Source organism: Epinephelus fuscoguttatus, linkage group LG18 (genome assembly GCF_011397635.1).
Source record: "Epinephelus fuscoguttatus linkage group LG18, E.fuscoguttatus.final_Chr_v1".
NCBI classification, from domain to species: domain Eukaryota; kingdom Metazoa; phylum Chordata; class Actinopteri; order Perciformes; family Serranidae; genus Epinephelus; species Epinephelus fuscoguttatus.
In genome coordinates this window covers 23,313,438-23,457,616 of record NC_064769.1, presented here as the reverse complement: position 1 = coordinate 23,457,616, position 144,179 = coordinate 23,313,438, and the positions used below count along the sequence as shown (strand labels likewise).

Here is a 144,179-nt window from a genome sequence, read left to right as displayed (position 1 = left end):
TTTAATCATTTTTCTGTTGTTATAGCGCCACCCAGTTGCCAATTAGAGTTAAATTTCTCCAGTCACCTTGAGGCGTCCTGTTCTACATATCTACCAAGTTTAGTAAAAATCGATATGGCAGTTAGGCCTAGATAAGAAATGAGCTCTCTAGCGCCCCCATTTTTTTTTTTTTTTCAAAAAAATTCAAAATGGGGGAAAATCTGTATAACCAGAAGTTATGGGTTCTTGAGGCAAATTTGTTCCTCATGAGGAGAGGCATCTCTGTGCAAAGTTTCATGTCTCTACGATATACAGGGCATTACTTGCCTGGAGGAGCATCCAACTCCGCTTACTACTCACTACAGCAACATTAGCTGCTCTGTATCAACAATGTTGGGGTGAAAGAACATGCATACAGGCTGAAATTCAACCTTCCTGTTCTGTCAGGGGATGCAGTAAGAAATAGTATAAATAATACATGTAATTTGTTAAGCTATGAATTGAAGAAATTTCGCTAGCCGCTAGGCTAATTTATGCAGTGTAAACATGTTTGAACTAGTAATGAGTGAGTAGTAAAACACAACTGTCATGTCTCCGAACCCTGACAGTTATTACTGAGCTGAATGTGATACTTATGTTAAAAGATCTTATTTATCCATGTTTTATAGCTGTTAGGAGTTTGCCTTCAGGGTTAAAAGCCAGATAGACCTGAAGTTTTATGAAAAAGATCATGGGTTAAAATGGTGACCTTTTCTCCAGAAACTGTGTGCTGGGTAATGTGTGTTAGTAGAGTCAGTTTAAAGTAAACTTGACTGCATTTAAGCAGCTTCTTCTATAATAGATCATGTTAAATATGTAGATGATATCATCTCATATCATTTACAGGCCCCTGAATCGTATCGTATTGGAATCGCATTGTGGCAGACTTTGTAATATTGGCAAATATTGCTTTGTTGTCCAGAGAAGTGATATGATATTGTAACTCCACCAGTTTGTCTTTGTTTTCAACAGTCCAACAGAACCGAGACTAGCTCAGGTTCTTGTGCCTCCCTGGAGACTGAGTTTTATGACCACCTTAGACCAAACCATCAAGATCACAGGAGCATGCACCAACTGAGTTAAAACTATCATGGTTTTATTCCTAAAATGGAAATCTGTCTGAGACAGTGAAAGCACTTAAAGTCATTTGGTGTAAGGCTGGCATCATATTCTGTATCTACAAACATGCCAAAGCATACAATGTATGTATATAATACATATCATGTTCAATAAAGCAAGAATCCACTTATGACATAAATGTAAACAAAACATTGTGATATTTTTAAAATTTGAATATGAAGTTCAGCCAAAGTAGCTGTATTTAAAGCAGCTAAAATTAATGTTCTCACATTAACAGTCTATTTATTAACTACTAATATGTGAAGGATGTTGCCTATAGTGACATCATGCACCTCTGCAGTTACTCTCAGCTCTGTGGAGCTTTGTAACAGCTTTCAGCTGTTTTGGTTTTCTGGCCCGCTGCAGGCTACGAGCCCAGCACCATACAGCTGAAGGACTAAGTCAGCAACAAGCTGGTGAACACAGCGGAGCATTTACAACAAAAGAGCCATATGTTTCTCCCAGAAGTTAAGAGGAGAGTGAATATCATATCTCTTCCTACCTGGAAACAGTAGGCTACAAATGAGCAAACAGCAGGTTGTTGTAGCTTTAGTTTTTCCCATAGAAGATGTCTTAACCTGCACCGTGCGTCAGCGTACAGGTTAAGCAATGTATAGCTTTATTTTTTAGAAGCTTTGCACACCTTCAACCTTTTTCAGAACAACAGCAAGGCTCGGTTAGGGCTCTATGAATGTTGTTGGCACTTGTATACCTGCTCATTTTCCAAGCTTCATCTGTCAGAGTTCGCTCACTCGCTGTATGTTAGAAGAGGTGTCAGACTTTAACTCATCAAATGTCAAGAAACACAACTCAGTGAATGCTAATGTGGCTCTTTTAACGTCTGAACACTAATATATAACTGATATATTAATATTGAAAGGTTCAGGAAGATATGACAAACTAAGGGAGGAGATAAATGTTGGAAATTATTGTTTCAAGACCATTGTATGTAAGTTAGGGTCCTAATCTTAGATTTAAATTTATTTTTGTCTTCTTCATTTAGTAAAGCTTGTAGGACTTGATGTTACAATCCCTTGAATAATCAGCTCAGCTTCCTGTGTGGTATATTGAGTGGGCGAGGGGTAAATACTTCATTGGGGTCATCAGGTGGGCACCCTCCATCCTTGGTGTTTCATTGATTTAGGCCCACAACACCTCCAGAGGGCTCAACGGCGACACCTGGCATCCCAGATGTGCCCCCCTCTGTTTTTACCCCTCGACGGTCATCTCGCAGCCCAACTGGAGTCCTTCCTCTTTATCCACAGCCAGTTGCTGCCCCGCTCGGCAGCCTCTGAGACTGACTTTACTGCTTGCCGGAAGGCCTGTCTTTTCACCCCCATTTTCTTAAGACTTGTTGTGGTCTTAGCAACAAACCCTCTGCACCCAACTTCTACCGGAAACACTTCGGTACACCAATTGCGTTGTTCTGCCTGGGCTGCTATTTCAGCGTACTTCTGGCTTTTCTGCTCGTACGCCTCTTCAATAGCAGCTTCCCATGGTACCGTTAGTTCCAGGATGTAGAGGAACTTCTGAGAAGCTGACCACAGGATAAGGTCTGGTCTGAGATTAGTTGTTACTATCTCTGTTGGGAAGACCAGCCTGTGGTCAAGGTCAGGCTACATCTTCCAGTCACAGGCCGGGTCAAGGAGGGTCGTGTTCGCTCTTGCCGATGTTTTGGCCGGACGTTTGCCTGCTCTCACAAAAGGGGTGGTGCTTGGAAGTCCCTGCATGGGAGGAGGGAGGGCACTGGTGGTGGTTCTCCTTCCTTCCAGGATGATCGCCAGCTGTCGCAAGACCTGGTTGTTCCTCCAGGTGTAGCGTCCTTGGGACAGGCTGGTTTTACAACTAGTAAGGATGTGCCTCAGCGTTGCAGGAGATTGGCAGAGCGCACATATGGGATTTTCTCCAAGCCACTGGTGAAGTGGTTTTTGGGAGTAGGAAGAACATCGTAGGTAGCCCTGATGATGAAGCTGATTCTGCTTCCTTCCATTTCCCACAGATCCCTCCAGGTAAGCTTACGGTGTTCCAGATTTTCCCAGCTGGTCCACTGTCCCTGTTTGGACTGTGAGACTGCCTTTGTGCATCTATCTGCCTCCTCTTGGCGCCGAACCTCCTCTACCATTAGTTTCCTTTATAGTAGCCAGTACGCACATTTATTTTGCTTTTGCATTTTTAATTTAATGATTGATTGATCTTTCAATTTTATTTTGACTTTTTTGGCTTATTTAATTGCTTATTTTTTACATTATTAAAATCTAAAAATACAAACATAATTGGTCTTAAATCTGTGGATGTATTATTTCTTAATTCTTTCCAGTAAGTGGGTGTTGACACAATAATGCTGTTTACTGGCTCAAAAATAACACGATATATGAAGCTATTTATATTTGAGACTTGCTATAAAAGAGCTTAATGCTCAGTGAATTTCTTCTGAATAAACAATGGTTTGAACAATGGTTTGAAAAGAATCTCACGTGGAGCTCTTGAAAACAGCAATCATACAGATATGGCTGCATCTAAACCACATGTGTGCATAATAATTTTCCTCCATATTACAGTAACAATGAAGTAGAAATCAAGCCTGGGTAAGATGAGTCCTTTGTCAGCCCTCTGATGCAGTTGTCTGCACACATCGCCGCTGTAATAATAATGTTCCATGTCATTAAGTCTGAAAGACTCCCAGAGTGCAACAGGTGGAACGCTGACTATCTTAGATCAATTAAACTTGTTAAATCATCACAATTGCATAACATTGCATTAGCAGCATTTTCCAAATCACTATCTGAATATGAATCCCCTTGCTGACACTGCAGTGGGATTATTTTGTCATTTCCTGCCGCAGTTCGATGTTCTGTGTGTACGTTTGTGGTTTGTACTGCATTGTTTTGAGTCTCTCTTCCTGACAATCCTCTGCAGACTCTGGTTTTTATAATAAATGTATTTCACGCCATTCAGCCTGAGAGACTCTCTTGTGAAATAAATACCAAAGCACAGTGTCTATTCATAGCTCATTAAAGCCAATATAATAGTTACATAAACAGCCAGACAGAGCTTGACAACATCGTTTTGAATGTTCATTAGAAGAATGTAATCAAAACAGTCAGTTAATTGGCTTGACTACTGTATTAGCATCAGTTTGTTATTGCGAATCAGCTCTTGCTTTGGTCACTAATGGCACTCACTGCAAAAACACAATAAACAAGATGTGTGTGGCAGTTTGCTGTGTGTCTGTCTGTGTGTCTCTGTCTATGTGTGTGTGTGTGTGTGTGTGTGTGTGTGTGTGAGCACTGATCCCTATAAATACAGTAGGCACAATAGTGTGTGTGTATCTGGGCGTGCTTTCTGCCAGCTCATTTAAATGTCTGAGTTGAGTACTTGGATCCAGACATGGTATTGAAAGGCAAAAGCTTAAGCCAGCTCGCTTTGAAGTCTAATTTCCTGTTGTACTGATGTTTAAGCCTCGCCTTTAGGCGACTGTTCAATACATGTAGCACAAATACACAAATAGAAACATACAAGAAAGAAAAAAAAAACTAAAATTACATGTTAAATCAGAGCCCCAATACTTGCAAAGTAAAGCCTTTTTTCATCTAAGTACCAAAGTTAATGGGATAGTGGAATTATTGTTGATTAGTAGGTGGTCACCAGCCAAGGAATTTACATTCAAATTGTGTTTACTTACCAATTTAGTCTTGGAAGACGCACAAGATGCTTTATTAATTCTATTTTGCTCTTCAGTCTGTAAACAGCTCCAGGCCATTAAACGAGACGGTAATGGCAGTTTGTTTTGTGTTGCCCTCAACTGTTGCTTCTTCTAATGACTTTTAATATAAGTTCTGTCTATCATCAAAGGGAAAACCCTGTGATGTCCTCTGTGTTTTTCAGCGATGAGCTCCTTAGGCATCTGTCATATATTAGTTGGAAATAACATTCTTACAAATTCACAGTTCTGTAAAATGTTTGCTAAAACCAGGAGTTAAAAACACATTCAAGTACTGTGTAAATTCTTATCCTGCACTTGGAGGACTCATTTTATTGTTGCTTCTGCACTCACCTTCCTCACACGTTTTAGGCTTTGTCCCAGCTCTCCTCCTCTGGATGTCACCCAAGGTGTGAGGTGGTTTATGACCACTTATGACTCATCAAAATCTGACAGGTGACAGGTGACAAGTGAAACCACATAAAGACTGACAGCAAAGTCGTCTGGCACTTTGGTCCAGAATGAAATATCTCAAAAACTAATGTATGGATTGCTATAAAATGTGGTACACACATTCATTGTCCTATGAGGATAAATCTCACCCCACTGACCCACTGATTTTACCTCTTGTGCCAACATGAGGTAGACATTTTCTGATTATAATTTGAAAGATTATGTTTTGTCTCACCAAAAAACACCTGTTTGCTTAAAATGCCACCTTTTGTCTCATTTAAAAACATTGGTGACACAATTGCTGGTGATGCCTTGCCTCAAAGATTGAGCATAGCGTTAGTTCAAGCAGGACACAATGTCAAGCTCAGCTCACATCCCAGCTACATCAGCTGATCTCAAACAGCCAATCAGCTGATGGAGCAGCTGATTGATGGAAGGGAGTCAGCCAACAGATCACATGATTCCTTTCTATGCAACCAACTGGTGAATCTCATTCAGGGTGCCCTATTTAATCTGCTCTGGCCTGCCTACTGTTGCTGCTTCCTCTGCAAGCTGCTTTGCAACCCACCTCCACCCCAGCTCCTCCTTTTCATGCTGCGTCTGACTTACTAATGCCATTTCTGTTTGTCATTGATGCTGCTCTCTTATGTTCCTAAGGGGTCTTCGCTGCTCTCTCTGCCTTAGGCTTTCCAAGTAGGCGCATGGAAGGGCAGGTTTGCTCTCTCTGCCTCTGGCTTTTTTCATTTGCACGTGGAAGGGCAGAGAGGTGTGCTCTCTCCACCTTATGCTTTCCGTGTTGGCGCATGGAAGAGGCCATCCGTGTAGGCCAGAGGAAAGGCAGAGAGGCCCCAAAACAGAGCCATATCGCCAAATGGAACACTGCAAATGGAAATAAAATTTAATTTGACCAAAGTGTGTCTAACTGAACAGCCTGTTTTGTAGAGATAGGTCTTGAACAGTGGTCTGCAATAGGAATGTCAGCCTAGGTTAATTTTGCTATCAGTATTCTGACACCCATTAAACAGTAACTAAGTTTTCAACTCAATTTTAATTTCTACAGCACAGCATAACTGTGGTACATACTGGCCACCCTCTGATGCCCCCCCAGGTAGTCACAGTAAGTAAGCAGCTTCACTCTGAGCCACAAACCCCCCTAAGCCCCATCTTAGCACCATTAGTCATGCTGACACTGCTGTTGGCACTAACAGTGTTAACAGTAGTTATCAATGCTAAAGTGGGTTTGTAGCTCAAAATTGAGCTGCTTACTCACCAGGGCAACCTCGGGGGAGACCAGGAGAGTGGGCCAAATGTTTCTACAGTAACAATGTTGGGTCTGGATGGTGATACAGGCAGTAAACAAATGAGTGATGCCTTTGGCTAACATTAGCAGTGCAGTGCACGGTGCAGTCAACTGAAGAGTAGAAAATTTAACCTCTCAACTAACATGCGCCACTGGTCGAAAACACACGCCAATAACAGTTGATGGCTGTGGCTCAGAGGTAGAGCGGGTCATCCACTAATCGAAAGATCAGTTCGATCCCCTGCTCCTCCAGTCTGTAAGTATCCTGGGGCAAGATATCGAACCCCAAATTGCTCCCGCTGGCTGTGTGAGAGCATGTGAGTGGTTACTGGGTAGCAGGTGGCACCATGTGTGGCAGCCTCAGCTACCAGTGTGTGAATGTATGTGTGAATGGGTGAACGTGTCATAGTGTAAAACACTTTGAGAAGTCAGAGAACTAGAAAGGTGCTATACCAATGCAGTCCATCTACCATTTTACCATTTACCACTGACACCACTAGTATGCAACTTGATAGCTATCTTCCTAAAGTGTCATGCCATCCACCATCCCTTCTCCTCCTGATGACGAAGTCAGCTCATATACATGTAATCAGAACTTGTATCCATAGTTTGCAGAAGCGTACGATGCCAACATTTTTCTCCGGCGACTGGGCTGGCTATCCATGGATACCCAAAGTATGAATTTAAATGACTTTGATGATCCATCAACTTTTTATAAGGCACAACAATTGGGTCAGTATATTGTCACTTTATCCAAAACTTTAGTTTATAGACAAATGATTGGTTGGATTTTAATTACTTGAAAAACTAATGTCATTCCCATGATCCCCAGCTATACTTAATGTTTTGTGCTAATTAGCAAATGTTAGCAAGTTGATAAGCTAACCTAAGATGGTCAACATGGTAAACATATACCTACTGAAGACACAGATGATAGCATTGTGAGCATCAGAGACGGGGGACTTGAGTCACATGACTTGACTCGAGTCAGACTCGGGTCACAAATATGATGACTTGAGACTTGCTTGACTAACGTTGATAAAACACTGGGCTTGATTTTGACTTTGTATTCATGACTTGAGACTTGACTTTGACTTGAGACAGGTGACTCGAAAGGACTTGGCTTTAGTTCAATATTAAAGGCACGCTAAGCACCGTTGGGCATCGCTTCTGTTTATGTTCAACAATGTAATCAAACAGTAACAACATCTCCATACTGCTCGTCCGTAGTGATCCAAGTGTCCTGAAGCCCCGACACAAAAAGTTGTTTGGAAAAACAACATTTGAACTCTGGTTTTAGCCTCATTGTAGCCTGTAGTTCCAACTGCCTCTCTGTACACCGGGTTCATGCGTGCGTACTTGCGCGAGACCATGAGACATGGGCACCGTGTTCATGTGTGTGCTTGCTTTCGCTGGTCTCGCGCTGGCTGGTTGGTGCAGCCTGGACCCAAATGTTTTTGTTGCCATTTGCGGAGCCTGGGCTGCCTACAGAGATTGGACTTATTCAGGACATGTAGCTAGCATATTGTGAGGAGATGTTTGCTGTATGTGATATATGACTTGACATGTGACTTGCTTGACCTGAGCAATGACTCGACTTGACTTGCTTGACTTATAGCAGGGACTTGACTTGACTTGCTTGATTCTCACCACGAGTAACTTGGGACTTGCTTGAGACTTGAAGGTAAAGACTTGAGACTTGCTTGTGACTTGCACATGTGTGACTTTCCCTGCATGTTAGTACGCTGATGTTAGCGTTTTGCTCAAAGTAATGCTGTGCCAAAGTGCAGCCTCAAAAAGCTGCAAACGTGGCCGTTCTCAGTCCTGTTCCTCTCCAACTTGTGTCAGTTAAAGCTGAACCTTTGCTAGTTAAGTGTTGCAAACCTGCTACTGTTCACACTTTTTCTTGAGCTGTTTACCAGGTGTTATGGGTAGCTGAGAGACAGTCACTTCCTGGAGTAAACTTTGAATCACAGAACGGATATGATGAACATTAATGAAGTTAGTAATTTCAACAGGTGATATTAGACCTGCCAGTGGAGGTTCATGACATACTGACTGTCCCATATCACAGTATTGTGTATGTTCCTCATGCATTTGAGCTTTTATTCCAGTATTTCCAAAGACTTACAAAAAGGCAGCATAAAGTTAATTTGTACAGCTAACTCTGTCACAGCTTAACACAATCAGTCCATCGTCATCAGCTTGATGTATGAGAAGCAGAAAGTGAAGCTGGCAGAGAGACAAAGGAAGACTCATGAGATGTGATGTTTTTATAGCTCTTCTCTCCGCACACACGTGGATGAAGCCGACTCTACAGCAGGATTGAACAGCACAGGACTTTTTTTTTTTTTTTTTTAATCTTTCCTTATCAGTGTTTCTAGATTCGCTGCAGACCCACAGGGTGACTGGCCCACCGGGAAAACTCCAGTCTGTCCAGATGGTCAGTCCGCCACATAGTGTGGAAAATGGAAGAGTAGATATTGTAAGATCATGTAGTGTGCGAATTTGGTGGGACCATTTTGACATAAGAATGATGATTCTAGGTGAAGTGTGCTGTGGATTGATACTGATGCATTTTTTTAATTTTGATTTGATCAGCAAAACTCACATTAGATCATCCTGATCCTCCTGAAGCGAAATATAACATTGCCTATTACATATTTTATTGTGTATCACAGTGATGAATTGATTTTGTGGAATTGTGGATTCACCACCATGAAATAAAAAGGTTCCCAAACCCCCAAATCAAATTCTGCTTAAAATCCCCATTCGGCCTTGGGCTGCACTGTTGTCCTTATCATTTATCAGAGGGGACACACGTGTGTGTATGGTAAAGGTCCACCGAAGCGCAACTCCTCACATATTTGTAAGCATCAACACTGCCACCAACAGGTCTTTACACAGAAACATTTCTTGCCCTCTTCATCCACCATACCTCAGTCCCTCCTCTCCTGCTTTAAGCCCACATAACGTGTGCTTCTACCCCTCTATTGTTTTGTTTTTCCCCTCTCCGTCTCTGATGATCTGATTTTCTCGCCACAAAGAATAAAAAGGCAAAATGAAGAAGAAAATGAAGACGTGATTGTCTTGATGTGCACAGGCAGCAGGCAGCAGGAAACAGCTGAGAGCAAAACAAATGCAAGATGAGCAGCCAGAGATGAAAATAAGAGACAATCAGAGGAAAGGGTGATAATAGTTACGGAAATAAGATATGACAGCATAAAGAGAACATTATCAGTAGGCTATGATCACTCTGAGACCTGAGGGGGAGAGGACAGCATGGCAGGTATTGAGACATGAGCCAGTAAAGGAGTGTGAATCCATTGTGATTTTTTTTGCTTGTTACTCCTAATGCATCAAATATTAGGCTGTCTCTCACCCTTTACAGAATGTATATTTCTCCGAGGGCATCTTATTTCAGATTGTATTTTTCTTTGTGAAAAGAAGTTACTGACTTTTTTTTTTTTTTTTTTTTTTTTGAAGTGGCTGGAGCAAAGGATCACAGGTATATGCAAAAGTTACGTAACGCTTTCCAAGAAATTGCATCTTAATATCTGCAAGACAGAGAGGAAATGCCAAGGACAAAAAGAAGACAGAACAACAGTGGACAAAAATAAAAAGGGCACCGGCGCTACCAGCAGAAGATGTTGAGCCAATTAAATAGAAAGGAACGTAAGGGAAAGTGAAAACAGCGTGTACCAGAGATGGACACTGTTTAAAGTATTCTTCAGAGATGATGATGAGAGGCACAGTCAATAATGTTGTGTAATATTCTCTGTTGGGAAGTTAAAGTCTGCGTTATCTGCATCACGATCAGCATAATAATGGTATCTCTTCACAATAATCAGTTTTTTCCAACAAACCATTTACTTTTCATTTACGTCTGTGCTGATTTTGAATGGGCCCAAATGAAAGCTCATATCTGGACTTGTTGACTGGAACAAGGGCAAATTCTCTGCAAGCACTGTCATTTTTGGGATGGCCTAAAACTCATAATATTTTGAATTGTAAGCAATTTCCCTGCTAATGAAATACATCCACAAGTGCTGATAGACTAAGGCAAATCAGTTCTTTGTTATGTTCTTCAGGCAGCGCCAGGCTTTCCATCCTGATGTGCCATTACAGTTTCCATTATCAAACCTCTTGGAGTTTACAATGAGGGCATATTAAGTGCTGTTCTGTTTTTTAAGGTTTCGGCTCAGCCCAAAGACCTCGCACTGTAGATTTTTTACCATTATTCTAAAGGGTCTGCTGGATAATTGCGCCAGTGGTGTAGAGTAGACAAGGGACTATTGAATATGTTCTGCATTCAGTGCTGGTTAAAGCCAAAAAGCATGTGATTACTGTGACAGATTCTCATTATGTCTGCAGGTTAAAAACAAATAACAGGTTTGTTCCCCTTTGTACCAAATGTGTTCGTGAACCACACTGTGTACGCATCCCTACGGATGTCTCTGCCAAGGCTGGATTACCAATCAGGCAGACTGCTTCAGGGCCTCCAGGTTCACTGTGTCATTTGGTTGGTGCTTATTTGACTAATTGCAATTTTGTTTTTCAATTTTTTACCACTGAAACACAATATCAGCTGAGGCAACCTTGTCTTTTGGCATATTTTGCATCATCTTGCGGTCCTGTGAGTCCAAACCTAGTTTTAAAAACGTTATTATTTAATCTTACATTGTACACACGGTGCATTTTCCTTAATTCTGTTTTATAAACTTACTGGGAAAGATCAGATAGCAACAAAGACCACTGGTTTGCTTCCTAGGATTTAAGAAAAATAGAATGAACCTACCACTCTGTGTCTGCTGTGTTTTAGTCTGCTTAATAAAAAACTCAGAGTCAACGCACACAATGCACAGAGGGCACGGGGGTGGGAGGGTCAATTGCAGCCCAGAAGTACATTTTTACAATAAACTCCCTTACAGGTTAATCCAGTCATGGCCCCTGCTCAAGGTTACTACTGGCCATCTGTGTGCCCTACAGATAATTGCTTTGTGGTGCGGTGTTGTTGTAAATTATTAATAACTTACAGGAATAGAGCAAAGGAGAGACATAACATGTCATTTTTTGTTCAGCTTTGATTGTTTTTTGGTTGTAATATAACTATCAGTCCAAACTCTGCTTTTTTCATTCTAGCGATCCCGGGAATTGAATATTTTGGTCAATGAAGGAGCAAGACAGAGAGAGAAGTCATTTTTACTAAATGACTTCTGACGCATAAATCACACCACTTTGTCAATGATTTCGGGATAAGACACCTGACACCAAAAGCCACCTTTCACTGCAGTATGATATACCGGCAGGCGGTGTCAGTTTTTACTGCGGCTAGATATAATCCTCCATCCATCCATCCATCCATCCATCCATCCATTTTCACCTGCTTGTCCGGGGGCGTGTCACGGCCGAGCAAAGTATCCCAGACGTCCCTCTCCCCAGCAACGCTTTCCAGCTCCTCCTGGGGGACCCCAAGGCGTTCCCATGCCAGACGAGATATGTAATCCCTCCAGTGTGTTCTGGGTCTGCCCCGGGGCCTCCCACAAATGACATGACACCGATGTAAAGCCACCGGTCAGCACTTGTCACGGTGGTATGAAATGTGGCCAGATGGCATCTCTCAGGTTGAAACGCTGCCAGTAACAACATAATATAAAGAGTGGGAAAGTCGCTATTGGGCTGGCAGGAGGAATGGTGGATGGGTCCAACAAACCCAGGACTTTCACCCGGGAACCTGGTGTTCGTTTCCTGTTTGAATGTAGAGCCAAATCATGATTTATTTATTTTTATTTTTATTTATTGGTTTTTGCAGAACAATGTAAATACAGTAAAGAAACATACCAACAGCAAAAGAAAAAACAAAACAAAATAGAGCACTGGTAAGACAAAAAGGGAAAAAGAAAGATTTGACATAAGTTATCCGACAAGTTACACAGTACTGACATATGACATCATGATACCCATTCACTTGCAGTCTTCAGTCAAACTTATCAGCGGTTGCCAGGTTTTCTGAAGGAGTCCCTCTCTGTTTGACAGGCTGAACCTAATTTTCTCTAATTGTAAAACACCTATCAAATGTTGGAAGCTTCTTAGATTTCCAAAATTGAAGCAGCAATTTTCTTGTTAGCAATGTGGACAGAGAGACGACCTAAGCTTTATACCTATCCTTCATTCTACCTGGCTCAATCACCCCAAATAGTGCTGTTAAAGAGGAGGGGGAAAACTCCTTCAAAAAGTTGCATTTCTTGAGCTACTGTGTATATTTTCAATACAGGTGTCAATGTGTAGAAAGGACCACTGACAAAGTGGCAATAGGTGGTGACTTGGGATGAGAACGTATTAGCATAGGTTATCACACTGCCTATAACGATTATTACTGATGATGATCATCAGCTGTTTTGGTGGCCCCTTCAGCACTTGATGCCCTATGCACAGTGCTGGGCACGTACATAACAGCAGCGCTAACTGCTCTCGTGGCTGAGACTAAAATGAAGCATTGAATACATACCAAGTTAGTCCAAAATAGCTGCAGTTCTTGGAGACAACAGCTAATAAGTATTGGATGTGCTAGCTGAGTGCTTACTTGATAACTAGGCTTATGATGTCACAGGATGATCAAGCTGAATCAGCCGGCACACCTAGCTGTTGTTTTCTGACACCTCTACCTGCTCCTGGTCGTGATTTCAAAGTAAAACAGAACGCTTGAAGCTGAAGTGTTAATATTATAGTTATAATACTACATTGTTAATAATACAGAGTAATGCATGGTGGTCTATCTCTTTTTTCACCTGACTACAATAGATGAACTTAATGAGGAACTTAACGCTGCTTAAAATCTTGTCTTTGCTGACATCTAGTGTTCGAACTTTTCATCTTGTTAGATTGAAGTACAGGTGGAGTTGAGGACCTGGTAATGTCACTGTTGGGTGTGGTCACAGGCTCATCAGTGATTCTGTGTGTAAAACCAGAGATAAAACAGGCTTGAAACTTTAAACCAGAGACTGCAGCAAAACACAGCTTTTCAGCCTGGTGTTAAGATACTCTTTAAGATAATGATGGCTGAGAGCAGACATAAAGTGCACAACACTGTAGGCTGTGTGGATTGGATATCTGTGGTCCAAAGTCAGAGTGTGATTGTTTGTGAAAACCTCCAAAATTAAACTTCAAACATGTTCTCCTGTTTCCAAGAAAAGCAATAAAGGAATCGAGGAGTGTTTGATAGCATACCTGACTGATTTCTTTTCATGTGAAGCCCAAAACCTCATCTCAACCTTTGAAATTTAAAACAGACATCTGTCTTGTCTCCCAAATTCCTACTTACCCAAACACACACACACACACACACACACACACACACACAAAGGGAACTAAGTTTAATATTCCAGACGGAGACCTGAGGATCAAATGAAGCTTGGGACAATCAAAGGCTGATAAGAATCTGGAGGGAGGTAAACACGGCTTCCATCAGAATCTCCAAACAACAGCAATTACAGTGATTGTTACTGAAGAAAATACAGCTTTTCTACAGAAAACAATACTTCTCTGTGTCAAACTGCCATCTAGTGTTCAGATATTTCACCTGGTAAACAGAGTTTCTTTTTTACCTCCTCTAACTTGAGGGTAAAAAGCCTTTTTCTACACTTTCACATATCTCTGCTGGCTTCTATATAGTCTCCTTAGTAAAGTTAAGATTCTGGATACTGGTAGCCATACCTGTTTCAAGGGGGTGTATATGTATCAGCTCTGACACGCACCTCCATATCTCCTGCTCTGCTGTCAGTCTTCCTCTTTTCTCTCCAGGGCTGTCACGGCTGTGATCAGCAATGCTTCCAGGAGTCGATGAGGTTCATCTGCTCCGGCTTTGCCTTGTCAGTGTCAGTTATCAGAGTCTCACTCTTGAATACCAGAGGAGCCCTAAGCTGCAGAAAGAGGGTCAATCATCTGCCTCGCCCTGCAGCCAAATCAGGTCTAATACAGGATCAATCCAGCCATGTGGTTGAACCAACATGGATATGCAGCAGCTGATTAAGCTTTTAAAAATGACTCCTTTTGGATTGATTGGATTATCGGTGGCTCTTTTTTTTAGGCTGTCCAGCATGAGCTGAATATTTCATAGTTAATACAGAGTTGGCTTTTTAATGAGATTTTCAGGTCAGAGCAACCTCAGACATTTTATTCCCCGTCCTCATAAAATTATCACCAAGCATTTTTCTTAGGTCTCCAGACAGAGTCAGTCTGTCAAGGAGAGGGTAAGAGCTCAAATCCTCCATTCATTGTCAAGTGCAGAGAATGAGGCTTAATACATAAATCCATTAGATGAGTTACTCATTTTGAGCACTTAAAACTTTTTTAATGATGTCATTGGTGGGCTGCTAATAAAATTAGTTTCTCATATTGAACATTAACCTTGTAAGTCTTATTATATAACAAATTCATTCCTCTGTAGTTGCCAGAAAATACCCGTTTGTAGGAATATATTTAATTTCTGGCTATGATTTTTTTCCTACATCTTCACAATAAACAATAGTTTTCAGCAGCCCTGGGATGCAAACCAGTCCAGGTTAGGTCACATCTCTCCGTCTCACTATTTTTGATCCTCCTCTGGGTTTCTTTTGGCCGCTATCTGTCAGCTGGGACTTTTAAATTGCCACACTGCATTTAGATGAAAATTTCCCTCAACATGATAGTTGGATTTCCATGAAAACATGATGAGATCTATTCATGGTAAGCCCGGAAGGACAAAAGAACTGTACTTGGAGTGTGTCCCTTTCCTGTCCTTCTGAAACCAAGTTGAAAGCGCAGAAAACAATGTTCTTTTGTGCCCGAATGAGTGTGCGACACGCTGCTGCAAGATGCAATCACGAGCTATTTACACGGAGCAGTGAGGGCAGCTTATTAAGAGAGGTAACAAAACAGTGGACGCATTTAAATAGAGAAGCTTTTAGGTGAAATTAGTGTGAATAACTGAGATGGGAGAGCGGGCGAGAGAGGAGAGTGCTAAAACATGCATTTCTAAATCACAAAAGGTGATAGGAAACCATAGCACTCTGGAGCTAAAACACTTTTTGGAGCTAAAACACTTAAATAATTGTATGTATTCAGTTCACACAAATTCACAACGGTATAAATAAGTATCAAAAAGCGGTAACTTTTCATTTCGTGTTTGTCTGTCATGGTAATGCTACACTGAAAGGCCAAGGAGATGGATGGGGGCAGATATTAAAGGAAAAGATTCAATAGAAGGCTTTATTTTAATTGCTGTCTCAACAGGCCAATGTCTGACACGCAGGTAAACATCCAGACTATTAATTTGCCCTTGAGCACTGTTTTCGAGGCTCGGGCCAACATAACATTTTACCAAGTTGTTTTTGTTTACTCTGTGTTATGATCACATTCAAAGCTTGGGAATTTAAAGATCAAGGTCTTATGTTAACATGCCTTATCGAGCAGAAGGTAAGTTTTGTGATGCTCAGCACAGGAAACTCATTTACAGGCTTAACGTTTGTCGGTTCAACTTCCAATAGCTTCGTAAATGAATCCTATTCTATCAGACTTTTCAGAAGGAACCCCTATATTTGCAAGGGTTTTTGGGGACGGGGTGATATTTCACAGTTTCATTTCAGAGAGTTTTCCGCCACTTTTTCACAGCCCCTGACTTGAAATTGATCTTGGCAGGGTGAGAAGCCAGTCCCAGGTGCTTTATATTCAATAATGTTATCTCCAGTTGCTCGGAAAGAACCCGAGGTGAGGAGACAGGGAACTTGGAGAGACTTCACACTAACATTTGAGAGGTAGAAAGAATGGTTAGGAATTTTCAGAGGGGGTTGATAGCGCTGCCATCCGTCTCTCAGAACGGTGATGGATTCAGCCTAAAGGGAAGAGCTGAAATGTTTCGAGAGGTTTTGATATGTGATCCTTGTGCGACAGGCGGCATTCTGCTTCCTCCTCCACAATCCAAGTCACAAAGCATGCAGTTAACTGGACTGACAGACACTTTAATGAGCAGTGTTGTGTTCCGCTAAAGGACTACAAACAGTAAACTCAGGAAAACATTAACCTGAGATAAGGTTCTTTGTCTAATGTATCCCATCAAATGATAATACTTTGTGAAATGTAGCACGCTTAATGGTTGTCTGAGACAAAAACGTGTCTTGAATTTAATTGGGACACCTTTTCCAAATGATTATTTTCATTCTCTTAGCATTTCTTTTTTGTAACTCTAGGAAGGGGAGGTGGTGGATGTTGGCCAAAACTGTCATCTGTCTGGTGTTAAACTTAAAAAGAAATGGTTTCCAATCAATACCTTTAAATAATTGCCAAATTATCATGATTGTTCGATTTCACACATACAAAGTGCTGAGCTTCTGTTCTACTGTGTACATTACTGCTGATCTAAATCTTAAATTACTCATATCCATGTGTCAGATAGACAGAATCTTCAAAAAGCTCTGTGGAACATTCAGTGCATTAGCAGTACAAAAGGAGTAATGATTGAAGGGTGAGAATGAAGTCACACTCCGGCTGTATTTGTTGTGATCTCTCTTTTCTGGACATGCAGGTATGTTAGTATATGAATCCCCTATTTATTTATTTATTTTTTGCCTCAAAACTATAATTTCTAAGTTCAAACAATACAGACTTATAAATCATCTCAACTAGAAAAGTAATGTCTAGATTTTGCTTGACTAAAACAAGTAAGCTGAAACTGGGACAAGTCAACAGAAAGCATGTAAATAAGTCAGTGCAGTGCAAAATTTAAACAGTTAATCCAGCCCTTTCATACATAGTGGTCACTGCAGTGGACAGCTATTTACAAGCCATTTTCTTGTACATGCATGGGTTTTGATGCTATATACTTGCATTTAAGTCATTACTGGCCAGGTGTTGTCAGTGCAACAAATATTTCAAAACCAAGATGGCCGACGAAAATGTGCCCCTCAAGAATATCTTGCCAACCCTTCTACAACAGGAGACCCTGGCAGGTAAATAAAATCTGGTAACATCTAAGGAGTAATACAGTTGTTAAACTTTCCATGTATTGGGAGGAAATTGCAATTAATCATCTGTCCATTAAACTGGGCCTCATGCATCACTGGCTATATTTCAACTACAATTAGTACTTCTACTGCAACTTTGTTGTTCTTGGAAATACTTCAGACTTATGTTAGAAGGTAATTTACAGTTTTTGTAACAGAAGCAATATTTTTGACTGATTTTTTTGTTATTTTTGCAGAAAATGTGCATTGAAAAAATGATTTAGTTCAACAGGAAGAGGTGGGTGGTGGACTGATGGGTGAAAAGGAAGGAGCTGGGGGTGGGCGTGGGGGTAGGTATAGAAGGGGAGGAGTAGAAAGAGAGGGGAGAAGCTTACGAGTCAGGAGCAAAATTCAACGCTTTTGCGTGGCATTGAACAGTATTAGAATATGTTAAAATGTGTGAATACACTAGGTTAACAGCATTAAAAATATATTTGTCACAGTTTCAAATGATCTTTAAATCGGTTTATATTTAACACATGCTTTCCATCCAAGGGGACATGTGAAAAACTCCTTCACCTTCACACTTATGAAAAGAATCTTGACTGAGGTTGTAATAATTTATGCATAAAAGGGCTAGACTCAAAATAATAAGTTGAAACAATTTGTGAATTTAGTTTTATTTATTAAGTTTTTAAGATGAGCCACCTTAATTTTTTTTCATTGCAGTGTCTGTGTACTCTAAATATAAACTCAGATGCCAACAGAGGGCTTTCACACAGTGTTGCTGTAGCTGAACTCCATAAGTTAGCGCAGTTGTATGCACATCCACAGAACTAAAAAAAATACAATGGGTACCTGCACACTGGAATCACATTTTTAATTAAATTTAATTTTATTATTGATGTTTCACCTCAGCTCTTCCTCGGGTAAATACCCACGGGAAGGAAATTAGAGATATAAATGAAAAACATAAATATGAATAGATTTACAATAGGCTATAATATTATACAACTCAAGGGAATCTTCAAATCAATAAGTAACAAAAGATCAAATAAAAACATCAACCATCATTTTCTTAACAAGGTGGATACCCTGAGTTAACAAGACACTAGGCCACAACAGGAGATATTAAAAACATAAATACTGTATCAAGTAATAGTAAGTGTCAAAAACCGTTAAGATGAATGTATTTAATATTTAATTATACATTCTTTTTATGGATTTTCATGCCATGAGTACATCCTATAAGAAGAAAAAAAGGAAAAGAATAGGCTAGGATTATATGTGTCAGAGGCACTAGAAACGAATATATATAGGCTATAATAATATCAAAGTCCTCATTCGAGGGGACAAGGTGTTGAGGGAGTAGATCCAATAAGTCTCCCACTGCACGAGCCTCTCATTGTGATCTGCCCCAGGCAGGATATCAACCTCTCTCAGTGCCCAGATATTTCAGAGTGGATACCATAACCAGCCGACCTGACAGCTATATAAACAAAAGAAAATTCATAACGAGATTTGATGAGTTTATGATCGTCTCCTGCCCACAGGAGGAGGAAGAAGGGGGGGAAGAGGACATTTTTAGTCTTTTTATGGCAGCTTTGTTTGACTCACTGCCCTTAAGATGCTGCCTGTTATTAACACCTACCACAGTACGAATATTTCTTTTCATTCATTCATTTTCCGTGACCACTTATCCCAGTAGGGGTCGCTGGGGTTGCTGGGACTCTCTGCACAGAATATTTCTTTTCAGCAAAGCGATTATTCTATTGTGGCTTGGTTTTAATGAGTGAAAGTGCCAGTCATTGAAAGAGTCTAAAGTGCCCCAAAGCAAGGCAGTCGACGCCTATACCAGCTCCAGCAGTCTGTGGCTGTTGATGTTCTATTTCTTGGGTTTTGAGCAAAAGGCAGCCCCACTGCAGGGATCAGTGGGTCACCAGTGGTAGAGTAAGTCCCATTAAAAGTGCAGGTATGAATAGGAGAAGAGTTAGTCTTATCAGCTGAGCCGCTATTAAGATGAGCAGGGCCTCAATCCCTGCCCATGCCTTGGTGCTGCAGGGCTGTAAATATCCACCGGGTTAATGAGGTGTTCTGTGTGTGGGAGCGTACATTTACTCTCCAATAAACTCCTGCCAGGGACAACATCACTCCCCATTTCTTATAATGGCATTTTAATAGATAGTCATTTAAACACGGCTGCAGAATCAGTGTAAGGGAAGGCGGCAGGTGCAGGGGGGATAGGAGAGGCAGGAGAGCATGTGTGTTTGCATGGCTGTTAGGTTTGTGTTTGTGTGCTGGCCAAGTGCAGCTAATGGTGGGAAGGACTAAGGGCGGAAATGACAGACAGAGGGAGGACACAGGAGACAGATGAGCAGATATTTTAAAACCAGATAATAAGACTGTTTTTTGACAAACCTGCAGTTTCTCTCCCCTGCTGCATTTACACTGGGAGCTATAAATCAGGATGCTAACAGGCAGGTGGCGGTCTGCATCTTGAAAGCTGCAAGTTGACATTTTGCAGTGTTTGCATCAATACCTGTATGGATAACTCTCCAGTCATGCATCAAGCACTTGAACACAGGTTAGGCTGATACATAGAGATAGTAAATAGAGAAGACATGAGTACGCTGCAGTTCCAAATAATCCACCTCTTAAATGGGTGAGTTTGGCAAACAGAATGCTGCACATTACACACTAACTGGTTTAACTTCAATATATTTAGATTATGGATGAATAATTCTCTTTGCCTGTGGAGAGCAGTGTGTTCATCTGAATCCATCTGAGAACAGGGACAATATGGAAGTCTTTATGCTACAGTTGTGCTAACATTGCTCCCCGTCAGTTCCACTCAGAGCACCAAAGAAGGCACTGTGTGGAATATAAAGAGTATGTGTGTGTGTGTGTGTGTGTGTGTGTGTGTGTGTGTCTGTCTGTCTGTCTGTCTGTGTGGAAGGAGGGTGTGATTTATGTTAGTGCATACAGTTAGGATGTATTGTCCTGATAAAAACAATATCTGTTTGGTCTTAAGAGTTCTATTCATTTCTTGAAAGAAACAATAATAGTCCTATCCGCTAAAGGCCTCTATATGTTAAGATAAATTTACTCTGTTAAGGTTATGGTCATTTACTTGGAATTTGTACCTAATTGTCACCCTCTAAAGGACTGTACTAACGACTACAATAAATACTAGAATTTAAGTTACCTAATATAAAATGACTTCAACGACCTCTTAAAAGAAAAGATGTGGAGAAATCCACTGTAGCAGCAGCAAATAATAATAGATCTAAAATATATAAGTGAGACAAACACAAGCACTCAGGATAAGCCAAATGACTATAAAACACCTCTGTCTACTGTGCTGTACCATTAAAGATGTATTGATTATTTTTCTGCCAAGGTAACTCTACTGAGTGAAAATGCAGCAGCACTGCATAGATTTGGACAACATACTATACTATGACTTATCATGATTTTCGATTTCACATACTATACTATGACTTTTTCATGTTTTGTGTACATACTGCATGATCTAAATCTTAAACTTACTCATATCCATGTGTCATGATGACAGAATACTTCATAAAGCTCTATGGAACATTCATGCATTACTATACAAATACTATGAATGACTTTTTCATTATTTTGGAATGACACACTATACTAGATGATTTTTTGATCTCTTTTCTGGACATACAGGTATGTTATATATGACATCCTCATTTATTTTTTCATGACTTTTGCTCACACATACTATACTATGACTTTTTTCATGATTTTGGACGACTTACTATACCAGGGGCTCTAGTTTCGCAGACTGGGCGAGGCAGGGGTGCAGCGTACCTGTGCTTCACCAACTGGGTGTGGCCAGGCGGATTTTGCAAGTTTGGCACACCGTGCGCCTGGTGCAGCTACTCCTCTTTCCCACTTCCATCCCTCCTACCTGCGCAAGTCGGAAAGAGGAGAGAAGGCGTGGAGTGGGTTTTACACACATCACACCAATCAAATAAGCCCCTCTCCTCACCCTTAAATGCGATGTGCGAAGGCGTAATGAGAGTTTACTCAATTCGCCATGGCAGAAGAGAGCAGCAGCGTCAGACGGCCAAACTTCTCCCAGGAGGAAACTGATGTTTTGGTCCGGGAGGTCCAAGCTCACAGTGTCCGAATATACGGAACTGCAAGCAGACCTCCACAGGCTGATGATGCAAAGGTAGCCTGGGAGGAGGTCACCACAATTGTAAATCAATGTTGCGTTTCTCTCGTACGCGCGCGCTCTCTCTTTCTCTCTCGCAGTCTCACTCTGTTTCTTTTCTTTTGACTTTGCTAAGATGACAGATGCTGAATATATACTCCCTATCTGATGCTGTGGCTGTTTGTGGTTGGCTGAGAGGGGTGTGAACTCATTAGTTTGTAGCTGTGTTAATCAAATCAGGTTGGGTTTCCATTACGTGTGCCAAACGTGCCAAACGGTGCCAATCCCCTTTGATATGACATCAGATGTGACTGGACAGTGGATATAGAGATACATTTATGTGCTGATTGCAGATAGTTGCATTGAATAGTGTTTTTTGGGTATTTATTGCATCGTTAATTTGCCTGATTTTCTGGTAAACCTGAGGAGTGAGAGGGGTGCGCACTGTCCGCCGGTCAGCCAAACAAAACTTACGCCAGCTGCACTTGCGATTAGAATATGATGGTTTCAGCTGGCGAGCTTTTAGCGCACCTTCGGCGAAGCCTTTTGGCACAAAACTGTCACTGCGCCAAGCTGGGTCTGTCGACACCCCTGCTGGGCCCATCTCAGCGCACCTCGGTCTGCCAAACTACCAAACTGAGCACGCCTCGGGTTGCGCTGCTCGAAACTAGCTCTGCACGGGGTTCGCCACCTGGCGCCACCCTGCGCTGCGCCGAGAAACAAGAGCCCTATGACTTTGTTTCATGGTTTTGGACGACATACTATACTATGACTTTTTTTCATGGTTTTGGATGACATTCTATAGTGTGACTTTTTTTCTTGATTTGGGACGACATACTATACTATGACTTTTTTTCTTGATTTGGGACAGAACTATACATGGATACACTGGATGACATTTTTTCATGTTTTAATTTTATTATTGATTTTTCATGATTTTGGTAAATACTATATGACTTTTTCTATTTTGGATGACATTCTATATGTAGATTTCTTGGAATGACATTCTATATTATGACTTTTTCATGGTTTTGGATGACATTCTATATTTTTTTTCATGGTTTTGAGTTAACAAGACACTATACTATTTCATATAGTGTGACTTTTAGTGATTTAAGATGATGTATTTACATACTATACTATGACTTTTTTTCATGGTTTTGGATGACATTCTATAGTGTGACTTTTTTTCTTGATTTTGGACGACATACTATACTATGACTTTTTTTCATGGTTTTGGATGACATTCTATAGTGTGACATTTTTCATGGTATAATAATATCACATACTATACTATGACATTTTTCATGATTTTGGATGACATACTATACTATGACTTTTTTCATGGTTTTGGACGACATACTATACTATGACATTTTTCATGATTTGGGACGATATACTATACTATGACTTTTTTTCATGATTTTGGATGACATTCTATAGTGTGACTTTGTTTCATGGTTTTGGACGACATACTATACTATGACTTTTTTTCATGGTTTTGGATGACATTCTATAGTGTGACTTTTTTTCTTGATTTGGGACGACATACTATACTATGACTTTTTTTCTTGATTTGGGACGACATACTATACTATGACTTTTTTTCATGGTTTTGGATGACATTCTATAGTGTGACTTTTTTTCATGATTTTGGACGACATACTATACTATGACTTTTTTTCATGGTTTTGGATGACATTCTATAGTGTGACTTTTTTTCTTGATTTGGGACGACATACTATATTATGACTTTTTTTCATGGTTTTGGATGACATTCTATAGTGTGACTTTTTTTCATGGTTTTGGACGACATACTATACTATGACTTTTTTTCATGGTTTTGGATGACATTCTATAGTGTGACTTTTTTCATGATTTTGGACGACATACTATACTATGACTTTTTTTCATGGTTTTGGATGACATTCTATAGTGTGACTTTTTTTCTTGATTTGGGACGACATACTATACTATGACTTTTTTTAGTGGTTTTGGATGACAATCTATATATGAGGTTTTTTCATGGTTTTGGACGACATACTATACTATGACATTTTTCATGATTTTGGACAACATGACATACTATACTATGACTTTTTCATGGTTTTGGAGACATACTATACTATGACATTTTTCATGATTTGGAGACTATACTATGACTTTTTCATGATTTTGGATGACATTCTATAGTGTGACTTTTTCATGGTTTGGTGGACATACTATACTATACTATGACATTTTTCATGATTTTGGAGGACATACTATACTATGACTTTTTCATGGTTTTGGACCATACTATACTATGACTTTTTCATGATTTTGGATGGCATTCTATAGTGTGACTTTTTTCATGTTTTTGCTGACATACTATACTATGACTTTTTCATGGTTTTGGATGACATTCTATAGTGTGACTTTTTTTCTTGATTTGGGACGACATACTATACTATGACTTTTTTTCATGTTTTTCACGACATACTATACAATCACTTTTTTTCATGGTTTTGGACGACATACTATACCACGACTTTTTTTCATGGTTTTGGACGACATATTATACCACGACTTTTTTTCATGGTTTTGGATGAAATACTATGACTTTTTTTCACGATTTTGGACGACATACTATACTATGACTTTTTTTATTGTTTAGGACGACATACTATACTATGACTTTTTTTCACGATTTTGGACGACATACTATACTATGACTTTTTTTCATGGTTTTGGATGGTATTCTATAGTGTGACTTTTTTTCATGGTTTTGGACGACATACTATACTATGACATTTTTCATGGTTTTGGACGACATACTATACTATGACTTTTTTTCATGGTTTTGGACGACATACTATACTATGACTTTTTTGCAGGGTTTTGGATGACATACTATAGTATGAATTTTTTCATGGTTTTGGGTGAAGTTCTATAGTGTGACTTTTTTTCTTGATTTGGGACATACTATACTATGATACTATGACTTTTTCATGGTTTTGGATGACATTCTATAGTGTGACTTTTTCATGATACTATGGGACTAAGATAAATACTATGACTTTTTTTCATGGTTTTGGATGACATTCTATAGTGTGACTTTTTTTCTTGATTTGGGACGACATACTATATTATGACTTTTTTTCATGGTTTTGGACGACATACTATACTATGACTTTTTTTCATGGTTTTGGATGACATTCTATAATGTTACTTTTTTTCTTGATTTGGGACGACATACTATACTATGACTTTTTTTCATGGTTTTGGACGACATACTATATTATGACTTTTTTTCATGGTTTTGGATGACATTCTATAGTGTGACTTTTTTTCATGGTTTTGGACATACATGACTTGACTACTTTTTTCATGGTTTTGGATGACATTCTATAGTGTGACTTTTTTCATGATTTTGGACGACATACTATACTATGACTTTTTTTCATGGTTTTGGACGACATACTATACTATGACTTTTTTTCATGGTTTTGGATGACATTCTATAGTGTGACTTTTTTCATGATTTTGGACGACATACTATACTATGACTTTTTTTCATGGTTTTGGATGACATTCTATACTATGACATTTTTCATGATTTTGGACGACATACTATACTATGACTTTTTTTCATGGTTTTGGATGACATTCTATAGTGTGACTTTTTTTCTTGATTTGGGACGACATACTATACTATGACTTTTTTTCATGGTTTTGGATGACATTCTATAGTGTGACTTTTTTTCATGGTTTTGGACGACATACTATACTATGACATTTTTCATGATTTTGGATGACATACTATACTATGACTTTTTTCATGGTTTTGGACGACATACTATACTATGACATTTTTCATGATTTGGGACGATATACTATACTATGACTTTTTTTCATGATTTTGGATGACATTCTATAGTGTGACTTTTTTTCATGGTTTTGGACGACATACTATACTATGACATTTTTCATGATTTTGGACGACATACTATACTATGACTTTTTTCATGTTTTTGGACGACATACTATACTATGACTTTTTTCATGATTTTGGATGACATTCTATAGTGTGACTTTTTCATGATTTGACATACTATACTATGACTTTTTTTCATGTTTGATGACATACTATATTTGCTGATTTTCTTTTTCTTTTTGACGACATACTATACTAGCCAAACTTTTTTCATGGTGCTGACATCTACATAGATTTTCATGGTTTTGGACATATTTTATGTGACTTTTTCATGGTTTTGGATGAAATAGTTTGACTTTTTTTCACGTTTTTGGACGACATACTATACTATGACATTTTTCATGATTTTGGACGACATACTATACTATGACTTTTTTTCATGATTTTGGACGACATACTATACTATGACTTTTTTTCATGGTTTTGGATGGCATTCTTTAGTGTGACTTTTTTTCACGGTTTTGGACGACATACTATACTATGACTTTTTTTCATGGTTTTGGACGACATACTATACTATGACTTTTTTTCATGGTTTTGGACGACATACTATACTATGACATTTTTCATGATTTTGGACGACATACTATACTATGACTTTTTTTCATGGTTTTGGATGACATTCTATAGTGTGACTTTTTTTCATGATTTGGGACGACATACTATACTATGACTTTTTTTCATGGTTTTGGATGACATTCTATAGTGTGACTTTTTTTCATGATTTGGGACGACATACTATACTATGACTTTTTTTCATGGTTTTGGATGACATTCTATAGTGTGTCTTTTTTCGATTTGGGACTACATACTATATTATGACTTTTTTTCATGGTTTTGGATGACATTCTATAGTGTGACTTTTTTTCATGGTTTTGGACGACATACTATACTATGACTTTTTTTCATGGTTTTGGATGACATTCTATAATGTTACTTTTTTTCTTGATTTGGGACGACATACTATACTATGACTTTTTTTCATGGTTTTGGATGACATTCTATACTATGACTTTTTTTCATGGTTTTGGATGACATACTATACTATGACTTTTTTTCATGGTTTTGGATGACATTCTATAGTGTGACTTTTTTTCATGGTTTTGGACGACATACTATACTATGACTTTTTTTCATGGTTTTGGATGGCATTCTATAGTGTGACTTTTTTTCATGGTTTTGGACGACATACTATACTATGACTTTTTTTCATGGTTTTGGATGACATACTATACTATGACATTTTTCATGATTTTGGACGACATACTATACTATGACTTTTTTTCATGGTTTTGGACGACATACTATACTATGACATTTTTCATGGTTTTGGATGACATTCTATTGTGTGACTTTTTTTCATGGTTTTGGACGACATACTATACTATGACATTTTTCGTGATTTTGGACGACATACTATACTATGACTTTTTTCATGGTTTTGGACGACATACTATACTATGACATTTTTCATGATTTGGGACGACATACTATACTATGACTTTTTTTCATGATTTTGGACGACATACTATACTATGACTTTTTTTCATGGTTTTGGACGACATACTATACTATGACATTTTTCATGATTTTGGACGACATACTATACTATGACTTTTTTTCATGGTTTTGGACGACATACTATACTATGACTTTTTTTCATGGTTTTGGATGACATACTATACTATGACATTTTTCATGATTTTGGACGACATACTATACTATGACTTTTTTTCATGTTTTTCACGACATACTATACAATCACTTTTTTTCATGGTTTTGGACGACATATTATACCACGACTTTTTTTCATGGTTTTGGATGAAATACTATGACTTTTTTTCACGATTTTGGACGACATACTATACTATGACTTTTTTTCACGATTTTGGACGACATACTATACTATGACTTTTTTTCACGATTTTGGACGACATACTATACTATGACTTTTTTTCATGGTTTTGGATGGTATTCTATAGTGTGACTTTTTTTCATGGTTTTGGACGACATACTATGACTTTTTTTCATGGTTTTGGATGACATTCTATAGTGTGACTTTTTTTCATGGTTTTGGACGACATACTATACTGTGACTTTTTTTCATGGTTTTGGACGACATACTATACTATGACTTTTTTTCATGGTTTTGGACGACATACTATACTATGACTTTTTTTCATGGTTTTGGACGACATTCTATAGTGTGACTTTTTTTCATGGTTTTGGATGGCATTCTTTAGTGTGACTTTTTTTCACGGTTTTGGACGACATACTATACTATGACTTTTTTTCATGGTTTTGGATGACATTCTATAGTGTGACTTTTTTTCTTGATTTGGGACGACATACTATACTATGACTTTTTTTCATGGTTTTGGATGACATACTATACTATGACATTTTTCATGATTTTGGACGACATACTATACTATGACTTTTTTTCATGGTTTTGGATGACATTCTATAGTGTGACTTTTTTTCATGGTTTTGGACGACATACTATACTATGACTTTTTTTCATGGTTTTGGATGACATTCTATAGTGTGACTTTTTTTCTTGATTTGGGACGACATACTATACTATGACTTTTTTTCATGGTTTTGGATGACATTCTATAGTGTGACTTTTTTTCATGGTTTTGGATGACATTCTATTGTGTGACTTTTTTTCATGGTTTTGGACGACATACTATACTATGACATTTTTCATGATTTTGGACGACATACTATACTATGACTTTTTTCATGGTTTTGGATGACATTCTATAGTGTGACTTTTTTTCATGTTTTTGGACGACATACTATACTATGACTTTTTTTCATGATTTTGGATGACATTCTATAGTGTGACTTTTTTTCATGGTTTTGGACGACATACTATACTATGACATTTTTCATGATTTTGGACGACATACTATACTATGACTTTTTTCATGGTTTTGGACGACATACTATACTATGACTTTTTTTCATGATTTTGGATGGCATTCTATAGTGTGACTTTTTTTCATGGTTTTGGACGACATACTATACTATGACTTTTTTTCATGTTTTTCACGACATACTATACAATCACTTTTTTTCATGGTTTTGGACGACATATTATACCACGACTTTTTTTCATGGTTTTGGATGAAATACTATGACTTTTTTTCACGATTTTGGACGACATACTATACTATGACTTTTTTTATTGTTTAGGACGACATACTATACTATGACTTTTTTTCACGATTTTGGACGACATACTATACTATGACTTTTTTTCATGGTTTTGGATGGTATTCTATAGTGTGACTTTTTTTCATGGTTTTGGACGACATACTATACTGTGACTTTTTCATGGTTTTGGATGACATACTATACTGTGACTTTTTTCATGGTTTTGGACGACATACTATACTATGACTTTTTTCATGATTTTGGACGACATACTATACTATGACATTTTTCATGATTTTGGACGACATACTATACTATGACTTTTTTTCATGGTTTTGGATGACATTCTATAGTGTGACTTTTTTTCATGGTTTTGGATGACATTCTATAGTGTGACTTTTTTTCATGGTTTTGGACGACATACTATACTATGACTTTTTTTCATGGTTTTGGATGACATTCTATAGTGTGACTTTTTTTCTTGATTTGGGACGACATACTATACTATGACTTTTTTTCATGGTTTTGGATGACATACTATACTATGACATTTTTCATGATTTTGGACGACATACTATACTATGACTTTTTTTCATGGTTTTGGATGACATTCTATAGTGTGACTTTTTTTCATGGTTTTGGACGACATACTATACTATGACATTTTTCATGATTTTGGACGACATACTATACTATGACTTTTTTTCATGATTTTGGATGGCATTCTATAGTGTGACTTTTTTTCATGTTTTTGGACGACATACTATACTATGACTTTTTTTCATGGTTTTGGATGACATTCTATAGTGTGACTTTTTTTCTTGATTTGGGACGACATACTATACTATGACTTTTTTTCATGTTTTTCACGACATACTATTCCATGACTTTTTTTCATGCTTTTGGATGTCATACTATACTATGACTTTTTTTCATGATTTTGGAAGACATACTATACTATGACTTTTTTTCATGGTTTTGGATGGCATTCTTTAGTGTGACTTTTTTTCACGGTTTTGGACGACATACTATACTATGACTTTTTTTCATGGTTTTGGACGACATACTATACTATGACTTTTTTTCATGGTTTTGGATGGCATTCTATAGTGTGACTTTTTTTCATGGTTTTGGACGACATACTATACTATGACTTTTTTTCATGGTTTTGGATGACATTCTGTAGTGTGACTTTTTTTCTTGATTTGGGACGACATACTATACTATGACTTTTTTTCATGGTTTTGGACGACATACTATACTATGACATCTTTCATGATTTTGGACGACATACTATGCTATGACATTTTTTCATGGTTTTGGACGACATACTATACTATGACTTTTTTTCATGGTTTTGGATGACATTCTGTAGTGTGACTTTTTCTTGATTTGGGACGACATACTATACTATGACTTTTTTTCATGGTTTTGGATGACATACTATACTATGACATTTTTCATGATTTTGGACGACATACTATACTATGACTTTTTTTCATGGTTTTGGACGACATACTATACTATGACTTTTTTTTCATGATTTTGGATGACATTCTATAGTGTGACTTTTTTTCTTGATTTGGGACGACATACTATACTATGACTTTTTTTCATGGTTTTGGATGACATTCTATAATGTTACTTTTTTTCTTGATTTGGGACGACATACTATACTATGACTTTTTTTCATGGTTTTGGATGACATTCTATAGTGTGACTTTTTTTCTTGATCTGGGACGACATACTATACTATGACTTTTTTTCATGGTTTTGGATGACATTCTATAGTGTGACTTTTTTCATGGTTTTGGACGACATACTATACTATGACTTTTTTTCATGGTTTTGGATGACATTCTATAGTGTGACTTTTTTTCATGGTTTTGGACGACATACTATACTATGACTTTTTTTCATGGTTTTGGATGGCATTCTATAGTGTGACTTTTTTTCATGGTTTTGGACGACATACTATACTATGACATTTTTCATGATTTTGGACGACATACTATACTATGACTTTTTTTCATGGTTTTGGATGACATTCTATAGTGTGACTTTTTTTCATGGTTTTGGATGACATTCTATAATGTTACTTTTTTTCTTGATCTGGGACGACATACTATACTATGACTTTTTTTCATGGTTTTGGATGACATTCTATGGTGTGACTTTTTTTCATGGTTTTGGACGACATACTATACTATGACATTTTTCATGATTTGGGACGACATACTATACTATGACTTTTTTTCATGATTTTGGATGACATTCTATAGTGTGACTTTTTTTCATGGTTTTGGACGACATACTCTACTATGACATTTTTCATGATTTTGGATGACATACTATACTATGACTCTTTTTTTCATGGTTTTGGACGACATACTATACTATGACTTTTTTTCATGGTTTTGGATGACATTCTATAGTGTGACTTTTTTTCTTGATTTGGGACGACATACTATACTATGACTTTTTTTCATGTTTTTCACGACATACTATACAATCACTTTTTTTCATGGTTTTGGACGACATACTATACCACGACTTTTTTTCATGGTTTTGGACAACATACTATACTATGACTTTTTTTCATGGGTTTGACCGACATACTATACTATGACTTTTTTTCATGATTTTGGACGACATACTATACTATGACATTTTTCATGATTTTGGACGACATACTATACTATGACTTTTTTTTCATGGTTTTGGACGACATACTATAGTATTGGATGGTTTTGGATGACATACTATGCTACTGTATGAATTTTTTTCATTATTTTGGACGACATACGATACTATGACTTTTTTTCTTGATTTGGGATTTTATACTATGACTTTTTTCATGGTTTTGGACGACATACTATACTATGAATTTATTTCATGTTTTTTTGACGACATACGCCTTTTTTCATGGTTTTGGATGAAATACTATGACTTTTTTTCAAGATTTTGGTTGACATACTATACTATGACTTTTTTTCATGGTTTTGGATGACATACTATTCTATGACTTTTTTCATGGTTTTGAACGCAATACTATACTATGACTTTTTTTCACGATTTTGGACGACATGCTTTTCTATGACTTTTTTTATTGTTTAGGACAATATACTATACTATGACTTTTTTTCATGGTTTTGGACAACATACTATACTTTGACTTTTTTTCATGGTTTTGGACAACATACTATACTATGAATTTTTTTCGTGATTTTGGATGACGTCGTATACTATGACTTTTTTGATGATTTTGGACGACATACTATACTATGACTTTGCAGTTTTTCTCTCATCCGTCCTCTAACACTATTGAATTAGACAGGTATTCTGTCTTTCGTCTCAGCGTTGCAGCCCAAAACACATTAGACTGTTTGACTGAGCACTCTACAAGACAGTTCATTTTCTGTCTAGCTATGTCTGACCACAAAACAAGTACTTCTACAACTTTCTTATAAACAAGTACACATGAATTCTTTTTGAGTTCAATTTTTGGACTTGAGTGTGCAAATTAAGGAATTACAAAGATCTGTTCATCTCACTGAACTAGCTTTCAGCTACATATCCTGTGATCAGTCTCATCCAGAAAAAGTTTACCTTCACCAGTAATCTTTGTTGGACTTCATTAACACGTAAATAATAAAGAGACACATTAGAAAAGATATTTTATTGCCAAGTCAGGAGATGATAGTTGACTTTGGGAAGAAGTAAGGACCTTAATGTCAACAAGTCCTTAGTGTAGGGAGTGGATAGCTTCAAGTACCACGGTGTCCACATCACCGGCAGCCTGACCTGGGTGTTGCATACTGTTCCACCTCAGACGCTTGAAGAAACTCCAGAGATATCCAGATATCCCTCCAATACTGAGGAATTTCAAGTCTTACACCATCGACAGCATCCTGACGGGGATCCTTGGTACGGAAACAGGTCCCCTAATCATACACATATATTTCTTATTGCCCTCTTTTTGTAATGCACAAACTACAGGAACTGAATTAACATTAGATTTCACTGGAATTGTATCTTACGTAATAACTTGTGACAAATACATTGACAGAATAGCACAGAAGATTATTCCAATCCATACTGTGAAGAATATTCTTTGTAAATATTGTGACTTTGGGTCTGTATCAACTCCTCTTTTTTTGGAGAAGGAGTCCCTCATTTAAAAACATTTTGTATGTTTCCAATATTCAACATGAAACACAGCAGCTGATGATAGAAGAGATGAGAGAAGATGTTTCTTCAGGTGGTCTTATGATGTTCCCCTTCTTCCCAGATGTCATCCATTGACACTGCATATCTAGAAATGGCAAAGACAAGCACCTCTCTGAACATGTAACACAACTAAAAGCTAAAGTAAAAATCACACAACAACAATAAACTTATAGCTATATGAAAGGTAGGGCTACTGAATTACAAATTCAACTGGGCCAGATTTTAAAACCAGAAAATGTTGATGAGCCATATATGTATGTGTGTGTGTGTGTGTGTGTACACACACACACATACACACACACACACGTATATATATATATATATATATAGATATATATATATATATATATATATATATATATATATATATATATATATATATATATACACATATGTATACACATGGCCCTCCCCAACATAATGCAGAAACAGAATAAAAAAGAGCTAACAATGCAGAGTACCATAGTAAGTGGCATAAACAATAACTAATAGCATACTCTATCTCTCTACCAGCATTTCCCTCTCTCCCTCTCCCCCCTCCTCTCCACACACACACATGCACACACCTCACCCCCTGACAGTTTCCTTGTTGGTCAGATACACAGGATATAGTTTTAAACAGTCCATGGCAGCAACAGTCATGTTTACAACAACAAATTCACTATATAAACTCAATAATATATCACTGGAAACAAATCTGGCATGTCAATAAAATAAATAATAAAATAAATATTCAATACTGAATGAAAAAATTAATGTTATCTAAGCATGAAGAAAAGAAACATCAGTATAAGTCATTCATACTGCTCTCTGTCCCCCCTCTACTGAGGAGACTCACTGCAGGTCGCTGCCTCAGGTACATTTTCAGATGAAGTGTTAGACTACATACAGACAGGTTTCATTTTAGTTAGGCCCACTAGTGTGAAGTGCTTGTGTAAACCACACTTGTAAATCATGATACCTGTGAATGAGAGACTGCGGACAGTAAATGACAAAAAGGTTATAGAATAGTACGTTGTCCAAAATCATGAAAAAAGTCATAGTACAGTATGTCGTCTCAAATCATGAAAAAAAAGTCATAGTATAGTATGTTGTCCAAAACCATGAAAAAAGTCATAAATCATGAAAAAAAAGCCATAGTATAGTATAGTATAAAAATTTCACACTATTGTAAGTCACAAATATGCCCAAAGAATGCCTGAAAAACAAAAATAAAAGAGAAAGAAAAGCCTTAAAGATATTTCCTTTCTGCCTCCATCTCTCCTCTCTCAACTGGTCATGATCTAATCCTGGCCTGGGCCCTGGCTGTGGATCAGGATCTGTGAAATTTGTTATCCAGAACCCTGCAGCAGGTCCACTGCTGTCAAAAGTTGTTAAACAAAATACAACTCAAGCTCAGAGATAAGATCTATATGATGGGCTATCACCTGCTATGTACCTTGCTCAGGATGCGGAGGCAGCAAAACCTTTTTCTGCTGAGAGGGCAGATAGAAAGTTGTCCATCAACTGAAGCACAGTACCTCAGCTCACAGCCAGAGGGCAGCATTGAACAGTTTTATTACAGATTCCTATACATAGAAAAATCCCATGTGATGTATCACGAGTCCCTTTCTATTTATTTGACATGTCATAATAATTTGTATAATTTGCAGTTGATTCTTACAAAGTGGAAAGACAAATACGTTATTATTATTATTATTATTATCATCATCATCATAATGACTTTACATATTTTACTAAAACGCAAATTATTCACATGCAAAAATCCCCCAATCTCTTACAGCCATTATCTGTTTTCATTTAGCGCATTTTGTCTTGTATTTTCTCCCCTTTATTCAGGCCTTTTTGCCTATATTGGAATGTGCATTTTTGAAAACTGCTCGTCTGTTAAACGTTTTCTTTTAATCTTTCTTGTTTTACTCATTTTTAACAGTGTCATTTGATGCTAGTGACACACCGATGGCCATTCTGTGGTGCTGAACTGTCAAGGTGTGACAGTAGACGTTTGAAGATCATGGAACGAAAAATAAACCCCCATAAAAAAGGGGAAGAGAGTGCAGTCTTCTTATTCTTCCTCCTCTTCTTCTTCTGGTTTGAAGCAAATGTAGCAGATGTAACTTTTGCTGAATGGGCACCTGTGACCAGAATAATGGCTAGTGGTGAAAGCTGCAAATGTTGTATAACATTAGAAGAGCCATAAAAGCCTCCTTAAATACTATATGAGTGACTGAGCACTCTACATGATTCTAAGAGACACAGGTATCTGATGAGAGGAAACTTTTAGTTAGTCATCATGACCTTTTGGCTTCAGTTCTCTCCCTCAAAGTGACTGTGTTGACCTTGAACACACATTCCTCAAGCTATATCTCAGAACCTCTGAGGGGGGTAACTTTTAGTTTGAGTTAGAGTATAGCTACTGAGGGTGACCTGTGTGGATCCAGTTGGACTATGTTAACATAGGCTTTGTGTGTGTTTCCCTAATGCATGTGTACAATGGTGGTATGATTTGTGAGTGTGTGAGTCGTGTGTGTGTGTGTGTGTGTGTGTGTGTGTGTGTGTGATGACTCCAAGTCCGTGTTCCCAGTGTGTGGGCTTCCTTCTATCAATAAAACACACACCCAAAACACTGTTCCCGTGAATGGGATGCATTGACCCAGGCTGTAAGTGAGTGACGCCCTGTGGTGTAACGCCGGCACACAAATGGTTCATTTGTTTATAAGCTGACAATCACAGGCAAACCGACCCCGAGAGGCACTGACAGACGTAAACAATGTTTTACTCTAAACTCCTACTGAACTGAAAATGAGACGGTGTACATGGATTACATCACTGCTTTGATGATTCATTTGAGCTTGGGGAAGAGACCTGTTTGTCTTGAGCTGTGAAGGAGAAAATATATATTTCATACTGCCGCTAAAAAATAAATGTTTTGCTTTTATACCTACAAAACTTAAGAATGAACACTACATACATACAGTACATACAGCACTTTATTTTAGACAGTCACTAAATTAAAGTGTTTTTATTAGCTTGTCATAATGCAAGTTTTACTTTAGCATGGCTCTATACTAGGTCAACTATGCTTTTGCTACTGTCATCAGAATAGAAAACATGCTGATAATGGTTATTTATTATCATGCTATAATCAAGATATTGCAGGTGGTGGTGGAAAATGTAAAGTTTCTACGGTTACTAAACTCAAAGAATATGTCCACGGGGAGCTGGATAATGAATTGAGTTGGATTGTCTTTGGAAGGAGAGTAGTTTCGGCAGCTTAGCTTCCATCAAACATCAGTGGGAGAGGGACTTGGGTGTATCCCTGACCTCAGCCCAGTTGGGGCCTGTCCTAAGTAACATAGCAATGGTATCCAAATGCCCTCGATACAAAATTGTACAAGTAAAAGTGATGCATAGGGCGTATATTACACCATGCAGATTACAAAAATTTGATCACTCCCTTGTGAGGCAGGATCACTCATGCATCTGTTGTGGCAAGGTGATATTTAGTTCGTCTTCTATCCTGGTATAAATACCTCAGTCTCCATCTTACGCACAAGGATAGAAAATATACAGTCGAAGCTAACTCCTGCATAATTGCTCTAGCTTTTCCTCCCTTCATGGATATATTATTGATGGACTGGGCAGCTTCAGCGCTTTGAGAATATGACCATGGAGATGATGGACACTGGATGTTTATAAGATCTTTTCAAGGGAAAATGGTTCAAAAATAATAATAGTTACCCAACCCTTAAATCAGTCGAAAATTTAAATGTCCTTATAGCAACAGGCCTTTAACAGCAGACATTTTGGCTCGTCAGAGTAGAAAAAGGACCATGAAACTGAAGCTGCTAATTGGAATTCAGCTATGATTCATTTTATTACTTATATCTGAGCTTTTCCCACTGTGACACGTCAACGTGTCTGCTGTGAAAAGGAGATGAGGCCTTCTTTGATGCACACTCACCGGCCACTTTGTCAGGTACACCGTGCTAGTACTGGGTTGGACCCCCTCCACCATGCCCTCCACTACTCGATGTCACTTTACGAACGCTGATACGACACAGTGGGAATAAAACATGCAAATGTAACATATTCATGGTTTGCAGAAACGTACCGTGACAACATTTCTGGCAACCCATCTGCTGCAACTCTCAGTTCTTTTAAATCAAGGCTGATGGCTTTTCGGTTTGCCACTGCCTTTTATAAATCAAATATTTATTCATTTCTCACACTGCACTGTAACTTTCATTCTTGTGTTTTATACGTCTGATTCTGTTGTAGCTTGTTTCTATTTTCTAACCTCTTAGCTCTTAAATGACTGTTTTACATGTATCTAAATCTGTTGTTTTATCGCATGTTCTTTGTGCGCTTTGTGTTGGTGATTTTTATATTGAATGTAAAGCACTTTGAATTGCCTTGTTGCTGAAATGTGCTCTATAAATAAACTTGGGTAACACTTTACTTGAAGGTATCTACATAAGAGTGACATGGCACTGTCATAGACATGACACAGTCGTGAACCTGTCATGAACATTATGTACATGTCATAAACATTTATGACTGCTGTCATTAAGTGTCATTTGGTTTTTGTAGTGACATTGTTTGGGTTGTCTTGATTATGACAACTTGACATTAATCAAAGTGACATTACCAGAAGTTGTCTTTGTCATGACAAGTTGACATTACATTTGTTTGGGATGTCCTTATAGTGACAACTTGACATTAACCATGATGACATTACCAGAAGATGTCTTTGTCATGACAACTTGACATTAACAAGAAATGCACCTCTTTTTGTTTTTATGACAAGTTGACATAATGATTATTGTTATGACAAAGACATCTTCTGGTAATGTCATCCTGGTTAATGTCAAGTTGTCATAATAAGGACATCCCAAACAATTTTAATGTCAACTTGTCATGACAAAGACAACTTCTGGTAATGTCACTTTAATTAATGTCAAGTTGTCATAATTAAGACAACCCAAACAATGTCAGCTTGTCATTACAAAAACCGAATGACACTTAATGACAGCAGTCATAAATGTTTATGACATGTACATGATGTCATAATGTTCATGATAGGTTCATGACAGTGTCATGTCCCTCTCATGTAGAAACCTTCAAGTAAAGTGTTACCTAAACTTGCCTTATTACATACCTGAGCACAAGCAGGTGGCGGTGTTTCATTTATATGTCAGGCTGCTTTTTCAATATTATCACTGTGTTGCCAGCAACAAACATAATTTCCAGGGAGACCATGTGTTGTCGTCACTGTTTGTCCATTCAGTTATTTATCCATCTGTTCTTCAGAATGAAGACTTGGTATGTAAATTGACCCTCTGGAGTAAGCCCCCAAAATCACAGTCCCCGTCCTTCATTGTTGTAAGGACCATCTAAATATGGTAATAACTAGTAATAATTCAGAATAAAAGATTTAATGGAAAAGTACGGAGCACAGAGGGAGACAGAGGAGGAGAAACAGATGCACAGACCTCTGCAATTAACATAATCAAAGCCCCGAATATTTCCAATATATGCATCTTCCATTGTCCTTACAACTGCTTTGAATTCACTGAGACTAATCGGTTCCTTAAGTTTTGAGTATTCCTGTGAGCTGTTTTACACAGAGGAGGCAGGCATTATGAAAACTTTCAATCCACCAAGCCTTCGGGAAACCCAGCAGCAGCAGCATTAAAGGTAATGGTGTCTAAAACTGCAGTCCTCATGAGCCACTGTCCCCTTGTGAAGGTATACCAGCGCTGAATGGTACAGGCAGAAAAGTAATGATGTCTACTAGGGGCTGGAAAAACCATAAAATATGTAATTTTCAGCATCATAAAACTGCCTCCTTATGAAATAAAGTCAGTTCAAATGCAAGAATTTAATTACTTACATGGATTTTTACTTGACTGTACACTAAATTTGTTGTATGCATTTATATTTCCCTCATCAACATAAGATGTTGTTAATCAAAATAGTTTTTAATCCATAAAAAATGATAATAAATGATTTATTTGAGCCATTCATCAAGCAAAAATGGCAAACATTTGCTGGTACCAGGTCTGCAGTTGCAAGGACTTGCTTCTTTTCTTTGTTTCGTATAATTGCAAGTATTATCACATCTATGAGATCAATGCAATCTGAGGATGTCTCTTGGAATTTGTTATGAACTCTTTGACTTTCACTCACACTTTCACTTTTGAGCTTCAAAAGCTTTTGAGATAGTTGTCTTCGGAGAGACTGAAGAATGTAGAGAGTGTAGGCAGGAAAAGAGATGAGATAGAGTGAGACACTCAGGCAGAGACAAAACAAAAGATACACACACACACACACACACACACACACACACACACACATATGCTCCATGTTAAAATGTTGATTGACAATCCAAGAAAAGAGTTTCTTCTAATGCAGAGAAATCCTGCTGTTTACATTATGAGCTCCCTTTGGTCACAGCTCTAACCTGCACTGATAACATATTACATGTAACCCCGAGGAGATTTATTGTATAAATATACAGAGGACTCAACAGAGCACTTATTACCGTGGGTCTCAGTTAACACACTGCTATGACTCTTTTAGACTGATGCTTTAATAATAGCCACAGCGAGACCTCCTCTACACACACAGGCTTATTTGTGCAAGACTGCGAGGGACTGACCGGTGCTTCATCAGATAAACAATAATACGCTGGGCTTGTTTTAACAATGGGGAAGTGATTTGACCTTGTGGCTCAAATTGTACAGAGGGAGCGGCTGTCTGCATGGCTGAACACAAGCGTAATTTGGGGGAAGGAGTTTTAAATGGATTGGGTTAAATTAGTTTCCATGTCCTCGCAAGAAAAAACGTGACAATTACTGATTAATCTGGATCAATGGAGGGAAGATGTCAAAGTCAATAGATTTATATAAGTATTACTAGTCTTAGAAATACCTGTTTTCATTGAAATGTCTCTCTAAAATCATCAAAGAAAATCAGTTATTCTACAGTCTACAGCTCTGTCTTTTATACAGCTCTGAATCGCAAGGTGTGATTTTCCGATTTTTCATGAGAGACCTGATATTTTTTTAACAAGGTCTTTGGCGCCAAAATGCGTTATTAAAGAGTTATTAATAGGACATACAGTAAACTACCAAAGATTTCCAATGCCATGTCTTTATTTTTTGCCTAGTTTTGTGCTCCACAGGAAACAGACGTCTGCGTTGACATCTGCTTTCAATTCCTACAGGTTTACTTTGTCCAATCTGGCAACACCACCGCCAGTCCGGTGCGGTGTGTTTTTATAAGACCCGTTTTCTTATTTGATTGTGTTTTAAGGAGTAGATGTCTGTCAGGAGCATATTTATTTCCTATGAATGTGACGAATGAGGGGATAATGAGAGCAAAAACCCCACAAGCTATGGTGCAGAGACAGGATCTAAAAAAGGGGCCTGAGTTGTGTGATGGAAGTGATTTGAATGTGTTATCTAAGATTTGCCTCTTTGGATAGATAGAAGTTTGAATTTAATTTTGCGTGCAATGCAAAGGGGATACAATTGATTCTGGTTGAAATACTATCCTCCAGCTAATTCATGTCCATCATGTATGCTGGCAATGAACTCCTGTGTTTGAGCCTGGAATCAGACTCACCTGTTACAAACCTACAGGTTTTACAAGCTAAATTACATGTGAAATACCTGATCGTAAAAGTAAAAGAGAGGTAAGTTAAGAAAAAATAATTGGATTCGAGGTAAATGTCAGAGGTTTAACCTTGTGTCTTGATCTCGGTTCAGTGTCCTTAAATCATTTTGTCTTGTCTGCAGTTAGCTAAGCATACTCAGTTTGACTTATGGAATTCACACCGTTCTTTTTGCCATGTTTCTGATGGTAAATGAGCTGTAACATCTGTCAGCAAAAGCACTCAACGGGAGGCAATTAGCGGGGTGACCTGCACCTTTGTTTGTTTATCCTTTTACAGAAAGACTGAGTGACTTACAAGGCCTGTTGTTTTGAGAGTTTTGTGTTACACGGAGCGGAGGAAAGATCTCGTTTAAGAGTCATATATGTGAGTTCAGTGTTTTCTGTGCAGTTTGCATTGGCTACAGTTATAATTTAACTTTTCTGCACAAGCTTCTTCCTAGCTCAATGAAAGTTACAGATGTGCCACGTGCTCAGTTGTGCATTTACACATAGGATCAACGGGAAAAAATTCAGGGGTATAATTTGTTAGAGAGACAGATTATAAATGCTGCACGATAAATCAAAGTGTCAGAGGTAAAGGCTGTAATAATTCATGGAGGGAAAAACAGATGCTGTTTGAGTTACATATGATTAGTCTATGATGGCCTTTACGTTCCAGCTGTTGTTTAGCAATCGAGTGAAGTAATTCACCTTTGTATTGCTGTCAAACTTAATTATTGGTTTTACTATATTTCCCAGAATTCCCTTTCATTCACAAAAATTCTGGCATCTACTGCAAGTGCTCCTCTCATAGTGTGGGAAAAACAGGATTTTGAGGTGCATCCCTAGTGCTGATCAGCAGCTTTTTTATGTTGTAATGCAAAAAAGCAGACAGAAAAAAGTTCAGTAACATCTTATAACAACTTAATGGATTGAGTCACTTACCTCTCATTACTCACACCTCATTTATACCCATAAATCTTGTGTTTCCTGTCTCAACATCGCTCCTGCACATCACTTATACAAAAACCTCTATGACCTCCTCTGGCACACGGTCACTCCTAAATCAAAGCACAAACTAACAAGTCAATTAGCTTTCTTTTCCTGTTGATAAAACAAATCAATTAACTCTCATTTCCTGTACATCTAAAGAGAACGTTAGCTCTGGTTTCCTGTTTGTTTCCTGTAGGATCGACAGGCGCTGCCAGGGCAGCCGCCTTGTTCGTGGCGGACCACATGCACACATCAAACAGCTTCTAAGAGCAGCCTTATCACAGCACATTAACCTCACATAAACATGCATGAACCCTGGGTCGGGGCAGGAGGGCAGCGTGTGTGTGTGTGTGTGTGTGTGGGTGTGTGTGTGTATACCCACCCATTAATTTGTTCAGAACAGCCTGAACACACGAACAGTGTTCTGCTGTTTGATATCAGACTATACTGACTTCTATCAACAATTAGTAATCTGCCTAAAAGTGCCTTGAGGCATATTACATTTTTATGTGATGCATGCATTTAATCTCCTTTGATGTAAATATGTACTTGAGATAAACATGATGCCTAATTACACATGTACTAGAGCAAGTTTGCCACAAGTCCAAGGTTCAAACAAACACTTGTACAATACAATAACTGTCTACTCAATTGATAGGGCATTTTGTAAAGGAATACTTGGGAAAACGTTCTCGCCCTCTTCTGGTGAATGAAGAATCCAAGAACAGACAAAATTCTTAATGAATTGAATTCATAGGCGACCACGTTTAATAATAGCAAAGCTATATCAAAACATTTATTTACAAACTCTCACACAACTTATGCAGTATAATCTAAGTCTCATTTAACCAGTCATAATCGGCAGCATAGCTCAGTATTTTTCTAGAATCGTTCAATTTTGCGTTTCGTTTTTTACCTACCACTTTCATGGCCTCCTGATTATAGTGACAGTGACACTGATCTATGAATGTTTTTCCCCCTTTTTTTCGTCTTTTCTCATAATACTCAAGGCCTCGTTGTAAAAACAGCTCTATTATTAAGGTTCCACATTGCTGCAGATGACTGCACTAGTTAGATATCATATGTTCAAACTGTTTGTGTCATTGTTAAGTATGTTCACTGAACATTGTTAAATGGCCTTATAAATAACTATAAATCTCACCATTATGTTGGATGTCTTTAATTTACTATTGTCCTGCATTAGAATGAAACATATTTTTCACTTTAACTGGTCTCTAAATTATATTTGTGGTGCTGAAAACATCATAACAGCAGCTTGGGGGGGTTGACCAAAGTGTTAAGCTATAAATGTACCACATTTGGCGCTCTTATCGCAAAAATTAACAATTTTTTAGCTATGCCGCCCAATTTATTAGTTTGTTGGCAGAATTACACAAAAACTGCATGAACCGATTTTCACAAAATTCGGTGGAGGGATGTAACACACGCCAGCTTAGAATACATTTAATTTTGGTGTTGATCCAACTCAGGGGGCGTGTCCACGGGCCGCCCACATATGGCCGCCCATTCACTTCCATTAATTTTTTGGTTGAGGATTAGGAAAAACTGACCAACCGATTTTCATACATTTTACATTTTGGAGTGGATCCAATTAACAGGAAGGGTCCATGGGCAGGTAGGATTCAATTGCCTGCTCTGGCCACCAGGGGCAAGTTTCTGATGCCCCAATATCCAGATTTGTTCTTAATATATTTGTCAACACATCTGCCAAATTTGGTGCTTTTATCACAAAAATGAACGATTTTATAGCTATGCCGCCCCATTATCATATGTTCAGTACTCCCCAAAGTAATTAAACGGAAAGTGAAACTTAATCTATGCTCTCTTCAAAGCCATTTTACCTCTCTGAACACAGGAGCTGCTGGTCTACCATTGCTTCGATTAGTAGTTTGTGTTACTGTGTGACTTTGGTGAATCCAAACTAATACTTGAAAACACCAAAGTCACACAATAACACAAACTAACTAACTAACTAACTGATTTAGACAGCAGTAGACCAGCCCCGCTGGAAGTACTATGCATACGACTAGATAAATGAGATTTGGATTATACTGCACAAGCTGTGTGAGTTAGCCGATTTTTTGTTGTTAAACCCCTGTGACTTCAGCTTACCAAGAATTTTGTCCGTTTTTTGGATTCTTCATTCACCCATGGCAATAAAGAAAAAACATGTTTCTTCGCACTCAATGAGGACTGAGTGATCGATATACAAATGGTAATTTGGGGGATGAAAAGCTATTCCTTTAATGTTTCCACATAATTTGTCTTGAAGTTTACAAAGCACCATTTTCTGGGGCCACTTGGGGGAAGCAAGCAACACAGGCTGTAAACACAATGCTGACATATTATCACTTTATAAAGTTAAAATGATGAGATTGTTTGCAAGAAGTTGCTTATGTACACATCCAGCCAATAAAGAGCAATATTAGCATCATTTAAAGTCATTTTCTTTGTCTACCAGATGGATGAAAATTGACTTTTTTTAACTCTCCTTTGAGCTCTGTTTTGGTCTCCACCAGCTCCTACGAAAAATTCCTGTCTCTTTCGCCGTTAAATGCTCAGTTATTTTTACCAGCTAGTTGCCAGTTTTGTCAGTGTACTGTCTGGTGCTGAAAACTGCACTGGTGAGATTGGAGATTGATCCTAAACAATAATGCTGTGGGACATAAAACTAAAACAATGAGTTAAAAAAGATGCTAAGATGCTCTGGATTCAGGTGCTAATTATCTTCAGGTTTGTCATGATAAGCAACCCCCTTCACACATTCAGTAATTTGAGGAATTGTTAACGTGAAAATATGGATTTATCTACTCCAAGCAGTAGTATAAAAAGTATTTTTCCCACTAATTTGCTTTGCAGTGAAGTATGAGCAATAAAAACATATTTTCATCTAGATAAATATTTTATTGTTGCCATGGTAATACTATTACAATCATCTCATGCCATAAGTGAATGTGAAAGACCTAAAGCACTATGCTGCATGTGGTCTATCTGTGTAGACAGGTATTTAAAACTGAAATATTACCATCATATGCACTTAAAATCATACTGGAAAACATTTGAAACAACACATTTGGACATCATAGTGACTGCAAAAAATATATATATAAAAAAAAACAAATATTGGGAATATTTCATATGGCCTACAGCAAAACTATCGTAGTTAAATAAATTAAACACATGATCTCTATGTGAAACAAACACACATAACGTGAATCCTTTCTGCAGACACATACAGCAAAGCAAGAGATAACACTGATACATAAAGTACAATACAATCATATGTCAGTGAGACACATGACGCGGGCTATGGTGGTTAGTTCCTGATTTTCACTTTTTAAAAATATACTGCATATCTATTTATATATTCATATAAACAACAACAAAACATCTGATAATTTCCTTTTTTTATATTTCTAAAATACATCTATATAGAAACAATATGTACAATTTCCCCCAGAGTAAAACATTAAACAGATTCTTCTAAAATGGAAGAATAAATTAAGGTCCAGGGAGGAATACCCCTGTTGTAAGGCCGGTGGGGGGCGGGGGGGTTAAGAGCTGATAGACATATTGTTTGTCTCACTCACACACACTCTCTTTTACTCACACACACAGTCGCACACACACACACACACAAAGGCCATATGGTTCCAGTTGTACTTACTGAAGGTATTTGATATTCAGCGATGTTCTCGTGTTCATTCACTAAACAGTTGCCTCAGTGAGAGCTCATATTCTCAGAGGTTTGAATGTTGTGTCTTTTGTAACACTGTAATCCATAAGGGAACTGACATGTTGTGTAATGTCAGCGAGATGTCCGATAACACTTCCTGTTTGTGAGCTTTTGCTTTTCTTTCCTGCTGCATTCTGTGTACTTGCTCCTGCTAACTAAAACCTCATGAAACCTTTATGTTCCAAGAAACCTTTATGAACTTACATGCTCTTCGAGGCCTCACTTTGTAAGAGACATGCTCTATTGACATGATTTACCATTCAACACAAACGTTATATTACCTAACACCCGTGGAGTGTACTGTTACCTGACAGCTAGAGCTGATTTCACATCCTTTCTCCATGCTTTTTTTTCATTAAAGTCTCTGGGAGTCTCCACACTCTCGCAGCCTCCTCTAGGTCTCACGACGCATCGCCAGACCTCGCTTTACATGCGCTGACACATGAAACCACATGTGAGAGTTTATATAGTCCCACCTGATACTCTACTAAAGGAGCGCAGTCCATGTCTGTGGGACTGTCAACAATGTGCAGAGGAAGACGAGTAAAGATGGTGAGAACGAGGAGGTGGTCGGCGCTGAAGATACGTGGTGGTAGTTGTGGTGGCTGTGGACTCTGTCAGGTGGCTGCACTGTGATGTAACCATTGATGATGCGAACCAGTGGGGGAGGCGGAGACTGGACCATAGAGCTGTAAAGATTAGAAAAGAGAGTAGAAAAGACACATTAGATTAAAAAAATTAATCTTTATTTATGTTTTAAAGCCCCCCAAACAAAAACTTTCTACACCACCATGCCGCCCCGGATATTTATATTACTGTGGCATATTTACTATGAATACAGTCCATCTGATGATTGTTTTGTTTCTGTTTTTTACCGTTTAATCACTACTACAAATGCATCTTTAGCCAGTATCTCACTATCACTCCAGCTACAAATTATATTCAGCCACAAAATAAGCCTGAAAAGCTGGATATCAGAACAGGAGTACAGAGAGTTGTTGCATAGAGATGATACACCATCTCATCTAGTTGCATTGGTGTGAACCGGCAGGTTTTCAGAACGTTGCAGAACAGCACATTGCAAGTAGTTACATGTTTCAGCTGGTCTCGTTATGAATCTTTGGGCTGAACTGGGCTACAGTTTGACATTTAGGGCCACTGACCAGGCATGGGTATTTAAGTTGGGAGTGAGAATGTGCTATCCTGCAGGGGCTGTGCTGAATTAATATCTAAAGTATGTTTTTTCCTAGCTTTAAATTTGATTGCTGCTTATTTACATATAGCTATTTAATATTATAGAAAAATACCTTGAATTTTACACCAAGTTTTCAGGCGCCACTGACATATGTTATGAGCATAACGACCCAAATGTAAATTTTAATTGCAAAACCGGCTGTCCATTTTGCATTCATTTCAGAAAAGGGCTGAGACAGTCCAAATGAGCTGTGTGGAATCATTTACTCTGGGTTTCAACTCAAAAACCTCCCCTAATTCTTGAGTTACAGCAGTTTGGGTAAAACCTTATTATTTCCGCACTAATTTACATACATATATTTTTAAACACGCAGCCTTCTGTTTTATCTTTGCAATGCTAAGCCACTATATGATATTTGGAACTGAGGGGAAAATCAAGAAGTAATCTGCACAAAAACAGGACTCTCTCTACATTCCCATACCATCCACAACTGCCAGAGAAAATATGCAGACAGCATGAAAAAAACAATGGAAATATTAATGATGGTGAAGGCTACAAAGGAAAGTTTCTAGACAAAGGAATCCACTGCTACAGCACTGACCAATCAGTAGAGATTTTACAAATACAAAACTCCTGGGCGTGCAACACATTGATCAGCACATGGCCATAAACCAACAGCCAATCAGACTGCCTGCTCTCTTTTTCTTCCTCTCCCAATATTACACATCCTGTCTGTCTCTCTTTATCTGTCCTTTTATAAACAAGTCTGACAATTAAATCATTTCTGCTCTCCCGTTTGATGCAGAGACTGCAGTGCTTGTGTGGTTTTGACTGGGACGAGGCCAGGCAAAACAAACACACGAGTTCCTGAAGTCGGGATCTCCTCATACCAGTGGGCTGCGACGGCACTTTGGCACGACACTGTAACATTCAATATTAAAGAAAAGCTATTGCAAAACAGCAATTTTCCATTTTGGAAATCACTGGATTTATGTTTTATTGGGAGAGATTTTTTTGACAAGCATCAACATGAAGAAAAATTACTCTATCATCATTTAAGAAGGAGAAATTAAATTATGTCCAAGCCCTAAATTTCTATCATCAGTCCTCATTCTGACTTTGTCTGGAGACAAATTAGAGTGTGCTAACAGGGATTGTTGTAGACAAATGAGCTTGGATGGCCAACTGCAATCTCTCTGGCTGAGGAAGGGACACAGTTGGAAAAGTTTGAAGAGTTGAGCACCAGCCCAGCAAAGATGGCTAAAATATGCTGTGTGCGAGTCAGTGATAGATGAGGGAACAACCACACAAATAGGCAACAGGACATAGATGCGGGTGACAAGCCAAAGCAGTAACAGCCCACTCCAGAATCAAACAGAAGCTTGTTTGCAGATTAAACTCGCTTTGATACTGGTCAGTGTGAAATGCTGGGCTTACAAAAGATCAGATATTTCCATCACATATTGCTGGCTCAAGGCTCAAGGCTGTACTGCCTGCGGCTTCTGGTACCTTTTCAGCAAGATTTATGTTTGTTAAGTTTCTGTAAATTATTGAAGCAGATATTCAAGAGTCACAGAGAAAACATTATGATTTTTAAAGAAGTTACAAAGCGGGAGTATTCAGGTTTGAGGGCTAGAAGTCGTGTAAGGAAACCAGGTGCGTCACATCGCTCTGAGGCCAAGCGTCAAACACAGAATCGTGCCACTGTGACTGCTTCTGCTTCTGCTTTTTGGACTCCCTCTTTCCCTTTCTGACACGGCCATCTTTTCAGACATTCAAATATACAAAGACATGCACCGTGTACACTTTGTAACATGTGTACACAAACAGTCTGTTTCCTTTCCATTCAAAATACAGGGTCTCTCAGAACGAGAGAAAACATTTCTGCAGACATAACGTACACAAACGTTCACAAACCCCCTCTGTTCCTGTGAAGAACAGACGCTACATGGTTGGATTTTTCTTTCCATCTCTAATTTGGAATAGTGTATACTGTAAATGGAAAAATACATGTTCATATGGAGGCAAAAAATCCCCAGATGCTTCAGAGCAGAGTCCTGCGGGGTCCAATTTTGCAAACCATTACCTGCCGTCAGTTAGCTGCAATTACTGATAATGAGGATTTAGATATCACTGGCATAATTATAGGCTAACCAGGTAAAAACTGAAATTAAGAGACAGCAACACCAAACCGTGTTTTCTTTTTTTCCCCTCACCCAGTGCCCACACCGGTGCAGGACTCACAGAACACCAGACTGTTCTTACGCAACTTGTCATCTAATAATATAGGAAACATAAGTGGCTGAAAGCTGCTCACACTTTTAATCTATAGCAAAACTGTTGAGACTATCCCAGCACGCAAGCCAGGGGAAACATCCTTGACAGGTTGCCAGTTTATCACACTAAAACACACAAATGGATAAATTGGATTCTTCCATTCACCTCACCTGCATGTCTTTGGATGGTGAGAGTAAAAGTAAGTTACACCCAAATTAAAAATTAATTAGAATTTGAAGCTATATGTATAAACCATAGACTGAATAAAAATAATGGACGTAGCTACCGTGATGTCACTCATTGGTTTGCAGACTAATGTTTGGAAGCCTTGAGTTGCCATTTTGGGTGTCGCTATTTTGGATTTGGATTTTTTGGAGCCAGCAGTGACTTGGATGAGAGGGTGCAGCTATGAAGGAGTGATGCAGGATTTATACTTCTGCGTTGAATTGACACCATACCTACATCGAGGCAGAGCCTACGCTGTACCCTATGCTGTACCCTCAGCTGTAGCCTGACAGCTACTACATGTAACTACCCATTGCAGCTACGCAGACCTTCTGTCTATGTTTGGACGCTGGGACCATTTCCCTCAGTGGAAACAAAGCTTTTATTCACTTTAATTCACAGATAAGAAACAATAAATTGTGAAGACAATAAAGCCTCCACAAAATAGCATTTTAAGTCTTGTGTGTGATTTATCCTGGCTTCATATGAGCAGAGGAAATCTCCGCTTGTCGCTAGGCTAATTTATACAAAGTATAAAGGCTTGTGCTAATAATGTTAGCATGTTATATATGTTTGGAAAACATGTTCAGTATAAGACAGTTGTTTTGTCAGTGAACCTTGTGAGCTGTAATGGAGCTACATTTTGTAATGTTATCTTCCTTAAATGTTGCTGTTGTCCCTGGCTTCATATGAGAAGAGGAAAAGTCTACTAGCTGCTAGGTTAATTTATACAATGTAAAATGCCATAGACTTGTGCTAAAAACATTAGCTTGTTGTATTTGTGGGGAAAATGATTCAGAAGGGTGGATCTGACTGGGAGCTCAAGGACGCTGTCCGCAGACAGCCTGTCACTCAAAGTGGCAACATCTTTAATTATGTGTAACTTTAAGCCTTAATAAAAATGTATATGGGTGAGTTATATTAGAATTCACCCCTGTACAGTTGTCATGCTAAAGAGACCAAAATCATTTTTGTGCAGGCTGTAAACACATTTATTTCTGCTGTAAAGCTGGGCATTTCAACATCACTTTTGGGGCCAGCCTCAAGTGGCCATTTATGGAACTGCAGTTTTTGTCACTTCTACATTAGCTTTACTTTTCAGCCATACAAGTCGACACTTGGTGTTAACAGCGTAAGAGGAAGAGTTGGGAAAAGTACCATCATGTGCAGACAACTTAGAAATGTGAACCACATATTTTAAATATTGTACTAAAACAATGTGTAATGGTCACCTGCGGCTGTGACAGGACCAGAGTTTATGTTTCTGTATAAACAGACCCAGCCTCCATCTGTATAATGTTAACACTGGCCACAGAAAACAAGCTCTATGTTCCACACTGGCATACAAACACAAGCTCATTCAGGAGTCAGATAAAAGAAGAAATACAAACATTGATAAAAAGAATATTAATTTGATTTATACTATATTATCTAGGAAGCAAATGCTAATTTCCTGACAATATTACTCAACAGCTTTTTGAATATGTAGCTAGACAAATTGAAAGGTGAATGTATGTGTAATTTTTAAAGAGATAATTTTGTCCCCTTGTTCTTTAGGCTGATGATTGTGCAGTTAATTAATGTATTGAATTTAAGTTGAGTTGTTCTAATATAACACATAATATATTTAAAATCATTAGTCAGCGAGAGGTCAGCAAGGTGGATAGGTGGCTCTGTCTCCTCACAGCAAGAAGGTCCTGGGGCCTTTTTGTTGTGACGTTTGCATGTTCTTCTCGTGTTCGAGTGGGTTTCCTTCAGGTGCTCCAGTTTCCTCCCACACTCTATGGATGTGCAAGTCAGGTGAACTGGAAACTCTAAACTGCCTGTAGGCGTGAGTGAATGTGGTTGTCTGACTATATGTGTTGTATATGATGAGACAGCCTCCAACTCTGAGCAGGATGAGTGGGTGTAGAAAATGGATGTAGGTTTCAAATTAACCTCTTCGCTCTCTGCCCACATGCATAATCGTATCCCTGACAACGTAACATTTTGCGTCTACAACAATCTAAAATAAGTTCCAACATGGCAAACCACACCTTGTGCAGAGGTCTCCTTTTTGTCTGAAAGGTGAGCTTGTTTTGTTGTCCGGTTAGTCCCTGCCTGGAGCTACTGTGAGACCAAAACCGGATACTTAGTAGGAATTCCCAGGCTGCTATTTTCACATCCAAGACACTTATACCAGCTAGGAACTAGTCTGGACTCATGCCACACTGCAGGGTGTGTGTGTGTGTGTGTGTGTGTGTGTGTGTGTGTGTGTGTGTGCGTATGTGGTGAAGTGTGTGCAGACTGCATTAAGAGTATGGTGATGTGATACGGTGGCTGTTTGAGCCTGCGGCATCACACCAGGAAGTGTCAGTTCTACTCTATAGACAGGTGGAAGGACTGCATTACACATTTCCAATTTCCCCTCGCTACCCTCACATCCTCTGTCTTTCTTCTCTCAGCCTTTCCCGTTACACTCTTCTCTTTTGTTCCCATCTGTGCCCCTTTGTCTGACCTTTTCTACATTTCTCCTCACTCCCCTTTCACAGTAAAAGAGGCAGTCATTGATGACATATGTTTATCTGAAACAAGATCCCATACACGCTCATCCTTGACCCCCCCCCCCCCCCCCTTACCTCTCCTCGATGCGAACCCAGAGGTCGTTAAAATGCCGGTGCCGCTGTTTCTTTTGCTTGTTCCTCCTCTTTTTCTTCAGCATTTTCCTCTCTGCTTTCTCCAGCAGCTCGAGGCTATCTGGCGGCAGAAGCATGTGGGGTAGCAGGTCATCCTCCAGGGTACGCCCCTGATCGTCCTCTTTGTGGGGGAGCTCGTGGAGGAAAGGCTCCAGGAGAGGGGACTCGTCGTGGTGGTCTTCTGACCCTGGCGAGTCGGGCCTGGATGATGATCTCCTAGAGGGTGCACATCACAGGAACATGAGATGGGAGACTTTTGCAACAGTTAAATGTGACATTTAATGTCAGCATATGTCATGTGTCCTACCTCTCTATAAAACAAGGACCTGCGGAGGCTTTTTAAGTTCAGCAAAACTGTAGACTTTGATTGTTTGCGTGCAAATTACGACTGACAAATGTGAATCTCAGCAATATTTGTTTTCATGTATTTCATTAATGCATGTCCCTTTCAGTGGGGTGCATGGTAATTGACATTTTGCAAAATACCAACATGGGCCAAATTCATGCCAGTACATAACTGAGTTTGGTTTGAAGAGACGGGCTTAGTCACCTCAGGTGGAATCTTGCAGATATGAAGCGCATGTGAGAATTAGATCCTGAACAAATGGATTAATGGCGGAGAAATTGATTACGCTGCTGAGTGTTTTCTATGGATGTTGTAATATATTTTGGTATGTTTTCGCTGTGACTTTGGAATCCACTGTAACTGTTGTGAATACAGCCTGACTATAGATGCCAGTCTCTACAACAGTTTCAGGTCTACAGATGCTGAATTTATAGATATCCTTTCATGTGATATGGTGAAAACGAATGTCCCATTGAAAAGGTGCCACTGCAGCCTGGAAAGGACGTGTGTAACCATGGTCAAATTAAATTAAAGGAGAGCGGAGAAGAGGAGGAATTCCTGCTACGTAAGAAGAGGCCATCGTGGACTTTCTAAAAACAAATCTGGAAAAACAAATGAAAGCACGGGAATGGGAAGTATGAGAACAAAACCAAAACCCATCTTTAAAAACAATCTTGCCTCTGATGAGCTGCTGGCCATCTCTAATGGGATTAATAACTATTGTCAACAATCACTATGCATGCTGAGGTTTAGCAGATATGTGCAGTGCACATCCAGGTCTTGTGTGAATGGAGAATTCCAGAGATTAACCTATGACAGTGGTCCAGTGTGACTGTGCCATATGCAGGTTCATCACAGGCTCATAATCCCGCATCAAACACAGAGCCTGTGTGTGAAAGTAGATTCACTCATTCATTTAGTCACACACACACACACACACACACACACACACACGCACACACACGCACACCAGAGCACAGATCTGCACTGAGATAGCCACCCACACAGTGTGCTATGGTAGAGTGCACTACATGCTTCACAGCAGGAGGTATGAACTCTGCTGAGGTTGGCCTTTTCAACAACACTTCACTGGTGGCCGGTGGGGATTTTGTCAGATTTATCTGTGCTGCAATCTACATAGTTGGAAAAAAAAAAGAAGAAAGCCCCAGTGAATAAGGGACATCACTGAGCATATTTTTTTCCTTAAAAATGAAAAGAGCAAACATGAGATCCCTACAGCTATCCCACCACCGCACCACACTCCTTGACTCCAAGTACTCAATTACACATAAGGGACTGCAGCTCCGTCGATCAGACTTCCCTTTGCAAAAAACTCAAGCTTGGATTAAGTAAATGTTTGAGTTCCACAGTTTCATAGCCACAAGTCATATTTTTTTAAATCTTCTGACAACATGTGGGAGCACAAAATAAATTGGAAATGTTTATAGTTATTTAAAACTGTAGTTGACTTTTATAATTGATGAAACTGTCACTCTATCCTGATGGTAGCATGTGGGACAGATAATATATAGGAAAAAAAATTATATTTCTCCTCCTCTTCCTCCAAGTGCTTCCCCTGGCATTTGCAAGAATCCACTGCACTGAACAAAAACAACCAATGAGAGCTGAGTGTCTCTAACGCAGCTGTCAAACATGCTTGTGCTCGCCATTTCATGCCTCAAATGTTCTCAGACACATATTTAAGTTCACTGTTTAGCTGTAAAATAAGAAAGTTTGTGACCATGTTGAAAACAGTCAACCCGAAACAAAGCCAAACCCCACTGGCCTAAGCAAACCTTCTTATTTCACAGCTAAACCATGCACTAAAATATGTTTCTGAAAACATCTGAGGTGACAAATAGGCAATGCAAGAATAACATCTAATTTTTATGAATAGTCGCAGTCAGTTCGGGATATTTCTCTACTTCAAAAACCAGTCCGTGTTTCACAGGTGGAATGCTTTTCAAGTTAAGCAGCAGTAGTAACTTTGTACAGCTCTGATTCAGCATTGGGATAGTTAACAGTGCATCGTTTCATGCAAAGAGGGCAAAAATATATTCAGTACGGGAATGGCGGACCCCGCCACAACAAGAAAATACTAATATAGAGAGAGATGGATACATTGAGCGGCTTTTACTGAAAAATTGCTGATTAAAAATAGTATCAAAGACAGGATATTGATTTCATTCAAATGTTAAAGATTAAAACTTGAAAGCTCACTGCTAATGGATAATGTTCACAGCTTATCTGTTTCGGATTAAGAATGATAGTTCAATCCAATGGTAACAAAAGAGAGCAAATTAATGTAAAGTTGACTGTTGGCTAATCCTATCTAAAGTTGATAGTATAAAGCTAAAAACACGTGCCGCCCCCAACACACACTGGACACATTACGCTGCAGCTCGTCAACAGACAACCACACAAAGTTATCACTACTCCATCTCTGCATTAGCTTAGAATCACGTGTGCAGAGCCCCCAATTAAACTTGATTTCTGACCTGAAGAGTCGATCTCCAGAGCTATGACTCACCAGGAAATATCTTTTTGGCCGTTGTCTTTGTAATGAAAGGATTGTGGGTCGTTTAACTCGGGATATCCTTCTGACTCAACAACAAGTCTCTCCTTATCCATTCTTTGTCACACACGAGACACAGCAACAGCTAGAGCTCTCTTTATACATCAAAGGTGAGGTGAGGAGTTGAGCTGCCACAGGAGCAGAGAAAAAGAGCTGCTATGGGAGCTGGTGTGTGCAAGCAGACAGTGAGTAAGGGAAAATGCATTTAATTACAGGGGTGGTGAGGCTGGAAATAGGACAGTGGCGTATAGTGGTGGATCTAGGAGTGCCGGCGCACGTCTTGCCGCCACCAGTGTGAGTTCTACATTGAAAACAATAAGGGCGTGTTTTTGACACACAATGTTTGCTGCCGGTGTGTTAGCACAGGTAAGTTTATTATTTTAGTGCTTAAAGTTTAAAGTCAATTACGATCCTTTTTATGTCCTCTTACAACAACAACAGTCTTATGAATCTGGTTATTTCTTTTCAGTGATCAACAACGTCAACACCAAAATCAGTCTCTCGTGATTAGTAGATTTGTGGTTTACAGTGTCAGCAGTGCAGGTAAATGAATAAATCTTACAAATGAGGCGATGAAACAAATACTCATGTTCCGGGACACTTGTAGACGGAAAGTACTCCAAAAAGGAGAATCACTCAACGAATAACTACTGAGAGCAGTTTTTCATTATTTGCAGACAACGCATTTCTCACAAGGGCCAGCAGAACTTGAACATCTGTTTTGGGTCTGCAAACCAACACAGAGCAACTATGGAGTTGTGCTTACTTGGAAAATGATTTCCCATTTGAAACCCAGTCAGTGAAGAAGTTGAAAGAAATATATATTCCTGTCAGGGCCATGAGGCAGCGGTTGCCCTGTAAAATGTGGCCGGGACATGAAACCTTACACTCATTTAAGTGATAAAATATGGGCCTTCGAGTTTTACAGACTCATGTTTTCAGAAGAAATCATAATGTGCAACAACTATGGCGAAACATAATATTTTCTGCCTAGTTCTGCATCCGTCATCTACGTATTTCTCACGTTCTCAGCAATTTTCTTGGTCAGTCTCTTCTGTCTTCTCTCGTTTCTCAGACATTTCTTCTGGTTTTTATGGGAAACTGTTGTTCAAAAAACTTGCTGGAACTGAAAAAAGCCCTGAACAAATTATTCCTTTACCTTTGTCTCCCTGAATTAGTTCACCTAACCCAACATGTGCCACATTATAAATCATTTTAAGGTTGATTTTTAGAGCTTTGATGATTGTGTGAAAGGTTTAAAGTTTGTATCATGTCCAGATTTGAACCAAAATCAGGCTCAGCAGCAATATACAATTTCTTGTCATCAGTGAAACTAAAGCTTTTGCGTTTTTGTGGCCGATTTAGCCGACACTACAATTTCAAGTATTTAGAGGGGGGAAAAAAATTGATTTCTGCAGTAATTTTGTAAAGTTAGGAGCTCATATAATATTAGGGCACTAATTAAATACACATGTATTCACATGATGAAACACAAAATGCAGTCCACTAAATTTAGATGATGTGTATGTGTGAGTGTGTGTGTTACTATGTGTGTGTGTGTTTAGGGAAATTAAGGCAGTAAATTTACCTGTTTACGGGCTGCCCAGCAGGGGTGTGCTCCACCTCATATCCCTGGCGGCGAAGCACATCAATGACTGTGTTGTTGCCGAGAAAGTGACCTGCGACCGAAAAAAAGAAAAGTGATGACCTCCACCTCTGAATGCTAATAATGAGAAACAGCAAGCAAATTGAAACAAGACATATACGATCCTTCTAACTGTACTGTTTCAGAAGATCATAGGAAAAGTGTAATGAAGTCCTTGCTATGGTTTAAATACAGAGATAAAGGTGTTGGACTGGTGTTAACCATGGAGCTGCAGCTGGGAGGCAGTTAGCCTGGCTTACCATACACAATAGCATAGCAACATTATTTAGTAAGTAAAGCTAAAGTCACCCTTGCGCATGTAGTCACACACTATAAGATTTTGCAAAGACTGAGGATCTCACAGTGTCACTATTTGAGATTATTTCCCATCCTGCTCCTGGAGGACAATATTACACCAAACTCCCTTTAAGAAACATGACATATTAACAGTTCCTTAAGCACATAACTCTAGCAATAATCTTATAATAATAAGATAAAAGGCCTCATATGTTGACAGTATTCTTGTCAGTTAAGCATCAGTATAATCCAGTGGCGGCTGCTGGTCTCAAACAGGGGAAGCTCACTTTAAGTTTACATCAGTTTTTCAACCACACTCAAGCCATAGATTTTCAGGTGGGTTTAAACACCTGAACTGTGGTGAAAATGAGCTATATCGCTTATGGAAATAAGGAACTCTGGACAGCACTCTGTCAGAAGACTCCACTCACAAATATGCACATGGGACTGAGCTCGAAATGCAACGATGCCGGTGTGTATTTCCAAAGCGCTGTCAATCATAAAGGGGTTCAGCCTTTTAGACAATTCCTCCAATCATCATGCATACACCAAGCGAACTCTCCTGCCTACCGCTCCATTAGGTCCCAGGGAAGCTGAGCCTCCCAGGAGGTGACGTTTTTATCTTATTTATCCAATGACCGTCTCGCTTTGCTGCATGAAAAAAACCCTGTTCAGCGCTGTCTCATAGGAATGCTTGGAGGCTCCGCGTCCACCGTGCTGACACGAGAATGTATGACAGGGAGGTCGCGTTTGAAAACTGGTGATAAACAGCTGACGTTTGAACGTCATAGTCATGAGGTTAAATACATCCTAGCGCATGTTTAATGCAGTGTAAATTCTTATTTTAATGTAAATTCAATAGTGCATATTTGACCATTTCTTCTATGAAATTTTAGGGGAAGTTCAGCCTCCCTTGTTGTCTCAGAGCAATCACCCCTGGTATAATCCATTTTGGATTTTGTCCCCTTAGCTCCCTACCAGCGTCTGTTTTGTTAGTTGAGCTATTTTATTGAGAGGAGATCGTGGGAATGAGAGGTGAACCGTGTCATAAATTGTTGGTGGATCAGATGAACACAAATTAAACACGGACTCTTGTTCACTCCACCAGTTTCTCCTCCTTTTCCACAGTGCAATGGAACCAACATGTGTTTGTGTTCTTGTACTTCCCCAGAGCCTCCTTCATGTTTACTGTCTTCCCAGTGACAACGTTCACATCATTGAACTTTAATGTTTGTTTGTATGTGACTAAAAACTTACGATAGCATTAAACATTTTGTCAAATGTCCATATAAGAAATAAACTGGCTTGTGACAGCTGGGACTGAGCTTTATGGTCACCGTACACCAAATGATCTGGATCACGGGAGCACAGTGGAAACACTTGAAAAGTTGTCATTGAGGAAACAAATTAAAAAATTTCCGAAATTTTGAACTATTTCTTTCTCCTTGTGTCCTTTCATGCTTCTGCTGGCTACTGAGCGCTTTCACCCATTCCATGCGTAATCATCTCACCTCACCTTTTTCCTCTACTCCTCTCTTTTCACGGACTACCCTTTGTTTCATTTCTCTTCACCTTCTTTTCTCTCTTCCGCAGTCCTGGTTTACCCCCCCCCCCCCCCCCCATATCTGCCATCTTTTCTTCCCCCTCTATTTTCATCTCTCCATTCTCCTCCTTCCTTATCTCCAGCTTCCCCTCGTCTCCCTCTTCCTCTCGCTCTCGCACTGACCCTCTCAGCTACGTGAAGTGGAGGCATTGAGGCTTCAGGTTGCCATGTCAAGAGGTCTCCATTCTTCCCCTCACTCTGACAAGGGGGAGCAGGGGCCCATTGTTTGGGCCTGCTCAGCCGTGGCACCACAGAGCTGTGTAAACAATGAGCCCCGGCACTTTAATCTGGCCCAGAGCCATCGATAGAGAGAGGTTGGCCTCGATGCACTTTGGGTGCCATGATGCTGCCCCATCTCTAGAACTAATAAGGGTTGGCTAAAACTATGTCCCAGTGTGGAACGGCCATGGAAGACAACCGAGGGGGTACTAGGAAAAGTACAATGTCAACATTTGATCGTTAGTAACCTTTTTTTAAACAAGTTTTCTTGGTAAACGCAAGAGAATTTCGTCTGCTTAGCAATTTTGAGAGGAACAATGTCCAGCAACAATGAAGCCTGATGGACCTTTAAAAAACTGACAAGCTTTGTACGTGTCTTTACTTCATATTTGATCTATCTCTGACCTTATGTTTTACCATTCTTTGAGTGAAGGTGCTTTTATCTTACTTGGGCACCTCTCTAAATCATCTCAGAGCTCCTGTCAAAGAATAACCAGTGGCTAGCATGCAAAAGAGACGTGAATTTATTTTCTGCTTCAAGCTGAAACCATTATCAATACAGGTGGTCAGTCAAATGAATACCCTGCAGCTCTTAAACTCTCCATGGGAGTTGGAAACCAGACAGAGGGACAGAGTTTCCCAGCCTGCCCACGTTTAGAAACAACTCAGTGTGATTTATGTGAGTTTACGTCAGGGGATTAAGGTGGGACAAATGGAGCTGTTCGGCACAATGTAGGGCCACAGAAGGGTGGGCGGACTTCAGAACTTCAAAGGGACACACACGCATACAAATACGTATACACACGCAAATTCTAATAGGAGGTAAACCATCAATTCTGACGTGTCCCAAAAGGCTTGAGTGTGATTTTGGGGGCCGAGTGTGTGTTTGAAGAGTTGAAAAAAAGCTAACATATGCTTGTGACTGGAGATATTTGAATAACCATGTGGCACCACACACACATACACAAAAAATTAAAAAAAAAAAAAAAACCTCATGAAAATGTTGAAAATTCAACTCAACAAGTCCAAACCGCAAATCCAAAAATTAGAAGAAGCTTTTTTTATGACATCATATAAACACAAAATCTCCTTTACAGTGGATTTTCTCCAAATGTGCTTTCCATTTTTGGAGCAACCAGTGTGTTCTTTAGCAATATCACAGAAAATCATAGATGGCACCGACTGCATTATTCTCTCAGTATGAACCAGCTGTACAATTTCACACACATTTTTGAGCGTGCCTGTTCTTGAAACATTTTTTACTGAGACTTGATGCTTAAAAACAGATGACACATGAATTTGTAGTAAATCGCACGCTGCAAGCACTGCACATGAAGGCCATCTTTATAACCAGCAGTCCACCTTAACAAGAACACACTTAGAAAAAAGAGGCCGAACCTGCAGCCTGCCGCTGCGCCGAAGTCATGGAATTACAAACAAAAACGAAATTCAGACATCTTTGATTAAAAATGATTGATGGCCCGGAAAGAGGCAGAAAATTATGTTTTAGAAGGTCTGCATTTTCCTGAAATAGGCCTCATGTATGACGTAGCCTTTGGCAACTGGCATGAACTTTGGGGCCTAAATATGGCAGGTGATTTGTGACAACGGCTTCTCCCTGTTTCTCTCTCATACTGCTAATGATTGGAACCAAGCTGTATATTACTTTGTGTTAGAAAGAAAGGACTCTATATACCAATCTTACATAAAATGTGAAATTTATAATTCTTCACATTCTTCCTCTGCTCATGGAGGTGAATTAATTTTCTCTGCAGTATAATACAGAAAACAATTTATATGGCAATCTTTGTGGGGTCAAACTCTACTCAGGGGTCAGAAATCACTGACAATGCTTTGTGGTGAGAAACACCTGTGCATCCTTTGCCAAACAATCCGACTGCGACACAGCGAGCATCAACACCTGGGTCAGAGAGGACGTTTTAAAAGCTTTAGGGCTCACACAGTGACTCATTGCACACAGCAAAACTACTTCCATACATACTTTTCTCCTTCAGTACTTCCACATTTGCTTCAAAAACAAAGCACACATGATAATTGTAAAAATGCTGACGTCGTGGAGCTCACTGGTAAACACTGTAGCATTCTCCTGCGCTGTGTTAAATTTGGGTCTGCCAGCCTGGCTTCACAGATGTTTTCATTGCATGGCTCCGTTGAACATGTTGACTCACAGTATCACAATCAGTTTTTCTGGTTATTGGTTGTCTCACGACAAATTCAAACTAGAAGGGCATTCACGGTCGCAGGCCTGTGCCAAGGCCGACAGTCAAGTCTTAGATATGCAAATAGCGCAAACCACTGTGTGCGTCTGGATATGTTTCCTTAAAGGAAAACTACACCCACAAAATGACCATTTGTACATCAGTTAGTCATGCCGTGTTACCTTGAATTTGTGGAGAAAACTTTGTTTTTCTTGCGTGCTTCCACAGAAAACGGAGAACATGATGATATATCAACTGATTGGGGGCCATGTATGACAACAGCAAAACTTTATTAAAACATATATTTATAAATTACCACACATCTTGTGCAGTATAATCCAAGTCTCATTTATCCAGCTCTTTTGCTAAAAACGTACTATTTAAAACTGAAATGAAAATGAAACTTATCTATGCTCTCTTTAAAACCAGACTCCAATACTAAGGGGTTTTTTTTCCGGCAAAAATGAAAATGAGACTTGGATTATTCTGCACAAGTTGTGTGAGAGTTTGTAAACAGATGTTTTGATATAGTCTTGCTGTTGTTAATCATCATCCCCAATTCATCAAAAAACAATGTGTGCCATTTTCCATGAAAGCATGCAAGAAAAACAAAGTTTTCTTCACAAATTTAAGATAACACGGCACAACTAAATCAGTTACAAATGGTCATTTTATGGGTGAGGTATTTCTTTAATACCTCATGTGGAGTTTATTGCAGACACTCCACATTTGGATGTGGGTAAGAATAGAAGCAGTTGCACGATATGTGTGTATTCATGTGTCCATCTGCGTTTGAGAGAAAAGTGTTGTTACTATTGTGGTGGTGTAACAGCTGTACCAGTTCTCCCATCAAAACCATGTCCCTGAGTGTCCCATAACAGCTGCTTTCTGTATGAATTTTGAGCATCTTCATGTGTAGGCTACTCCAGAGGATTACTGGTACCCTTGAATGTAGATTGTGATATGGAGTTATTGTATTTCTATAATTAGCTATGTTTGTTACTACTGAACTTAACTACCATCTTCTTGATTTTACAATGTATGACATTCATTCTGTCAGTGCCAAATGCTCTGTCTCACAATGTTAACCAAAGTGAAAAATAATTTGTGTATCCACCCTGTGATTCCGATCTTTTCCTAGGCCCATGTTGCACCCTTATGCCAAGTTTCAGGAAATTGGGGCCTGTGATTTTTCCATAATCAAACTAAACTCACTGAAAACATAACCTCCTAATTGAAGTAGTAAAAATGTTGCTTTCCACTCCAGCTCTTAACATCTTACAGGGCATAATTTCACTCTCCGCACTATTTAACTTTAACAAAATAACTCTAATTATTTTGATCTGAAGATTATTTGCGTTTCTACCTTAAAAGTTTGTGTGTGGGATTTAGTGGCATCTAGTGGTGAGATTGCAGATTGCAACCAACTGAAACTTCTCCCGTGTGTCAAGCATGTAGGAGAACTATGGTGGCTGATGCGAAAATGCAAATGGCCTTATTTTGAGCTGTGTTTGGTGTGCCCATTTTGGGCTACTGTAGAACAACATGGCGGACTCCGTGAAAGATGACGCGCTCTGTATGTAGATATAAAGTAAAAAAAGTAATAAAGTAATTAAAGTTATGTTATGAATATTGTGTTCCATTTCTACCAATATATATCCCCCAGATCTTAAACACTGGAGCTTTAAGGCCCAAAACATATCACTTCAGTGTTGCTTTTCTTTCCCCTCTTAAGAAATAGTGGCAGTCATATCCATTCAGGCTCCTAGAAACAGGCCTCCAGCCCATGTTAGGACCCAACCCACAATTTAAGAAGCACACTTCTGGAGTGACATCTGTGACATCTGACATATATTTCCACAGATTATTTATTTAGGCCAATTTCATACATTTTAAATCAATGAAATGGGCCAAAAACATGTACATCAATGCACAATATGTCGACTGTATGTCTCTCCAGCAGCACTGAGAGAAGGGAGATGGTAGAGATAAAGAGCAGGGACAGACCTGAAAGCTCTCATTCACAGCTAACTCCCTACACGCAGCGACATTCATACATGGCACCGCTGAGGTCGGCAACACATCCACAGATTAGCTCATGTCATGGTTATAGAAACTTACAGAGTTTTTATATGTTTACTGAACTTTTCTATGAAGTGACAGCTTTTATAACAGTCTATAAGTGTTCCTCCATTTGGAGGAAACACAATTGCTGCCTCGATCCAGCGAGTGGGACATTCCCTATATGGCACAGGAGTTGCAGGAGGAGGAGGTACTGTACTGGGCATGTGTGTGTGGCTGAATGTACAAAGCACACAACTCTTATACATTAGAGTTCATGTCCTCCCTTATACATGTTCTTAGGGTAAGGCTCCTAACACATTTGGTAAAGGTTAGGGGATAGACTTGAAGTTGATACCTTCTGCTTCAAGTCAACTTGACTTTTTCAGTTTCTGAAATGACCCTGACCTTGACCAAGTCCTTTAAAGTCCCCTTTCACTTACAAATTTGTTTTTCTTCTGTTTATGTCCCCTAAAAAGTCTGACTACTCTGTCTTGTATCTGTGCAAAGTTTTTCACTAGAGAAGTATTTTCACATATCTCTACTGAGGGGGTAATGTCCATGCATTTCCCTAAAATATGAGATTTAAATGTATGTATGTACTTTCAAAGTCAATCACTGTCTAAAGCGGGATTTATACTTCTGCATCGAACTGACACCATACCTGTGTTGACGTAGAGCCCACGCCATAACATACGCTGTAGCCTGATGTGCACCTCCCTAGAAATGTAACTACATGCCGCGTCAACGCAGACCTCCTGTCTATTTTTGTAAGCTGAAACCATTTCCCTCAGTGGAATTTAAGCTTTTATTTACTTTAATTTCACAGATAAGAAACAATAAATTGTGTAGATAATAAAGCCTCCCCAAAAATAGCATTTAAAGTCTTGTGTGTAATTTAACCTGGCTTCATATGAGTAGAGGAAATCTCCACTAGTTGCTAGGCTAATCTATACAATGTAAAAGGTCATAGGCTTGTGCTAATAACGTTAGCATGTTATATTTGTTTTCAAAACATGTTTAGTATAAGACAGCTGTTTTGTCAGTAAACCTTGTGAGTTGTAATGGAGCCGAATTTTGTAACGTTACCTTTGTTAAATGATGCTGTTGTCCCTGACTTCATATGAGTAGAGGAAATCTCCACTAGCCGATAAGCTTATTTATGCAATGTAAAATGCCATAGGCTTGTGCTAAAAACATTAGCATGTTGAATTTGTGGGGAAAATGTGTCCAGATAAAGACAAGTGCTTTGTCTGTGAATCCTGCGAGTTATAGTGAAGCTGATTTGTGTACTTGTGTTTGAAATTGTCTCTATTAAACCATGTTTAATGTGTGTTTAATGTGTGTTTTCAATCAACTAAAGCACAGCACTTCACAGAAACCTCAACTAGTGGTCTGGAGGTGTAAATGCAGAGTGACACAATCACACCACCGCACAAAATGCTCACAATGGCATAGGCCACATGCGTAGGCTCTGCATAGAGCTGACATACAAGTATAAATCCTTAATAAAGTATAAACTCTAATATTATGGGAAACATATGTCGATGGAGGAACAGACTGTGACACAACACTGGCTAAGAAACCTGAAACCTCCAGTGCAGAGCAAACTTGTCAGAGAGCGAGAGTTTATATTACAATAGTGGACGTTTTGACAGCAAATATAGTAGAGAGGCAGTTTTTCGATGCAAACCAAAGGAGCTTCCTTCCTTCCACTGTCTACTAAAAACCCCATTGTATCTAATATTACTTTATGTTTCACCAACACTAACAATGTGTCAGCTGTTACCAGCTGCTGCCAGCTAGCCTACAAGCTAACAAACAAAATAAAAGAAAGATTTTAAATAGGCCTACAATTACTATTCTGATACGTCTGTTAGTCGCCGATTTTGATGCACAACAGATTTCTCAGCTGAGTCTGGATCTGACTGAGGGTCAAACATGTATGACTGAATCTCTCAAATGTTTCCTCTAAAGCTAATGCTAGCCATCTTGATGCACACTGCTCTTTTACCAGGCAGCTCCAGAGAAAGCAGAAGGTGCTTACCACAAGCCAATTTCTCAGTGAAGAGGATAGAGTGGAATTTTTTATTATTATTTTGGGAAACCATGTCAAACAAAATACTAGTATTAGTACAAGTAAAACGTGCCTGAGGGGGGCCCTTTAAGTCAAGATAATAAAATCATAACAGAGGAAATATGTTGACCATGGACATTTTGCAGTACTGTACATTTTCTACATATGTTTCTTTGTTACGCTGTTAAAAAATACTTCATCTTGCTGCCTTATGTTTCCTGAAAAGCATATTTCCAAAAGTAAATTTGTTGTATATTAATGCAATTTTTGGAGACAAGGTTGGATAATTCAAATAAAAGCAGCTGCTGTCAATCTTCCTCTTTGAATCCCAAAGATGTTACATTCATATACCACCATGAAACTGATAATGCTTTTTAATAAATGTCTTTTATTAGAGTAAATAGTGAGGAATATATCTACCTTTCTGAAAACAGATTTGTATCTATCTTGAATGAAACCTTTCTGCCCACCTGTGCTCAGTCAGAGGAACACCAGATGAGAACCACAGCGGTATCCATCCTTAGAAAGACATTCAGTCTCCACAATCAGCGGCTCAAATTATTAGAACATATGGTAAGCCTTAAATAGCATTCCTTTTCCATACGCATCAATATTTACATTACAACTTGTAACCAGGGCCCGAGCAGCAGTTCTCATAACATTACAGCATGTTGGATAAACAAACGCCACAGGCAGCACTGAGGCCATTCTGCCCCATATAGTCTTTGCTAGCTGTTTATGTACACATGTTCCCTGCAAGTCAGCTGGCCCCAGCAGCCTATTATCACCACTGCTAAGACCTGAATGAAGCCTTATATTGAGGAAGATGACAGTGAGGTGTCTGGTACTTTCTACAGTCCAGAATTCAGTGTGTTACTTCCTGGAAGTAACTTTTATTGCCAGTGACATAAAGCCACAAACGTCTGGCTTAGATATACCTTGCAACTGGCCAAATTTTCATTCGTGTGTAGATACTTGACACTACAGTGGTTTTAGGAACATACATCGCGCATAAATTACACAGGCAGAAAGAGAGCTATTAAAAAAAGAGAGAGTTAAGCGATTCAAACTATTGTCAAAACTAAATAATAGGCTGAATCGTAGGACTTGACATTTCTAGGACATCGGAAGTACTAACAAGCCAAAGATTTTTACTGGAACATCATTGTTTTGGCTTGCCGAGCCGCTAACAGTCGGATAAAACCTCAGTGTCCTCAACAGTCAAGGAGACGCAGCCATCCATAAAAGTGACAGTCACGTCAAAGACAAATAACAGGAAAATTATTGGTTATCCACTGGCATAAAGATCACAAAGTCATCCTGGTGTTTTGCAAACAATGCCAGCTCTATATTAACACACATATCATGTGTCTGGAAAAACAGGCTCTGCTTACATAGCACTTCTTCTTATCCCTGGTGAAATCATACTGTTTTTTTATGTCTGTGATGGACAGTCAGTTCCTCCCTGTATTAAATGTAAACCTCATCTATTATCAGTCAAGTGCAATTTGTCTGAGAAGAACAGGACTCCGCTGGTCTCAAAACAGAGACAACATGATTAAATACTGTCAAGCTGGCTGAGAGTAATTACATGTGGTAGCTTTCTAATGTAGTCTATCAGTCTTTATTTCACTCTTTAATCATTTGTGGTAAGATACATTAAAAGTTCCATAGCTTGCAGTTAAACACACTGATTCTGTATATTTTATTTATGGTTTGTTTAATTCATTATTAGAGACCTAGAGGGAAAGTCAAGGCATCGCCAGTGTGAGAGGGATTCATCCTCTTGGGACCATGAATGCACAAAATTTAATGGCAATCCATCAAAAAGTTGTTAAGATATTTCAGTCTGGACCAAAGTGGTGGACCTACCAACACTGGCATCCCCATAGCCACATTGCTAAAAAACTTAGATGGCGACAGGAGGACAGGAATGCAGCAAAGAAGCACTACGTTCTTCTAAGTTGAGCAATCTTAACCGCAATTCAATTACTGGATAGCAGCAGTTAATGTTGTTTTTTTAAGTCAAACTTTGATAATTTATGTAACGTAGCCAACTTGTGGTGTCGAGACCTAAAAGTCTCTTAATGTTAATATAATATTCATCCTAGCAGGCACCAAGATTCTTTACCGCTGGATAGGCCATGGAAAAATAGGTCCAAAAAATGGATGTTTTCGCCTGGAATCAATTTAGTATGATGTTACTTGCAACTATATGTTGTCATTTTGATCCAAACTCCCTGCAGGATAAGGATACTCTTAATATAATAGCAGAGGAGAGAACGTCGGTAGCCAAAACCAAGACATGTTTGGGTAAATGTGTCTGCATACAAGCCCACAAATTCATCTTGGAGGAAAAAATCTTGGGCTGTCATTGGTTCAAATAAGTCTGAAACCTACAGCATATTAAATTTTAGCTCCAATCTGTTGCATCTCTCAATCCTCCCTCCTCTGTGCTTTATCTCATAAAATTAAATGGTACAGTTTAAAAACAAAACTACATATGATTTAGCCCACTTATATGTGTAAGGATATTAAAAAAACTAGATTGACGTAGAGTCAGAGGAGTCCAGCCTAAGGTTGAAACTGCCGACGGAGCCAAACTAAACCTCCACATGTTGTTTTAGTGCTTCTGCTGCTCAGTCATTAATGACCTACTGTATGGACCTAGTTTCTGAGGATGATGTCATAATTTCCTTCGGTACATAAAACATTTCAAATCTATATTTTTGAGCACAACCTTAAGACAATGCACAAGATCATATATGAAAAATATTTGCAATATCTGCAAGGGAGCTACAGTCTTAGCATGTCTAAACAAATCATATATAGATTTGTTTTACCCTCGGTTCAGATTGATTATGGTACATTTTGCTGACTTTCTATGCATTAATTTTTGTCTTTGTTTTGAAAGAGTTTGGGTGCTGGAGGCTCATTTCACTACACAGCATGGAGACCGTTTGCAGAAAAAGCACACTCAAATCCATCAGACGAGTGAAGTCTCAAAAGATGATGAGATGGATGACAATATGTGGCAGGATCAGTTCTGCTTCTTTAACCCACATGATAAAATAAAAAAAAAATAGAACCCAAGGTTCACACTCTACATCATTACCCTTTGTGGTGCTGTGTAGTGTTTCTGTGTTGTGTAGAGGACAGTTGTGCATCGTATCCAGGGAATAACGTCAGTAAATTCCAGTAAAATGCAGACTTTGCTCATTCCGTGCAAATGTGCCGCATAAAACACAGACATGGGGGCGTAATTTCTAAATCACATGAGGTTCCATAGTAACACTACTCCCGTGCGAATAGGGCTTAAATGATGGTTTGTATTTTGTCTGCCTTCTTTTTATTGAAGACTTGAACAAACAGAGAAAAAGTATCAAATGCTGCATTATTTCCCACAATCTGCCAAAAGAGACATTTGGAAGATATATGCTTTTAAAATACACGTCACCGTGATGTGATTTCAAACAATAAAATGCATTTCACCATCTGTTACGACTTGCCGAGGGCCACAAAATTTTAAAATCGTCATTATAGTTATTGGCACTTCTTGAAGCGCGCCATCAATGGTGAAGATAAACAACATCTCCAAAGAATCAGACAGCTTTTCAATTCAAACTCCTCCAGGATATGGTTCTGAATGTGAGATAGCCGTGATATGAGAAAGCTGTGATAAAAGACAGCTGTGATATGGTTGTGTGAATTTGAAAGACACAAAACAGCAAGCCGAAGGCACAAACACACCTCTGCCCCGTGAAATAAGCTTTTCTTTGGACCAGCCAAAGAATGCTAACAACTCCACAACCACCAAAACATCTCTCTTTCTGTTTCTCTCAGCCATAGTGAGGCACACAGTTCAGAACCAGGATGATTCAATAGGTTATTCTTTTATTGTAAAACTGATACTGATCGCTGTTTCGTATACAGACACAGGCTGTTGAAAGAGAGACGGAGGGGAAAAGAGAGACAAGCAAGTTTTAAGAACAACAGGCTGGATGGAGATGCAGACAAAAAGCAAGACAATTCAAGACAGACAAGTGTTTTAGTCCTAAACTGAAGGCCTCACAGGTTGCTCAGCTATCACAGTCTGGCATCTGACATCTTAACATTCCTGCGTTGTTTTGCATGCCTTTTCCCTTTTGTCTCTTTTCCTGTTTGTCTTTCCGTGTAAAATTGACATCAGTGCTCGTTTTGCTCCTCCAACATCTCTCCGCTAAGACTATGTAGACTGTGTCTTGACACGGTGCCCATGTAAAGTCTGCTATACAAAACAGGAGTGGAGCCGCGGCTGCTTGAAGTGGTATCTCAGTTTGGCATGCAGGTTTTCCAGCCATTTTTATATCGGAATCTCTTGATCCAAAACTAAATCAGGAAGGCTGGGTCAAGGGAATCTTTGAAACAATGCGAACCAGATCTCCTCACCTCTTAAAATCCTCTATCAGAAAACTTTAAACATACAGTAGTTGTTACTGCGGCGGAGGAAATGTGGGTTGTGGCTTCCTTCACTTCCACCTCATCTGTCATCTTCACATATCAGGACACCTTATGTTTATGAGAGCTAATTTATGAACTCAAATCTGAATCATCTCAGGGTTTCTGGGACTAATGTCACCGCCCCAGACAAATGTTCTAGACTGATGCTCTGTTAAAAAGCATCTGAGTGAAATTTATTATGATAGTATTTGGGGAATTTGGCAGGAATGATGGGAGAGGTGGTTTGTTTAGCTTATACAGAAAGCTTGATGAGCAAAACTGCATGCAAATGTATAATTTGCAGCAGCTTTATGGTCACGTTTGAAAATTAAAAAGATGGATCATTAAACATGCCCACGGATTTTTACTTTGTCTTTTCTTTTACGTGAATTATGTCTCACCGTGTTTATCGTTATTACATCGAGTAAAAGCGGCTAAATCGCCTGCACGAGTTCTCCCGAGCAACTTTAGCTTTTGTATTTATGCTGAGAATAAATGAGAAGCAGAGCACATAAGAGGCCTGTGGTGTGAGGTTGTTTTTTAAATAAACCCTCACTCAAAATTTGTGGTGGCACACAGCACTTTGGAGCCGTGTTAGGGATTACATCTGTCAGGCTGCAATAGTCTCTACACTCTCTCTCAGTTTTGCCCTTTGCTGCCAAGAAATTATGGTGCTTGAGCACACACCAGCTCATTCACTGTGGTCGTATGAGAGAGTGATCAAAGTTAGAAAATTCTGTAAAAGTGAGCAGTTTTTGACAAAGTAAACCGGAGTGCTGCCAGCTCTGAATGTCTCTGCCACTGAGCGTCTCGTTTTACTTAGAAATACTGTGTCGGAGAATATTCTTACTATAGAGGCAAGTGAAAGGAGATTTTATACGCAGTTTAAGAGAGGTGGGGGGGGGTACCTGCCCGCTTGATCTTAGGTTTTCATATTGACTGTAAAAGTGCCACGTAAAAAGCTTGTGTGTAAAATCTTGAATTGAATTGTAAACATAGCTGTCAAATAAACCTAGAGAAGTAAAAAGTACAATATTACACCTTACGGTAGTAGAAGAAGTGTAAGTAGTACGTAAAGCTCCTCAAAATTGTACTTAAGAGCAGCACCCACTCCCACTGCACCACCAGATCCAAATTTAATAGAGGCTAAGGATGCTTTCACACCTGCCCTGTTTGGTTCAGTTCAGTCGAACTCAAGTTTGTTTGCCCCCTAAGTGTGGTTCGTTTGGGCAGGTGTAAACAAAGCAATCACACTCAAGTGTGCACCAAAACAACCGGACCGAGACTTTCTTAAAGAGGTGGTCTCGGTCTGGTTACAAACAAACTCTGGTGCAGATTAATAAATAGCTCTACAGGTAAGAGGGAAAGTATGTATTTTTGATTTGGGGGTGAACTGTTCCTTTAATGAAATAGGAAAGCAGAAAGACACATTTCTGCTACACAAATTATGTTCACTTTTTCTGACTTTTTTCTAATCTTTGCACTTTGCTGATGAATTACTGGATAATATTACATATTTGGGGCCATATAAAACGATCTCAGTCTCTGGCTGAAACAGCCACCACACACACAGTAGACAGACTGTGATGCAATTTGTGATAAGGGGATACAAGTGTAAGTTTAAAGAGTTACAAGCCAAAAAGTAGTGAACCCCTGTCAGAAATCGTACTGACTGAATGAGGCTACACACATTGCAGAGTTAATAAGATAAATAGCAGGTTCAAAAGGACAATTGGCAGCTGTGAAACCATTATTTCTGAACAAGCAATAAAACATTTTAAATTATTCAAAGAGAAATCCATCCAAAATGAACTGAAGTAGGACACTGAGATTGTTTTCTATCTAACAACACGATCCGCAGTGTTATATACTTCAAAATAAACTGCAGACAGTCATGCACTGGAGGTTTGATCACAAGCGTTCACCCAGCAGGAGCTCTGAAGCCATAACAGTGCTTATTTTCTACAGACGTGTGCTTTCTCTCATTCGAATCTGCCAGAATGTATTCCTGCAGTTTGCATACTGCGGCCTCGAGACTGCTTCCTCTGAAAACACACACGTACCCCTGCCAGCCTCGCGTCCTGCTGCGCGTCTAAGCTCAGCCTTTCAACTGTCCCAGTCCAGAAAAAGGATACCAGGGGGAGTGGGATGACCGCTCACTTTTTAAAAGGCATTCCACATCGTAGTTTTTCTCAGATGTTCTCTCACAGAGCCTCCATCTAAAACATGTGGCTTAAAGGGCAATTTTGTGCCTATTTAGTTTGCGTAATCTGCAAGAGATCTTGTCGATGTCAAATGAGGCCTGCAGATCATCAGTGATTTAGGTTTAGATTATAACTAAGAGCAGATCCACAGGCCTGTAGATTCACACAGGCTGTTTCTGGCTGTCTTATCTCTCCCTGTGTCATTTTTTTTCCTTTTATCTTCCTTTTCTGACAGACTCTATTACGATAACACAAAGTTTGTCTCCCTGTGTCAATTACCAAACATCTGTTCATCCCATTTCATCTCTAATCGCTCTCTCCTCTGTCCCTCACTAACTAGATAACCAGAGTGTGTTGTGGATTGAATAGCAGGCTTAGTTTTCCAGAGAAGGCTCCGGCCTCCCTGCAAATATTTCACAACCAAACAAGGCCAACTTTTACATCTGCTCCAACTAAAGCATCTGCAACAGCCTCAACAAAAACAGAAAATTGTGTTTTTTATGATTACAATCTTTCATTTGCTGCAGATCTTTGGTGACGTAAAACAGAAGTTACAAAACCTACTACAGTAATTCCGACATACAGTACAGGCCAAAAGTTTGGACACACCTTCTCATTCAATGCGTTTTCTTTATTTTCATGACTATTTACATTGTAGATTCTCACTGAAGGCATCAAAACTATGAATGAACACATGTGGAGTTACGTACTTAACAAAGGTGAAATAACTGAAAACATGTTTTATATTCTAGTTTCTTCAAAATAGCCACCCTTTGCTCTGATTACTGCTTTGCACACTCTTGGCATTCTCTCCATGAGCTTCAAGAGGTAGTCACCTGAAATGGTTTCCACTTCACAGGTGTGCCTTATCAGGGTTAATTAGTGGAATTTCTTGCTTTATCAATGGGGTTGGGACCATCAGTTGTGTTGTGCAGAAGTCAGGTTAATACACAGCCGACAGCCCTATTGGACAACTGTTAAAATTCATATTATGGCAAGAACCAATCAGCTAACTAAAGAAAAATGAGTGGCCATCATTACTTTAAGAAATGAAGGTCAGTCAGTCCGGAAAATTGCAAAAACTTTAAATGTGTCCCCAAGTGGAGTCGCAAAAACCATCAAGCGCTACAACGAAACTGGCACACATGAGGACCGACCCAGGAAAGGAAGACCAAGAGTCACCTCTGCTTCTGAGGATAAGTTCATCCAAGTCACCAGCCTCAGAAATCGCAAGTTAACAGCAGCTCAGATCAGAGACCAGATGAATGCCACACAGAGTTCTAGCAGCAGACCCATCTCTAGAACAACTGTTAAGAGGAGACTACGCGAATCAGGCCTTCATGGTCAAATAGCTGCTAGGAAACCACTGCTAAGGAGAGGCAACAAGCAGAAGAGATTTGTTTGGGCCAAGAAACACAAGGAATGGACATTAGACCAGTGGAAATCTGTGCTTTGGTCTGATGAGTCCAAATTTGAGATCTTTGGTTCCAACCGCCGTGTCTTTGTGAGACGCAGAAAAGGTGAACGGATGGATTCCACATGCCTGGTTCCCACTGTGAAGCATGGAGGAGGAGGTGTGATGGTGTGGGCGTGTTTTGCTGGTGACACTGTTGGGGATTTATTCAAAATTGAAGGCACACTGAACCAGCATGGCTACCACAGCATCCTGCAGCGACATGCCATCCCATCCGGTTTGCGTTTAGTTGAACGATCATTTATTTTTCAACAGGACAATGACCCCAAACACACCTCCAGGCTGTGTAAGGGCTATTTGACCAAGAAGGAGAGTGATGGAGTGCTGCGGCAGATGACCTGGCCTCCACAGTCACGGACCTGAACCCAATCGAGATGGTTTGGGGTGAGCTGGACCGCAGAGTGAAGGCAAAGGGGCCAACAAGTGCTAAACACCTCTGGGAACTCCTTCAAGACTGTTGGAAAACCATTTCAGGTGACTACCTCTTGAAGCTCATGGAGAGAATGCCAAGAGTGTGCAAAGCAGTAATCAGAGCAAAGGGTGGCTATTTTGAAGAAACTAGAATATAAAACATGTTTTCAGTTATTTCAGCTTTTTTTGTTAAGTACATAACTCCACATGTGTTCATTCATAGTTTTGATGCCTTCAGTGAGAATCTACAATGTAAATAGTCATGAAAATAAAGAAAACGCATTGAATGAGAAGGTGTGTCCAAACTTTTGGCCTGTACTGTAAGTTAATTAGAACTCAGGCTGTTTGTGTTGAGTGCAGGAGATTATTTTTTATTGCAGAATCAGTAGTCAGAGAATAGCATCGCATGATTTCACAAAGCTTTCTCTGCTTTTGTTTGCATAATATCTTTTGGGATATGGGACCAATGAAACTCTTTAAGAAATTCTGAATAATAACCGGATGAAGGCACTAGGTGAATTAAATAATTCATTTCAGGATTATTATAAGATATAAAAGAGTCGTATCAATAATCACGAACAAGGACGTCATTGCAAAGAGCATTTTTATTTGAGTTTTGACCAGTGTTGGGCAAGCTCCTTGGAAAATGTGGTGAGCTATGCTATCAGTTACTCCACATCAAATTGAAGTTTCACTACCCCGAGGAGAAATGTAGCAAACTGCGCTACTAGAAAATGGCAAAAGTATCTGAGTGATAAGAAAAAATGTCAGATAGGACAAATAGGCAGGCAAAAAAATGTTCAGTTAACCTTTTTATTATAAAATAACAGACGTAAATTTGAAGACTTTCTGACATTTGAACATGTCCTCCAATAACATGACATCATCAGTCGGCCTATTACTCTGTCTGTCTCTCTTTCTTTCTCCTCTGCCTACTTAATGCATTTCTCTGTCTCTGCCTCTTTCAGTCGGCTGTCTGGCTCTGTCAGTAATTCAAAAACAGAATTCTAAAATATATTTTTCAGTGAATAAAACCATGACAGTAATATAGACAATAAAAATAATAGCCCTTAATTAGAACTTTTCTTTTTTGCGGACATTAGAACATGGACATGTCCTGCAAATAACATGTGACATCATTATGTCACTCTCTTTCTCCTCGCTTCGGCACACTTTTTTTTCGTTTCCACTGCAAAAAGTTGTGGTTAGTACCAATGGAACCGTTTCGTACCGTTACCATGTTTGGTACCCCTTCTGTTGGGGTACCTCCCACATTTAAGGGTACTGTTTGCATTGGAAACGCTAGGTCTAGGTATCATGTCTGAAGGGATACTTTTGGTTCCAAAGGTACCATACCAAAAGCGGTTGGTGGAAATGGGGCTGTTTTTTCTCTGGTGTCCACTGCAAATCCACTAAATAGACACAGTCTATGGGCAAAACCTATAAGAGACACATCAGAAAGTGTGATGTAGCCAATAAGAGGCAGAGTAGGGCAGGTCTTGCCAAGAATAGCCAATAGCTAAAGCAGTAAGCAGAAATACTGAAGTATTAGTATGTGATGTCATGGGGAAGTGCTTCCCTCGTCTACATGCCTCGGTGTGGCGTCAGTAGCGTCAGTCACATTACTTATCCTCAGTTTTATTATCCTTACATTTATCCAGACTTCCACGGAAGATAAGTCCACTGCACATCAGAGCTAGCTTGTAACTTTAATGGACGGCACCGCATCAGTCAATTAATTAACTTCACTACTGAGAAGCTATTTGGCTCAGTAAGTAGTGATGTTACCACCATCCATCCATCCATCCATCCATTTTCTAACCACTTATCCTCTTGAGGGTCGCGGGGGGGGCTGGAGTCTGTCCCAGCTGACATTGGGCGAGAGGCAGGGTACACCCTGGACAGGTCGCCAGACTATCGCAGGGCTGACACATAGAGACAAACAACCATTCACACTCACATTCACACCTACGGACAATTTAGTGTCACCAATTAACCTGCATGTCTCTGGACTGTGGGAGGAAGCCGGAGTACCCAGAGAAAACCCACACTGACACAGGGAGAACATGCAGACTCCGAACAGAAGGGCTACTCTACTTGTAGTGATGCTACTGCCCAACACTGGTTTTGACCTCACGTCCTTCTATATCTATTTGTGTTCTTTGCAAATACTCAGCCACGATTTGTGATTTCTTATGCTGTGTGCACTTAAGCTGAGAAAGGAAGTTGTCATTTCAAAAATATCCATATCGGTGCAGAAATAGACCCAGAAACCTAAAATCTTGAGCTGGCACTCCCACCAGGATGCCACATTTAAATATAATGAGGCTAATTTGAGTATAAAAACTCAAACTGGTGCTCTGTGGCATCCCAGAATCCAGCATGGACTCACACAGCTTGTGTGACACTGTGCACACACCATGCACGGCCAGCAACACAGGCTCATTCATACGGTGAACCAGAACACTCTCCGCTCCAGCGAAACAATAAAGTATTCAATAACTCCACAGTGAGAGGCAGAGTGGAAGCCACAAATCACACAAGTCATGTTTTCCTCTGTCTCTTCATATCTTCATCCCCTCTGGGCAGCGTGTTGCTCTCCTTTATGTTTTCGCCTCAAAATGAAAAGGGACAGCTCCTTCATAACAATTCCCACTCAGAATCATCAATAGATGCACTGCTGCTTGCTAGCTACATATATAATTTTCCCTTCCCTTTCCCTTTCATAGAGTGGTGAGGTATTTCTGGTCCAAATGAAAGTTTAGCCCCTGGGCAGGCATGTTAAGAGCCCGTTCCAGGTGCATAAGGAAATACTGCTGGGTTTGAATGGGGTCAGGGGTGAGGAGTTCAACTCTTTCAATAAATCAACACAAGCTGTTGTGACAAGCGTTCACTGCTATGACTGGGAGAGAAGTGTGGGCTGTATGAAATATGTCTTTCAAGTGCAGAGACTGAGGCCTTTGACCCGATGAGTGCAACAAAATGTGTATGTTTAGGTGCCTCTCACTCAGCAGCTTTAACAGCCAGTTAGTTCTTCAGAGCGGCTGACAGGTTTATCTTCCCATTTAAGAAAAGACAGAGATGTACCAGATGATACACTGCAGATGCTCCTGACATGTTAACATCCCACCGGTTAAATGTTTTTCATGGTTGTCTGTGTTGTATTTAGGATTGTAAATACGTAAGCTAATATTACGCTTCTGGGGAGAAAGGAGATGGAGAGGAAGATCCATGCAAACAGAAAGGCAAACAGTGACAGGTGGTCAGTAAGTCAGTGTGTCATGTCCCGTTAAAGTAAGACTAATGCTGTTGTAATTCTGTCTCACTCGTATCACGGTCTTCTTTCACTTTCCTACAGCCGTAGATAAGTTACTAATAATGCAAAGCAAACATTTTCGTCTAGTTTACATTAAAAGCATTCAACTGGCAAAACACAGGGCTTTTATTGTAAAGCAGTCACAGGAAGTGCATTTGATTATTGCCTGACTTCTTCATGAAAGCAATGCAGGTTTGTTTGGCTGCACTGTAAACAGGAACAGAAGATGCTCCTCTGTTGTATTTCTGTACTTCTGTTTTGTTTTGTTTTTAAATGGGGTTATATGAGGTACTTATCCATAGTTAGTTTATTACACATAGTAGATGGTGGTCTGTGTGCTCCCAGTTTGGAGAAGCAGACAGAAGCACCACCACGGAGGCTAAGCAATGCATTGCTGTGGATAGGGGATAAGAAGCAAAATGTAACAAAAATACATAGTATTGCTGTAGTTAAATGCTTACTCCTATGACTTTAACTTACTAAGAATTTTCTCAGTTTTTGGATTCTTTGTTCACCATGGAGGCATGATCAAAAAACAAAGTTTTCTAGCCAAATTCAATGTAACACAAGGTGAGTAACTGATACACAAATGGTCATGTGGGGGTGAAGTATTCCTTTACAACACATTCTCACTCTGACCTTGTCACATATTGACGTTTGGTCATTAACTTTCCACATCCAGATATGTACGAGGTACTCTGGGTGTGTTGGTTATTGAGGTTCTAGGACGCTAGACAAGTTCTGCTTGTTACATGCACCGTCTTCTTTCAAAATATACTTCGGTTTTCACAGAAAATTTGCCATTACATTCAGTCTCTTTGAAAATAAACGTACTACATCAATACAACATTCCAAATTGACTTTTTTTTTTCCCTTCAACAACTAACGCACGTGGTTGGGTTGAGGCAACAAAAACATGTGTTTAGGTTTACCTACTTTTGGACTGGACATTTGCCACCTTAACTTTGGTTTTAGTCCAGTCATGTTCCCCCCTGATGCCACTGGACCCCGTTAAACTATATTGGCGACTGGCTGTGTATCATGCCAACATTAAAGGACGTTTTTTTTCTATCTGTGTCTGACGCTGGAAATCACTACCCAAGCACCAAATCTCGACTTCTTAACAGTGAGACTGGGTTGTCCTTCAACCATGTTTGCTGTTAGCACCAGTGACTGTTGGTGTTGTCAAATAAACCAAGACTGAAATCTTAAGGATTTTAACTCTAAATCCAAGACCAATCTGATAAAATTAGAGTAGCAGAGTGGTGAAAAAACAAACCATCCAACACATACTGTTTGTTGTTGGTCATTGCTTTTCAATATCAGCCATATGAGCATTTTCAGTTCAAACACCCCTACTGGCTGGACATCATTGTCAGTAGCCTAAAAGAGCATTAATTAAATGATTAGTAAATAATTCAGACAACTGTTTGGTGAGGTTTAGGTACAATTCTACTTGGTTATTTTGTGGATATGATTGTGTCAGTCTTCAATGTAAACCAAGTCCTGTGTCTTGTTGAACCATCCATCCCTTTGAGGTTTTGCAGTGCTACAACAACTGACACTACATCTACCTTTACTTCTCACAGACGGGACTCATAATTCACATGGCCACTAGAGGTCCTTGTCAGGAAAACGTACACATACGGAATGTGGTATTTGAACAAATGCCTACTGTGCAAACTCAATACCACACAATCACACACTAAGGTAACAGTGAAATATGAAATGGCCACTTGATCTCAAACTCATTGGGAGGCACTAGAGAAAAAAGAACAGCAAAACATTCTCTGTTCCAGCAAAAAAAAAAAGTCCCACAAGATGTAACTTTAAAAACTGAAAACCCTTTAAAAAATAAGTTGCAGCATAAAGGTGTCATTCAAACTTAAATCCGGGACTTAATCCAGGTTTGGCAGGCGTTTCGTCCCTGCATGCCCGCTTCTCTACCAAGTGTGTGGTAGGTCTGGTCTGGATTTTAATGGTGCTGTATGACATGTGTGTACTCATGTCAGCGACTGCCCTAAACAGTTGTAAACTGGCTGTTTATGAGGGTGAGGTGCTGTGAAAAAAGCACCATGTTTTTGACTTTCACACCATCTGGGGAAGAAAAAAGTGAAAGAGGGCAAGCGACCGCAGTGATGTAGTGCTCAGTGTGAAAACACACTGCAGGGATTCGGGCCAGGTATGTGTAAGGTTTGGGCTGGGGATTTGAATAGGAATGTCCAGTCGATCAGCTATAACTCTGAGCCTGAACTATTCTGCACACAGGGGAAGTTAAAGCACAGTTTATATACAAAATACATTGGAAAGACATCTTTTTAAATTCCCTGAATTCTCTCGTCTGCTCACTAAATTAGTTTAAATTATCTCCACACACTGTCTGACAGTCTCATATAGCCTACTGTGTATTCTGCATCAGTTTGTTCCAACTCTTTATTGAAGCTATATCATGTTTACACTGAAGGATATACTCCATCTTTTTTTGGCTGCATCTTTCAATCCAGTAGAAATATACTAGATGTCCTGTGCATCATTTCCATACACCTTGGCCTGACATATTGAGATCTACCCTGGCAAGCCTAACTCCAGAATAAATGTTGGCATTGTACGTTTCTACAAACCACAGCTAGGTTACACTTGGAAATTATTATGTAGCGGAAACACTGAAACCTTACTCTTTTTCACATTTCGACAACGCTGTGGTTGAAGTATGGTTATTAATGTTTAGGCACAAAAACCACTTGGTTAGCAAAGATATTGTTTTGGTGGCACAAACGGCACCAAAAACACAGCAATGACTCTCAAGCAGTCGTCTGCAGTTTGCAGTCACCTCACCTAGGTGAGATGCCATCCACCATCCCCTCCACCTCCCAATGACAACTCAAATACTACGTCACTTTAGAAACATTGATATGATCAGGAAGTAGATATTTAATGTATCTATGGTTTGCAGAAATGTACATTGCCGATATTTTCCTCTTGAGACTGAGCTGCCACTAGAATTCAAAATAAGTTCTGTGGGTTTCAATGAAGTTTGGCTGCACTGCATGAGTGTGTAATGATGTCATACAGTATTTAAATGGTTTTCAATCGAATGTGTGTCATGGGCTCCTAAATTGATTCACATTATCGGTCATGGACCCCATTTGATAAGCATTCCATTAAGACCAGACCTCTATCGCTGTCCGCTACAGTTGAGAAGATAACCATGGAGGAAATTAAATCTATCATCAAAACAGTCACTCTTTTGATTTTTACTAATATTGGGCTCGTTTCTATAATGACTTAAACAGTGAAAATAAGCTATTTCCAATTCTGGGCGCGGCTTGGAACTCCCCCAAGGACTTTTGGGAGTTTCCGGCCCTGTGGTTGAGAATAGGGCTGGGTTAAAATAATTGATTCATCCGATTCAAAACGATCTTCACTGGAATGACCCGATATCGGTTCATAAAATCCATCTTTTAATATACGCTTTTTCCAATGGATGTATGAAACACTGACCCTGTTAATCTCGCCGATAGTAGGCCAAACAAGCTGTGTGATCTATGAATCTCTCTCACATTCTAGTGAAAATTGGTATTGTAACTTATATATCCTCAGTTGAATCACTATTGAATCGGAAATTGAATGGAATTGAGACTTTGTGAATGGAAATCGAATTGATTCAGTAAAATCAGTGGCGATATTCAGCCCTAGGTGAGAACTACTACTGTATTTAGTGATTACTAGCTTAACTTTGTGAGTCTTGCAGTTTGTTTAATATCACCACAATTTACAATTGTCACTACTACAGTCTCATTAATTATATTTATTCATTTTACAGTTAATTTATCTTGGGCAGGGAACAATATATATATTGCATAAGGTTCGAAGCACCTGTGGTTTGTGGGCATGTGCCATACACAGTAAATTAAAACATAAAACACTGCTGTTTTAGTCTCTTTGTTTCTTCTTTTGTCTCATTTATATATTCCTATGTTCAGGTACCACGAAGGATCACATGCTAAAGGTTACTCTGCACCAAAAAACACTTAAAAATGCCACCTTTAACACTCATTATGTCATTTTTCTTCTTCACTATTATAAATATAAATTTGGCTCAGTCAGTACATGGTGCTGACTCTTAACTGCAGAGAAGTACAGTGTATTAAGTGACTATTTCCCCGCTCCAGTACCGACAGCTACCCACAGACTGACAACTCAAGGTGCTCTGTGTGAGTTATGAGTTCATGTCAACCTCTGTCACGAGCCGCAGCCCACGGGCCAAGAGCCATCCATTTATTACAGCCTACCCACCACACTAAACAGCTCACTGACCGAGGGGTATTCACTTTAGCGTGGCCCTACCAACCTAAATAGCAAAAGATCCAAAGGCGAACCTTAATTGTCTGTGAAAAGAGTCAAACATTTCAAAGTACAGTAACCGTCAGAGCCTGTCAACCACACTGGCAATTACACCACCGCAAATATTTAAATTTGTGGTTTTGGAGCGGAGTTTGAGGGGAATCATGATGTGCTAAGCAGCTTGGGGTTGAAACTGAAACATGGATGCATTCAAGTTCAGCATGGCGGGTGGGGGGGGGGGGGACAAGAATCAGTAAGAGCCTGCAGAAACGGAGCCCTCGGCCTTCAGCGATATGTAAACACATCATTTTATTAAAGTCAAGAGTGCCAGGGTATGGCAGAGATTATAAAGGGAACACGGGTTCAGATTGTATACATGGATTGGGTTACTGTACCTATGGAGCGCAGCAATAACCGCTTCCATATGGCTGTCTGAACATATGGCGCTTTTTAAACATCATCATTTACGTTGAGTGATGGCCGTGGTATTTCAGACAAACAGATGGGGGGAAAAGACAAATTTCCAGGAGGTATTTACTTACAGTACAGTAAAGTATAGCGAGGCATGACAATACCCTAAATTCAAAGCAGGGTAAGACAGGGCAGCAGCTTAGTTGTGCATCAGAAAACTGGAAAAACCTTCATATTTCTGTCATATTTCTGTCCGTATGGATACGACTAGCCAGTGTAGACAAAGTAATTGTTTCGCAAGTTACAAGTAAGTCTCAAGTCTTTTCACTCATGTACAAAGTCAAGTCCAAAGCCCTAAGCCCTAAACTGTTTTATTCCGAAACAAGTCATGATGCACTCTTCACCAAATGAAATGCCATTATAACAGAATATTAAATTTACAAAAATCATAAATGCTTTTTAAAATTTGTACTTATTTGCAGAAACAGGTTGTAAATTTTGACCTGTACATTTTGCATAATGCAATAAACTTTTTGGTGGCCACCGCATAGGTTTTGTATGTGAACAAAATTGCTTGGTTTCACTTTTTCCAACTGGCTTTTAACATAACATTACTTCTTCATGGCTCTCTACTGCAACTTGACTAAATGATGTCGAATTGATTCAGACAAAGTGGATCTGGAGAGCTAGGTGTTGACTGCGAATGATGAGTGTTAATGTTAGCTGATTCAGAAAATGAAGGGAAATTAATTGATTCTTGGCATTTCAATGGTTTGGGCCAAGCAGCAACCTCCGAGGCTGAAAAATAAAGCCAATATGGAAGTATGAAAAACTGCAGTTGCTCTAATGGCCACTTGAGGCTGACTCAAGAAGCCAGCCAGTCCCCATAGACCCTCATGTTAAAATGCCCAACTTTAGAACTAACATGTTTACAGCCTGGTACAAGAAACGGTTTTGGTATTCATAGCTAATTTCCCTGTTCATTACAACTGTATGGGGGGCTAATTTTTTTTTAACTCGCGCATTTACATGTCATTAAGGCTTAAAGTTACACGTAATTAAAGGTGAGCTGCTCTGACTGATAAGCTGTCTGCTTGTAGTGTTCTCGGCTTCTCAATCAAATCCATCCCACATGCCTCCATAGCTCCAACTTCTCGCCCATGTACGGTCACTTTTGGCTCCAAAAAACCAAGATGGCGACGGCCGAAGTGCTAAAATCGAGGCTACAGAGTGGGAGTCCGCAAACCAATGGGTGACCTAATGGTAGCTACATCCATTATTGTTACAGCCTATGGTTTGGGCTTGAGGGAAGGAAGAAGTAAGTATTATCAAGTCATGAATCATTGGTGTTAAAGTCCAAGTTGAGTTGCAAGTCTTTTTTTGGTTCGCTCAAGTCGAGTCTAAAGTCATCAAATTTGTGATTTGGCCCTGACTGGATTCCAAGTCTTCTGACTCGAGTCCACACTTCTGAAGACTAGAACTCTTTATAATAAGTCCCATCTAAGTTACCCTTCCAAAAATACTGCAGGCCTGCCGAGACTCAAACGCTTCCTGACAGAGTGTAAAAACTGGCAAATCTTATCTGTCAAAAATACTACCCCAGCCAGTATGCAAGTTTTGGAGTAACGTTGCGTAACAAAAATAAGCAGATCACTGTAAGCTTGCCAAATTCCAAAACTGCTGTCAGAGCATTTTTATTCACACATTGTTAAATGTGGCTGTTGGTAAAGGTTGAGGCAATGGTGCTGTTACCCTACTGACCCTCTTTTGTTTAATTTAGCAGCGGCTGAAAGATATTCAGAAAAATCTGAAAAAAACATGATATGATAAGGAACTCTGTGTAACACGCACACAAGTTTCTTATTCCATGAATCATCTCTCCACACCCTCGTAATATTAAACAAACTACTGGGTGGTCATCATGAGTTTGCTATATAAGCACAACATTGTTGTAAGCAGCTGTTATCATCATCCAGTCTCTCTTTTTCTCTTTGTTCATGTCTCTCTGTTCAGTGTAATGAAGCTAAAAATGCAGTCTGACAAAGTCTCTGGAGAACACAACTTGGTTAAATGAAGACAGATCGTTGACAGACGAAATAAAACTGAGAGTATGGTGGAGGTGGGGATGAAGACAGAGAGCAAGTGTGCTGAGAGAGAGAAGGAGAGAGGCAGGGAAAGATGTGTGTGTTCCTCTGGGCTGACCAGTGACCACTTCTGTTTGTTTGACTGTTGCCTTTCTGACCACTACTCTGACCAGACCGCTGTAAAAACAATGTTTCTCCAACAGCCAGGGCTGGGATGCAACATTGGTCACAGGCCTCATTCTGGTGAGTCTGGATACAACCAAAGAATCAATATCTAAGAATTGGTGTGAGGAAGTTTTGTATGGGAGGAATTTTTCTGACCACTAGTTCTAAAATTTTGCTGACTAATTGAAAACTTGACTTAATTGAAAAATCTCTTAGTTTTTCACACACAAACTACATCTTGTATTGTGCTATACCTCTTACGGTGTGTTTAATGATTTGGCGTTGAGATGTAAATGAAACTTGACGAATGGTTGGTACATGGTTTCAGACAAGAAAAAAAATCTTACAGAGGGCATTCTGTCAAAACCCAAACTTTCTAGGTATCAAATATCGTAAAAACTCTATTAAATGTATGTATGCTATGAAAACTAGGGGTTGTATGCCTCCAACAACCACTCAAGTTAAGCAGGATTTATACTTCTGCATCGAATCGACGCCATAGCCTGACATGCACCTCCCCAGAAATGTAACTACACATGGCGACGCAGACCTCCTGTCTGTTTTTGTAAGCTGGAACAACTTCCCTCAGTGGAAACAAAGCTTTCATTTACAGCCTCCACTAAAATAGCATTGTAAGTCTTGTGTGTGATTTATCCTGGCTTCATATGAGCAGAGGAAATCTCCACTAGTCGCTAGGCTAATTTATACAATACAAAATGCCACAGGCTTGTGCTAATAACGTTAGCCTGTTGTATTTGCTTTGGTAAGTGTTTAGTATAAGATAGTCGTTTTGTCAGTGAACCTTGTGAGTTGTAATGGAGCCACATTTTGTGACATTACTTTTGTTGAATGTTGCTGGTGTTCCTGGCTTCATATGAGTAGAGGAAATCTCCACTAGCCGCTAGGCTAATTTATACAATGTAAAATGCCATAGGCTTGTGCTAATAACATGAGCATGTTGTATTTGTGAGGAAAATGTGTCCAGCAAAAGACAAGTGCTTTGTCTGTGAATGCTGCGAGTTATAGTGAAGCTGATTTGTTGCTATTTCGCCATGTTTGATGTGTGTTTTGAATAAACTAAACTTTAAAGCACTTTACAGAAGCCCCACCACCGACTAGTATTTTGGAGGTGTATCTGCAGAGCCAGACACACCACCGCACAAGTATAAATGCTCACAATGGCATAGGCCAAGTGCATAGGTTACGGGGTAGGCTCTGCAGTATAAAGCCACCCTTGCAGTTTACATCTATATCTGTCATGTGTATAGCCATGACAGACAATGATTTGAATTTGGATGCAGCTGTAAAGAAGCTACACATTTGAAAATGTGGATTCTTCATACACATCTTCAGCCAGTCAGCACAGAGGATCTATACAGTCAACACAGTTTTAAGGTGGGTACCCAAGATGAGTGTCATGGGCGTTGGATAATGGCCACAAGAGTGTTGAGCTTTTACCGTTTGGATGTAAAATGCCATTACTTCATTTTATCCTATCAGACATTTGTGTAAAATTTTGTCATAATTAGTGTATTAATTCTTGAGTTATGGCCAAAAACGTGTTTTGTGTGGTCACGGTGACCTTCCAACTCCACAACTTTATCAGTTCATCCTTGAGTCCAACTTGACGTTTGTGCCAAATGTAATGAAATTCCCTCCAGGCATTCCTGAGATATCACTTTCACAAAAATGGGACAGACAAATGGACAACCCAAAATCACAAAACCTCCGGCCACGGCTATCGCCGGCGTGGAAGCATAAAAATGGATCTTATCTAATAGTGGCTCAAGACTTGGTCCACAAAGTGCAGACACTCACAGAAAACAAGACAGCGAGAGACTAAGTAGGTCTATGTGTGTGTGTGTGTGTGTGTGTGTGTGTGTGTGTGTGTGTGCGTGTGTGTGTGTGTGTGTGTGTGTGTTGTGCTGTAAGCACATGAGAAATCATTTAGGGTTAGAAAACGTTAGCTCTGGTTTGGCAGTGTGTGACTGTCAACCATTAATGCTTTCTCCATAAACAATTTCCAAAACCGCAAAAAATCACTAAATATTTCTTCCCCATAAACACAGATAACAATGAGAAACAGCAACTTTTATCCATTTTCCTTAACTACTGTTTCACTTTTAATAAACTACATGATCTTACTGTTGTGGAGTTCAGCTTCTTTCAATTATGATTTTATGAACATTTCTGCTTCATATGAAGAGAAGTTATTCAACTACAGGGGCCAGAAGCATAAACAATGTGTACGCACAAAAACCATGTGCATGCCTTTTCCCACACATAAACTGGAATTCATAAAGGAAGAATGTGTGGTGAGAATGTGCGCATCTCACCGTGTTCTCTAATGTTAATCAAAGGCAAATTTATACATTTATTTTTAAATTTGTGTGAGTGATGAATTTCCTTCTCTTAGATGTGCATTTGAGCCATCACCTCCCTGTTAATGATAGTTTATTGTTATCCCGTGAAGCTCTGTATAAGGTCAGTTTGAACAAGAGAGCTATGAATGAATCATTGATCATCCTTCTGACGATGATGGTTTGCAGAAAGAATTAGTGGTACGGATGCTACGCATAGCAACACTTGTGCGTAATAACAGCTGTTCTGGCACCATTGGAGAACTCAGTGAAATTGCACTTAACCATATTTTTTTCATTAAGAGGTCTAATGAATGTGGAGGAACACAAGTACTGATATGCAAACATACTGTAAAGCCATGTTTCCACCGAGCAGTACGGTATAGTTCAGTTCAGTTCAGTTCAGTTCAGTACACATTTTTTACGTTTCCACTGTTAAAAGTTGTGGATGGTACCAATGGAACTGTTCCATACGTCCCCATTTTTGGTCCCCCCTCTGTTGGGGTACCTAGCACACAGATCTGGTACTAAAAGGTGGAGCTGTGAACACTGCAGTGTGTTGATTGGTTGATAGCGGACAGTCACTCTGCTCAGAGCTGAGTTGTGGCTGGTTTTGAGGCTCATGTAACCACTGTTCATATTAATAAATAATAACAATATATTATTTTATATTATATATTATTATATTATAATATAATAATAGGGCGGCACGGTGGTGTGGTGGTTAGCACTCTCGCCTCACAGTAAGAGGGTTGCCGGTTCAATCCCGGGCGTGGGAGCCCTTCTGTGCGGAGTTTGCATGTTCTCCCCGTGTCAGCGTGGGTTCTCTCCGGGCACTCCGGCTTCCTCCCACAGTCCAAAGACATGCAGATTGGGGACTAGGTTAATTGGTGACTCTAAATTGTCCATAGGTGTGAATGTGAGTGTGAATGGTTGTCTGTCTCTATGTGTCAGCCCTGTGATAGTCTGGCGACCTGTCCAGGGTGTACCCTGCCTCTCGCCCGATGTCAGCTGGGATAGGCTCCAGCCCCCCCGCGACCCTCAAGAGGATGAATGAATATAATAATAATAATAACATAATTGTGGCAAGTCTTACATATATTAGTAAACTGTAACTATAAAAATAAAGGATGTTTTGCTGCCTCACGCAGCAGCTGTAGGCTGAGAAAAAAAAATTAATTCACTGGGCTGACTGCTGGAAACTTTTAAGGTGGAACGATAACTTGTAGTATTACTCAATACATGAGTTGATGACGTGAATCCATCAGCCCACCTTAAATTTCAATATGGCAACTTTGACCATTACTAGTTTTAGACACTTTTAGCAATGAGTGGATCTTCAAGTGTTTAAAAATATATATTAATTTGGACCAGATTATGTGAACTGCATATATTCTAATCCTCACTTGGAGAAAAAAAGCATAGTGGAGCGCCGTTCCTATGAACTATGACAACACTAAACCTCTGAGCTTGCCTGAGAAGAACTAAATGCACAAACTCGCTATTTTTAAATATCCCATGGAGAGAGACTCTCACTTCGCCTGTTCTATTTTATTCTGCAAATGTCGGCACGCAGCCCCGTTGTATGGACGATAAATGAGGTGCAGACTTGCATCTGTGTCACCGGGGAAGAGCCAGGAAGTACAGTGAGTGCTGAACGGAGCAGTGAGTGACAACAACCCCGCCCACATTTAAGAGTACTGTTTGCGGAGGAAACGCTAGGGTCTAGGTACCATGTCTAAAGGGTTGCTTTTGGTTCCAACGGTACCATACAAAAATGCTTGGTGGAAACGGGTCTTATGTTTATGGCCATTTCTCCATGTATGCTGAACTGTGGATGAGGAAATGAGGCTTGTGTACGTGCAACAAGCACCACAATAATCAAGATTAATAAAACAGAATCAGGCGTACACATGGTTATATAATATCTGACGAAAAAATGCATATGCACATTTCTGCTTTGGTGCATACACACAGTTTTAGTCATAAATCTACACAGAGTTTTATGCATCTGGCCCCGGATCAAGACTTATGATCGAGGAATATTTTGTTTTACTGCAGCAGCAATGAATAGCAAAAATATATTTCATTTAAGAAATGATTAACAGTGCAGGCTCATCATCTTGTGTATGTGATGGTCCTCTTTGGCAAAGTTTATGCTGCTTTCCGTCTTGGATTAAAAGTTACTGCAATGTACTTTTTCTCTGTCCGGTCATCAATCCTGACAAACAAACATGAATGAGGCTTCCATAAACACCAGATCACCAGGATACCCAAACCCCTTTTGCGCTTAACTCTCGTGATATCTTAAGTTTCCTTTGGCAAAGCACAATCTACATCCAACTGGGCAATTTGACAGGGAATAAATTATCATGTATAAACTGTTTTGTTAACTTGTTGTGGCAATAAAGCTTATTACTGGGGAAAATGAAAACCCTCAACATTTTTCCACATAGGTCAGTCAGGAATCTGCAGGCCAACCCCTGCAGGCTAATGGGATCATTACTCGGGAAGAGAGGTATGCTAAATATGTGGCTAATTCCTCCGAATCCGATTTAGTTTGAAGTCTGGATGAATTTCAAGTAATCATAATTTACCTAAAGCTTGCAGCATTACAATTTAAGTTCTCTCTGGCCACTGCAACATGTCAAACGGACAGCTCAGTAAATTATTAGCCAAAAAATATACAAGTATAAAATGCAGAACAGACAATAATCACATCCTGAATCTGTCAAGACGCTGTTCTGCACAGATTCAGAGAGACATGAGATGGTCACGGATAACAGCGGTCTCACACCTGATGTAACAGGGAAGTTGAGTACGCCAACATAATGGGCTCCATTGTAGTGTGTGTGTGTGTGTGTGTTTGTGTGTGTGTGTCTATGTGTGTGTATCCTCTGACCCCTCCAGGGATAATTAAGGACACATTTTACCCAGGTCTGTCTTGGGGGCTGGGGGGGGTGTGTTCGTTCATTGTGTGTGTGTGTGTGTGTGTGTGTATGTGTGTGTGTATGCACATGTGCATGCACCCTAATGTGCCTCATCCCGTTCCTTGTACACGCCGACCCAACCTGCCCTCCGTACGTCTAAGACTAGTGCTTCTGGGCTGATTGCCCATATCACTTTCACCAGCTCTCACACACACACACACACACACACACTCATAAATACACGCAGAGGCACACACCTTTTTAGACCAAGCCCTTGTAAAGGCACCTCCTCAGGGACATGCCGTGAAATGTACTCCTTGTTAGGGCTTGAGTGTGTGTGTGCATGTGTGTGTGTGTGTCTGCTTTTCCTCAGCTGTTTCCTGCCAGCTCGGAGACCAACAGACTGTGAAGGCCTCTCTCTCTCGCTGCTCAGAGTTTGCTGCTTCTCTGCTTCTAAATGACCAAAGAAACTTTGGATGAGGACGTTTCTGACGATGTCATCAAGAGGAAAATCTGACTGTGAAATTGATGGCACTGAAACGTGATCCTCTCTCCTGCATACATATCCCATAATGAGCTAAATCAAATTTGGGGCGAACAGATTCTTTCCAAAGTGTATGTGTTCTGTAAAAATATCATAAATTATCTGATGGTTTTCATGGATTCAATGAAAAATTGACGAGTCTACATTGTGCTGTTTATTTGGGAGTGTGATGAACTACAAATTTATGATGTGCTGAAGCATTAATCTGTAGCACACTTTCATTAAATTATAATGTCGACACCATTATTTTGTCACACTTGATGATAGATTAATGATTAATACTCCGGATTTTATTTTTGGTTTCTCTGTGTGAGTATTTAAAGTCTGCATCGAAACTGACTCATGGACACTTGAGTTCTGGTGATTTCCTTGAGTGAAAGTTTTTTCAAAATTATTTACAGAATAGTTGTAAATACAAATATGTGTATCTGTAAATAAAAAGTAATTACAGCTGTAAAGATCAATCAATTAGTCAGTTGAAAGTAAACAACTATTTTGACAGTTGATTAATCATTTTAGTAGCCAAGCCAATACGCACATTTTTAATTTCTCAGATGTGAGTATTTGATGTTTGTATCATATTTGACAGAAAATGTAATCTGTTTGGGGTTTGGACTGAGGGCCAAATAAGTGTAATGTGCTATTTTTGTGTTGTTGTTTTAAATATTTTCTGACAATTTACTGACAAAGTAATTGATTGACTGATGAATCAAGAAAAGAATCAATGAAAACAATTGTTAGTTGCAGCCCTATAAATGATGTTTCTCCAAGCAACAACAAAGGTTTTACTGAATGTCTCATTCCTGGTACAGGGACCCTGCTGGAAACAAAATAAAATAAAGTTTGAAGACATCTGGCCACTACAACTAAGACTACTTATTCATGGAAACGGTTATTTGTCTGCAGATGTGTGTTTAGGCCTGTAGCCTTTTTATTCTTTCTGCTGCTATGTGGTCTATAATTTAACCCTATGTACATATAAAGACTATGACGAAATCTTTTCATCAACAACCTTTTTCCATGACAAAAACGAGACAATGACGAGCTAAAAATGGATCTTGATCATAAAAACTAAGACGATATCTATGTTTCATTTTCGTAGACGAGACATGACAAAAATGTTCGTGGTGGACTATCGAACTTTGAAAGCCAAGAATGGCCGTGTTTGTAAATATCTTCAAATGCCGCATGAGCGACAGGCTGGTAAACTCCAGTGAGTAGTCTGTGCCGGGATGTTCCCCTAGCTAGGAAAACATGCACACCAGAGCAGCGTCAGCCGATGGTTTGAGTTATGAGCTGTAATTCAGCAGTAAATAATCAGCCGTGTGTGTCTGACTGTAACTGGCAGAAGTGTTAAGTGGATTTGTGGAAGTTTGTTGGTTGCAGCGGTGGCTGTTAGCAGTTAGCTCTGCTTGTAAGTCACTGAATGGCAGCAGAGCAAGCAGCCATCAGCCGCCAGACTTCACATCTGTTGATCTCCGCAGGATTCCACTAACTCCAGACTGTCTCAAGAGGGTTTGTGGACTGATTGCTGTCTGACAGACAGGTAGGAGGCTCAGTTATCTGTGAGTGTAGCTGTGCTGCGAGTAAACCATCTGAACTCAGCAGAGTTTTCTCAGACAGAGATCAAAGTTAAGTCTTAATCACCAACTCTGTGAGACATCCAGACTAACATGGTACACAAGTTATTTTTCTGCTTCGTAACAGTGAGATCGATAAATCAGTGTTTAAAATGAACCTGGGTACAAATCCTAGTTGTCTCAGATTAGTTATTTGTGGTGCCAAAGTTTTTGAGAGCATAAATCAAAAGATGTTGAGCTTTTCAAATGACGATCAGTAAGTGTATGTTTGTAAATCCCCCCTTAAACCTGTCAAACACTGCTGGAAATGAAGTTTTTAAGTGTGTAGAAATTATTTGTAGTTGTGGAAAAAACTGTCTAATTGAAATTTTTAAACAACCTGTCACCTTAATTATAATTTCTAACACATGAATTAGACTCACTGGATAAGTCTGAAGATTGAAAAATATGTAGAAATTTTTTGTCAGGTAAAACTAGACAAACTGTGGAGGATAAAAATGACTAAAATGTGACTAAAACTAATCTAAGCATTTTTGTCTCATGACTATGACTAAGACTAAAATAGCTGTCAGAATTAACACTGGTACATATGGTGTTACAGTTAATGTTTATCCTTTGGTTTTATGTGCATATGCCCAAGACGTCTTGTTCTATTTTTGTTGTTGGATATGTAGCCCCATTTTGTGTGGGAAGGGTTACGTGTTTGGCATGACATAAAAACTATTTAAAATACTTTATCTAGACTGAAAACCTGCCTGTGTAAATTATCACAAAACAGCCTTGTCTTTTTTATTGGGTGTTAACGGTGCTTTGATGAAACAACCACCAGATAAAGACTGCCTTAGATATACATTGTCCACCCAAGAAACACGAATACACACGCACACACACACACACACAGAGGCATCCATGTTTAAGTAGACAACTATGTGGAATCTTCTTTGCTGTTATCTGGTCTATTTATCCTCCCTGTTTAAAGTCAAGTCTCTTATCAGGTGGCTGCTACTTATGAGGTATTTAAAGAATTGAACTGACATTTCCAAAACTATGTGAAAGACCTCAAACAGGCCGGACGTCTGTTTCTGGTCGGCCCTGCCCTGATAAAAGGATGTTTTATTGAGCCTAAGCTTTAGAGAAAGACAACTCTGAGCCTGGGCTGATAAAGCTGTGGATCAATGGCGGAGTCTAGTCGAGTGTAGTTTAGTCATTTAAGCCGCTGATGAGTTGCAGGACTGCTTGTCGATACCAGTTTCACAAACAGAGTCAACAAAGGAGGAGATAGGAAACACAAAAATCTGAGATGTGTCCTGAGGTGCAATGTGAAATCTGCTAATCCTGATATTTTTCCCATCCAAAAAGGAAAAGAAGGATGTGGAAACATATTGTATATTATAGTATATACTCTAATTCTGCGTCTGAATGGAGCTGTAATGCTTTGCAGATCAGAAAGAGAAAGCTGATCAGCTAGGATTTCTGTCTCAGCTTTCTTAAGTTGTCTTTGTTTTCTCTTTCTCTGCATGAGTTTGTTAAGCTGCTCAGTTTGTTAAGCTCTCCTTTGCAGAAGTGCTCTGCTAACAAAAAGAGGAATTCAAGTCATTTTGTTGTAGGGATACAAGTAATCTTATTGAGTGCTTTGATGAGCAGGGACTTTTAAGACCTATGTGTTGACACTTTAGCCCGAAACACTGGCATCTGTGGAGCTGATGCTTTAATATCACAAAATATTGTTCTTCGTTCCTTGACAGTGTGTGTTTAACACCAACCTGCTCCAAAGGCGAAGAAGAAGCTCTTATCAGGGTGTTCCTCCAGCAGCGCCTTGACCCTCTTCCCCATCCTCTCATTTCTCTTGTAGATGAGTTCCTGTCGGAAGTAGCTGTCAATTTCCTGGGCGGTCACCTGCTCGCTGGGTGGCAGCGTCACGTTATTGAAGTTAGGGACCTGGAGGGTGTAGGGGTGATTGTTCAGTCAATCCATGAAGGTGAAAAGACAAAGAGGGGAAGCGGATTTGTTTTGGCTTTCCCAGCGCTTTCAAACAACTTTCTCAAAAGAAAGAGAAATCTAAAAACCCATTACTCAAAATGTGTATTTGAACTAACCAAGGTGCACAGGGATTATTAGATGGAAGAACAGCCGATAAAAGCAAGAAAGGCAAGACGAGGATGATGGAAGGAGGAACAGAAGAGCTAAATCGGTGATAGTCTAGAGAAGCTGGTAGAGGAGAGTGGGCAGGAGGAGGTGTGGGGGGATGAAAGGTCGGTCAGAGGGTTAGGGGTGAAGGTAAAAGGTGAAGGGTCATGTCACTGGGACACTCCAAAAGGTCAATGGGTCACAATGACCCTTAGCTTAATAACTAGAGGGAAAGTAGTTAAAGTTCACTCGATAAGATCAGATAAGATCAGATAAAAACAAGACAAGCAATATGTAAGACTGACCTGTGATGTGTCATGATTGAAGATGATGGAGTTGAGGTCTCCACAGTTGTAGTGCCTGATGAGGTCTTCGGTGGTGTACGGGACCTGTAGGCTTCCTGCTCTTAAAGACTCCTGCTGTAATAACGTCTGGTTCAGGGCAAAGATCACCTAGAATGAGACAACAACAACAATTTATTTATTAGGTTTTTTTTACCCTGATGGTAAATGGACTGCACATGTATGGCACTTTTCTCATCCTCTGACATTCATAGTGCTTTTGCACCACGTGTCACATTCACCCATTCACACACTGGTGGCTGAGACTAACGTACATGGTGCCACCTGCTACTCAGTAAGCATTCACACGCACTCACATAACAAGGTAACAGCCATCAGGAGCAATTTGGGGTTCAGTGTCTTGCCCAAGGATACTTGAACATGCCAGGGATAGTACCGCCAATCTTCCCATTGTGGACGACACTCTACCTCTGAGCCACAGCTGCCCCATGGTAAGTTGGAAGCCCCAGAGGCTTTCTTTCCTCGCAAACCCCATAGTTGTACAGATTCAGCAAGAGCAAGTACACACAGAGGAATCTGACTTATTAGTATTGATGCAACTTATGCATAGCACAGTACGTTGAGTAAATAAATTAAGCTACAGAATCAATAATGCATTACGAATATGGATGTGTTTAACTTAAGTTGGAGAACTTCCTTGAGTTTAAAATGACTCAAGTAGTTTAAAACTGCTCATGTTGCTCATAATGCTCATATTTCTACCTTCGAAGGGGGATTATAGATGGACGCTGTGATATTAAGGGACAGAAAACAGATTTTAAAAAGCTGAAAATGGGTTTCAGTTTAAGAAGCAGAAGATTTGTTTCATCTGCAGCTCATCACAGATGCAAACATATCCAGACAAGACTAACAGTCCACAGCCATGCTGGGGGCTCTGTGAGGTCGTACTACAAATGTGTATTGACACTCAAGTGTTAAAAAATGCAGTTCCTCAAATGGCCACTGGAGGCTGGCTCCGAGAGTGACTCAGGCTTCATAAACCCCCATGTTAAAATGCCCAGTTTCATAGCTAAAAATTAACATGTTTATAGCCTGGTACAACACACAATTTTGGTCTCTGTAGCTAATTTTCCCAAAGTGTACTGTACGAGGGGTGAATTGTTACACATAACGAAGAGCATGGCCGCTTTCAGTGACTGACTGTCTGCAAGCCATCACCACAGTCTATAGCCCCTTTCCCACTGGAGAAAAAAGACAAACACCCACTAACATCTGACTTTTGTCTTTAATGGGAAAGGTTAAAATCGGGCTCATTCCCAGGACAAATGACTCTGCGGTAGTCACAGGTATTTATCGGCTCCAGCTCCGATTCTATAGATCAGCAGTCATGGAAATATGACACGCGGGTGGATGTGCTAATTTTCACCCCTTTTCCAATGAGATGCAATGACGCGCCACCACAAATTCCATCTGTCTCCATCTGAGCAACACTCAAACATTGTTCCAAATTATTCGGCACTTAGTTTGAAAGACAGACTGAATAAGAGATATAAAAAAGAGGTAACCACCATAACATTTTCATTATGCTCCATGCTGCTCACCATGTTTTCTGGTGAATTCATGCCAAAAAACTCAACCAGAAATATACAAAACAAACAAAAAAAACAGAAAGGCATACTCCCCTGGCTCCACCCTCTTGTCCAAATATAGTCGCTCTAAAAAATCCAAGATGGGCGACGGCCAAAATGCCAAACTTGGGGCTTCAAAACAGGAGTCCACAAACCATTGTGTGACGTCCCTGGGGATGCATCCATCATTGTAAAATAGTCTTGCACTAAAATCAAACTACAGCTGAGAATGAGGGGAATGTCACAAGTTTTTTAAGTATCTGGGGTCTCATTTATAGAACAATGGGTAGGACCCAAACTAAAAAGGTACGTACAGACAAAGCCAAAAATGCTGTGTGCCAAATAATACTTCCTCACCATCTGCGTCGCCAATTTCCTGTCTCCAAAATGTTCGTAAGCGTGGGTCAAGGTTTCTCCCATCAAGTCTGTTTTTATAGGGCACACATTTTGCGTAGGAATTGGCCTCTTTCGAGTCTGGTTTTGTGGGTACGCAATGTTTAAAAATGAGATCCCTGGTCATAAAGTATTAGAAAAAGTATATACATTGACCTGATGATGACACTGGATGAAAAGTTAAGGGATCAAAGTTAAGATGATTTATCCTGTGGGGACTATTAATGTCTGTACAAAATGTCATGACAGTCAAAGTTGTGGAGAATTTTCACTCAAAGCAACATGTGTAACCCTCATGGTGGCATGCGAGGAAAAGTCAGATGATCGCCAAAGTCTGTAGTGTTAATCATCAAGGGACTAGGAACATCTGTGCAAAATGTCATCTCAATCTGTCCAATAGTTATCGTGAGTAGAAGCCAAAGTGGTGGGCAGACCAACAAACACATGGATCTCACACACATCTTTTTATGACACCTTCTTGAGTGACAGCAACCCAGATGTGATCTTAAACCCAAACAGGGGGTTAACTAAGTAAAATATCTGCTGAACTAATTATTATAGCAAAGCAGATAGTTTGAGTTCTTCCTGCCAAACTCCCTCTGCTCTGCTGCGGAGATTCAGCTATTGTGCGAGCGTGAAATCGGCCAGTGTTTGGTGAGAGGACCCTGGTGAGCCTGCCGCCTGTGATCAGCACCACGAGGACACACATATGCATACATGCACACAAATACACATAAACACACACACACACTCTCTAAAGGTCCTATAGTCCGCACACAGCCAAGACTGACACGGACGCACAGAAACCACCGCCACTCACCTCAGCACATGCTCTCCCTCTGATCTCTCCACCATACGCACACGCACACAAACACATGCACACCTTTCACCCTGCAAGCCATTGATCTCCAGTCCCATAAAAGAGGAAAGTTTGTATGGCTTATTTGTTTCTCAATGGGAGCAATCAGTCAAAGTGAAGATGTGTTTTGTCAGCTGTGGAACTACCGTATGTAAATGTGTCTACAGTATGTCTGCGTGTTTTTACAATCCAGTGTGCATCTGTGTACGTACTCTCAGATCTTTGACAAATGAATTCAGTATTGATATGCATGCCCGTACTCCAAACAGGCCGACCCAAGCGACTGTGGTTTTTTCACGTTCTGTTTTCTAAGGTGCTCTGATGACACTTTTCTCTCTGGGCTGGCCCATTGTGGGAGCTTCGGTATAGCAGAGGAGAGGAGGAGAGGAGGGCAGCCTGGAGCAGATGCCTTCTTGTCATGGGACAAAGAACCCCTCCGTCACCCTCTCTTTTCCTCTCCCCTGCGCTCCCTCCAGCTTTCATCGGCCGCGCATCAAAGTAGCGCTCTGCATATGAAAAGGGCCCCGTCTTTATGCCACGCAAATTAGCCTATCGCCGCCCCTCCCCAACTCATTTCACAAAAACACCCTCACATCTGTGCCACGTCCGTGAAGGAAGGCCCTCATCTGCAGGGTCTCCCCTTTTTCTCAGCTCTCTCTTCTCCTCTTTCTCCGCTCGCCGTGCCTTTCAGCCCCTTAAATTATGGCTGTGAGGGGAGGAGGAGGGGGGAGAGAGAGGGGGAGGATCAGTCATAGGCAGATAAAAAGAAAGAAAGTAAAAAAGGGGGGGAGGTTAAAGGATGGAAGAAGATAGACAGGAAGAAAACACAAGCAAGAAAGTGAGGAAGGATACAGAAAACAGGAGCAGAGAGGAGGAGTGAAAGAAAGAAAACCTTAATGAATGATTTCTTTCTTTCTGCTGTGATCCTCCTCTTCTGTTAGTGCACCGTGGGTCAGCGGGTGCATTTTCTCACTCGGCTCCTTTCATCAGGTCCCCCTGTTTCTTCTTCTCCTCCACCACTGCCCCCTGTCCCCCCCCTCCAGCACGCACACACAGACACACAGACACACCCCTTGCTGATATCAAAGCAAGCGGAGCCAATGAAAGTCAATAATTGTCCTTTGTCATGGAAATGTCCCCTCTTGTTGAGATGGAGTGGGGTGGGTGTGTGCATCCAGAGCAAACATCATCACAGTCAGATTCCCACATGTGGAGATTTGGAGTGTTTGGCGGCTCGGCTGAAAAAACCCTCGCTGCTCTCGCTCTGAAGTGTGTTGGCTTAGCTTAGGATTTGCAAGAAAAGTAGCAAGCATGCTTAGCAGAGCATCTCTGAGGAGAGGTTACATTAATTGCATTTATAAAACAGTGGATCACTTTCCAACAGTCATAAAAACCATTAGTCTGTTGAGAACAGTAACATCTATTCATCAACTGCACGCACTGGAGCCAAATATCAATTTGCCAGCAGCGAAATCATTAGAAGTGAGACATTTCAGCTTCACGAAGTTCCATTAAAGTATACTACACACTCAACACAAGGACCTACAGCTCCTACAGCACCTACAGCAGGGAGGCAGCTTAATGAGTCTCTGCGCTGTCACTTCATTCATTCATTCATCTTCTAACCGCTTCATCCTCTTGAGGGTCGCGGGGGGGCTGGAGCCTATCCCAGCTACATCGGGCGAGAGGCAGGGTACACCCTGGATAGATCGGCAGACTATCGCAGGGCTGACACATAGAGACAAACAACCATTCACGCTCACATTCACACCTATGGACAATTTAGAGTTACCAATTAACCTAGTCCCCAATCTGCATGTCTTTGGACTGTGGGAGGAAGCCGGAGTACCCGGAGAGAACCCACGCTGACACGGGGAGAACATGCAAACTCCACACAGAAGGGCTCCCACGCCCGGGATCGAACCGGCAACCCTCTTGCTGTGAGGCGAGAGTGCTAACCACCACACCACCGTGCCGCCCTGCGCTGTCACTTTTTATTTGAAATCCATCACTGGACCATGTAAAAAAAAGTGAATACTCCATTTGTGATAATCTAGTCAAATTCAAAATTCATAGTCTATAAGCACAACGGATAAAATAGTCCTACTGGTCTCAAAATTTTACATCAATGTGCCATTATCAAGCTGATATCAAGTAGTCTGTGCCATGACAACAAATCTGAGGAGTCACAAATGAAACAGATGCAGCCTTAACAATACAAATACATAAATAAGCAGAGCAACGGCAAATTGGCAACGCTGTTTAGAGTTAGGGGATGAAATCTGTGGGGTGAAATTTGAACTACTTACTGCATTTTCTGTACTTGTGATTCATTCATTGACGTGAAACCAAGCAGCAACCTCTGGGCTGAAAAACTTAAGCCAATGTGGAAGTGCCAAAAACCGCAGTTCATCGAATGGCCACTTGAGGCTGGCTCCAAAATGGAGTAAATCCCCAAAGACCCCCGTGTTAAAATGCCCAACTTTACAGCTAAAACCAATACGTTTACAGCATGGTACAAAAATCGATTTTGGTCTCTACAGCTAATTTCAACATTCATGACAACAGTATGGGGGTGAATTCTTTTATTGCTCAACCATTTACATTTTATTAAAGCTTAACGTTACGCATGTTTAAGGAAGAGACTGCATGAGTGACAGGCTGTCTGTGAGGCGTCACCACAGTCTCTGAGTCAGGTTCACCCCTTGCTCCTCCACATCTCCACCCTCTTGTCCAAATATGGTCGCGTCTGGCTCCAAAAAAATACAATGGGGATGACCGAAATGATAAAACTCAAGGCTTCAATGGCAGCCCTCAAAAAGTAGGTGATGTCACGATAGCTACGTCCATTATTTCATACAGTCTATGAGTAAAAGCGACAGCCCTACTGAGGCAGCGGCACCCCCAAGGTGAGGGGAGGACCCCCCCCCCCACTTGTCCCCTTGGCAAAAACAACTGAAGGCCAACATTACAGTCTTTAAGAGGCTGTGGCTAATCATCTTTAAGCTAGCACAAAGGTGGTATCTCTTGAAACTAGACAACCTAAGGCGTCCTTTGGTACGAACCATGTCAGCATAGCTTGTCAGGAAGGCGACTAAATACTACTCAAAATTTAGGCTCAACTTTGGCAAGGTAACTGGCACGGCCATCTCCAAACGGCTCCTTTGAACTCGCACCTCAAGGTATCTGAATGAAATTGGGTTCGATGAGTGCCCATGTGTCACCCCGAAATTTGAGAAGGCTTGATCCTAGTATGGATACATTACGCATTAAAACAGTGTTGTTGTGAACCTCCAAATGTTAAGTGTACCTGTATTAATCTATGCACATCAGATAATTAGTTACTTGAACTGTACTGAGGAGACAGCAGGACGGATGACGGCATGAGAGCCTAAAACATTCAAACGCAGTTCACCGTGGACTTCTTTCATGCTTCATCTCCAGTGTATTTCAGCCTCAATTCTGCCGTCTTATTAAGCTATAGACATAACAAGCATAGATAAGATAACCTGAGGTATTTAATCTCAATGTGTCAGCAACACATTTTGTCTGTATATGAATGTATAGAGTATGTAAACTGTATGTGAGGTCCTGTCACAGTATGATTCTGGTGCAATGTGAGCCGCTTGTAAACACACTTGATAAACTCCTTGTATGGTAAAGCCTCTGGCTAATTAATGTTGCTCTGGTTGTAAGTGCTGGCACTGGAGCTGGAGAATGTTTCGATAACCTGATTTCCAATTTAATTTTGATAGGAAACGAAAGAGGAGCGTGTGTGTGCCTGCATGCAACTATCTTTCTCTTGTTTTTTTTGACTGATTGTGAGCGAGTGTGTGTGTTAGCAAAGAAGTGTGTGTCTGGGTTGAAACAAGAGTTTCAAAGTAACCTGTCCAAAATGTGTTGACAAACCATGTGCTCAGACAGCCACACACATGCACACACACACAGCACTTGCAGCCAATTCAATGAGCCTTGGCCATCTCCCAAATACAAATGAAGACTTCCAACAACTCCTCTGTTTCCTCCTGACTCCCTGATGTTATCAGAGTAATACAACTCTCTCCCCCTCTCTATCATACACAGAGAAGTAAGACGGAGAGAGGGGAGCAGTCTATGATTTCTACCAGAAAGAAACATGACAGCTGAACCAATAAGAGGGAGAAGAAAAGACAGAAAGAGAGATAATGAGAGAAATGGACCCTCCATACTGATGCTATCAGTGAAATCTCAGAGGAGGAGGAGAGCATGAAGGCAGACAGAAACAGACAAGGATAGGGACTCTGAGCTGAGTGATGTTATCAGTGAAATGTCAGTCGGGCCAGTCAGCCTTAAAACAAGACCTATCAGGAGCACGGCAGCACTGCCAGGGTGTGACAGAGACTCTGGAGTATAGTCTTCAGGTTGTCCAACATTTGCACACCAACACCTGGTTATTTGACGACATTATTTTCTTTGGACTGCAGGAAATAACTTGCCCTTTATGTCATCTTCCAGACAACGTGGGGTTAGGTTTTCATATCAGTAGCAGATACAGACACACAACTGATTTTGTTTGTTTGAGTAGAATTCAGTGTTGTAAAAAATGCATGGGACCCAAAAAATGGTGAGGTCTAAGGTCACAGTTCTAAGGCCCTGACACACCAAGCCAATGGTCGGGCATTGGTCAAAGTTGGGCGATTGGTGAGCCTGTGCCGCCTTTGTCTGTGCAGTGTGTCTCCCACTGTTGCCCCGTTTTGACCGATTCAACAAGATGTATTGGTGTAAGCACAGCGGAGCCCATCAGTAATGAAATCACTCATTGGCAGTTCAGCTAAGTGCATTAGAAGAGAAACGGAGGTGAGCAAAGTAAACAAAGAGCTAAAGTCTAGAGGGAGTGAGGTCAAAACAAACTTGTTATATAAAGTAGTAGAGTATTAGACAGGACAGCAAAGGTGAAGCTTTCGATTTACTAGTCCCATCTACCTCCCAACCCTCACCCATGGCCATGAGCTCTGGGTAGTGACCGAAAGAATGAGATCTTAGAGATAGCCTTAGAGATAGGGTGAGGAGCTCGGACATCCGGAGGGAGCTCGGAGTAGAGCTACCGTTTCTTTGCATCAAAAGGGGTCAGTTGAGGTGGTTCGGGCATCTGATTAGGATGCCCCCTGGGCACTTCCCATTGGAGGGGTTCCGGACACATCCCACTGGTAGGAGACAGACCCAGAGCATGCTGGACACATATCTAATCTGGCCTGGGAACACCTTGGGTTCCCACAAGAGGAGCTAGAAAGCGTTGCTAGGGAGAGGGACGTCTGGGGTGCTTTGCTTGGCCTGCTGCCCCCAAAACCCTGTCCCAGATAAGTAAATGAAAATGGATGGACAGGACAGATCCAGGATGAAAGGCGGAGAGAGACGGGGGACGACATGCAGCAAAGGGCCACAGGTTGGAATCAAACCTGCTGGCACTTCAGCAAGGACACAGCCTTTGTACATGGGGCGTCCACTCTACTAGGCAAGCTAGTGGGCGCTCCACATAAGCGTTTCCTGATGTTATTGTAAACCAAAGGTTAACGTTGTTTTAAGGTAACGTTGCGTAACTTATGTAGGTATGTGATGTACTTCAGTCATGTGACATATTTACATCATGTAGCGTACTTATCTTAACCCAAAACATGATGGGTTTTTTTACTGCCTAGGTCTAAAAGCGTCCGCCTACTAATGTTGACCATATGTTACAATGTGTAAGGGGGTGTGCAAAGCATTGGTATTTGATGACCTGGGAAGACAAACGGGTTAGCTGTCTCATGTCAGGGAATCTCATCACTAAATGGGTCAGTAAAAGTAGCAAGAAGTGTGTTGCTCTGAATAACGGAAAGTAGAAGTACATATATTTTAGCCCAAACATACTCGATTAAGACTCAAACATATTCTCCAAAACAGTGACTCCAAGAAGAACAATTAATGTGACATTTATGACTCAAGTACGTGTAACAGAGCAAGTTTACCATGTTACTACCCACCACTGGAACTGGGCTCCAAAATGGGGAAAATATATTTATTTTCAAATGAACCCACATTTATAAAGAAATGATTGTCAAGAGCAGCCAATGGGTACCACAGCTGCAACAAATGGTCACAGCTTCTTTCAGCAGGTATTCACGGACATTCCCCATTCACACACACACACACACACACACACACACACACACACATATATACACACACATCTGCACATGCATAAATCTTTCACCACTGCACAAGTGAGCTTTCACTTTCTGGCTGACAACCCACTATTTAAACACACACACACACACACACACACACACACACACACACACACACACACACACACACCTGTCAGTTTGAGTTATCTATATTGTTTTTACACTTTGTCCCTCTATCCCTCCTCATCCACCTCTTTTTCCTCCCCTACCTCCACCTATTCTCTCCTCCAGTCCCTCCTTCCAACTCCCCCCAGAGCACATTTTCTCCTTCTTTTCTCCTCCGCTCTCACTCCTCCATTCATCCTCCCATCATTGAACTCCCTTCCTCTCCCCTTTGATCCTGTACATTCCCTCCCTCCCTCCTCCTCCTATCCCTTCTTCCATCCATCTCTCCCTCCCTTTCTCTCTCCTTTGATCCTATACATCCCCTCTATCAGCCAGGTCTTTAAAGATTTGACCCCTGCATTCCTTGGGTCACTCATGACCTCCTCGCTGCATGCGTACGTGTGTGTTTCCGTGCATGTAAGCGTGTGTACACCTGTGCAAGATTAGGTCTTTTCTCTGTGTGTTTGTATGTACATGTATGTGTCTGACCATGTATATATGAACATGTGTGTGTGTGTTTAAATGCTTCATCATCGTGGATTATGGCAGCCTCTCCAGAGCTCAATGCCGACCTTTGAAGATAAGTTTATTAATTTTCAAATACGAGACAAAAGAAAGGAAATATGGGGCCTAGCTTTGCTACATACGAGAGACCGAGAAAAAAAAGACAAAAAGAAAGATGATGATTTCATCGCCAAGCCACACAGAGAAAAATCCCCAGGCCTACATCTTTGACAATAATGATGACTGAAAATTGTTTTCCCCCCTCTTTTTGTAAGGAAAATCCATCCTCGGGTATAATTGATATATCCTATTCCTTTTGATCTTGAACAGTTCAATCAATGAATGTTGACATGAACAGCTCTTTCACAGAGCCAGACAGCTGAGGTCTGTGTGCACACACAAAGTTTCTTTCTCTTTTTAGTTTTCACTGGATGGAATATATTTAAGCCTGGTTTGATCTTAAGTAGACGATGTATTTTCATTTCTACCATAGCTGCAACTAATGATTATTTCCACTGATTACTCAGTTATTTCTAATGTTGATTTAATGAAACTTCTAATCTATAAAATGTTAGACAATGACAGCACATCACACCATACAACACAACACCATATTCATATTGTATGTGTCAAAATCCAAAATAATCAGTTTGCAATGATAAAAAAAAGTAATAATTCGACTCATCTGAGAGGCTTCAACCACTGCACGCTTGACTTTTTTTACGTGAAAAAAGACTTTATAGAAGGAAAGGTCTAACAGGGTAAGAAGTCATTTTAACCCCCATGCTATCAAATTGACAAATTGTTTTATGTATCAAAGTTCAAGTTATGTTTTATCATGTACTGTTTGTTCATTTTCTGTCAGTCCACCAACGGAACACCTTTCTTTAACCCCCCTATTTTAGTATTTATAAGCACTAAATAACATTTAGTCAGTAGTCAAATTATATAGTTGTGCGCATCTATGGAGACATTTAGATGTTCATTTAGAAATTTAGATGTTCCTCTTTGAAAATATATTATTACAAGTCTCTTTTACAACACATTCTCTCAGATTTGAAAACTCAGGGGTGGCGTTTCATTTTCTGCAAAGTAAACTTCAGCGTTCACAGGAAATGTGGGCTTTGTCACCAAAACTACTTTCAGTTACGGCAACAAAACTGGGCTTAGAAAAGGAAATCACGGTTTGGGTTAAAATAAGTACTTTGTTACATAATTTAAATAAGCTAACAACTATGTCACGTGTCACATGTGTGTGACATATATGACACGACACATATGTCTCGTGACGCTAACTAAAGAACATGTCACACAGATGACAAACACTGGTCCCCTCAACCTAATCTCACGGGAAGGCGTATAGATAGCACGCCATTTTTAATGACATTATACGTGTCATGTCTATGACTAGCCACCAGTATTTAGGTTCACCAAAATTTAGGAGAGGGGTTAGCTCATAGACATATGACGCACACTTTAGTTTTCAGAATGTAACTTTTTTTTTTCTTTGGGTGTATAGGTTACACATTTTTTCAACTGGAAAATGTAAGAATCATTCCAGGCCTACAGCAATGAATTATTAAAATGTTTTAAAAAAAATAACTGTTATTCACATCCACATCATTTTTTGTAAAAGCCACATACACACAGCTGCACATTGCCTGCCCCTAGGTGAAAGTCCTGTGTTTGTTTGACCCATTCTGTGCTCTTTATACTACATCATTGCCGCAGATAGGTTTACACTCGAGTTAGCTCCATACCTATACAGATGCTAAATGGTGCCTTGTGCATCGGAATAAGACGTCGATGGCGACTGCTGCATTACGCCCTGGGTTTGAGAACAGGTTGGTATTTTACTATATTCAAATTCATCATCTGTTTATACTCCAGCCTAAATGTTGGCAAAAACATAAATATATGCTTATATGTGCCTACAACTGTCACTGCCTTGAAATGATAAATGGGAGGTCTGTTACAATGAACATTTGATCCATGCAGGTCACACTGATGGCCAGCACACAAACCACATTTATATGTAGCTGTGAATACAGTTGGTCTTCTCTTTCTTTCTGTGTGTGTGTTCTCTGTTTCTCTCTTTATCTCTGTCCAAAACCTCTTTTTCTGTCTCTCTCTCCGTCTCTCTCTGTCTCTCTTGCTCGCACTCTCGCCCTGTAAAAACATTCTTGTGGGGTGCACTTACCTTGGTGCCCGGACGCAGCCAAATATTTAGGCTGTCACAGGGAATCAGCCTCAAACCAAATGGCTGGAGGTCTGTGTTCATGTTCGTGTGTGTGTGTGTGTGTGTGTGTGTGTGTAGTGGGGATTGTGGTGATTGAAATGTCGACTTCTCAAACCCCCCACTCTATCCTGCTTCACTACACCCTGAACAAGCTGAACATGAGTCCCAACCAACACACCCTCAGACACACACATGCCAACACTATATGTACACACATCTATCATGATAAAACATTGGATGACAAATGAAAATTGAAAGAAAAAAGGGTCAGTCATAGTCAGCGATTAGCCAATCAGTGAGCTGACAGAAAACTATTTGCTAACAATTCTGATAATGGATCAATTGATAAGGAAAAATGTCAAATGTTAGGTGGGTTCAGCTTCTCAAATGTGCAAACTTTTCTGTTTTACATCATTAAAAATCGCACGTCTTACGAAAAACAAGCCATTTCAAAGTGTCACTTTGGGCTCTTTGAACTGTTTTCTGACATTTTATAGATTGTACAATTATTTAAATAAAAGTTACCGACAATATCAATGTCTGTGACACTGCAACTATCGATAGAATCACCTGATTATCAATGGAAAAAAAGCGGAAACATGAGAAACATAACTTTTCTAAGCCTAACAACATACAAAATTGAATGCTTTCATTATTATATACATATATGCAAATAACTGTAAACACACACACACATTATGATGGCACCTGTCATCACACACTCAGTGACCAAACAGGAGAAAAGACGTCAACTGTTCAGAGACTTTCTGCCTCTGTCTGTCACTCCTCCTTTCTCTCTCATTCTCTCTATCTCTCTTATACACATACACAAAGACACGCACATACAAAACTCCGCACAGCAGCCAGCGAGCCACCGAGCCCATCAGTCCACTAAGAAACAACATGAGGGTCTTGAAAACACAGCGAGCCACAAGGAAAACAGCCATCAATCTCTGCGACTTGTCTGTCGACTGGAGGAGCGCTGTTAATCTTCAGGACAGCATGAGTCAAGAACATGCCGAGATTCTAACCGAGCCAGCTGCGAGCACTTAGTCATGATATACACTGACCATCTGAGCATTCATATCGTGTGTGTGTGTTATCACGCAAACAGAGAGAGGAGTAAATAAGATTCAGATTAGCCGCATTCATGCAGCAAAATGTCTGTTGCAGCCACTGAAAGATTAATTATCACCTGCCAAATGGTCTCCAGTGTCACTACATTAGTTATAATCAGTGCACGAGTATTTATGCTGTCATACAGTAGTTCATGTGATCTTATGACTGTCAATGACAGCTTACTTAAAGTAGAAGTCAATGGCATCAGTTGGCAGTCTGAAAAGCATCCCATGCATTTTGATTGTAAGTAAAAATCCTTTATCAATACAAGGATGACCAACGTAAACAGTCTTTATCAGGGTCTAGTTTTCTTCATCACCAACACCTCGTCCACTGACCCAATGCAGCACTACTCATTTCTTATTTTCAAAGCAGAAATAAATACACATAAACATATACACGTAGTTTCTGCCGAGGTCAGACAGTTTGACCTCTTCGAGACTCCAAAGGTCACTAATGGACTTCCTATGGACCACTGCATGACTACGGTCACATAAATTACACTGATCAACTTCAGAAGCCTGAATCTTACAGGAGGAAAATACTTCATTCATACTTTTATTATTTCATGCAGGTGAATTTGAAGGGCAGAGGCTTAGTTTAATATTGTGAAAATTTCTGTTGTGTAATGTAAGAATTAGCAGCTAGCACATGTGGGCTAACTCAGTGTAACTTTAAAGATACAGTATTCAAAATCTTCAACCCATAATTGCTTTCTAAACCTTTTCAGGACTTTTCTTTTTTGTTGCTGTTGTTTAACCCAGTTTTAACCAGGGAAGTCCCGTTGAAATCAGAAATTTCTTTTGAGGGGGAGACCTGGCCAAGATAGGAGCATACTAAGGGGACCATCCAAATCCAATTATATGTGGTTGAGGGATCTAGTGTTTGCTTTTTTTTCAAAATTGGAGAATATCAAGTTTTTGTTGCGGAAACATCTGAAAAATTCAGATCTACCTGGGCTACTATCTCTTTCCTCTTTAACATAGTAATAATAATAATAATCTTTATTCATAAAGCGCTTTTAAAATCACAGTTACAAAGTGCTTTACATGACAAGAATTAAAACAGACAAGACATGAGAACAACTGTTAAAAGAACTGATAAAAACACTTTAGTGTACAACAACTGAGGAAATAAAGGACAGTCTAAATTAGAGCCCAACCGATACAGATTTTTTGGGGCCGATGCCGATTCCGATATTATGGAATAAAAAAATCCGATAACCGATATATCAGCCGATTAAATATTTACGTTTTTCACTTTGAAAAAACGCGAAATACCTGCTTTTGATGGCTTAAATATAGTTCAAACACTCGTTACAAAGATATAAATTGAAGGAAGAACATTTTACTATTTTCAAATACTTTTATTATCAGAAATTGTGTGGAACAAGCAGCATATGAACAATTTGAACACAAAATAAATCAAAAATATGATGTGCAAAAAGGCAGTGAACCTGTGGGAAATGAAATAATCATGTAATGTCTATATGAATTAAGACATTCACATGTATGTTCACAGTACCAGAGTTCTTCTTATTATTGCCAATTTAACAGAGGTAGGTTTAACACCATATTCCCTGCATTTTATTAGTGATGAAAAATATAAGTGTTAACATCGGCGTCAATCGGCCAACTTTTGGTCGATTGCAGATTATTCTCTAATGGCTATAATCAGCTGATTGAATCAGTCGGGCCCTAGTCTAAATTAACTTAAAATACAAGTAAAATCATAATTCTTACTTTCTTTTTTGTAATAACCTCCTGCATTTTATGTATTTATTTATTTTGTGTATACTCTCTTCATAATTAATGCTATAAGGGGCTATTTGGCATTTGAGGCAGTCTGATTTGTTCTGTGTTTGTAGAGTTTGAAGATAAGAACTAGATGGAGGGATTGTTATTTAAGGGTAAAAAACACAAGAATTCCTAAAGTAACTGGAAGATATAAAGAGCTGGATAGAAACCAGAGGATGTGCAGCCTCTGTGATGATAATCATGTAGGAGATGAGTGCCATATTTTATTTGAATGTCAGAATGTAAACTTAATGACTTACAGAGAAAGGTATTTGTTAAACTGTCCATCTATGTTTGAATTAACTTTGTTATTACAATCAGATAAGCCAAAAGTTATTTGTGAACTAGGTGTTTTTTTTAAAGAATTTCCTTCCTTTGTTAAAGTAAGCCATGCCATGTGCCATTGTTTTGTCATTGTACATGATGCTTGTACTCCATACCATATGATATGGTCGTGAGTCGATGAAATTAAATTAAAGAAAATAGTAAAATTAAGTGTATAGTGTATGATTGTATCCTTTATGTTGTGAAAGCATAGTTTTTCAAAATTTTTATTTAGTTTTTTTTAATATATTTTTAATAGAGTTAATAGAGCCACATTTGGAAGAAAACAAAATCTCAGATTTCAAGAATAAAGCACTCATATTTCCTTCATGAGTAACTTCAGTTAATTAAACCATTCAAAACCCCAGTGGATTAGCTGAAAAATGTATTGTCAACAACCATGTCTCTCTTAGCTCATAAAAGGTTGTCGTTTGGAGATTAATGCGCTCACAGGGCGCGTCTTTGAAATGATACAGCTCCTCTCCGAAACACTGCCTTCGGGCTTAAAGACACCAAACATCCTGCAGCAAAGGATGATGTTTGTTAAGACAACATGTTCTAAGCACTGGGCAACAAAAACAGCAGGCAGCAGTGCCAGAAATAAATCTCCAATTTTCGACTCTGCAGAAGTCAGATAGAAAGAGACAGCGGGAATCAAAAACCCACACGGCGCTATTTACGAGGATCTGCAATTCCCTTAAACCACTGGCCCGGACTCAGACCCAAAGTACCGCTGGCAGAACGAAGCGAACAGGCCACGCAAACACAGCCGTGCACGTTCACATTAATATGCATGTAAACACTTTCCGTCAGCTAGCATCAATTCACTTGTTCTAAACAAACAACAACTCTCGACCTTTAACACCGTCACCAGCGCAAATCCCAAGTCTAACACACATAAATAAATGTCATGGAAAATAGGCGCTAACATCCAAACCATCGGAGAAATGCATCTGTTTACTGTGGTGATCAATAAAGGAGACAAAGGGATTGAGAGAGATAAACAGAAGGTAAAAACAATATTTAGAGAGTGGAGGGAAAGACAGAGAAGAAAGACAAAGTGATAAAGAGGCATAGGTGGAGAGATGGAAAGACAGAGAGAGCACGTGAGACAGAGGGAAGAGAGGGATGGTTGTTGTTGTGCAGACGTCTGCCACGACCCACAGCCTCGCAACCACAGACTTATAAACAGCCAACAAAATATGAAAAGCATCCAAACATCCTAAATGTGTTGGGAGTTCAGCTTTCAGAAAAGTGTCCCTTTTCCATTCACTGAAGATGGTACACACATAAGCACGCTCCTGTCATGTGAGGTTACGACCAAAATAACAACTGTCAGAGCTGCAGAAATGATACCAGATACACTAAAAAAAAAAGATTTCCACTAATTTTAGATCAGGGGAAGAAGTGCTGTGGGAAGAGGACAACGAGTGAAAGACACACACAGATGTACAGGGACAGAGCACGGTTTGTATCTCATTTTAGATCACAGTTCAGTTGTGAGGATTCAGCTGCAAAGTATTCCTATGAACGAAACCTGCTTTCATGTCTGTAGTGTTGCTGAAGTGACACGTTCTCTGACTGATACATCTTTAATAGGATGTGAAATGGTGATAAATGTTAGTGCTAATGCCAGCATGCTAACATGCACACAATGGCAATGCCTAAATGTTGATGTTAAGAAGAGGGACTCTTAAAACTTGGTATATCACCTAAGGTCAGCGCCTTACATCCTGCGCTACAAACGTGGCTTATTCTCATCTCGTCATTTTTTAGCCCCGTTTCCACCGAGCAGTACAGTACAGTACAGTTCAGTTCAGTTCAGTGCACTTTTTTCCGTACCCATTGTGAAAAGTTGTGGATGGTACCAATGGAACTGTTCCGTACCGTCCCCATTTTCGGTCCCCCCCTCTGTTGGGGTACCTAGCACACATATCTGGCACTAAAAGGTGGAGCTGTGAACACTGCAGTCAGTTCGTTGGTCAATAGCGGACAGTCACTCTGCTCAAGGCTGAGTCATGACTGTTTTTTTAACCACTGTTCATACCATGGCAAGTTTTCCATTAGTAAACTATAACTATAAAAATAAAGGATGTTTTGCTGCCTCTTGCAGCAGCTGGAGTCAGAGAAATGTTGCTCAATGAGTTCCATTGACCACACCTTAAATTTCAGTATGACAACTTTGACCATTACTTTGGTTTTTCATGTCTCTCTTAAATTACACAGACTTTAAGTAATGAGTGGATCTTCAAGGATTTAAAAATATATATTAATTTCGACTGGATTTTGTAAACTGCATATTCTAATCCTCACTTGTAGACAAGAAAAAGGATTGCAGGGTATCGTTCCTGTGGGTGCCGGCTGCTCTTGCCTGAGAAGGACTAGTTATGGTGATCATCAATATCCAAAGATACACTTAAGATTTTTGCTGCTCGTACTGCTGGCACAGCACGGCTGCAACTGCATTTACACATCCCTGCAGATTTTCAAATGACTTTTTGATAAATTCTCAAAGCGGACACCATAACCATGTACTGGAAAATACGTACAATTGAAAAGTGCAAAAATATATAGACATTTCGATGGACTAAATTATGTCCAACAGCTTCAATCTACTCAAATGTGGGGTCTGTATTTTTGTAGGCTATAAGTGTAGTGTCTTTTATCCATTAGATATCCGGTCCAAACAAGCTTACAAGATAGAATATTAATTTCCACGTATACAGGTGTGAGACCAAATATACAAATTATAGGAAAACAGTGTGTATACGCCTTCACACTTGGCTTGTTTTATTCAGTCTAGTTTGCCAAATTTTCCAAATTTTAGAGATAAAACTTGCTCACACTTTGATACTCAGTCCTACTTATCATTTTCACCAAACTGCAAAGATCAGGATTTTTGTTATGCATTCTTGAAAAGCAGGTTATCAAATGAAGTATGAATTTGCGCTCAGAGCATGGGCTAAGATGATAACGGTGCTTGCCTAAACGTGTCCCGCAAAACCATGCACCAAGTTTTTAGGCACTCTCGTTAAGAAGGTATAATGTTTACCATGTTTATCATCTCAGTTTAGTGTGTTAGCATACTAATAATTTCTAATTAGCCCTAAAAAGTACTGGATAAGTCTCAAGGTAAGGGACCACCAAAGTTACTACATAAAATGTATCCCAAGGAGAACATGAATGTCTGAAACATATTTCAATACACTGAATTGTTATCAAGACATTTCTCTCTGAACCACAAGTGTCATTCTCATGGGATACTCCACAAGAAAAGTCAGAGAATCACCAAAGCTATTAGGTTTAATCCTCTGGGAGCCATGAATGTTTGTACTAGATTTCATGAAAATCCATCCCATAGCTGCTTGGACATTTCACTAAACCAAAAAGTCACCCTCAAGGTGGTGTTAGTGCAGAATTTAGGGGATTAAAATCTGTGTGATTGATCCTCTGGGGATCATGAAGGTCTGTACCAAATTTCATGGCAATCCACCAAAAAGCTGTTCAGTTATTTCCATCCATTAGCCCATTCCTGGACCAAAGCAGTGGACCAACCAACCACTGCCATCCACAGAGCCATGCCAAAGTTATCATATCTAGAATGGAGTCCAAAGCTATGAAAGTAACACCAAGGTTGTAAAAACCTTTGCAAAGGGACCGAAACATAGAGAAGACAAACACACACACACACACACACACACACACACACACACACAACAGAGTGGTGAAATGAGCTGGGAGCCAAACAGTGGCCTTGCTGTAAAGCTCTCACAGGTTTTATGATCTCAGCTACCACAGCTCAGAAAACCCCCCAAAACACAAACAGTCTTTGGGTAGAAACAACCCTGAAAAACCTTTATCCACAGCGTGGAGCTGACTCTGGGTGGTGGGAGGAATCTGATACACATGTTTATGTATGTGTTGGTCTGACGTGTGTGGACGATGCACGAATGCTTAAAAGCATATGTGCATGTAATAGCTCACATACATTTCTCCGTGCTCTTAATTGTGTATCACTGTGTACAGTATGTGTGTGTGTGAACGTCCGTGTGGTACCAGGTGGTAATGGGGTGTTTTTGTCCAGTTTTTAAAATGTTACATCATAGTTAACTGTATGTGGCGGGAGGAAAAAAAGAACAAAGAAAGAGAAATACTAGTGTCTCCATTAGAAGTCAGAAACATTATCTGCTTCTTGCCTCATAGGAAACTTCATAGGTAAAAACACAAGCACACGCCACAGGTTTATACATCTCTCCCTTTCTCTCCTTTACGGGCACAAAAGAAGTCAGAGCAGCGGACCATCACATTTCCAGTTGTGTTCAGACCAATATCTGTCACTCATCCAAGAAGCAACAACTATTAATCACAATGAAAAGTGTTCCATGAAAAAGATCTTATCTATATGCTACAACAGGCTGTTAGAGCTGGCAACACTGTTTTCACCACTTTTGTACATGCTGGAGAGAAACAGTGTGTCGACCATGTGGTACTAAAATCTCCAGTAAAACCAACCACTGTTTTGCAAGGTGAAATATACTGGTACAAGGAGCATCTGGAACAATGATGAGCATCAAGCAGGACAACTTTAAAACCAATGATACATCCAGGACACCTGAGACTTTAAGGAAAGACTAGCATAGTTTTACAATGTTTATGAAGTGCTCTCCGACCCTTCAGGCACTATAGTTGTTCCTGACACTGGACATCTGCCTCTGTTCCCTCCTGGCCGATCACCTTTGTATTATCGGCCAGGAGGGAACAGAGGCAGATTGTATATATCATGCTGTTCATGGAAGCTATGATTGGTTGGGGTTCAGCGTGCAGTCTGATGTCTCTCTGCCAAGTAAAGGCAAGAATTTACAAGAATCACAATGGTGCTCTAATCTGACGTAGTTCAAGTGTTGTGTAGTCTGATGTCACACCATGAGCTTTCCAGTAGTCAGTTAGCAAATTTGTTAGCTTGTTAGCTTTCGTGGTATCGAACAGAAGAGGTTAATAAAAAAGGAACGGTACAGCAAAGCTAATAAGCTACGATAGCTTCCTCTATTTTGGACTCTCCAGTTCTCTGTTTCCTAGAGGTCAGCATTGTCAAGATGGTTTGCTACTGGTCAACGGTGTGAATTTGTTTGTCAGGTTCACCAGCAACCTCGTCGCGAGCTTAAATGTTAGCATATCTTCCTACAAACCACAGATATGTAACATATGTATGTTATCATGTAGCAGATGTGGTGAAACTTTGTGCTGTGGTTAACGTGAGGTTATATAGGCACAAAAGCCACTGAGTTATGGTTAGAGAGAGATCATAATTTGTCTTAAAATACCTGGTTTTGGTGGCATAATCACAGCTGGAAATGCCACCAATGTCTTGCAAAAAAAAAACACCCATTTTGGTGGCACAATGGCCATTTGTATATTGTATATTGGTGTAAACAGTGGTCTGCAGCTTGGCATCCATCTCACCAAGTTGTCACGCCATCCAGTTTCCCGCCTACCTCCTGATGACAAAGTCAGGTCATATACTCTTAAATGGAACTACCTCCCTTTAGAAACATTGATATGATACATATGAAACCCACAAAATGTAATGTATTTGTGGTTTGAAGAAACATACAATGGAAATACTTTCTTTTGGTGACAGGCTGTCACCAGAGTTGAACTCTACACACGACTTAAGCGCTGAATAATTCCCATTTACCACTTCAGTACACTGCTTTTTACATTTTAACCATTTGTAGAATTACTATCCAGTGAAATATCAAGCAACCTGTAATTAGTAAAACAGTAAACAACAAGTTGACAAGTTACGTACGAGCAATCGCATGAATGTCAAAGAGCAACTTTGCAGTGTTGGTTGAAAAATTTTCCCAAGTGAAAAAACTCCTTCATTTTACTCCCGGTGCGTGTGAATATATGTGACGTCGTCAAGATATTTGCTCGTCTGAGTCTAGGTCTGGTCAAAGCATCTGTGGAGAACAGCGGACTCTCACAGAAACCTCATGTGTGGTGCTCACCTGTGAAATTCCACTAAAGCCACCAAAAATGTGGACTGGAGCCAGAGAGACACAAGTGGATTTATGGGCAGGTTGGCTGAGAAACTCTGTGGGCCTTCTGACTGTGGTTCAACTCTTTATAGCCCTAAATATGTTTTATCAGCATCTGTATATTCATGTGAAATCACCCTCATTTTAATACTACATTTATTTATATTATTTGGTTTTATCTTTAGTTAGTAAAAGCATTCTTGGGTAAAATCTATATATATATGTCTATTAACTAACCAGCTTTTAACATTTGTGTGCAATCATAAGGTTACGTCAAAGTAAATATTAGAAAACTAAATCCTTTCTTCTTTCTGCAGTCACAAATAACAAATTAATTTAATCCCAAATCAAAAAGTGGCCACAGCACAAAACCTCTCCACAAGTTCCAGGTGACACTCCACGAGTAAGCAGAGACTATTAATCCTCTGTGTTGGAGCCTGTGGACAGCTTTGGCCGCATATTGCTCGGCCGAAGTCCAGCCAGGTTTGGCTCATTTCTACAGGTTTGATTTAATGCAGACCAGCCACAAACCTGGCCAGTGCAGGGAAAGCATAAGCATACCAGTAGCGATTTATAAGACTTCATGTCAAACTCTGAGAGGTTAATGCTCATTTGAAAACTACACCCCTATAAAAAAGCATATTTTTTTGTCATTTCTTTCCATTTTAATTGAAATTAATTTAGTTGTGTTCATTACTGTAAAACTGTATGACTCGGATATTCAAATTCAAAAACATTCTCAAAACAGTGCAGTTTTTCTTTTTCAAAACAGCTGTCAGCCTCGGGTGTGCAATTTCCTGTTGGTGTAACTAAAAGCTGAATATATGCAAGTAAGTTTAGGTGGACCACAGCATTCCTGTTCAGAGGTCACTGTACCTCAGGTGAGATGATAAGATCAATTGCTGATCAATTTACCTTCAGACCGTGTACAGAGGCACTAAGCTATTTACTACTGATGTGAATACGCATTTAAAAAAGGGTCATTATTCCCATCTTATCTGAAAACTATCATGTTCACAACCAGCTTTTTCTGTGAGCATAAAGACACCGACTTTCTTTTCATACACAAGCAACACCTTGTTTTAATGCAATGTAACAAATCCCATAAACACCACAGCCAAATCTATGGTTACAGGACAAAAGTGTGAAGTCTAATGTGGGATTTATATTTATGCACTGAATCAACGCTGTACCTTATGCCATACCCTACACCATGGCCTGATGTGCGCCTCCCCAGAAATGTAACACATGGCAACGCAGACCTCCTGTCTATTGTACTTTAATTTCACAGATAAGAATTAATAAATTGTGAAGACATTAAACCCCCCACAAAAATAGCATTTTAAGTCCTGTGTGTGATTTATCCTGGCTTTATATGAGCAGAGGAAATGTCCACTAGCCACTAGGCTTATTTACACTATGTAAAATGCCATAGGCTTGTGCTAATAACGTTAGCGTGTTTAGTTGTTTGGAGAATGGTGGTTGTTTTGTCCATGAACCACAGAGTTGTAATGGAGCCAAATTTTGTAACGTTACCTTTGTTAAATGTCGCTGTCGTCCCTGACTTCATTAGAGTGGAGGAAAAGTCTGCTAGCCACTAGGCTAATTTATACTATGTAAAATGCCATAGGCTTGTGCTAATAACGTAAGCATGTTTAGTTGTTTGGAGAACGGTGGTTGTTTTGTCCATGAACCACAGAGTTGTTATGGAGCCAAATTTTGTAACGTTACCTTTGTTAAATGTCACTGTCGTCCCTGACTTCATTAGAGTGGAGGAAAAGTCTGCTAGCCACTAGGCTAATTTATACTATGTAAAATGCCATAGGCTTGTGCTAATAACGTTAGCATGTTGTATTTGTGGGTTCACTGTAACTCTCAGGATTCACAGTGACGAAGATTTGTGTACTTGTGTTTGACATTGTCGCTGTTAAGCCATGTTTAATGTGCGTTTTGGGTGTTGGTTGGATTTGAATCAACTAAACTTAACAACACTTCACAGAAACCTCCACTGCCGACTAGTGTTTTGGAGGTGTAACTGCACAGTGACACAGACACACCACCGCACAAGTATAAATGCTCACAACGGCAAAGGCCACGTGTGCAGGCTACGGCATAGGGTCTGCCACACAAGTAAAAACCCTGCTTAGTTGTGGGTGCACTTAAAATTTAATACACACAATGTGGCAGTATGGAAACTTAGTGGTAATGCTACTATGTGTTTATTAGACAAATTACTGCAACTGATACAGTATACCAATAATAAAATATCAGGTCATGTCTCCTTAAGTGTGAAAGTAAATAAGTTCCAAAAGTAACTGTCAACAGTAAATGCTGCATGTGTGAAGTTAGTCACACGCATTTAATTAGTCAAGTAAATGCTAATGTTATTTTATAAGTTTAATTAACACGTGACAATGACAAGCCAGAGAAAGTGATGAATTGATGCTTGAGCCTGCAGAAACTGTGAAGACTTCTGTATCATTTATGGGGAAAAAGGGATTATCATCAGCCATTGTAAACTGTGCCCTGTGGGTTAAGACATGTTGAAACAACGGAAACCTCACACAAGGTGTTTCATTAGTGTTTTGAATGAAGGATTAACTGAAACCTGCAGTGTTGTGATGTAACATGAGACATCTGCTAACCTCAAACTGTGAGTTTGCTCTTTTTTTTCTCTGAATTTTGATACAGTAGTAAGTTGTTTTCTTTTTCATTTTCAATACACTTAAAAAAAATATAACTACTTTTTTCCTCATGTAAGGAATTCCTTAGTTTTTATCACTCACATGCTAATTCACGGCTGATTGGTCATAGCCTGGGGTCCTGGCCACATTCAGGCCTGAAAAAATCTTACTTTGCACAACAATAGAAGGAATGATGGGCACCAAACAAATTGAAATTAGCATCGTAATGACTGTAATTGCTCTAACATCTAACTTACATTAGCTTTAAATATGTGAAAGGCTGCTGTTAGTGAGTGTTAGGTACATTTGTAGATGCTGAGCTTTTCTTACTTAAATTAGGCACACTGCGAGATGGCAGAATCACAAACGTGTTTCAGTGTTTTTCCGTGGGCTCTTTGCCCTCTGCAGGGTTTTCACAATCAGATGCTGGAACGGCGAGTGGAAAACTGACTGCTCAAACAAAGCAGTGGCAGAAATATCTGTTATTTCATCTGTAATTACCTTCAGAGTTATCTTTACTTGTTTCATTCAAGTTATTATACATTAATCTTTGGAGCAGATCCTGTCATTGATTAATTGATTGTAATGAACTGTGTTTAGCTTGAGTTACCTCAGACCCATGTAGCCAACTAAAGCATGGCCAGTAAGGTACATTATTTACTGCCAGGCGGCTAGAGGCTATTACATACAGTTTTTATGTTGTTTCAAAACTGCAGATAACTCTCAGTAGGAAGCATCAAGTAACAGGCACTAGATTATTTTTGAGGTATCGGACATATGGGTGCAGAGCAATGATAGTGCCACAAGGCACGAGGTTTCATCAGTCAGAGAGACAAGCTATTAAGCTGCAGAAGCCAGCATTACAAAATCAGGAAAAGCCCACAGCAGTCACCAAAAGTCAGACTCCACTGGAGTGTGTTACTGTATATACTTTCAAGGATCTAAGCTCTTTTTCTTGGCACAATCCAGCTCCTTCCGATCCGCTTTCAATCAAAGACACTTGCAAAATAAAATGTTGCAAACGTGTGGACTTGCACAGGAACAGAAAAACAATATTGGAATTATTCGACCTTGATTTGACAGCAGCAAAGAAAGTGTTTAATGGAACAAACATAACCTCTCCTAAACATAAAAGTAAGGCAAAACATCTTATAATCAATACAAACTCACTGTCATTAATCTCTATCAGTCATTCATACAGCAAACAAATCACAGCGGTGACCTCAGGGGCTTCGTTCAGTCGCTTCTCTTCATGATGACTTGTTGACAAACCCGACACTTCAATTTCTAACTATAAAGCTTTTGAAAAAAAGGCGGTTTTGAAAGTGAGATGAGCTCGGCATCTTTGTCTCCGGTGTCGTCTTTCCAGACAGATGGACGGATAATGTCTGAGGAAATGTCAGACATGTAATATGGGACTGTTTGGTCAACAGTGGGGAGGAAATCAAGCACCTCACTGCCACATGAAACCAGGGATGCGGAGGAAGCTGTGAGGACATGTTGGAAACTCAACCGTATAACTGTGCGCACACGTACAGTCGCCCACTCATACACTAACATGAACTCTTGCAAACACGCACAGAAATGCACAAACACAGACACAAACAATAATAAACGGATACGAGCAATTATATGAACAAATACACACGGCAGCTAAACATGGAAAGTTCACTCCCTTTGATCAAAGTAAGGGTGAAGTATAATTTGCAAACTATTTGAGGACGAAGAAAATAAACAACTCATAAAACAAATCACTTCCTATTTTATAAAGGGAGTATAAATTTGCAGCTTTACGGCAAAAAGTGAGCTGCTCACCAGGTGTATTTATCTCACAGGAATACTGTTAAAGTGTATAGTAACATATTTTCATTTTAAGATATATCTTACTGTTCAAACATCTGCTTTTTCTGCTTTCCACAAATTACACTGCATGTTTCCTTTTAATATATCACATGATTTATTTGTAATAACTGTTTCACTGGTTATTCAAAATGTTGACATCATTCATCATTTGTCTAAATAACAAATGAATATTCTTTAAGCCAAGACAGTCATCTGGCCACGCATTAAAGTCCCAATTGAAACACCTTAATGAGTTTAATACATTCAAGCACAGGTTGAGATTTATGGCTGCTGTTGTCATTTTTTTGGCTGTGTCAAAGCATATGAGGACACGTATACGATTCATCACTGCAGGCCATTCTGCTCTGGTGATCACTGAATCAATTGGTTCTCTCCAGTGGGACAAATGAGATGTAATCAGATTTGCTGCCGGGGTATTGCTGTGCAATACTGTCGTCGTGCCAGCATGTGTTCTCTGTCTCCCTTACACACACAAACACACACATTTGCTTTCTTGCCAAGAGTTAGATAAGATTGATACCACTGTATGTGGAGACGGTTGGTTGAGGTAAGCAAAAAGCCTGGAAACTGGGTCTAGAGCGCAAAAACAATATGTGGTTTTACAGTGGGTTACGGACAACTCCTTAGCCAGGTGCAGTGATTATGGGAAATTACCCAGTAAAGAAGTAGTATCACACATAGGTACACCCCAGTAAAGCCACATATTGTCATTTTTACACTATACAAACAGGGTCAGGCCAGCTCGTCCCACCTGTTTACAGTCTTTGCGCTAAGTTAAGCAGCTGCTAGCAGTAGCAATACATTTACGGATATGACAGGTATTCCCAAAATGTTGATCCATCCCTTTAAGAATTGCCCTAACCAGCCTAAGACAGAAGAAAAATGTTGAACATGAATACACATGAATACACCCTCATCATTAGGAGTGCAGCAAAAAAGGATTCATGAGTCTTCCCTCAACATCACCAGTACTGCCCTCTCCTAGCTAAGGTCATACCTCACCAACCGACATCTGTTCATCAATATTAACAACTGTACTTTCTCCCCTTGCTCCTCTATCCCAAGGCATCCCCCAGGGTCTGGTGCTTGGTCCTCTCCTATTCATTCCATTGCTATGCCGATGACATCCCGCTCTTCATCTCCACTACATCCATCACCACAGAAACTCAGTCCACTCACTAACTAACCTACCTCATCGACTCCAAGTCCTGGATGCAAGCCAACTTACTCAGACTGACCTGTGAAAAGTCTAACATGATCATCATCGGTCCCAAATCCCTCACCAAAACCGCTCACAAACTCTGCCTCACCTTTGACAATTCCACTCTGCATTCCTCACCACATATCCGCAACCTCTGAGTAATTTTCGACAACAACCTCTCCTTCGAAAAACACGTCAATCACATCAACTGTACTGCCTTCTTCCATCTAAAAAACATAGCTTGTCTCCACCCATCACTCTCCCCCACTGCTACTGAAACTCTCATCCATGCCTTCATCCCATCCGGAATTGACTACTTTTATGGTACAACATCCAAACTCCTAAATAAACTCAAATACATCCAGAACTCATAATCACATCACCCGATCACATCACATCACCACTGTCCTTCAGAACCTTCACTGGCTTCCTGTACCACAACACATCCAATTCAAAGTCCTTCTCCTCACTTACAAAGTCCTCCATAACCAGGCCCCCTCCTATCGCATTGACCTGCTCCATCGCCAGACTCCTTCCCACAGTCTCCGCTCCTTTGCTGCCAACCTCCTGACTCCACCACTCAGGACCAAGCACCAGACCTTGGGCGACAGAGCTTTCTCTCCCCCCTCTGTCATTTTGCAGTTCATCTTCAAAAAAGGTGTTGGGGTGCATTTTGGATTCAATAACTTAACAATTAGCTTTGTATAGATAAAATTAAGTATTGTGTGGGCACATTTCTGCGGAGTAGGAGCCTGAAAATACTATGTCCTCTGCTATGTATTTAATTGTGATCGGGTTTTGAATCAAAAATTAGTTCTGAATCTAATCCTGGTACCTAGAATCAAACTAAATGCAACTGCGGGGCACCCAAGGTTTCCCACCCATACTCATCATCATCATCATTCTTATTTTGCTGTCTAATCTCATTACCAGGGGAACTGAGACAGATTTTCCTCTGTGGGCAAATCAGAGGCAGCTTGCCCAAAGCCCTACTTAAAAATAAGGACAGCCATTGTGCTGTCCGGGATGTAAAGCTTCACTTTTCATAGCATCTACATCACCAACACACTCAGCAGTTGTTACGATCGCGACAGCATGGGGTGTGGGAGTTCTGGGATGATCACACTTTGTGACACCATCTGTCCTGTCCAATGAGTCCAGTTGCAGGGTGAGCCGTCTGTTCACATGTGACCTCTCAGATCACATTTATGGTACTTGACATTTTCCCACAAATCTGTTGATTCAAGAACAAACTGTACTTTGATGTATTCGGTGTTTGAGTTTAAATGCACTCGCCAAGAGAGCTCTCCCTTTTTGCGGTAATTGAGAACAGACGTCATTCCCTGTGTGTAAAGGATATTTCTTTACCAAGGGGTCAAGATGATGCAAAAATATATATTTTTTTTAGTAATTATTATTGTTTTGCAAAGAGATGTAGCACAAAGACATTTAAGCCACATCTGTAATTGGGTATGGAGATGTCTGAATTACAGACAGGCAGGAAGGTATGATAATTGGGTTAAAATTAAGTTATGGAAGTGGGTTTTGTTTGGATTATATCAGATCTTGCCTTGTGAAGCCCAGCAGGCCCAGAGCCCTGCAGCCCGTCAGCTGAAGTGACAAGAAAACACCGCAGCTGAAGTTACAAGGTTGTCAAACAGAGGTAATGTCATGATGCCTTTAATGGAGACGGAGTCACGCCTTCTTTCCTTAATGGCTCCTCTACTGATCTCAGTCTGCATCTCAGCTCTCCCTGCTCCAGTCCCTCCTCGTCATGAATGAACCAAATGGGCTTCAAACATTCCTTCCCTGTTCTCATAGACGTACACTGAGACCTGCATTCATCACCTCTCCATGCACCATTACTCCCAGTGATGGGAGGAAAGAAACAACACTTTCATTAGCAGGTCTGCTCCACTGAGGTGTGGAATGTCCCGCGGGTTTCCAACAACAGTGACAGAGAAAGCCGGCCTTCATACAGCCATTGTTGTCCTCAACAAGCTCACTTAGTGTAATGGGCAAGGCTGAGCCTTCTCTTCAAAAGACGAGGGGCACCGCGCAAGAATAAGAGCAGTCATGCTTATCCAGATTAGGGATCTGAGTATTGAAAGTATAATTCATTGTGGTTTGAAAATAATGAGCTCAATGGGCTTAATTTATTGTGGCAGGCAGAAATGGACACATCACTTGTAAGAAGAGATTTAAAAAAGCACCCTATTTTTTTTAAATGCGTTAAGCTATCTTATAGTCTGACAGATGTTACACATTTTAACACAGCTGCACAAGGCTAGAACTTAAAGGGATAGTTTGGATCATTTGAAGTGGGGTTGTGTGAGGTACTTATCCATAATCAGTGTATTACCTACAGTAGATGGTGGTCTGCACGCTCCCAGTTTGGAGAAGCAGGCAGGAGTACCACCATGGAAGCTAAGCATTTTGCTGTGAACAGGGTCATCAGCAAAATGAGAATATATTACCATATTGAGAATATTTTCTCAGCTTTACCTTGCTGTTGCTTCCCGACAAGGAAGCCATTGACGGCTTCAACTCCTCATCAATGCTCTTGATGAAGCCACCAGACTCCATTGACAAAAACAGTCATTTTAGCTTGTTGTATATGGGAGGCGCTGGTCTATTGCTGCCTCGAATACTTAGTTTGTTCGTGTTATTGTGGGTCTTTGCTGAATCCAAACTAAGCATTTGAAATGCCAAAGTCACAAAATAACACAAACAAACAGACTGAGGCAGCAGTAGACCAGCAGCTCCTGTGTCCAGTGAAGTTAAATTACTGTTTTTCTCAATGGAGTCCGTCTTTGAAGAGAGTAATATAACACCTTAATTGCTCTGTCGGAAATCGCTGTCTGATGGCAGGGTAAAGTGGTGGAAATACTGTCAATATAACGTTCACTTTAATTGATATTGACCTTTTTAAGATAGGGATTTTTTTAGGTGGCTAAAATATGTTTTGTTGCTAACCCCATCCACAGCAGTACATTGCTTAACTTCCATGCCGGTACTCCTGTCTGTTTCTCCAAACTGCAACATCTACTGTTTGTATTACACTGAACTTCATACAACCCCACTTAAAAGGATCGGAACTATCCCTTCAAGTACGAATACATAACAGAAGTCAATTGTGCTGATCTTTCTTTGACTGAATGTAACGAATCACTGTGAAGGTGAATATTTTAAGAGAAATTTTAAAAGCAGGACATTTTCTTGCAACCTTTTTTAACATTAAAGTAAATTATTACATAAATTATATATAACATATTAGGCTTTTTAAAGTTTCAAAAAAAATATGGGTTACATCTCTACACCAAAGGTCACATATTAAATGAGCGGGGAGATTGCTTTAATTGTCACACTGCCACATTGACAGGAGGTGAAGCATCAGGATTCTAAAAAAAATTATGGTACCAGTATTAATACCACTACTCCTAAAGCGATACCAATATCGAACTTCATTTGATAAGCATTCAGTGATGTAAAGAAGCACCGCCATATTCTGATGATTTTTACACAAATGGATTTTGAAGGTGTTCGGATTACTAAAACATTCATTAATAACTGTACAAACAACTCCATCAAATACACCACGTTTGACTTCATCACACCGCAGACTGTAGGGGTTCTTGGTGGTATGGTAGTGGGCCAATCACACATCTCATTGAACTGAACAAGCAAAGCCATACAAATAGTCATGTTTTTTAGATCTGGGTACAAAAGGTTTGAATGCAGGTATTGATTAACTGGAGAAGTCTCGTCACTACTTGTTACTGGGTCATTTCAGTAGATATCTTAAAGGTATTGAGGACTGCACTAATCGGGATTCGTCTACTTCAGCTCAACAGGTGGCTGATTCATCATCTCGTTGTTTGTTTGTTTGCTTTGCAGTAGAGCAGCATGTCCCAAGTGGATAAAAGATACAAATTGTCCAAGGAATCACAGTCTGGTGCTCATGCAGAAGAAGAAAACTCAGACACCATGACAAAGTTAGTTTGATAGTCACAGGTTGAACTGGGCATAAATCGTGTTAAGTTAGTTTAAATTTGTATTGACAAGCTGGAGATTAAACTCTGCTTTATCAAATACTCTGGTAAGATTAAAAATGTCCTGGTCAAGTCAATAGATGATTCACCACCTCTTGAAAACTCCAAACTGTAGGGATAAAATCAGGCATGAATGCAAGGCCTATTCTTACCTCAAATTTCTTCTACATGATTCTCTAAATCAGAAACAAAGACCAGCGACAGCCCGACGGGCGACGCGTTCATCCAATCAGCTGTGCATAGCAAAGGCATGAAAAGGGAAATTTTCACTTCTTTAATTCATGAAATATCTTCTTTTCCATTTGCCTCTTAAAGTCAGCCAGACGTAAATGGCCAGTAAAAACATTACAGAGACTATTACAGACCGTAAATATACTTCTCTAGTTGTAGCCTCATTAAACAGTACTTTGAGTCAAGAATGGCGTCTGAGGCGGCAGCATTGTTTCACTAGGAGTGTATCTCACTCATCACACTCTATCTGAACATTGTACACTCGAGTTGAGCTAAAAGGCTTTAAATGGAATTGCCCTTTTCAACTAGACTGCGAAAACAGTGAAAGAAAATGTTTACTGAAATATTAAGCGGGCCGCTTGAAGCCAGCAGGGTTAAGGCGTCCATCAAGCTGCTGTTGATTAGATTGAAACCGAGTGTGGAAATTATGGAGTGCCAAGCTGTGTGCTGTGTGCTGTGTGCTGTGCTGGTGCGGTGTCAGAGTAGGGGTTGTTTCTGGGACACTACAATTCATTGTTGAGCCCTCTGGAGGCTTTGTGGACCTAATTCAATGAAAGCTGTGATGATGGGAAGTTTTTCTCTCTTTATAGCCCTGTTGACAAACCCAGTTTCAGCCACCCACTTTCTTTCTCTGATATTCAAAACAAGTCCCCATGCCTAAACGTCAAAATAAATTATATGTGAATGCTTTTCAAAAGAGACCAACAGAAACATTTCCAAAATGAGTCATGATGGTCTGCTACCTCCTTTAGGTTAGTGGTCAGTCTGTATCTATGGTAGCTACATGCACTGGCTCTGTATGTACACTGGAGCTGATGTACACCTCCTCAAAAATGTACATGTTGGGGTATCTTGAGTTACAGAGATACCACATGGGGACCTCAGAACTGCGATTAGCTGCTTGTGATTTATCCGAGATTTTGCTGATGCTAGTGGAGATCGTTAATCGGGAAGACAGCATTAAGGAAGTGGAAGAAAGACTAAGGAGAGACTGCATCTGTATGGGTGGGGTTTATGCCAGAAGTAGGTGGGGTTTAAATCGAAAAAGTGGGTTTGGGCTAATGAGAAGTTGTTATTTTAGGCCTGAAATTTGTATGGATTAATCAGAATTTGTAATATCTATTACCTATGAGAAAAGTATTTTCAGGACAGCGCCAGAATTGAGCTTCAGATCATTTTATCACAAGAGTAATAGATTAAAAACAGCTACCAAAATGAGGATTTTCCTTTATGACGAGTACAGATAATGACAGTTTACTCGTATAATACTTATACTCGTAAAAAGTCCATTATCGGTACTGGATACTCATTTCATCCAGGTATCTGGCTCAACCCTACTATTTGCTGGGTACGATGTAATGGAGTAATGGTGTCCTGACCAGAGAATGAAGCCATGCTACTTCTCTGTGTGCAACCTCATACAACGGTTTGTACAACATAGTACCCCATGAATGACTTCACATACTTAACATTAAGTGACATAATACCTTGAAATGACTCAAAGTTCACTTAAACTTCACACAGTTCCAACACCAACCACCGAGGGAAAGTCCTGGAGGAAAGTCTTGTGTTTTGTGACCCATCCACCACCCCAGCTGTCCTTGAGCAGCGAACGCTTCCTTCTTTACTCCCACCAGTGCATTGCGATCGCAGCTTTCCCAAAAATTTCGGTTATATGTGAATTACTGGTTCATGATTACATAGGATATGTGCAAATTTTAATTTTGGCGCATGAGGCCTTGTAGGAAAATGTACAAACAGTGCATAAGAACAGCTGTATGTTGTAGTCTGAGCTTTTCTGTTCTTTGTTTTGGTAGACGCGGCGGCTACATGTGCATGTGATTCCCAGTGTTTGTATCCCACTGGTAGCTAATTGGTGCCCCCTGCTCTGCCCTCATACAGTGAATACCGCTGATGCTGCTATTGATGACAATAGCATTGTCACAAAAACATAGCGCCCACACTCTGGGTTGCCCCCACATTAACACCATTAGCTCTGTCAGAACTGTTGCAGTTGTTTAGGCTGAGAGCCATGTGCAAGCAATCTGGGCTCAGAATCTGAATCATAAATATGCTCTGAATGTTGTATACAGCTCCTTTAATGAAAGGTTATTATTTGTCATATTACAACAAAGGATTGAACAATGAAATGTAAGCTGTTGCCCCTCCATGCTACACACACTTACAAGAAATACTCAGATTAGTTTATATGATAATAAACTGCAATTGCACTGGAGAAGAGTCCTATTCAGTAGACAGAGAAGCAAAATATAAGCTACCAGGATGCAATTTGTGCATAAGTATGTAGCCACTATCACTTTCTATCACTCAGTAAAATCAAACAGTTACTGTGGGGAATATATTAACGGGTAGAATGTGACGCTTAACTGGCCATAGGTGCCTATGTCTGTGCTGCCATTAGCATAACTCCAACCTTAAAAGAAAACAAAAAGGGAAATATGATGCAAACCCTGGTCTCAAATGTCAAGGTCAGACACTTTGTACCTCCGATCCAAAAGAGGTTTTGCAGCAATATCATAACATCACCTGCATAACATCAACAGACATTATTTTCACAACCACAAAAGCAACAGCTGATGCTGTAGTATTTCTGGTGGCGACAGGCTCATCCAGAGCACTTCCAATGATTTAAAACAACACTAAAAATGATTACATCTGATCTGCCACAAATGAGACAAGTGTAAGAGGATGTGAGAAATAATGACCTCACTGTTCATCGTGTGAAAATGCTTCCTCGGCAGAAGTGTTAATAACACAAGCTAAATGTAATCATCTCAGCCTGAGAGTAAAATCTTCACTCCTTGCGATTGTTAGTTCTTACTCTTACTCCATGTGTTTATAAAGACATAAACATTTCCCCATTCTTCATCTGCTTCTCTGGAGAATGCTAATAAAGTGCTGCTGGGTGGTTTGGGCAGAGACTTATAGACTGAAGGGCCAACAAGGCCTGCTTTAGAATAACAACACTTTAAGCTTCTGGGTGTTAGGGTAAATGGTCAAGTGTAATCCCCTTAGCTCCTGACCAGCATTAGCAGAAATTCCTCAATAATACGCAACATGATTTCATAGTGACTGCTGCCTTTGAAAGATGTTTGTAATGCTGAAAGGGTCACCGAGGGGCACAGACAGACAGGCAGACAAGGGGACTTAAGTGTGCCGGTTTGGGGAACAAGGTTCCTTTTTTTCTGGCAATTTCAGACTTGAGCCATTAGGATCCATTTTTCTTTAATAACAAAGAGCGTGGCGGAGCACGGCTGAATGTTTGTACAGCTGATTATTAACACCACACCTTTCTCCACTCTACTACGCTGTGGGAAAAAGAGTAAAAGACAAAACTAAGGGCCTGTGTTGTATATATAAAAAAAATCTGAATCTATGCATCTGGGCCCAGATGCATAAAACTTTGTTTATATTCACGACTAAATCTGTGTTTACGCACATGGTCAGAAATGTGCACACGCATTCTCCAGATTTATAGAGACGCATGCACGCCTGGTTCTCTTTTACATATTTCAATCATTGTGGAGCTGGGCACACATGGCCGAGCCTTATTTACATTCCCACATGCTGCCATCAGTGAATGCAGAAATGCCCTTAAACATCTGTTGACATAGATAGTTGCGCCTGCTCCAACACTCATATAGACCTGTCATTGAGAAATACGGCAAAGAAAGTACAATTTCACCTTCTGTGTTGTATCGGCAAGGTTCTTCAACGGTGCCAGAGAAGCTGTCATTACGCACAGCTGTGGCTTTTTGTAGCGTCCATTAAAGCTGCAACTGGTAACTTTGATGAAAATATCCTCTTCACATACTTGATGAAACTGTTAGTGTACGGCAGAAAATATGTGACAAAAAATCATGTTCCTCTGCCTCTCTGTAGTGCTTCTAATGGCATTTGCAGGAATCCACTGCGCCTGAGCCAAAAAACAACCAATCAGAGCCGAGGAGTCTCTAACGCAGCTGTAAATCATATCAATCACTGCTTGTGAACTGTGGTCAAACTGTCAAACTAGACAGCGCTGATCAAATACAGTCAAGATTCTGCTACTGCATTGCCTATTTCTCATCTAAAATGTTTTGAGAAACATATTTTAGTGTACTGTTTAGCTGTGAAATGAGAAAATTTGCTCTGGCTGGTAGGCGTTGTTTGTATTTGGCTTAACTGTTTTCAAAATGGCATCCGGATCACAAACTCTGTCATTTTACAGCTTAATGGTACAATTGTGATTAAACTGTCAAATTAGGCAGCCCTGATCAAGTAAAGTCAAGATTCTGTTACTGCATTGCCTCTTTCACACCTCAAATGTTGTCAGAAAAATATTTTAGTGTACTGTTTAGCTGTAAAATGAGAAACATTTGTCATCCGGTCACCATGGTGAAAACAGTCAACCCAAAGCTAACTATCACCTACCAGCCAGAGCAAACTTAGTCATTTTACAGCTAAACAGTACACTGATATATGGTATGTTTCTAAAAACATTTAAGGCAAGAAATAGGCAATGCAGTGACAGAATCTTGATTCATATTTGATTAGTCCTACTTCGTTGGACAGTTTGATCACAGTTCACAAGCAGGAATAGACATGACTGACAGCTGAGTTAGAGACCCCTCAGCTCTGATTGGTTGTTTCCGTTCAGGCGCATTAGACTCCTGCAATTGTCTATTAGAAGCATTACGAGGAGGCAGAGGAACACCATTTTTTTCACAGATTTTCTGTCTCATGTACAACTGTCAGGCGCAGTAGATTCCTGCAAATGCCATTAAAAGCATTATGACTCATTTTACAGCTGAACAGTACACTGAAATATGTTTCTGATAACATTTTAGGCAAGAAAATAAGCAATGCAGTAACAGAATCTTGATTCATATTTGATCAATGCTGCCTAGTTTGACAGTTTGATCACAGTTCATGTGCCGTGAGTGACATGATTGACGTGACTGACATGACTGAGGGCTGCATTAGAGTCTCCTCGCTACTGATTGGTTGTTGGCATAATGGATACTGACAGATGCCATTAGGAGCAATAGAGGAGGCAGAGGAGCATGATTGTTCTTCCACAGATTAACTGTCTCATGAACAACTATCAAGATGCAAAAATATGACAGTTATGTTTATAAAAGTTACCAACTACAGCTTTAACAGTGAGGCGATGCTCATATGTATATAAAAAGACTAAAGTTCATCACACATAAATAATTAAAAATGAAGTTTAGAAATGAGTCTTTGATTGACATGACAGAACAGACAGCAATAATAACAATGTCAGTGAAAACAGCAAACAAACTGAAAACAATGTCACCCATCTCTCAGCTTATATTCAGTCTTCTCCTCATCATATCACCTGCAGCTATCTCAGCTAAAACCATGTGTACACCCGGTCTTGAGTCTGCGTGAGCTGCTCACATTCTACCTCTGTGAGTCTACGTGTATGTGCGCGAAGTAGCGTTTTCCATATGCATTATATATAGATCCAGGCCCTGGTCCTTGTCGTTTGTATTACGCTTATTAGCGCTGGTGTATTTTAGAGAGAGATGCTAAGCTTCTTCAGCAGAGCAGATTTGACAATGAGTTTATTGAAACAAACCTAATTAGTCTGAAGAATAAACCCAACAGCTGCATCCCATAGCAGCCTCATCTGACACCTGTAGCACACACTGGATATACCGTAGAGCTGAACCAATCTGATGTCAGCGCTCTTTTTTTCTCATAATGTAAAATCTGTTAACCTCTCTGTATGGAAGTGATTAAATATGTGTAAGCTAACGTAAAGCTGTAGCTACACATAAATTCTGAACTACTATAAATTTTAATTGTAGCCCGAGGTCTTATGAAAACAACATAATGAAGTCAAAGCAGGAAATGGATGGACTGCAGCTGGACTACACCACACTGGAAATCAGCGCAGGAAGACAAACATTTTAATTGATGGGTTTGCCGATGAGGAAGGAGACAACTGGAATGAATCAGAGAAGGTTTGACAAATGCTCTCAAGCAACCTGGGACTGGACAGTGTAAATATGTATACTGAGCATGCCCAGAGAATGATCCAGGAGGGGGGAAGCCCAGGAAAACTGGGGACAAAGCATCCTTTCCCCTGCCAAGAAATGAAAGGGCACGAACATCTGTATAAAAGACTTCTGGGGAGAAAGCTAAATAATAGTAGTGTTTCTTCTATCTAGTCATTCTTAGTTTTTCAGGACTGACAGAATGTTGGAAAACCTTTCTGTGAGTAGTCTTCACTGGCAGTTTTTCATACCCCAAAAATACGCACCCCCCAGTACAGTTTCAAACTCACCTGGGAGAAGTTGAGCCCGTTGAGCGGATGGCACTGCTCCTCCACCTTCTCCACAGCCCCCGTCCTCTTCCTCATCCTCTCCGCCTCCTGGGCCAGGTACAAGTCCAGCACCGGCACCCCTCGCGTCTTAATATCTGCCTCGGTTAACGAATTCACCATCAGCATCACCCAAACGGGCCGCTTCCTCTCCCAGTTCCCAGCGATGGCGTTGAAGAGGTAGTCCGCGTAGAGCCCCTTCCCTCTCTGATCCGGGGTCATCCACGAAGGCATCATGAGTTTTACATACTCAAGGTGTCTTTTGAGTCTCCGGTAGATGTCTCTGGGTAAGACATCCTGCAGGTTCTCGCCCTGAGGAAGCAGCTGGCAGCTGGTCAGGGCCGAGATGGTGTAAGGGTCGGTCAGGTCCAGCTCAAAGTAGACGATGTTGCTCTCCTGGAAGGCCTGCTTGGAGTTTTCAGGGATGAAGTCCCAGACACGTGTGTAGGGGACGTGGATTGTACCGTAGAAGTATGAGGGAGGATCCCGTTTGATCGTCCACAGGAAGGAGTTCAGGTCAGTTTGCTGGAGGGAAGACAAGAAGAAATAATTATTTTCAGTGCTGATTATTCTGTTCAATGTTTTCTGATTAATGGCTTCATAGATGCCCGAGGAGTTGTCTTCAAATTAGTGTTGTTACAATACCGAGATTCTAATTTCAGTACCTTGAAAAATAGCAATATTCCATACCATTTCAATACAAATAAAATTGACATTGAGGGCATACAAGTTCTTTTTTTTTTTTTTTTAAAGACAAATACACCACAAATTACTTTTCTTTTCTTGGTTTGCAGCATAGCAGGAAAGTGCAGCTGGTACCGAAATGTTGTGCTGCAGAAAATGAGTTTGTGTTTGAAATATTCAGAATCAATACGCATATGCTTGTTTTGTTTTTGTGACCAATGATTTAAGACCCAAAGAAATTCAATTTAAAGTGATATAAAAACTGAAAAGCAGTAAAATCCTCACATTTAAAAAGCTGGGATCAGTGAATGTTTGCCATGTTTGATTATTAAAATTGCTGTTGCTTAATTTTCTTACATTTCAGCTGTACATATTCAAGTGATCCACATATTGTGGAAAGAAAAAAGAAAAGATGACTAGTGGATTCACAAAAACATGCACCAACACCGGGCCTGTCTGACACCAGCCAGCAAAGCCACCACTTTGTCTGTGAGAGGTTGTTTATTAGACTGATAACAGACTGATAATGACTTATTAACAGGCCACTTAGGACCCAAGTGCCAAACTAACAATACGCATGTCAGTGTTTGTCAGACTGTGAGCTCAGCATGTCCGGCCTTCCTGTTTCTGCTGGATCTGACCTGAATTGCTCTGACTTTGAAGACACAATCAGAACTCACAAGTTAGACGACAGAAGTCATCAATAAAAGAGCGGTTAAGTAACCTGAATCAGTTGTAACATACAAGACAAAAGGACAGAGTATGTCTTGAACGGCTGCCATTTTTGCCAAATACACACATTGGGTGGACAGTGTGTAAAGACCCGCATGTTACTCAAAGCCAATACACAAAACTAGAGCTGGACGATCAATTAATTCATTGATTAGTCGATTGACAGACAATAAATCATTAATATTCAATCAATTTCACTGCTACCATTATTATTATTATCATTATCAGTAGGATTTCTTTGGGTTTTGTGCTTTTGGTCAGAGTAAAAACAATATGAAGACGACACTGTGGGCTATGGGGACTTGTGATGGACATTTGAATCTGTTTTTCTATATTTTATGGGCTATAAATTCATAGATTAGTTTGAAAAGAAATGGTATAAATAATAAATCAATAATGAAAATAGTCAGAAGTTGCAGATCTATACAAAACATAAGGGGTTAAGTGGACAAAGCTGATTTTGCCAGTGCAATAAACCTTATCAGCACAAAATGGGAACCACAAATTAGGCATGTTAACCACAAAGATGTGCTGCATATTGAGAAGTTGGACCAAATATTATGTCTCTGGTGTAGAGACAGTGGACAGTATGTCAAACAGCAACAACAGCTTTACTGACAAAACAAAAGTGGCAGCTGTGAGAGCTCCAGATAAGACATTATACTGGATATAACCAACTTCTGCACCTCTTACGCAGCGTAATTCCTCACTCATTTCACTTTCTAATGACTTACTTTCTTGTTCAGCTCGCAGTTGTCGGAGTCCTTCAACCTCCACTGGTCTGCCCGGACCAGTAGTATCACACAGGACTGAATGAATGCGCCCAAAGTGCCCCGCATCGTAGCTCTCTCCAAAGTGTGCACGGTAGCTCGTGTTCGCTTCGCAACGTGTTGCAGCCGACTATTCCCCAGAAAGCATGGATGGAAGTACCTACTTCCACAGAAGCTCCGGCTCCATGCGGTCGCGTAAAATGAGCTGACAAGTATCCGACAAACCGCCGGACAGAGTCATGCTGGCTGGAGCCCTGGACATGGACGCGCTGCTGCTGCTGTTTCACGTGTGTTTGAGACACGGAGAGAGGTGGTCACTGGAGTTTACGCAGGGTCACATCACCCTCTCACTGACTCATGTCCACACAGCTTTCGCTGCATTGCCTTGCAAAAGTCTGCGCGAGTTTACCCAAAACTTTGAGCGTCTCGAGGGTCACACCAACAGGTCTGTGCACGCGTCAACGCACCTGGAGCCAAAACAGTAAAGCTCTTGATTATTTTCCAAGTTATTTGGTTAGTGATGGTGAACCTGGTGTGAATGAAACTGCACCGACGACTTGCACTTTTAAACCCCAACTTCTCCGCACACACACACACACACACTGCTCTGTCTGCCTGCCAAGTCCTCACTGTTTGGATCCGCAGCTCTCCCCCTCTCTCGTGTGTGTGTGCGTGTGTGTGAGCATCTCTGTCGGGCAACCCCACTCTACCTACCCCCTGGGTTGCCTACATACCCCTCCCTCCATCTCTCCCTCACACACAGCAGTAATCTGATTAAACATCACCCCGCCCGCCACACGTAAAGTCTCCTTACACTTAATTCGTGTCAATAAACAAGGTGTGGAAGCCTGCAGACCTTTAAGAGTCACAAAAGCCACAACTAATATATTAATATATTGACAAATATCCAGATTAATAATAGATTGCACTTTTAATTTCAGTGTCAGACTGACGAGGTCTCTTGTCACCCAACAGGAGGCCTGCAGGCAATGGAGGGTGCCAGTGGAGATCCCGTGGATAGATTATCATGCCCTGCTAGTTAATGCCTGACAAACTGGACACATTAACATGAGAAAGAGATCCGCAATAACAGCTTTGCTCTGGGTTCCATCAACACAGACATGGCAACCCCAGAACTTTTTATGAAGATCTGCAGACTGCATGCTGCAGCTTGGAGTTTAATGACACTGAACCATAAAGAGGAACTGTTGATTCCCATTTATGCTCCATGATAAAATGTGTTTGTAGCTTATAAATACTGATGTTTTATTGGTAAATTCCTACTAAAAATACAGTTTTTGCAATATTAATTAAGTAAAGGAGTGAAAGGATCTGCATGTCTGAAAGTAATGCTCATCTGTGTGTTGCTGCTTGCATGTCTGTTTGTGCCAACATGCTGTTTATTGCTGTTGCATGTTGCTTTGCATGGCTTGATACTTTCTAATTGCTGTAGTTAATGCTGTCTTTGTCCTGTGGATTTTATCCTTTTATTGGTTTCAAAACATGTTGCCAAAGGACTCCAGCTGAAAATTAGCCAGCTGGCTAACACTGGCACATTTGCAGAAATGTTGATTAATGTGTGTTGTCCTTATACATAAAATTAAGTAAAGTAAGACTACTGGATTTGGGCTATGGTCTGTTTTTTTTGATAGGGTGAAAGGGGGAAGGAAAAAATATTCTGTTCATGATTTGTGGCTATTGATAATTACATTCTTGTTCAACATTGCCATTAGTTGCAAAGATATAAAACCACAGCTGGATGTGACACAAAAATGAATCAATCAAAATACACCAAAGTGCAAAAGCAGCTCTGTAATAATTTCAGTGTGCACACTGATGGTCTTTTCCTTATCAGAAAATTCTCTAAACAGAATCCCTGCCCCTTTAACAGTCACTAAAGAGCTTATAAAGTCAATAATGTAACCTAAAATAGGCGGATTGTACTCACAAAGTACAAAGGCACAGGTGGGATCCGGCTGATTTGGATCTGGAAGCTGATCTATGCGCTGTGACTCTATGCTCCGCACCGCCAGACTCCTGGTTCACACGGGGGCAGCGAGCACATGTTGGTGTTGTCAGACGTCTGAGTAAATACAAACCGGGCTGTTGATGCGTTGAAAGACTTCAGATTTTCATTGTTGAGACAAAGAACAGGCTGAAAAAGTCATGATGAGGCCAGGATGCCTGGCAAGACAGGAATCAGAAGTCCAAGACACAGCTGGGAACAGTCACTGATCGTATCAAATAACAGTTTAATCAATGTTTTAGCTTGGCAAGTTTACCCAAGTTACTGATATTAAATAAGACACTAGAATTAGACACAAATATGTTCAGCCTATACATTTAAACTGTGTTTCTGACCATGTGTTCCTAATGGGGCCCTGTTAAAGCTCCCCCTAGTGGACAAACTTATGCTTATCATGTCAGCTTCTCTCAGTCCTCTGTTTTGTCCAGCACTGATGCTGAAACAAGTCTGTGCTTTGTCAACACTGTGCCAGGTTCAGTCATGCCATTCAAAGCCATTGTGGAATTTGAAACGCTGAAAGAGAAAATGGAGACACAGGCCGAAGATGAAAGTGAGGATGAAGGGCGTGAGGACAAAACACAGACAAGAGGAGAGAAGACAGAAGAGAAGCAGACGCGGTTACAGAACACAGACGTTGTGAGTGATGTCTCTCCAGCATCCTGAGCTGAAAACTTCAGGATGTGACAGGTTCGGCCACACTGGTCTCAAAACGTCTGTCCTGAAATATGAGTCTAATTCAGTTTCAACTTATTGACCTTCCTCTGTGTTCACTCTGTTTCAGTTCCAGATTGGAGAAAGATAAGGAACACCTGCTTACAGGGAGCACTACTCTTCTCAGAAGATCTCATCACAAGTTTTAAAAATTACTTCTGTCTCTTGTCAGTGTATCCAAGGTGCTGCCAGATCACAACGAAAGAGGCAAAAACAGTGATGGCCGTGTGCGTGTTTGCCCTCATCTTTGTTTATGTTATGCATCTGTGTAAAGGTAAAAAGCCCACCTGCAGCTGCTTCCTCTTTAATGTCCAAAAAAAGGTTGAGAGGCATCTGTGTGCAGCCTCAAACACACACACCTGTTCTGTATTTCCATTATCTCCCCACTTAGCCCACAGAGGATATTCTATATAAATATTCATCCGACATACCTCATCCTCTCGAGCTCTGTGCAGCATTACTTTTGTCTAAGGTAAGACCTGTTAACTGCTGTTAACTGAAACCACATATTTTGGCTCTTGACTAAAACTACATGTGGGATCAGGACAAAGTGCGGGGGGTCACGACTCCTGGGATAGTCAGGAAGCCACTAACCGGTGCATCATGGTGTCACATAGCAGAGCTGAATGTTTCCATAGCTTAAAAGCAGATGATGCAGCAGCATGTGTGGTAGATGGGTAAAGAAATGGCTGAGGTGACAAGTGTTTTTTGTCGGGTAACGAAAAATCTGTGATATTCTTCTTCTTTTATAGGGAAGGTTATGTCAAGAATATTTTGTTTTAAAGGGAGGATGAATTTAAGGTTTTACAACCCATTGGCTGTCATAAAAAGTCTACTTCTTGCTTTTTATATTTCTTTATCTGCATTTATTTTGACAGTTATGTATTTGTATGACCCTTCACATGCTGTGTAATGACCTGCAAAACTCACTCAAAACATATAAAATAATCTTTAAAAGAAACCCTGAAATTAACGGTGATCCGCAACCCACATCCCTCCAACACTTTAATGTATTTTAATGTATTATTTCTATTATTCTTTGAAAGCGGAGTCTGTTTGAAGCCTGTTCTAGACTTCAGTGACCCCTGTCAGTACCGATACTACAGTACATCTGTACATTTCCACTTTAAAGTGGCTCTGTTTGTGAAGATCAAACGGCGCTGGGGTCTACTGAGGGTTCCCGAGCAAACATCTGATTCTGCCTCTTTAGAGAGATCTTCAAAGGGATTTCACAATATGGAAATGACCACATATGTTTCATTTTATGAAAGAGTGGGAGGTGGATGTATTTGATCCTGTCAGGTTAGCACCACAACTCTGTCAGTCTCTTTGGAACAGTGAAAGCATAAAACAGTGACAAATACCTTGGTCCGCAATAATAATAAATAGCAATAAACAAAGAGAGTAAATGTGTGTGTAAATAAGCTTGCAAGTACTTCCAGATTGCGTGGAAGTGCGTGTACTCGGTTTACACATCTCCGTTTTATAATCGTGAAACTGGACCGTAGAGGACACGACTGTCAGTAAGCACCCTGCTGGAAATATGTATCCATTCATTACACATGGCAAGAGAAGAGAAGCACACGGACAACTATGTAAGCCTTCCAGTAATACTCTGAGTTCGTATGACTCAGTCCATTTACAGATGGTCAGTCATATCGTCCACGGTCTACTTCCTTCACACCCCATTAAACTCTGATTGAAAAGACCTGGCACTAGTATCGGCCATTGAGTGTGCGTGTGTGTCTGTACTGTGTGTCTCACTGTCTGCATGCTCGCATCGTCTCTCTGTGTGAGTCGTTGGAGGGTTCAGGGTTGGTCAGAAGTGAGGCCGAGCCAAGAGAACTGTTATTGCGACATGAAGAGATGAAAATTTGCTCAAAAATATTCGTCTGTCACGTTTGCACAATGAGTCTTAATTTCATTGTAATTCTAATGTTATTATTTGTGTGGGAGCCTACTGCTAAAGTTGGAAACCACTGCTCTATGCAGCAGAGTGTGAAGCGGTTAGAATGAGAGTCAGCACCGCCAAATCGGAGGCCATGGTTCTCTGCCGGAAACCGGTGCATTGCCCCCTCCAGGCTGGGAGAGAGAGTTCAAGTATCTCAGGGTCTTGTTCACGAGTGAGGGTAGAATGGAGCGTGAGATGGATCGGCGGTTTGGCGCAGCGTCTTCAGGTCTCTTGAAGGCAAGGCTTTGGGTTTACTGGTCCATCTACGTCCCAACCCTCACCAATGGTCATGAGCTTTGGGTAGTGCCCGAAAGAATGAAGTTGCGGATACAAGTGGCCAAGTGTGGGGTGGCTGGGCTCAGACTTAGAGATAGGGTAAGGAGCTCGGACATCTGGAGAGAGCTTGGAGTAGAGCTGCTGTGCCTTTGCATCAAAAGGGGTCAAGTGAGGTGGTTCGAGCATCTGATCAGGATGCCACCTGGGCGCCTCTCACAAGAGGTGTTCCTGGCATGTTCAACTGTAGGAGGCCCCAGGACAGACCCAGAACACACTGGAGGGATTACACATCTTGTCTGGCCTGGGGACGCCTTGGGGTCCCCAAGGAGGAGCTGGAAAGTGTTGCTGGGGTAAGGGACATTTGGAGTACTTTGCTTGGCCCGCTGCCCCTGCAACCCGGCTTTGGATATGCAGTTGAAAATAGATGGATGGGGGCGTCGGTGGCTTAGTGGTAGAGCAGGCGCCCCATGTACCCAGCTGCTGCCGCAGCGGCCCGGGCTCAACTCCAGCCTATGGCCCTTTGCTGCATGCCACTCCCTCTCTCTCTCTCCCTTTCACGCTTAGCTGTCCTATCAATTAAAGGCAGAAAATGCCCCCCACCCCAAAAAAAGAAAGAAAATGGATGGATGGATGGATGGATGGATGGATGGATACTGATGTTCTCATATAACTTGGTAATTTCCACATTTCTATCTATTATTTATACACTATTTTCTTTAACAGCTTGGTGCAGAACATTTGTGTTTCTGGCTAAATTTGTGTTTTAATGGTTCCCTGATCCCTGAGTCATAAGAGGCAGCCCACCAGCTGCACTTGAATGATCTCAATAATCACCCTATACGACTGTGTCTATAGAGTGCTGCAGGAATGAGTCCTGAAACCAGGAAATGAGCTAGCATTTTTGCACTCCCTCTTTTTAAAGTCAGCGTTTTTTGTTTTTGTTTTTTTTTTTAAATAAGTTTTTGGTTAGATGCCTGAAATAAAAGTCTGTGGTTAACACAAGCTTAAGAGACTTTCATGTTTATCCCACTCGTAAAATTTTGAATGCCTTTAGGTGTCCTATAAATGGTGGTTGCTAACGTGGCTGAGTGAGACTACAGAACATCATCACGCCCAACACAGCTTGTTGTGGTTGCGACATGAAGTCATGGGACAGAAGTGTCGTTCGTTTATAGCCTAACATTAGATTTTTACATTATATACACTTCAAAAACCATAACAGTGGGGTTCATTTGTGACGATTATCTTGCTGAACAAAATGTGTAAGTATCGTAAACCTTTGTTTGCCACAGAGCTTATTTTCTGAAAAAAGAGTCACACCTGTAGCACTCTATAGGTTCAAAGAAAACTGTAAATCTCACAGATGTCTTCTGGCATCTTCTGCTTACCTTAATGTCCATGGAAGCAGTCGAAGCACAACGCACCTCCACCTGGAAGACACTCACACGTTTGTTAGTGCATTCAATCAGATATGATGACTGTAAAAGCAGACACCAGACAGTTTCTGTTGATGTTGGCATCATATTGACTATATACCTGTTGGACTTGAAGTTCCATGTTATAAACACAGGACATTACAGGAAAAGCTCACTAACAATGCACATTTTTACAAAATAGATGTATAAAACTGGCAGAAAACCAAAATCTAAGTGTCTGACGTCGCATGGTGAAGCTCTTTTATCAGGTGGCATCCTGCCAAAGGACATTCAGGCAATCCCCCACAGCCAAAACAGTTTATTCTTCATGTAAAGCATATGAGTTACCTTGTATGAAATGTGTTATACAGGTAAATCTTGATCTATGTAATCTCAGTAAATTTCCTGTTTCTGAGTGTAGCATGGAGTCAGAGACATTGTGGTGGTTATAAAATGCTGATGTGGATTTCCAAAGTTATTCTAACATCATCACTACCAGAGTCATTTACGCGCAAAAAGGAGATGTGACCTTTGAAATGATAATCTGACTTGACAACACCAATTATTTTAATGTTGTTTTTATGCCACTTACAGTAATCCCATCTATTCTAATCTGAGATTTCCCATCACAAGCAAACAAACCTTCCAGATAACTCAGCTTCACCAGGTTTTACGCACTGACCGTCTCCTTTTAGCAGGGATGCAAACCACATGATTGCTGTTTTTGATATTCACAACACATTCAATTATCCGCTTCGTGTAAACATCTTTAGTTTCAGATTTCAAAAACAAACATGACATTAACTCCAAATGACACACAGACACAGAGAAGGCATGACTGCACGGTTAGCTGTGATGGAAGTGGTTGTGTGACTGAGCCTTTAGTCACAACATCAAAGCAAAAATGGTGTTCATGGTAAAAAGCTTTTACTGGAAATCCAGGGTGTCCTGGCGGCTCTGTGGGTAGACACACATACCACCACGTATGCTGGATCCAAAGGTCTGCTCCCAGCTCATGTACTTAATTACCCACAACCCCCCACCACCACGACCACTCTCCTGTTTCCTCTCTCTTTACTAGGAAACATCTTTCTCAGGTGTCACTGACTCGTCTCCAAGGACATTCCACATAAAACCCAGTAAATTAACAGGTTCAATATATCTGTCAATATTAGTTTATGGCGGATCAGTATCAGAATGTATTTTGGCCAATAAGTATCAATAAATGTCAGGACAGAAATGTCAAAAATAGTTTTGAAGTAATTTAGAAACAGTGTCTCCATTACATAGTTTGTAAACTAGAGATCACAGACAAGTTTATTTTTAGAAGTGAAAAAATGTCCTGCTCAGTCACTCTTTAATCATGAAATTTAAGGGAACCCTATCAAAAGTGTTGTTTACATTATGCCTTAATATCATAGACAGTGTAAAATAATGGACGCAGCTACTGTGATGTCGTCCTTTGGCTTGTGGACTGCCGTTTTAAAGCCTAAATTTTGGCATTTCAGCAGCTGCGTCTTGGAGCCAAAAGTGACCATATTTGGACAAGAGGCAGGAGCTGTGGAGGAGTAAGGGGTGGATCTGACTCATTGACTGTGTTGACCATGAATGTATTAAGAGTCCTGGAGACAATGTTGGAGGTGGGACACTGTTCATTCCGATGAAAGTTGCTCAGATGTGCATGAAGCCAAAGGAGCATTTGTGCAGTATAAAATCACCTGGATAATCTGCACTGCTTCCGCATCACTTGGCCCATAGAGCAAGAGCACTAGAGACTTCCATTGGCCAAGCTGGCCACTTCCAGTTTAGCGCCTCGCTAACTTGATTTGGGATAAAATGATTTAATGTTGGGTCTTTCATAGACTTTCCAAATGTTATCAGACCAAACGGATCAAATGCTCACAATGAAACAAGTGATTTTGCGGGGTGGTGACGCTCAATAATGTCAGTCTATGGTAAAAAGTCTGTTCAAGCCCATGGCATCACGTGACGGACATGGCAGGTGTAATTGCACTGTTTGGCCACTACCAACATTGGCTTCAAAGCATGGGGCACTGCCTGGGGGCCTTGTGGTGACCCCCCTCACACAGCCTGTCACAAAAGCAGCCCGCCCTGAAATATGCATAGCTTTAAGCCTTAATAAAATGTAAACAAGTGAGTTATAATAATTCAACCCCATACAGTTGTCAGGAATGTTGAAATTAGCTACAGAGAACAAAACCATTTTTTGTACGAGGCCGTAATGTTTATTTCTGCTGTAAAGTTGGGATGGGAATTGACTCGCTTTAAGAGCCAGCCTCTAGTGGCCATTAGAGGAAGTGCAGTTTTGGCCTCTTTCACACTGGCTCTATTTTTCAAATATCATTGTCAGCATTCGTTTCAAATATGAAGTATCAGTCAGGCTATAGACGAGATGCAAAAAGTGCAATGTAGTGGGTAAATATTTGTTTAATGTGTTAAATACAACAGGTATTTTAGTGTGTAGGTCCAATAAAAAAATCAGCCTTTTGGAACAATATTTATGATTGTAATGATTGTAAACAAAAAATGGCATTCAGAAGTTTAACAGCTGAAAGCTAAATGCTAAGCTGACAATTTTCATACTGATTTTAAGTTTAATTCTGCATATTAAATAAATTTCATTGTTTGTCTTTCACTTTTAAAATTCGGTCCTGGTGCAAAATTGCAGAGAGGAAAGATGATCAATGTCCTAATGTACACTACAAAAAAACAAACCATATGATACGAACATACAAAAACAACCATTAATAACCTTTTTTTTTTAATAAAAACTGTTACTGTGTGTTAGTGTCAGGAGATTCAAGAGGGTAGTACACATGAATACAACTGTGCCCTCTCTGTTACTTTGTATCACACCACATAGTGATGAACTGAAGATGCCATTATATTTTATGACATCCAAGTGTATCAAAAACTCGATTACGCTGTACAAAGTTATCTCTGCAGATTAACAATCTGCTCCAATGTGGATTATATTTCTTTGTTAATTGATATATTTGGCATCAAATCACAAACACTAAACATGACCAGTTTTGTTCATCCGATTTACCGAAAACAAAATCCAGTTGAAATCTATCCTGTTGCTTTTCCAAAGATTGTCTCCAGTTGAGGTCAAAAGTTGGTCTTGAGTTGTTTATTGCTCCGAGCCAGTGTTAGGTAAAGAAAAATAATAATTATCTTTCCTACTATTATCATTCCAACTCCACCCTCGACTTCCAGCCCGTTCCAAGTCGACTCTTTCTCCCTCTCTGATGTGCAGCGTGCATGCGTATTCAGATCATTAGGTTTCATAATGACATGCTTAAATTGATGTCTCAGTTATCTGTCCCTGCCAGAGGCTTCAACGTGCTCAAAACCAACATTTTTTTGGGCCTACACTTCCTAAAATAAAATAAGAAGTTGAAATAGAGGTCTGATATTGATCTTGACTGGGACCGTTACTGCTGCATGTGTGTTTCCAGCTTTGTCTTGCTTTTATTTTATTGATTATCTGCTAAAATATTCCTTATATCAATTATTTTTTATTGTCATTATTTTTGATGAAGTCCACTGCACTATTCCGGGTTTAACAGTAAGGGTTGCAAGGTTGCCATTAGCAACCATTTTGACAAAGTGGTAAGCAATTCTTGGCCTATGGTTGCTATCAATGGCAGCCACTTTTTAAGATACTAAAAAGAGGAACAGCAAGAAATGCACCCCAAAACAAATAATTCAGTATTTGCTGCATTATCTATTCATTCACTATCCGTATCCGCTTATCTTATTCAGGGTCATGGTGGGGCTGGAGCTAATCCCAGCTGACTATTTGTTGCTATTGTGATATTTAAATATTGCTATTACAGTCAGAAACAGAAAATGCTGTGCGTGTGTGTGTTGACTCGAGTGCACACAGGCATCTGTTTTAGAGACAATTGCAAAACAAATTGTTTGACAGTGGATTTAAAAGTTATGACTAACCTGTCAACATCACAAATGCATGTGTAAATTGATCCAGCTGACAAAGACGCAGATGAACCTGAACGAAAAACAAGCCTTGGGAGGTAAAGTGTCCCGGCATCTTTGAGCTGGATGAGAAATGATTCTGCAAAGCATGTGCAGCACACACCTCGATAAGTGACACATCAAGTTCACAAGTTCAAGGTAGAACCGCCTACAGAATCAAGGGGCTAGACGAGCACTGAAGCTCGATGCAACACGAATGGGTAGCTCAACAACATAACGAGGTGGAGGCTGCAAGAGCTGGCAAACCCATTGACAGGCCGATGGACGCCGCCTTTCGCACAAATTGACTTTCGCTAAGCCCCACCCCT

General features: G+C 40.1%; 1 protein-coding gene across 2 annotated transcripts; it reads right to left on the bottom strand.

Annotated features, from left to right (window-relative positions):
• Positions 1-44,721: 44,721 nt before the first annotated feature.
• trabd2a (TraB domain containing 2A) lies at positions 44,722-139,864 on the bottom strand. 2 transcript variants are annotated; one of them, XM_049603801.1, is made up of 7 exons: positions 139,822-139,864; positions 131,248-131,808; positions 93,690-93,836; positions 93,021-93,195; positions 56,423-56,513; positions 51,857-52,129; positions 44,722-46,230 (listed from the first exon to the last, which is right to left on the bottom strand). In XM_049603801.1, exons 1-7 carry the CDS (start codon positions 139,831-139,833, stop codon positions 46,029-46,031), a joined length of 1,461 nt encoding a protein of 486 aa, XP_049459758.1. In that variant the 5' UTR covers positions 139,834-139,864; the 3' UTR covers positions 44,722-46,028. The 2 variants fall into 2 exon arrangements, with proteins under 2 accessions (XP_049459758.1, XP_049459756.1); XM_049603799.1 differs by lacking the exon at positions 139,822-139,864 and adding an exon at positions 133,434-134,063.
• Between the last annotated feature and the right edge of the window lie 4,315 nt (positions 139,865-144,179).

Bases quoted from the DNA above. Each gene is read 5' to 3' on its own strand.
- trabd2a (XM_049603799.1), bottom strand. From the start codon at position 133,538: ATGCGGGGCACTTTGGGCGCATTCATTCAGTCCTGTGTGATACTACTG. The intron at 93,837-131,247 runs GTGAGTTTGAAA...GTCTCATTCTAG, and splicing joins ACGGGCTCAACTTCTCCCAG to GTGATCTTTGCCCTGAACCA. The intron at 52,130-56,422 runs GTAAATTTACTG...TGCACCCTCTAG, and splicing joins GCTGGGCAGCCCGTAAACAG to GAGATCATCATCCAGGCCCG.